This window comes from Cervus elaphus, chromosome 18 (assembly GCF_910594005.1).
Source record: "Cervus elaphus chromosome 18, mCerEla1.1, whole genome shotgun sequence".
Lineage (NCBI taxonomy): Eukaryota > Metazoa > Chordata > Mammalia > Artiodactyla > Cervidae > Cervus > Cervus elaphus.
Genome location: NC_057832.1, coordinates 1,858,876 through 2,003,054, shown reverse-complemented (window position 1 = coordinate 2,003,054; position 144,179 = coordinate 1,858,876).

Below are 144,179 nucleotides of genomic sequence, written 5' to 3'. Positions count from 1 at the left end.
TAAGGCCGGATATCCCTGCAGTGACTTGAATGCAGGCTCGTCTTGCATCTCCCAAGAAGAAAGGATGTCTGAATCCCCTGTGGAGACCACAGAGAAAGACCTAGTTCCCCACATCATCGCGACCGGAGGCCTCACATTCTTTGAAAATTCCAGAGGTATGCGGAGATCAGTGCCTTCAAAGGAGACGATGCCTGACTCCTCGTGAAACTTGATAGGAGTCCCAGGATTCTTGTGGCACGTGGAAAGGGACCCTTGGTCTCCCGCCTCAGCTGGAGAGGTATTCCAATTGCCCTGCCAAGCCTCAAGGGGAATCCCGAGTTGTCCCTCGCAACTAGGCAGGAGTCCTGACGTGGCTGAACAAACACGTGGGTGGAAGGGCCATCCCCGTCGTAACTCGAGAATATACCCCAGGTTCCCGCCGCAACTCGAGAAAAACCATGAGACTTCCCCCTCGATGCGAGATGAGGCCCAATTCCCCTGTACTGCGTGCAGAGCAATTCCGTCTTGCACATCACACATGAAAGGAGCCTTGATTTCCTTGATGGCACTCCAGAGAAACCCCAAGAACACTGTTTCAAGGATAGAGGGATCCTGAGGTCACTGTAGCAACACGAAAGAACTCTGTGGACCAAAAATCAACTCGAAAAGAGAGGTTAGTCCCTGGATTCGTCTCCAGAGGAATACCACCTTACCACAAGCACCTCAAGAGGAGGCTTCTCTCAGCTCTAGGTATGTGAGAGGGACCCTGAGTTTGCGGCCTCAAGTGGAATGGACACCGCGATGCCCTGACGCGAAATAAGGCTGGATATCCCTGCAGTAACTTGAATGCAGGCTCGTCTTGCATCTCCCAAGATGAAAGTATGTCTGAATCCCCTGTGGAGACCACAGAGAAAGACCTAGTTCCCCACCTCATCGCGACCGGAGGCCTCACATCCTTTGAAAACTCCAGAGGTACGCGGAGATCAGTGCCTCCAAAGGAGACGATGCCTGACTCCTCGTGAAACTTGATAGGAGTCCCAGGATTCCTGTGGCACGTGGAAACGGACCCTTGGTCTCCCGCCTCAGCTGGAGAAGCGTCCCAATTGCCTTACCAAGCCTCGAGGAGAATCCCGAGTTGTGTCTCGCAACTAGGCAAGAGTCCTGACGTGGCTGAACAAACACGTGTGTGGAAGGGCCATCCCCGTCGTAACTGGAGAATATACCCCAGGTTCCCGCCGCAACTCGAGAAAAACCATGAGACTTTCCCCTCGCCGCGAGATGAGGCCCGATTCCCCTGCACTGCGTGCAGAGCAATTCTGTGTTGCACATCACACATGAAAGGAGCCTTGATTTCCTTGATGGCACTCCAGAGAAACCCCAAGAACACTGTTTCAAGGCTAGAGGGATCCTGAGGTCACTGTAGCAACACGAAAGAACTCTGTGGACCAAAAATCAACTCGAGATGAGAGGTTAATCCCTGGCTTCGACTCCAGAGGAATACCACCTTACCAGAAGCACCTCAAGAGGAGGCTTCTCTCAGCTCTAGGTATGTGAGAGGGATCCTGAGTTTGCGGCCTCAAGTGGAATTAACACCGCGATGCCCTGACTCGAAATAAGGCCGGATATCCCTGCAGTGACTTGAATGCTGGCTCGTCTTGCATCTCCCAAGACGAAAGGGTGTCTGAATCCCCTGGGGAGACCACAGAGAAAGACCTAGTTCCCCACCTCATCGCGACAGGAGGCCTCAAAATCTTTGAAAACTCCAGAGGTATGCGGAGATCAGTGCCTCCAAAGGAGACGATGCCTGACTCCTCGTGAAACTTGATAGGAGACCCAGGATTCCTGTGGCACGTGGAAAGGGACCCTTGGTCTCCCGTCTCAGCTGGAGAGGCGTCCCAATTGCCCTGCAAAGCCTCGAGGAGAATCCCGAGTTGTCCGTCGCAACTAGGCAGGAGTCCTGACATGGCTGAACACACACGTGTGTGTAAGGGCCATCCCCGTCGTAACTCGAGAATATACCCCAGGTTCCCGCCGCAACTCGAGAAAAACCATGAGACTTCCCCCTCGCCCAGAGATGAGGCCCGATTCCCCTGCACTGCGTGCAGAGCTATTCCGTGTTGCACATCACACATGAAAGGAGCCTTGATTTCCTTGATGGCAGTCCAGAGAAACCCCAAGAACACTGTTTCAAGGCTAGAGGGATCCTGAGGTCACTGTAGCAACACGAAAGAGCTCCGTGGACCAAGAATCAACACGAGATGAGAGGTTAGTCCCTGGCTTCGACTCCTGAGGAATACCACCTTACCACAAGCACCTCAAGAGGAGGCTTCTCTCAGCTCTAGGTATGTGAGAGGGATCCTGAGTTTGCGGCCTCAAGTGGAATGGACACCGCGATGCCCTGACTCGAAATAAGGCCGGATATCCCTGCAGTGACTTGAATGCAGGCTCGTCTTGCATCTCCCAAGAAGAAAGGATGTCTGAATCCCCTGTGGAGACCACAGAGAAAGACCTAGTTCCCCACCTCATCGCGACCGGAGGCCTCACATCCTTTGAAAACTCCAGAGGTACGCGGAGATCAGTGCCTCCAAAGGAGACGATGCCTGACTCCTCGTGAAACTTGATAGGAGTCCCAGGATTCTTGTGGCACGTGGAAAGGGACCCTTGGTCTCCCGCCTCAGCTGGAGAGGCGTTCCAATTGCCCTGCCAAGCCTCGAGGAGAATCCCGAGTTGTCCCTCGCAACTAGGCAGGAGTCCTGACGTGGCTGAACAAACACGTGGGTGGAAGGGCCATCCCCGTCGTAACTCGAGAATATACCCCAGGTTCCCGCCGCAACTCGAGAAAAACCATGAGACTTCCCCCTCGATGCGAGATGAGGCCCGATTCCCCTGTACTGCGTGCAGAGCAATTCCGTCTTGCACATCACACATGAAAGGAGCCTTGATTTCCTTGATGGCACTCCAGAGAAACCCCAAGAACACTGTTTCAAGGATAGAGGGATCCTGAGGTCACTGTAGCAACACGAAAGAACTCTGTGGACCAAAAATCAACTCGAAAAGGGAGGTTAGTCCCTGGATTCGTCTCCAGAGGAATACCACCTTACCACAAGCACCTCAAGAGGAGGCTTCTCTCAGCTCTAGGTATGTGAGAGGGACCCTGAGTTTGCGGCCTCAAGTGGAATGGACACCGCGATGCCCTGACTCGAAATAAGGCCGGATATCCCTGCAGTGACTTCAATGCAGGCTCGTCTTGCATCTCCCAGGACGAAAGGATGTCTGAATCCCCTGTGGAAAGCACAGAGAAAGACTTAGTTCCCCACCTCATCGCGACCGATAGCCTCACATCCTTTGAAAACTCCAGAGGTACGCGGAGATCAGTGCCTCCAAAGGAGACGATGCCTGACTCCTCGTGAAACTTGATAGGAGTCCCAGGATTCCTGTGGCACTTGGAAAGGGACACTTGGTCTCCCACCTCAGCTGGAGAGGCGTCCCAATTGCCCTGCCAAGCCTCGAGGAGAATCCAGAGTTGTCCCTCGCAACTAGGCAGGAGTCCTGACGTCGCTGAAGAAACACGTGGGTGGAAGGGCCATCCCCGTCGTAACTCGAGAATATACCCCAGGTTCCCGCCGCAACTCGAGAAAAACCATGAGACTTCCCCCTCGCCGCGAGATGAGGCCCGATTCCCCTGCACTGCGTGCAGAGCAATTCCGTGTTGCACATCACACATGAAAGGAGCCTTGATTTCCTTGATGGCACTCCAGAGAAACCCCAAGAACACTGTTTCAAGGCTAGAGGGATCCTGAGGTCACTGTAGTAACACGAAAGAGCTCCGTGGACCAAGAATCAACACGAGATGAGAGGTTAGTCCCTGGCTTCGACTCCTGAGGAATACCACCTTACCACAAGCACCTCAAGAGGAGGCTTCTCTCAGCTCTAGGTATGTGAGAGGGACCCTGAGTTTGCGGCCTCAAGTGGAATGGACACCGCGATGCCCTGACTCGAAATAAGGCCGGATATCCCTGCAGTGACTTGAATGCAGGCTCGTCTTGCATCTCCCAAGAAGAAAGGATGTCTGAATCCCCTGTGGAGACCACAGAGAAACACCTAGTTCCCCACCTCATCGCGACCGGAGGCCTCACATCCTTTGAAAACTCCAGAGGTACGCGGAGATCAGTGCCTCCAAAGGAGACGATGCCTGACTCCTCGTGAAACTTGATAGGAGTCCCAGGATTCCTGTGGCACGTGGAAAGGGACACTTGGTCTACCGCCTCAGCTGGAGAGGCGTCCCAATTGCCCTGCCAAGCCTCGAGGAGAATCCAGAGTTGTCCCTCGCAACTAGGCAGGAGTCCTGACGTGGCTGAACAAACACGTGGGTGGAAGGGCCATCCCCGTCGTAACTCGAGAATATACCCCAGGTTCCCGCCGCAACTCGAGAAAAACCATGAGACTTCCCCCTCGATGCGAGATGAGGCCCGATTCCCCTGTACTTCGTGCAGAGCAATTCCGTCTTGCACATCACACATGAAAGGAGCCTTGATTTCCTTCATGGCACTCCAGAGAAACCCCAAGAACACTGTTTCAAGGATAGAGGGATCCTGAGGTCACTGTAGCAACACGAAAGAACACTGTGGACCAAAAATCAACTCGAAAAGAGAGGTTAGTCCCTGGATTCGTCTCCAGAGGAATACCACCTTACCACAAGCACCTCAAGAGGAGGCTTCTCTCAGCTCTAGGTATGTGAGAGGGACCCTGAGTTTGCGGCCTCAAGTGGAATGGACACCGCGATGCCCTGACTCGAAATAAGGCCGGATATCCCTGCAGTGACTTCAATGCAGGCTCGTCTTGCATCTCCCAGGACGAAAGGATGTCTGAATCCCCTGTGGAAAGCACAGAGAAAGACTTAGTTCCCCACCTCATCGCGACCGATAGCCTCACATCCTTTGAAAACTCCAGAGGTACGCGGAGATCAGTGCCTCCAAAGGAGACGATGCCTGACTCCTCGTGAAACTTGATAGGAGTCCCAGGATTCCTGTGGCATGTGGAAAGGGACACTTGGTCTCCCGCCTCAGCTGGAGAGGCGTCCCAATTGCCTTGCCAAGCCTCGAGGAGAATCCCGAGTTGTGTCTCGCAACTAGGCAAGAGTCCTGACGTGGCAGAACAAACACGTGTGTGGAAGGGCCATCCCCGTCGAAACTCGAGAATATACCCCAGGTTCCCGGCGCAACTCGAGAAAAACCATGAGACTTCCCCCTCACCGCGAGATGAGGCCCGATTCCCCTGCACTGTGTGCAGAGCAATTCCGTGTTGCACATCACACATGAAAGGAGCCTTGATTTCCTTCATGGCACTCCAGAGAAACCCCAAGAACACTGTTTCAAGGCTAGAGGGATCCTGAGGTCACTGTAGCAACACGAAAGAGCTCCGTGGACCAAAAATCAACTCGAGATGAGAGGTTAGTCCCTGGCTTCGACTCCAGAGGAATACCACCTTACCAGAAGCACCTCAAGAGGAGGCTTCTCTCAGCTCTAGGTATGTGAGAGGGACCCTGAGTTTGCGGCCTCAAGTGGAATGGACACCGCGATGCCCTGACGCGAAATAAGGCTGGATATCCCTGCAGTAACTTGAATGCAGGCTCGTCTTGCATCTCCCAAGATGAAAGGATGTCTGAATCCCCTGTGGAGACCACAGAGAAAGACCTAGTTCCCCACCTCATCGCGACCGGAGGCCTCACATCCTTTGAAAACTCCAGAGGTACGCGGAGATCAGTGCCTCCAAAGGAGACGATGCCTGACTCCTTGTGAAACTTGATAGGAGTCCCAGGATTCCTGTGGCACGTGGAAACGGACCCTTGGTCTCCCGCCTCAGCTGGAGAAGCGTCCCAATTGCCTTACCAAGCCTCGAGGAGAATCCCGAGTTGTGTCTCGCAACTAGGCAAGAGTCCTGACGTGGCTGAACAAACACGTGTGTGGAAGGGCCATCCCCGTCGTAACTGGAGAATATACCCCAGGTTCCCGCCGCAACTCGAGAAAAACCATGAGACTTTCCCCTCGCCGCGAGATGAGGCCCGATTCCCCTGCACTGCGTGCAGAGCAATTCTGTGTTGCACATCACACATGAAAGGAGCCTTGATTTCCTTGATGGCACTCCAGAGAAACCCCAAGAACACTGTTTCAAGGCTAGAGGGATCCTGAGGTCACTGTAGCAACACGAAAGAACTCTGTGGACCAAAAATCAACTCGAGATGAGAGGTTAATCCCTGGCTTCGACTCCAGAGGAATACCACCTTACCAGAAGCACCTCAAGAGGAGGCTTCTCTCAGCTCTAGGTATGTGAGAGGGATCCTGAGTTTGCGGCCACAAGTGGAATTAACACCGCGATGCCCTGACTCGAAATAAGGCCGGATATCCCTGCAGTGACTGGAATGCTGGCTCGTCTTGCATCTCCCAAGACGAAAGGGTGTCTGAATCCCCTGTGGAGACCACAGAGAAAGACCTAGTTCCCCACCTCATCGCGACAGGAGGCCTCAAAATCTTTGAAAACTCCAGAGGTATGCGGAGATCAGTGCCTCCAAAGGAGACGATGCCTGACTCCTCGTGAAACTTGATAGGAAACCCAGGATTCCTGTGGCACGTGGAAAGGGACCCTTGGTCTCCCGTCTCAGCTGGAGAGGCGTCCCAATTGCCCTGCAAAGCCTCGAGGAGAATCCCGAGTTGTCCGTCGCAACTAGGCAGGAGTCCTGACATGGCTGAACACACACGTGTGTGTAAGGGCCATCCCCGTCGTAACTCGAGAATATACCCCAGGTTCCCGCCGCAACTCGAGAAAAACCATGAGACTTCCCCCTCGCCCAGAGATGAGGCCCGATTCCCCTGCACTGCGTGCAGAGCAATTCCGTGTTGCACATCACACATGAAAGGAGCCTTGATTTCCTTGATGGCAGTCCAGAGAAACCCCAAGAACACTGTTTCAAGGCTAGAGGGATCCTGAGGTCACTGTAGCAACACGAAAGAGCTCCGTGGACCAAGAATCAACACGAGATGAGAGGTTAGTCCCTGGCTTCGACTCCTGAGGAATACCACCTTACCACAAGCACCTCAAGAGGAGGCTTCTCTCAGCTCTAGGTATGTGAGAGGGATCCTGAGTTTGCGGCCTCAAGTGGAATGGACACCGCGATGCCCTGACTCGAAATAAGGCCGGATATCCCTGCAGTGACTTGAATGCAGGCTCGTCTTGCATCTCCCAAGAAGAAAGGATGTCTGAATCCCCTGTGGAGACCACAGAGAAAGACCTAGTTCCCCACCTCATCGCGACCGGAGGCCTCACATCCTTTGAAAACTCCAGAGGTACGCGGAGATCAGTGCCTCCAAAGGAGACGATGCCTGACTCCTCGTGAAACTTGATAGGAGTCCCAGGATTCTTGTGGCACGTGGAAAGGGACCCTTGGTCTCCCGCCTCAGCTGGAGAGGCGTTCCAATTGCCCTGCCAAGCCTCGAGGAGAATCCCGAGTTGTCCCTCGCAACTAGGCAGGAGTCCTGACGTGGCTGAACAAACACGTGGGTGGAAGGGCCATCCCCGTCGTAACTCGAGAATATACCCCAGGTTCCCGCCGCAACTCGAGAAAAACCATGAGACTTCCCCCTCGATGCGAGATGAGGCCCGATTCCCCTGTACTGCGTGCAGAGCAATTCCGTCTTGCACATCACACATGAAAGGAGCCTTGATTTCCTTGATGGCACTCCAGAGAAACCCCAAGAACACTGTTTCAAGGATAGAGGGATCCTGAGGTCACTGTAGCAACACGAAAGAACTCTGTGGACCAAAAATCAACTCGAAAAGGGAGGTTAGTCCCTGGATTCGTCTCCAGAGGAATACCACCTTACCACAAGCACCTCAAGAGGAGGCTTCTCTCAGCTCTAGGTATGTGAGAGGGACCCTGAGTTTGCGGCCTCAAGTGGAATGGACACCGCGATGCCCTGACTCGAAATAAGGCCGGATATCCCTGCAGTGACTTCAATGCAGGCTCGTCTTGCATCTCCCAGGACGAAAGGATGTCTGAATCCCCTGTGGAAAGCACAGAGAAAGACTTAGTTCCCCACCTCATCGCGACCGATAGCCTCACATCCTTTGAAAACTCCAGAGGTACGCGGAGATCAGTGCCTCCAAAGGAGACGATGCCTGACTCCTCGTGAAACTTGATAGGAGTCCCAGGATTCCTGTGGCACTTGGAAAGGGACACTTGGTCTCCCACCTCAGCTGGAGAGGCGTCCCAATTGCCCTGCCAAGCCTCGAGGAGAATCCAGAGTTGTCCCTCGCAACTAGGCAGGAGTCCTGACGTCGCTGAAGAAACACGTGGGTGGAAGGGCCATCCCCGTCGTAACTCGAGAATATACCCCAGGTTCCCGCCGCAACTCGAGAAAAACCATGAGACTTCCCCCTCGCCGCGAGATGAGGCCCGATTCCCCTGCACTGCGTGCAGAGCAATTCCGTGTTGCACATCACACATGAAAGGAGCCTTGATTTCCTTGATGGCAGTCCAGAGAAACCCCAAGAACACTGTTTCAAGGCTAGAGGGATCCTGAGGTCACTGTAGCAACACGAAAGAGCTCCGTGGACCAAGAATCAACACGAGATGAGAGGTTAGTCCCTGGCTTCGACTCCTGAGGAATACCACCTTACCACAAGCACCTCAAGAGGAGGCTTCTCTCAGCTCTAGGTATGTGAGAGGGATCCTGAGTTTGCGGCCTCAAGTGGAATGGACACCGCGATGCCCTGACTCGAAATAAGGCCGGATATCCCTGCAGTGACTTGAATGCAGGCTCGTCTTGCATCTCCCAAGAAGAAAGGATGTCTGAATCCCCTGTGGAGACCACAGAGAAACACCTAGTTCCCCACCTCATCGCGACCGGAGGCCTCACATCCTTTGAAAACTCCAGAGGTACGCGGAGATCAGTGCCTCCAAAGGAGACGATGCCTGACTCCTCGTGAAACTTGATAGGAGTCCCAGGATTCCTGTGGCACGTGGAAAGGGACACTTGGTCTACCGCCTCAGCTGGAGAGGCGTCCCAATTGCCCTGCCAAGCCTCGAGGAGAATCCAGAGTTGTCCCTCGCAACTAGGCAGGAGTCCTGACGTGGCTGAACAAACACGTGGGTGGAAGGGCCATCCCCGTCGTAACTCGAGAATATACCCCAGGTTCCCGCCGCAACTCGAGAAAAACCATGAGACTTCCCCCTCGATGCGAGATGAGGCCCGATTCCCCTGTACTTCGTGCAGAGCAATTCCGTCTTGCACATCACACATGAAAGGAGCCTTGATTTCCTTCATGGCACTCCAGAGAAACCCCAAGAACACTGTTTCAAGGATAGAGGGATCCTGAGGTCACTGTAGCAACACGAAAGAACACTGTGGACCAAAAATCAACTCGAAAAGAGAGGTTAGTCCCTGGATTCGTCTCCAGAGGAATACCACCTTACCACAAGCACCTCAAGAGGAGGCTTCTCTCAGCTCTAGGTATGTGAGAGGGACCCTGAGTTTGCGGCCTCAAGTGGAATGGACACCGCGATGCCCTGACTCGAAATAAGGCCGGATATCCCTGCAGTGACTTCAATGCAGGCTCGTCTTGCATCTCCCAGGACGAAAGGATGTCTGAATCCCCTGTGGAAAGCACAGAGAAAGACTTAGTTCCCCACCTCATCGCGACCGATAGCCTCACATCCTTTGAAAACTCCAGAGGTACGCGGAGATCAGTGCCTCCAAAGGAGACGATGCCTGACTCCTCGTGAAACTTGATAGGAGTCCCAGGATTCCTGTGGCATGTGGAAAGGGACACTTGGTCTCCCGCCTCAGCTGGAGAGGCGTCCCAATTGCCTTGCCAAGCCTCGAGGAGAATCCCGAGTTGTGTCTCGCAACTAGGCAAGAGTCCTGACGTGGCAGAACAAACACGTGTGTGGAAGGGCCATCCCCGTCGAAACTCGAGAATATACCCCAGGTTCCCGGCGCAACTCGAGAAAAACCATGAGACTTCCCCCTCACCGCGAGATGAGGCCCGATTCCCCTGCACTGTGTGCAGAGCAATTCCGTGTTGCACATCACACATGAAAGGAGCCTTGATTTCCTTCATGGCACTCCAGAGAAACCCCAAGAACACTGTTTCAAGGCTAGAGGGATCCTGAGGTCACTGTAGCAACACGAAAGAGCTCCGTGGACCAAAAATCAACTCGAGATGAGAGGTTAGTCCCTGGCTTCGACTCCAGAGGAATACCACCTTACCAGAAGCACCTCAAGAGGAGGCTTCTCTCAGCTCTAGGTATGTGAGAGGGACCCTGAGTTTGCGGCCTCAAGTGGAATGGACACCGCGATGCCCTGACGCGAAATAAGGCTGGATATCCCTGCAGTAACTTGAATGCAGGCTCGTCTTGCATCTCCCAAGATGAAAGGATGTCTGAATCCCCTGTGGAGACCACAGAGAAAGACCTAGTTCCCCACCTCATCGCGACCGGAGGCCTCACATCCTTTGAAAACTCCAGAGGTACGCGGAGATCAGTGCCTCCAAAGGAGACGATGCCTGACTCCTTGTGAAACTTGATAGGAGTCCCAGGATTCCTGTGGCACGTGGAAACGGACCCTTGGTCTCCCGCCTCAGCTGGAGAAGCGTCCCAATTGCCTTACCAAGCCTCGAGGAGAATCCCGAGTTGTGTCTCGCAACTAGGCAAGAGTCCTGACGTGGCTGAACAAACACGTGTGTGGAAGGGCCATCCCCGTCGTAACTGGAGAATATACCCCAGGTTCCCGCCGCAACTCGAGAAAAACCATGAGACTTTCCCCTCGCCGCGAGATGAGGCCCGATTCCCCTGCACTGCGTGCAGAGCAATTCTGTGTTGCACATCACACATGAAAGGAGCCTTGATTTCCTTGATGGCACTCCAGAGAAACCCCAAGAACACTGTTTCAAGGCTAGAGGGATCCTGAGGTCACTGTAGCAACACGAAAGAACTCTGTGGACCAAAAATCAACTCGAGATGAGAGGTTAATCCCTGGCTTCGACTCCAGAGGAATACCACCTTACCAGAAGCACCTCAAGAGGAGGCTTCTCTCAGCTCTAGGTATGTGAGAGGGATCCTGAGTTTGCGGCCACAAGTGGAATTAACACCGCGATGCCCTGACTCGAAATAAGGCCGGATATCCCTGCAGTGACTGGAATGCTGGCTCGTCTTGCATCTCCCAAGACGAAAGGGTGTCTGAATCCCCTGTGGAGACCACAGAGAAAGACCTAGTTCCCCACCTCATCGCGACAGGAGGCCTCAAAATCTTTGAAAACTCCAGAGGTATGCGGAGATCAGTGCCTCCAAAGGAGACGATGCCTGACTCCTCGTGAAACTTGATAGGAAACCCAGGATTCCTGTGGCACGTGGAAAGGGACCCTTGGTCTCCCGTCTCAGCTGGAGAGGCGTCCCAATTGCCCTGCAAAGCCTCGAGGAGAATCCCGAGTTGTCCGTCGCAACTAGGCAGGAGTCCTGACATGGCTGAACACACACGTGTGTGTAAGGGCCATCCCCGTCGTAACTCGAGAATATACCCCAGGTTCCCGCCGCAACTCGAGAAAAACCATGAGACTTCCCCCTCGCTGCGAGATGAGGCCCGATTCCCCTGCACTGCGTGCAGAGCAATTCCGTGTTGCACATCACACATGAAAGGAGCCTTGATTTCCTTGATGGCAGTCCAGAGAAACCCCAAGAACACTGTTTCAAGGCTAGAGGGATCCTGAGGTCACTGTAGCAACACGAAAGAGCTCCGTGGACCAAGAATCAACACGAGATGAGAGGTTAGTCCCTGGCTTCGACTCCTGAGGAATACCACCTTACCACAAGCACCTCAAGAGGAGGCTTCTCTCAGCTCTAGGTATGTGAGAGGGATCCTGAGTTTGCGGCCTCAAGTGGAATGGACACCGCGATGCCCTGACTCGAAATAAGGCCGGATATCCCTGCAGTGACTTGAATGCAGGCTCGTCTTGCATCTCCCAAGAAGAAAGGATGTCTGAATCCCCTGTGGAGACCACAGAGAAAGACCTAGTTCCCCACCTCATCGCGACCGGAGGCCTCACATCCTTTGAAAACTCCAGAGGTACGCGGAGATCAGTGCCTCCAAAGGAGACGATGCCTGACTCCTCGTGAAACTTGATAGGAGTCCCAGGATTCTTGTGGCACGTGGAAAGGGACCCTTGGTCTCCCGCCTCAGCTGGAGAGGCGTTCCAATTGCCCTGCCAAGCCTCGAGGAGAATCCCGAGTTGTCCCTCGCAACTAGGCAGGAGTCCTGACGTGGCTGAACAAACACGTGGGTGGAAGGGCCATCCCCGTCGTAACTCGAGAATATACCCCAGGTTCCCGCCGCAACTCGAGAAAAACCATGAGACTTCCCCCTCGATGCGAGATGAGGCCCGATTCCCCTGTACTGCGTGCAGAGCAATTCCGTCTTGCACATCACACATGAAAGGAGCCTTGATTTCCTTGATGGCACTCCAGAGAAACCCCAAGAACACTGTTTCAAGGATAGAGGGATCCTGAGGTCACTGTAGCAACACGAAAGAACTCTGTGGACCAAAAATCAACTCGAAAAGGGAGGTTAGTCCCTGGATTCGTCTCCAGAGGAATACCACCTTACCACAAGCACCTCAAGAGGAGGCTTCTCTCAGCTCTAGGTATGTGAGAGGGACCCTGAGTTTGCGGCCTCAAGTGGAATGGACACCGCGATGCCCTGACTCGAAATAAGGCCGGATATCCCTGCAGTGACTTGAATGCAGGCTCGTCTTGCATCTCCCAAGATGAAAGGATGTCTGAATCCCCTGTGGAGACCACAGAGAAAGACCTAGTTCCCCACCTCATCGCGACCGGAGGCCTCACATCCTTTGAAAACTCCAGAGGTACGCGGAGATCAGTGCCTCCAAAGGAAACGATGCCTGACTCCTCGTGAAACTTGATAGGAGACCCAGGATTCCTGTGGCACGTGGAAAGGGACCCTTGGTCTCCCGTCTCAGCTGGAGAGGCGTCCCAATTGCCCTGCAAAGCCTCGAGCAGAATCCAGAGTTGTCCCTCGCAACTAGGCAGGAGTCCTGACGTCGCTGAAGAAACACGTGGGTGGAAGGGCCATCCCCGTCGTAACTCGAGAATATACCCCAGGTTCCCGCCGCACCTCGAGAAAAACCATGAGACTTCCCCCTCGCCGCGAGATGAGGCCCGATTCCCCTGCACTGCATGCAGAGCAATTCCGTGTTGCACATCACACATGAAAGGAGCCTTGATTTCCTTGATGGCACTCCAGAGAAACCCCAAGAACACTGTTTCAAGGCTAGAGGGATCCTGAGGTCACTGTAGCAACACGAAAGAGCTCCGTGGACCAAGAATCAACACGAGATGAGAGGTTAGTCCCTGGCTTTGACTCCTGAGGAATACCACCTTACCACAAGCACCTCAAGAGGAGGCTTCTCTCAGCTCTAGGTATGTGAGAGGGATCCTGAGTTTGCGGCCTCAAGTGGAATGGACACCGCGATGCCCTGACTCGAAATAAGGCCGGATATCCCTGCAGTGACTTGAATGCAGGCTCGTCTTGCATCTCCCAAGAAGAAAGGATGTCTGAATCCCCTGTGGAGACCACAGAGAAAGACCTAGTTCCCCACATCATCGCGACCGGAGGCCTCACATTCTTTGAAAATTCCAGAGGTATGCGGAGATCAGTGCCTTCAAAGGAGACGATGCCTGACTCCTCGTGAAACTTGATAGGAGTCCCAGGATTCTTGTGGCACGTGGAAAGGGACCCTTGGTCTCCCGCCTCAGCTGGAGAGGTATTCCAATTGCCCTGCCAAGCCTCAAGGGGAATCCCGAGTTGTCCCTCGCAACTAGGCAGGAGTCCTGACGTGGCTGAACAAACACGTGGGTGGAAGGGCCATCCCCGTCGTAACTCGAGAATATACCCCAGGTTCCCGCCGCAACTCGAGAAAAACCATGAGACTTCCCCCTCGATGCGAGATGAGGCCCAATTCCCCTGTACTGCGTGCAGAGCAATTCCGTCTTGCACATCACACATGAAAGGAGCCTTGATTTCCTTGATGGCACTCCAGAGAAACCCCAAGAACACTGTTTCAAGGATAGAGGGATCCTGAGGTCACTGTAGCAACACGAAAGAACTCTGTGGACCAAAAATCAACTCGAAAAGAGAGGTTAGTCCCTGGATTCGTCTCCAGAGGAATACCACCTTACCACAAGCACCTCAAGAGGAGGCTTCTCTCAGCTCTAGGTATGTGAGAGGGACCCTGAGTTTGCGGCCTCAAGTGGAATGGACACCGCGATGCCCTGACGCGAAATAAGGCTGGATATCCCTGCAGTAACTTGAATGCAGGCTCGTCTTGCATCTCCCAAGATGAAAGTATGTCTGAATCCCCTGTGGAGACCACAGAGAAAGACCTAGTTCCCCACCTCATCGCGACCGGAGGCCTCACATCCTTTGAAAACTCCAGAGGTACGCGGAGATCAGTGCCTCCAAAGGAGACGATGCCTGACTCCTTGTGAAACTTGATAGGAGTCCCAGGATTCCTGTGGCACGTGGAAACGGACCCTTGGTCTCCCGCCTCAGCTGGAGAAGCGTCCCAATTGCCTTACCAAGCCTCGAGGAGAATCCCGAGTTGTGTCTCGCAACTAGGCAAGAGTCCTGACGTGGCTGAACAAACACGTGTGTGGAAGGGCCATCCCCGTCGTAACTGGAGAATATACCCCAGGTTCCCGCCGCAACTCGAGAAAAACCATGAGACTTTCCCCTCGCCGCGAGATGAGGCCCGATTCCCCTGCACTGCGTGCAGAGCAATTCTGTGTTGCACATCACACATGAAAGGAGCCTTGATTTCCTTGATGGCACTCCAGAGAAACCCCAAGAACACTGTTTCAAGGCTAGAGGGATCCTGAGGTCACTGTAGCAACACGAAAGAACTCTGTGGACCAAAAATCAACTCGAGATGAGAGGTTAATCCCTGGCTTCGACTCCAGAGGAATACCACCTTACCAGAAGCACCTCAAGAGGAGGCTTCTCTCAGCTCTAGGTATGTGAGAGGGATCCTGAGTTTGCGGCCTCAAGTGGAATTAACACCGCGATGCCCTGACTCGAAATAAGGCCGGATATCCCTGCAGTGACTTGAATGCTGGCTCGTCTTGCATCTCCCAAGACGAAAGGGTGTCTGAATCCCCTGGGGAGACCACAGAGAAAGACCTAGTTCCCCACCTCATCGCGACAGGAGGCCTCAAAATCTTTGAAAACTCCAGAGGTATGCGGAGATCAGTGCCTCCAAAGGAGACGATGCCTGACTCCTCGTGAAACTTGATAGGAGACCCAGGATTCCTGTGGCACGTGGAAAGGGACCCTTGGTCTCCCGTCTCAGCTGGAGAGGCGTCCCAATTGCCCTGCAAAGCCTCGAGGAGAATCCCGAGTTGTCCGTCGCAACTAGGCAGGAGTCCTGACATGGCTGAACACACACGTGTGTGTAAGGGCCATCCCCGTCGTAACTCGAGAATATACCCCAGGTTCCCGCCGCAACTCGAGAAAAACCATGAGACTTCCCCCTCGCCCAGAGATGAGGCCCGATTCCCCTGCACTGCGTGCAGAGCTATTCCGTGTTGCACATCACACATGAAAGGAGCCTTGATTTCCTTGATGGCAGTCCAGAGAAACCCCAAGAACACTGTTTCAAGGCTAGAGGGATCCTGAGGTCACTGTAGCAACACGAAAGAGCTCCGTGGACCAAGAATCAACACGAGATGAGAGGTTAGTCCCTGGCTTCGACTCCTGAGGAATACCACCTTACCACAAGCACCTCAAGAGGAGGCTTCTCTCAGCTCTAGGTATGTGAGAGGGATCCTGAGTTTGCGGCCTCAAGTGGAATGGACACCGCGATGCCCTGACTCGAAATAAGGCCGGATATCCCTGCAGTGACTTGAATGCAGGCTCGTCTTGCATCTCCCAAGAAGAAAGGATGTCTGAATCCCCTGTGGAGACCACAGAGAAAGACCTAGTTCCCCACCTCATCGCGACCGGAGGCCTCACATCCTTTGAAAACTCCAGAGGTACGCGGAGATCAGTGCCTCCAAAGGAGACGATGCCTGACTCCTCGTGAAACTTGATAGGAGTCCCAGGATTCTTGTGGCACGTGGAAAGGGACCCTTGGTCTCCCGCCTCAGCTGGAGAGGCGTTCCAATTGCCCTGCCAAGCCTCGAGGAGAATCCCGAGTTGTCCCTCGCAACTAGGCAGGAGTCCTGACGTGGCTGAACAAACACGTGGGTGGAAGGGCCATCCCCGTCGTAACTCGAGAATATACCCCAGGTTCCCGCCGCAACTCGAGAAAAACCATGAGACTTCCCCCTCGATGCGAGATGAGGCCCGATTCCCCTGTACTGCGTGCAGAGCAATTCCGTCTTGCACATCACACATGAAAGGAGCCTTGATTTCCTTGATGGCACTCCAGAGAAACCCCAAGAACACTGTTTCAAGGATAGAGGGATCCTGAGGTCACTGTAGCAACACGAAAGAACTCTGTGGACCAAAAATCAACTCGAAAAGGGAGGTTAGTCCCTGGATTCGTCTCCAGAGGAATACCACCTTACCACAAGCACCTCAAGAGGAGGCTTCTCTCAGCTCTAGGTATGTGAGAGGGACCCTGAGTTTGCGGCCTCAAGTGGAATGGACACCGCGATGCCCTGACTCGAAATAAGGCCGGATATCCCTGCAGTGACTTCAATGCAGGCTCGTCTTGCATCTCCCAGGACGAAAGGATGTCTGAATCCCCTGTGGAAAGCACAGAGAAAGACTTAGTTCCCCACCTCATCGCGACCGATAGCCTCACATCCTTTGAAAACTCCAGAGGTACGCGGAGATCAGTGCCTCCAAAGGAGACGATGCCTGACTCCTCGTGAAACTTGATAGGAGTCCCAGGATTCCTGTGGCACTTGGAAAGGGACACTTGGTCTCCCACCTCAGCTGGAGAGGCGTCCCAATTGCCCTGCCAAGCCTCGAGGAGAATCCAGAGTTGTCCCTCGCAACTAGGCAGGAGTCCTGACGTCGCTGAAGAAACACGTGGGTGGAAGGGCCATCCCCGTCGTAACTCGAGAATATACCCCAGGTTCCCGCCGCAACTCGAGAAAAACCATGAGACTTCCCCCTCGCCGCGAGATGAGGCCCGATTCCCCTGCACTGCGTGCAGAGCAATTCCGTGTTGCACATCACACATGAAAGGAGCCTTGATTTCCTTGATGGCACTCCAGAGAAACCCCAAGAACACTGTTTCAAGGCTAGAGGGATCCTGAGGTCACTGTAGTAACACGAAAGAGCTCCGTGGACCAAGAATCAACACGAGATGAGAGGTTAGTCCCTGGCTTCGACTCCTGAGGAATACCACCTTACCACAAGCACCTCAAGAGGAGGCTTCTCTCAGCTCTAGGTATGTGAGAGGGATCCTGAGTTTGCGGCCTCAAGTGGAATGGACACCGCGATGCCCTGACTCGAAATAAGGCCGGATATCCCTGCAGTGACTTGAATGCAGGCTCGTCTTGCATCTCCCAAGAAGAAAGGATGTCTGAATCCCCTGTGGAGACCACAGAGAAACACCTAGTTCCCCACCTCATCGCGACCGGAGGCCTCACATCCTTTGAAAACTCCAGAGGTACGCGGAGATCAGTGCCTCCAAAGGAGACGATGCCTGACTCCTCGTGAAACTTGATAGGAGTCCCAGGATTCCTGTGGCACGTGGAAAGGGACACTTGGTCTACCGCCTCAGCTGGAGAGGCGTCCCAATTGCCCTGCCAAGCCTCGAGGAGAATCCAGAGTTGTCCCTCGCAACTAGGCAGGAGTCCTGACGTGGCTGAACAAACACGTGGGTGGAAGGGCCATCCCCGTCGTAACTCGAGAATATACCCCAGGTTCCCGCCGCAACTCGAGAAAAACCATGAGACTTCCCCCTCGATGCGAGATGAGGCCCGATTCCCCTGTACTTCGTGCAGAGCAATTCCGTCTTGCACATCACACATGAAAGGAGCCTTGATTTCCTTCATGGCACTCCAGAGAAACCCCAAGAACACTGTTTCAAGGATAGAGGGATCCTGAGGTCACTGTAGCAACACGAAAGAACACTGTGGACCAAAAATCAACTCGAAAAGAGAGGTTAGTCCCTGGATTCGTCTGCAGAGGAATACCACCTTACCACAAGCACCTCAAGAGGAGGCTTCTCTCAGCTCTAGGTATGTGAGAGGGACCCTGAGTTTGCGGCCTCAAGTGGAATGGACACCGCGATGCCCTGACTCGAAATAAGGCCGGATATCCCTGCAGTGACTTCAATGCAGGCTCGTCTTGCATCTCCCAGGACGAAAGGATGTCTGAATCCCCTGTGGAAAGCACAGAGAAAGACTTAGTTCCCCACCTCATCGCGACCGATAGCCTCACATCCTTTGAAAACTCCAGAGGTACGCGGAGATCAGTGCCTCCAAAGGAGACGATGCCTGACTCCTCGTGAAACTTGATAGGAGTCCCAGGATTCCTGTGGCATGTGGAAAGGGACACTTGGTCTCCCGCCTCAGCTGGAGAGGCGTCCCAATTGCCTTGCCAAGCCTCGAGGAGAATCCCGAGTTGTGTCTCGCAACTAGGCAAGAGTCCTGACGTGGCAGAACAAACACGTGTGTGGAAGGGCCATCCCCGTCGAAACTCGAGAATATACCCCAGGTTCCCGCCGCAACTCGAGAAAAACCATGAGACTTCCCCCTCACCGCGAGATGAGGCCCGATTCCCCTGCACTGTGTGCAGAGCAATTCCGTGTTGCACATCACACATGAAAGGAGCCTTGATTTCCTTCATGGCACTCCAGAGAAACCCCAAGAACACTGTTTCAAGGCTAGAGGGATCCTGAGGTCACTGTAGCAACACGAAAGAGCTCCGTGGACCAAAAATCAACTCGAGATGAGAGGTTAGTCCCTGGCTTCGACTCCAGAGGAATACCACCTTACCAGAAGCACCTCAAGAGGAGGCTTCTCTCAGCTCTAGGTATGTGAGAGGGACCCTGAGTTTGCGGCCTCAAGTGGAATGGACACCGCGATGCCCTGACGCGAAATAAGGCTGGATATCCCTGCAGTAACTTGAATGCAGGCTCGTCTTGCATCTCCCAAGATGAAAGGATGTCTGAATCCCCTGTGGAGACCACAGAGAAAGACCTAGTTCCCCACCTCATCGCGACCGGAGGCCTCACATCCTTTGAAAACTCCAGAGGTACGCGGAGATCAGTGCCTCCAAAGGAGACGATGCCTGACTCCTTGTGAAACTTGATAGGAGTCCCAGGATTCCTGTGGCACGTGGAAACGGACCCTTGGTCTCCCGCCTCAGCTGGAGAAGCGTCCCAATTGCCTTACCAAGCCTCGAGGAGAATCCCGAGTTGTGTCTCGCAACTAGGCAAGAGTCCTGACGTGGCTGAACAAACACGTGTGTGGAAGGGCCATCCCCGTCGTAACTGGAGAATATACCCCAGGTTCCCGCCGCAACTCGAGAAAAACCATGAGACTTTCCCCTCGCCGCGAGATGAGGCCCGATTCCCCTGCACTGCGTGCAGAGCAATTCTGTGTTGCACATCACACATGAAAGGAGCCTTGATTTCCTTGATGGCACTCCAGAGAAACCCCAAGAACACTGTTTCAAGGCTAGAGGGATCCTGAGGTCACTGTAGCAACACGAAAGAACTCTGTGGACCAAAAATCAACTCGAGATGAGAGGTTAATCCCTGGCTTCGACTCCAGAGGAATACCACCTTACCAGAAGCACCTCAAGAGGAGGCTTCTCTCAGCTCTAGGTATGTGAGAGGGATCCTGAGTTTGCGGCCACAAGTGGAATTAACACCGCGATGCCCTGACTCGAAATAAGGCCGGATATCCCTGCAGTGACTGGAATGCTGGCTCGTCTTGCATCTCCCAAGACGAAAGGGTGTCTGAATCCCCTGTGGAGACCACAGAGAAAGACCTAGTTCCCCACCTCATCGCGACAGGAGGCCTCAAAATCTTTGAAAACTCCAGAGGTATGCGGAGATCAGTGCCTCCAAAGGAGACGATGCCTGACTCCTCGTGAAACTTGATAGGAAACCCAGGATTCCTGTGGCACGTGGAAAGGGACCCTTGGTCTCCCGTCTCAGCTGGAGAGGCGTCCCAATTGCCCTGCAAAGCCTCGAGGAGAATCCCGAGTTGTCCGTCGCAACTAGGCAGGAGTCCTGACATGGCTGAACACACACGTGTGTGTAAGGGCCATCCCCGTCGTAACTCGAGAATATACCCCAGGTTCCCGCCGCAACTCGAGAAAAACCATGAGACTTCCCCCTCGCCCAGAGATGAGGCCCGATTCCCCTGCACTGCGTGCAGAGCAATTCCGTGTTGCACATCACACATGAAAGGAGCCTTGATTTCCTTGATGGCAGTCCAGAGAAACCCCAAGAACACTGTTTCAAGGCTAGAGGGATCCTGAGGTCACTGTAGCAACACGAAAGAGCTCCGTGGACCAAGAATCAACACGAGATGAGAGGTTAGTCCCTGGCTTCGACTCCTGAGGAATACCACCTTACCACAAGCACCTCAAGAGGAGGCTTCTCTCAGCTCTAGGTATGTGAGAGGGATCCTGAGTTTGCGGCCTCAAGTGGAATGGACACCGCGATGCCCTGACTCGAAATAAGGCCGGATATCCCTGCAGTGACTTGAATGCAGGCTCGTCTTGCATCTCCCAAGAAGAAAGGATGTCTGAATCCCCTGTGGAGACCACAGAGAAAGACCTAGTTCCCCACCTCATCGCGACCGGAGGCCTCACATCCTTTGAAAACTCCAGAGGTACGCGGAGATCAGTGCCTCCAAAGGAGACGATGCCTGACTCCTCGTGAAACTTGATAGGAGTCCCAGGATTCTTGTGGCACGTGGAAAGGGACCCTTGGTCTCCCGCCTCAGCTGGAGAGGCGTTCCAATTGCCCTGCCAAGCCTCGAGGAGAATCCCGAGTTGTCCCTCGCAACTAGGCAGGAGTCCTGACGTGGCTGAACAAACACGTGGGTGGAAGGGCCATCCCCGTCGTAACTCGAGAATATACCCCAGGTTCCCGCCGCAACTCGAGAAAAACCATGAGACTTCCCCCTCGATGCGAGATGAGGCCCGATTCCCCTGTACTGCGTGCAGAGCAATTCCGTCTTGCACATCACACATGAAAGGAGCCTTGATTTCCTTGATGGCACTCCAGAGAAACCCCAAGAACACTGTTTCAAGGATAGAGGGATCCTGAGGTCACTGTAGCAACACGAAAGAACTCTGTGGACCAAAAATCAACTCGAAAAGGGAGGTTAGTCCCTGGATTCGTCTCCAGAGGAATACCACCTTACCACAAGCACCTCAAGAGGAGGCTTCTCTCAGCTCTAGGTATGTGAGAGGGACCCTGAGTTTGCGGCCTCAAGTGGAATGGACACCGCGATGCCCTGACTCGAAATAAGGCCGGATATCCCTGCAGTGACTTCAATGCAGGCTCGTCTTGCATCTCCCAGGACGAAAGGATGTCTGAATCCCCTGTGGAAAGCACAGAGAAAGACTTAGTTCCCCACCTCATCGCGACCGATAGCCTCACATCCTTTGAAAACTCCAGAGGTACGCGGAGATCAGTGCCTCCAAAGGAGACGATGCCTGACTCCTCGTGAAACTTGATAGGAGTCCCAGGATTCCTGTGGCACTTGGAAAGGGACACTTGGTCTCCCACCTCAGCTGGAGAGGCGTCCCAATTGCCCTGCCAAGCCTCGAGGAGAATCCAGAGTTGTCCCTCGCAACTAGGCAGGAGTCCTGACGTCGCTGAAGAAACACGTGGGTGGAAGGGCCATCCCCGTCGTAACTCGAGAATATACCCCAGGTTCCCGCCGCAACTCGAGAAAAACCATGAGACTTCCCCCTCGCCGCGAGATGAGGCCCGATTCCCCTGCACTGCGTGCAGAGCAATTCTGTGTTGCACATCACACATGAAAGGAGCCTTGATTTCCTTGATGGCACTCCAGAGAAACCCCAAGAACACTGTTTCAAGGCTAGAGGGATCCTGAGGTCACTGTAGCAACACGAAAGAGCTCCGTGGACCAAAAATCAACTCGAGATGAGAGGTTAGTCCCTGGCTTCGACTCCAGAGGAATACCACCTTACCACAAGCACCTCAAGAGAAGGCTTCTCTCAGCTCTAGGTATGTGAGAGGGACCCTGAGTTTGCGGCCTCAAGTGGAATGGACACCGCGATGCCCTGACTCGAAATAAGGCCGGATATCCCTGCAGTGACTGGAATGCAGGCTCGTCTTGCATCTCCCAAGACGAAAGGGTGTCTGAATCCCCTGTGGAGACCACAGAGAAAGACCTAGTTCCCCACCTCATCGCGACAGGAGGCCTCAAATCCTTTGAAAACTCCAGAGGTATGCGGAGATCAGTGCCTCCAAAGGAAACGATGCCTGACTCCTCGTGAAACTTGATAGGAGACCCAGGATTCCTGTGGCACGTGGAAAGGGACCCTTGGTCTCCCGTCTCAGCTGGAGAGGCGTCCCAATTGCCCTGCAAAGCCTCGAGGAGAATCCAGAGTTGTCCCTCGCAACTAGGCAGGAGTCCTGACGTCGCTGAAGAAACACGTGGGTGGAAGGGCCATCCCCGTCGTAACTCGAGAAAATACCCCAGGTTCCCGCCGCAACTCGAGAAAAACCATGAGACTTCCCCCTCGCCGCGAGATGAGGCCCGATTCCCCTGCACTGCGTGCAGAGCAATTCCGTGTTGCACATCACACATGAAAGGAGCCATGATTTCCTTGATGGCACTCCAGAGAAACCCCAAGAACACTGTTTCAAGGCTAGAGGGATCCTGAGGTCACTGTAGCAACACGAAAGAGCTCCGTGGGCCAAAAATCAACTCGAGATGAGAGGTTAGTCCCTGGCTTCGACTCCAGAGGAATACCACCTTACCACAAGCACCTCAAGAGGAGGCTTCTCTCAGCTCTAGGTATGTGAGAGGGACCCTGAATTTGCAGCCTCAAGTGGAATGGACACCGCGATGCCCTGACGCGAAATAAGGCTGGATATCCCTGCAGTGACTTGAATGCAGGCTCGTCTTGCATCTCCCAAGATGAAAGGATGTCTGAATCCCCTGTGGAGACCACAGAGAAAGACCTAGTTCCCCACCTCATCGCGACCGGAGGCCTCACATCCTTTGAAAACTCCAGAGGTACGCGGAGATCAGTGCCTCCAAAGGAGACGATGCCTGACTCCTCGTGAAACTTGATAGGAGTCCCAGGATTCCTGTGGCACGTGGAAAGGGACCCTTGGTCTCCCGCCTCAGCTGGAGAGGCGTCCCAATTGCCTTGCCAAGCCTCGAGGAGAATCCCGAGTTGTGTCTCGCAACTAGGCAAGAGTCCTGACGTGGCTGAACAAACACGTGTGTGGAAGGGCCATCCCCGTCGTAACTCGAGAATATACCCCAGGTTCCTGCCGCAACTCGAGAAAAACCATGAGACTTCCCCCTTGCCGTGAGATGAGGCCCGATTCCCCTGTACTGCGTGCAGAGCAATTCTGTGTTGCACATCACACATGAAAGGAGCCTTGATTTCCTTCATGGCACTCCAGAGAAACCCCAAGAACACTGTTTCAAGGCTAGAGGGATCCTGAGGTCACTGTAGCAACACGAAAGAGCTCCGTGGACCCAAAATCAACTCGAGATGAGAGGATAGCCCCTGGCTTCGACTCCAGAGGAATACCACCTTACCACAAGCACCTCAAGAGGAGGCTTCTCTCAGCTCTAGGTATGTGAGAGGGACCCTGAGTTTGCGGCCTCAAGTGGAATGGACACCGCGATGCCCTGACTCGAAATAAGGCCGGATATCCCTGCAGTGACTGGAATGCAGGCTCGTCTTGCATCTCCCAAGACGAAAGGGTGTCTGAATCCCCTGTGGAGACCCCAGAGAAAGACGTAATTCCCCACCTCATCGCGACAGGAGGCCTCAAATCCTTTGAAAACTCCAGAGGTATGCGGAGATCAGTGCCTCCAAAGGAGACGATGCCTGACTCCTCGTGAAACTTGATAGGAGACCCAGGATTCCTGTGGCACGTGGAAAGGGACCCTTGGTCTCACGTCTCAGCTGGAGTGGCGTCCCAATTGCCCTGCAAAGCCTCTAGGAGAATCCCGAGTTGTCCCTCGCAACTAGGCAGGAGTCCTGACATGGCTGAACACACACGTGTGTGGAAGGGACATCCCCGTCGTAACTCGAGAATATACCCCAGGTTCCCGCCGCAACTCGAGAAAAACCATGAGACTTCCCCCTCGCTGCGAGATGAGGCCCGATTCCCCTGCACTGCGTGCAGAGCAATTCCGTCTTGCACATCACACATGAAAGGAGCCTTGATTTCCTTGATGGCACTCCAGAGAAACCCCAAGAACACTGTTTCAAGGCTAGAGGGATCCTGAGGTCACTGTAGCAACACGAAAGAGCTCCGTGGACCAAGAATCAACACGAGATGAGAGGTTAGTCCCTGGCTTCGACTCCTGAGGAATACCACCTTACCACAAGCACCTCAAGAGGAGGCTTCTCTCAGCTCTAGGTATGTGAGAGGGATACTGAGTTTGCGGCCTCAAGTGGAATGGACACCGCGATGCCCTGACTCGAAATAAGGCTGGATATCCCTGCAGTGACTGGAATGCAGGCTCGTCTTGCATCTCCCAAGAAGAAAGGATGTCTGAATCCCCTGTGGAGACCACAGAGAAACACCTAGTTCCCCACCTCAACGCGACCGGACGCCTCACATCCTTTGAAAACTCCAGAGGTACGCGGAGATCAGTGCCTCCAAAGGAGACGATGCCTGACTCCTCGTGAAACTTGATAGGAGTCCCAGGATTCTTGTGGCACGTGGAAAGGGACACTTGGTCTCCCGCCTCAGCTGGAGAGGCGTCCCAATTGCCCTGCCAAGCCTCGAGGAGAATCCAGAGTTGTCCCTCGCAAGTAGGCAGGAGTCCTGACGTGGCTGAACAAACACGTGGGTGGAAGGGCCATCCCCGTCGTAACTCGAGAATATACCCCAGGTTCCCGCCGCAACTCGAGAAAAACCATGAGACTTCCCCCTCGATGCGAGATGAGGCCCGATTCCCCTGTACTGCGTGCAGAGCAATTCCGTCTTGCACATCACACATGAAAGGAGCCTTGATTTCCTTGATGGCACTCCAGAGAAACCCCAAGAACACTGTTTCAAGGATAGAGGGATCCTGAGGTCACTGTAGCAACACGAAAGAACTCTGTGGACCAAAAATCAACTCGAAAAGAGAGGTTAGTCCCTGGATTCGTCTCCAGAGGAATACCACCTTACCACAAGCACCTCAAGAGGAGGCTTCTCTCAGCTCTAGGTATGTGAGAGGGACCCTGAGTTTGCGGCCTCAAGTGGAATGGACACCGTGATGCCCTGACTCGAAATAAGGCCGGATATCCCTGCAGTGACTTCAATGCAGGCTCGTCTTGCATCTTCCAGGACGAAAGGATGTCTGAATCCCCTGTGGAAAGCACAGAGAAAGACTTAGTTCCCCACCTCATCGCGACCGATAGCCTCACATCCTTTGAAAACTCCAGAGGTACGCGGAGATCAGTGCCTCCAAAGGAGACGATGCCTGACTCCTCGTGAAACTTGATAGGAGTCCAAGGATTCCTGTGGCACTTGGAAAGGGACACTTGGTCTCCCGCCTCAGCTGGAGAGGCGTCCCAATTGCCCTGCCAAGCCTCGAGGAGAATCCAGAGTTGTACCTCGCAACTAGGCAGGAGTCCTGACGTCGCTGAAGAAACACGTGGGTGGAAGGGCCATCCCCGTCGTAACTCGAGAATATACCCCAGGTTCCCGCCGCAACTCGAGAAAAACCATGAGACTTCCCCCTCGCCGCGAGATGAGGCCCGATTCCCCTGCACTGCGTGCAGAGCAATTCCGTGTTGCACATCACACATGAAAGGAGCCTTGATTTCCTTGATGGCACTCCAGAGAAACCCCAAGAACACTGTTTCAAGGCTAGAGGGATCCTGAGGTCACTGTAGCAACACGAAAGAGCTCCGTGGGCCAAAAATCAACTCGAGATGAGAGGTTAGTCCCTGGCTTCGACTCCAGAGGAATACCACCTTACCACAAGCACCTCAAGAGGAGGCTTCTCTCAGCTCTAGGTATGTGAGAGGGACCCTGAGTTTGCGGCCTCAAGTGGAATGGACACCGCGATGCCCTGAAGCGAAATAAGGCCGGATATCCCTGCAGTGACTTGAATGCAGGCTCGTCTTGCATCTCCCAAGATGAAAGGATGTCTGAATCCCCTGTGGAGACCACAGAGAAAGACCTAGTTCCCCACCTCATCGCGACCGGAGGCCTCATATCCTTTGAAAACTCCAGAGGTACGCGGAGATCAGTGCCTCCAAAGGAGACGATGCCTGACTCCTCGTGAAACTTGATAGGAGTCCCAGGATTCCTGTGGCACTTGGAAAGGGACACTTGGTCTCCCGCCTCAGCTGGAGAGGCGTCCCAATTGCCCTGCCAAGCCTCGAGGAGAATCCAGAGTTGTACCTCGCAACTAGGCAGGAGTCCTGACGTCGCTGAAGAAACACGTGGGTGGAAGGGCCATCCCCGTCGTAACTCGAGAATATACCCCAGGTTCCCGCCGCAACTCGAGAAAAACCATGAGACTTCCCCCTCGCCGCGAGATGAGGCCCGATTCCCCTGCACTGCGTGCAGAGCAATTCCGTGTTGCACATCACACATGAAAGGAGCCTTGATTTCCTTGATGGCACTCCAGAGAAACCCCAAGAACACTGTTTCAAGGCTAGAGGGATCCTGAGGTCACTGTAGCAACACGAAAGAGCTCCGTGGGCCAAAAATCAACTCGAGATGAGAGGTTAGTCCCTGGCTTCGACTCCAGAGGAATACCACCTTACCACAAGCACCTCAAGAGGAGGCTTCTCTCAGCTCTAGGTATGTGAGAGGGACCCTGAGTTTGCGGCCTCAAGTGGAATGGACACCGCGATGCCCTGACGCGAAATAAGGCCGGATATCCCTGCAGTGACTTGAATGCAGGCTCGTCTTGCATCTCCCAAGATGAAAGGATGTCTGAATCCCCTGTGGAGACCACAGAGAAAGACCTAGTTCCCCACCTCATCGCGACCGGAGGCCTCACATCCTTTGAAAACTCCAGAGGTACGCGGAGATCAGTGCCTCCAAAGGAGACGATGCCTGACTCCTCGTGAAACTTGATAGGAGTCCCACGATTCCTGTGGCACGTGGAAAGGGACCCTTGGTCTCCCGCCTCAGCTGGAGAGGCGTCCCAATTGCCTTGCCAAGCCTCGAGGAGAATCCCGAGTTGTGTCTCGCAACTAGGCAAGAGTCCTGACGTGGCTGAACAAACACGTGTGTGGAAGGGCCATCCCCGTCGTAACTCGAGAATATACCCCAGGTTCCCGCCGCAACTCGAGAAAAACCATGAGACTTCCCCCTCGCCGCGAGATGAGGCCCGATTCCCCTGCACTGCGTGCAGAGCAATTCTGTGTTGCACATCACACATGAAAGGAGCCTTCATTTCCTTCATGGCACTCCAGAGAAACGCCAAGAACACTGTTTCAAGGCTAGAGGGATCCTGAGGTCACTGTAGCAACACGAAAGAGCTCCGTGGACCAAAAATCAACTCGAGATGAGAGGTTAGTCCCTGGCTTCGACTCCAGAGGAATACCACCTTACCACAAGCACCTCAAGAGGAGGCTTCTCTCAGCTCTAGGTATGTGAGAGGGACCCTGAGTTTGCGGCCTCAAGTGGAATGGACACCGCGATGCCCTGATTCGAAATAAGGCCGGATATCCCTGCAGTGACTGGAATGCAGGCTCGTCTTGCATCTCTCAAGACGAAAGGGTGTCTGAATCCCCTGTGGAGACCACAGAGAAAGACCTAGTTCCCCACCTCATCGCGACAGGAGGCCTCAAATCCTTTGAAAACTCCAGAGGTATGCGGAGATCAGTGCCTCCAAAGGAGACGATGCCTGACTCCTCGTGAAAGTTGATAGGAGTCCCAGGATTCCTGTGGCACATGGAAAGGGACCCTTGGTCTCCCGCCTCAGCTGGAGAGGTGTCCCAATTGCCCTGCAAAGCCTCTAGGAGAATCCCGAGTTGTCCCTCGCAACTAGGCAGGAGTCCTGACATGACTGAACAGACACGTGTGTGGAAGGGCCATCCCCGTTGTAACTCGAGAATATACCCCAGGTTCCCGCCGCAACTCGAGAAAAACCATGAGACTTCCCCCTCGCCGCGAGATGAGGCCCGATTCCCCTGCACTGCGTGCAGAGCAATTCCGTGTTGCACATCACACATGAAAGGAGCCTTGATTTCCTTGTTGGCACTCCAGAGAAACCCCAAAAACACTGTTTCAAGGCTAGAGGGATCCTGAGGTCACTGTAATAACACGAAAGAGCTCCGTGGACCAAGAATCAACACGAGATGAGAGGTTAGTCCCTGGCTTCGACTCCTGAGGAATACCACCTTACCACAAGCACCTCAAGAGGAGGCTTCTCTCAGCACTAGGTATGTGAGAGGGATCCTGAGTTTGCGGCCTCAAGTGGAATGGACACCGCGATGCCCTGACTCGAAATAAGGCCGGATATCCCTGCAGTGACTTGAATGCAGGCTCATCTTGCATCTCCCAAGATGAAAGGATGTCTGAATCCCCTGTGGAGACCACAGAGAAAGACCTAGTTAACCACCTCATCGCGACCGGAGGCCTCACATCCTTTGAAAACTCCAGAGGTACGCGGAGATCAGTGCCTCCAAAGGAAACGATGCCTGACTCCTCGTGAAACTTGATAGGAGTCCCAGGATTCTTGTGGCACGTGGAAAGGGACCCTTGGTCTCCCGCCTCAGCTGGAGAGGCGTCCCAATTGCCCTGCCAAGCCTCGAGGAGAATCCCAAGTTGTCCCTCCCAACTAGGCACGAGTCCTGACGTGGCTGAACAAACACGTGGGTGGAAGGGCCATCCCCGTCGTAACTCGAGAATATACCCCAGGTTCCCGCCGCAACTCGAGAAAAACCATGAGACTTCCCCCTCGATGCGAGATGAGGCCCGATTCCCCTGTACTGCGTGCAGAGCAATTCCGTGTTGCACATCACACATGAAAGGAGCCTTGATTTCCTTGATGGCACTCCAGAGAAACCCCAAGAACACTGTTTCAAGGCTAGAGGGATCCTGAGGTCACTGTAGCAACAAGAAAGAGCTCCGTGGGCCAAAAATCAACTCGAGATGAGAGGTTAGTCCCTGGCTTCGACTCCAGAGGAATACCACCTTACCACAAGGACCTCAAGAGGAGGCTTCTCTCAGCTCTAGGTATGTGAGAGGGACCCTGATTTTGCGGCCTCAAGTGGAATGGACACCGCGATGCCCTGACGCGAAATAAGGCCGGATATCCCTGCAGTGACTTGAATGCAGGCTCGTCTTGCATCTCCCAAGATGAAAGGATGTCTGAATCCCCTGTGGAGACCACAGAGAAAGACCTAGTTCCCCACCTCATCGCGACCGGAGGCCTCACATCCTTTGAAAACTCCAGAGGTACGCGGAGATCAGTGCCTCCAAAGGAGACGATGCCTGACTCCTCGTGAAACTTGATAGGAGTCCCAGGATTCCTGTGGCACGTGGAAAGGGACCCTTGGTCTCCCGCCTCAGCTGGAGAGGCGTCCCAATTGCCTTGCCAAGCCTCGAGGAGAATCCCGAGTTGTGTCTCGCAACTAGGCAAGAGTCCTGACGTGGCTGAACAAACACGTGTGTGGAAGGGCCATCCCCGTCGTAACTCGAGAATATACCCCAGGTTCCCGCCGCAACTCGAGAAAAACCATGAGACTTCCCCCTCGCCGCGAGATGAGGCCCGATTCCCCTGCACTGCGTGCAGAGCAATTCTGTGTTGCACATCACACATGAAAGGAGCCTTGATTTCCTTCATGGCACTCCACAGAAACCCCAAGAACACTGTTTCAAGGCTAGAGGGATCCTGAGGTCACTGTAGCAACACGAAAGAGCTCCGTGGACCCAAAATCAACTCGAGATGAGAGGTTAGTCCCTGGCTTCGACTCCAGAGGAATACCACCTTACCACAAGCACCTCAAGAGGAGGCTTCTCTCAGCTCTAGGTATGTGAGAGGGATCCTGAGTTTGCGGCCTCAAGTGGAATGGACACCGCGATGCCCTGACTCGAAATAAGGCCGGATATCCCTGCAGTGACTTGAATGCAGGCTCATCTTGCATCTCCCAAGATGAAAGGATGTCTGAATCCCCTGTGGAGACCACAGAGAAAGACCTAGTTCCCCACCTCATCGCGACCGGAGGCCTCACATCCTTTGAAAACTCCAGAGGTACGCGGAGATCAGTGCCTCCAAAGGAGACGATGCCTGACTCCTCGTGAAACTTGATAGGAGTCCCAGGATTCTTGTGGCACGTGGAAAGGGACCCTTGGTCTCCCGCCTCAGCTGGAGAGGCGTTCCAATTGCCCTGCCAAGCCTCGAGGAGAATCCCGAGTTGTCCCTCGCAACTAGGCAGGAGTCCTGACGTGGCTGAACAAACACGTGGGTGGAAGGGCCATCCCCGTCGTAACTCGAGAATATACCCCAGGTTCCCGCCTCAACTCGAGAAAAACCATGAGACTTCCCCCTCGATGCGAGATGAGGCCCGATTCCCCTGTACTGCGTGCAGAGCAATTCCGTCTTGCACATCACACATGAAAGGAGCCTTGATTTCCTTGATGGCACTCCAGAGAAACCCCAAGAACACTCTTTCAAGGATAGAGGGATTCTGAGGTCACTGTAGCAACACGAAAGAACTCTGTGGACCAAAAATCAACTCGAAAAGAGAGGTTAGTCCCTGGATTCGTCTCCAGAGGAATACCACCTTACCACAAGCACCTCAAGAGGAGGCTTCTCTCAGCTCTAGGTATGTGAGAGGGACCCTGAGTTTGCGGCCTCAAGTGGAATGGACACCGCGATGCCCTGACTCGAAATAAGGCCGGATATCCCTGCAGTGACTTCAATGCAGGCTCGTCTTGCATCTCCCAGGACGAAAGGATGTCTGAATCCCCTGTGGAAAGCACAGAGAAAGACTTAGTTCCCCACCTCATCGCGACCGATAGCCTCACATCCTTTGAAAACTCCAGAGGTACGCGGAGATCAGTGCCTCCAAAGGAGACGATGCCTGACTCCTCGTGAAACTTGATAGGAGTCCCAGGATTCCTGTGGCACTTGGAAAGGGACACTTGGTCTCCCGCCTCAGCTGGAGAGGCGTCCCAATTGCCCTGCCAAGCCTCGAGGAGAATCCAGAGTTGTCCCTCGCAACTAGGCAGGAGTCCTGACGTGGCTGAACAAACACGTGGGTGGAAGGGCCATCCCCGTCGTAACTCGAGAATATACCGCAGGTTCCCGCCGCAACTCGAGAAAAACCATGAGACTTCCCCCTCGCCGCGAGATGAGGCCCGATTCCCCTGCACTGCGTGCAGAGCAATTCTGTGTTGCACATCACACATGAAAGGAGCCTTCATTTCCTTCATGGCACTCCAGAGAAACCCCAAGAACACTGTTTCAAGGCTAGAGGGATCCTGAGGTCACTGTAGCAACACGAAAGAGCTCCGTGGACCAAAAATCAACTCGAGATGAGAGGTTAGTCCCTGGCTTCGACTCCAGAGGAATACCACCTTACCACAAGCACCTCAAGAGGAGGCTTCTCTCAGCTCTAGGTATGTGAGAGGGACCCTGAGTTTGCGGCCTCAAGTGGAATGGACACCGCGATGCCCTGATTCGAAATAAGGCCGGATATCCCTGCAGTGACTGGAATGCAGGCTCGTCTTGCATCTCTCAAGACGAAAGGGTGTCTGAATCCCCTGTGGAGACCACAGAGAAAGACCTAGTTCCCCACCTCATCGCGACAGGAGGCCTCAAATCCTTTGAAAACTCCAGAGGTATGCGGAGATCAGTGCCTCCAAAGGAGACGATGCCTGACTCCTCGTGAAACTTGATAGGAGTCCCAGGATTCCTGTGGCACATGGAAAGGGACCCTTGGTCTCCCGCCTCAGCTGGAGAGGCGTCCCAATTGCCCTGCAAAGCCTCTAGGAGAATCCCGAGTTGTCCCTCGCAACTAGGCAGGAGTCCTGACATGACTGAACACACACGTGTGTGGAAGGGCCATCCCCGTCGTAACTCGAGAATATACCCCAGGTTCCCGCCGCAACTCGAGAAAAACCATGAGACTTCCCCCTCGCCCAGAGATGAGGCCCGATTCCCCTGCACTGCGTGCAGAGCAATTCCGTGTTGCACATCACACATGAAAGGAGCCTTGATTTCCTTGATGGCACTCCAGAGAAACCCCAAAAACACTGTTTCAAGGCTAGAGGGATCCTGAGGTCAATGTAATAACACGAAAGAGCTCCGTGGACCAAGAATCAACACGAGATGAGAGGTTAGTCCCTGGCTTCGACTCCTGAGGAATACCACCTTACCACAAGCACCTCAAGAGGAGGCTTCTCTCAGCACTAGGTATGTGAGAGGGATCCTGAGTTTGCGGCCTCAAGTGGAATGGACACCGCGATGCCCTGACTCGAAATAAGGCCGGATATCCCTGCAGTGACTTGAATGCAGGCTCATCTTGCATCTCCCAAGATGAAAGGATGTCTGAATCCCCTGTGGAGACCACAGAGAAAGACCTAGTTAACCACCTCATCGCGACCGGAGGCCTCACATCCTTTGAAAACTCCAGAGGTACGCGGAGATCAGTGCCTCCAAAGGAAACGATGCCTGACTCCTCGTGAAACTTGATAGGAGTCCCAGGATTCTTGTGGCACGTGGAAAGGGACCCTTGGTCTCCCGCCTCAGCTGGAGAGGCGTCCCAATTGCCCTGCCAAGCCTCGAGGAGAATCCCAAGTTGTCCCTCCCAATTAGGCACGAGTCCTGACGTGGCTGAACAAACACGTGGGTGGAAGGGCCATCCCCGTCGTAACTCGAGAATATACCCCAGGTTCCCGCCGCAACTCGAGAAAAACCATGAGACTTCCCCCTCGATGCGAGATGAGGCCCGATTCCCCTGTACTGCGTGCAGAGCAATTCCGTCTTGCATATCACACATGAAAGGAGCCTTGATTTCCTTGATGGCACTCCAGAGAAACCCCAAGAACACTGTTTCAAGGATAGAGGGATCCTGAGGTCACTGTAGCAACACGAAAGAACTCTGTGGACCAAAAATCAACTCGAAAAGAGAGGTTAGTCCCTGGCTTCGACTCCAGAGGAATACCACCTTACCACAAGCACCTCAAGAGGAGGCTTCTCTCAGCTCTAGGTATGTGAGAGGGACCCTGAGTTTGCGGCCTCAAGTGGAATGGACACCGCGATGCCCTGACTCGAAATAAGGCCGGATATTCCTGCAGTGACTTCAATGCAGGCTCGTCTTGCATCTCCCAGGACGAAAGGATGTCTGAATCCCCTGTGGAAAGCACAGAGAAAGACTTAGTTCCCCACCTCATCGCGACCGATAGCCTCACATCCTTTGAAAATTCCAGAGGTACGCGGAGATCAGTGCCTCCAAAGGAGATGATGCCTGACTCCTCGTGAAACTTGATAGGAGTCCCAGGATTCCTGTGGCACTTGGAAAGGGACACTTGGTCTCCCGCCTCAGCTGGAGAGGCGTCCCAATTGCCCTGCCAAGCCTCGAGGAGAATCCAGAGTTGTCCTTCGCAACTAGGCAGGAGTCCTGACTTCGCTGAAGAAACACGTGGGTGGAAGGGCCATCCCCGTCGTAACTCGAGAATATACCCCAGGTTCCCACCGCAACTCGAGAAAAACCATGAGACTTCCCCCTCGCCCAGAGATGAGGCCCGATTCCCCTGCACTGCGTGCAGAGCTATTCCGTGTTGCACATCACACATGAAAGGAGCCTTGATTTCCTTGATGGCACTCCAGAGAAACCCCAAGAACACTGTTTCAAGGCTAGAGGGATCCTGAGGTCACTGTAGCAAAACGAAAGAGCTCCGTGGGCCAAAAATCAACTCGAGATGAGAGGTTAGTCCCTGGCTTCGACTCCAGAGGAATTCCACCTTACCACAAGCACCTCAAGAGGAGGCTTCTCTCAGCTCTAGGTATGTGAGAGGGACCCTGAGTTTGCGGCCTCAAGTGGAATGGACACCGCGATGCCCTGACTCGAAATAAGGCCGGATATCCCTGCAGTGACTTCAATGCAGGCTCGTCTTGCATCTCCCAGGACGAAAGGATGTCTGAATCCCCTGTGGAAAGCACAGAGAAAGACTTAGTTCCCCACCTCATCGCGACCGATAGCCTCACATCCTTTGAAAACTCCAGAGGTACGCGGAGATCAGTGCCTCCAAAGGAGACGATGCCTGACTCCTCGTGAAACTTGATAGGAGTCCCAGGATTCCTGTGGCACTTGGAAAGGGACACTTGGTCTCCCGCCTCAGCTGGAGAGGCGTCCCAATTGCCCTGCCAAGCCTCGAGGAGAATCCAGAGTTGTCCCTCGCAACTAGGCAGGAGTCCTGACGTGGCTGAACACACACGTGGGTGGAAGGGCCATCCCCGTCGTAACTCGAGAATATACCCCAGGTTCCCGCCGCAACTCGAGAAAAACCATGAGACTTCCCCCTCGCCGCGAGATGAGGCCCGATTCCCCTGCACTGCGTGCAGAGCAATTCCGTGTTGCACATCACACATGAAAGGAGCCTTGATTTCCTTCATGGCACTCCAGAGAAACCCCAAGAACACTGTTTCAAGGCTAGAGGGATCCTGAGGTCACTGTAGCAACACGAAAGAGCTCCATGGGCCAAAAATCAACTCGAGATGAGAGGTTAGTCCCTGGCTTCGAATCCAGAGGAATACCACCTTACCACAAGCACCTCAAGAGGAGGCTTCTCTCAGCTCTAGGTATGTGAGAGGGACCCTGAGTTTGCGGCCTCAAGTGGAATGGACACCGCGATGCTCTGACGCGAAATAAGGCTGGATATCCCTGCAGTGACTTGAATGCAGGCTGGTCTTGCATCTCCCAAGAAGAAAGGATGTCTGAATCCCCTGTGGAGACCACAGAGAAAGACCTAGTTCCCCACCTCATCGCGACCGGAGGCCTCACATCCTTTGAAAACTCCAGAGGTACGCGGAGATCAGTGCCTCCAAAGGAGACGATGCCTGACTCCTCGTGAAACTTGATAGGAGTCCCAGGATTCCGGTGGCACGTGGAAAGGGACCCTTGGTCTCCCGCCTCAGCTGGAGAGGCGGCCCAATTGCCTTGCCAAGCCTCGAGGAGAATCCCGAGTTGTCCCTCGGAACTAGGCAAGAGTCCTGACGTGGCTGAACAAACACGTGTGTGGAAGGGCCATCCCCGTCGTAACTCGAGAATATACCCCAGGTTCCCGCCGCAACTCGAGAAAAACCATGAGACTTCCCCCTCGCCGCGAGATGAGGCCCGATTCCCCTGCACTGCGTGCAGAGCAATTCTGTGTTGCACATCACACATGAAAGGAGCCTTGATTTCCTTCATGGCACTCCAGAGAAACCCCAAGAACACTGTTTCAAGGCTAGAGGGATCCTGAGGTCACTGTAGCAACACGAAAGAGCTCCGTGGACCAAGAATCAACTCGAGATGAGAGGTTAGTCCCTGGCTTCGACTCCAGAGGAATACCACCTTACCACAAGCACCTCAAGAGAAGGCTTCTCTCAGCTCTAGGTATGTGAGATTGACCCTGAGTTTGCGGCCTCAAGTGGAATGGACACCGCGATGCCCTGACTCGAAATAAGGCCGGATATCCCTGCAGTGACTGGAATGCAGGCTCGTCTTGCATCTCCCAAGACGAAAGGGTGTCTGAATCCCCTGTGGAGACCACAGAGAAAGACCTAGTTCCCCACCTCATCGCGACAGGAGGCCTCAAATCCTTTGAAAACTCCAGAGGTATGCGGAGATCAGTGCCTCCAAAGGAAACGATGCCTGACTCCTCGTGAAACTTGATAGGAGACCCAGGATTCCTGTGGCACGTGGAAAGGGACCCTTGGTCTCCCGTCTCAGCTGGAGAGGCGTCCCAATTGCCCTGCAAAGCCTCGAGGAGAATCCAGAGTTGTCCCTCGCAACTAGGCAGGAGTCCTGACGTCGCTGAAGAAACACGTGGGTGGAAGGGCCATCCCCGTCGTAACTCGAGAAAATACCCCAGGTTCCCGCCGCAACTCGAGAAAAACCATGAGACTTCCCCCTCGCCGCGAGATGAGGCCCGATTCCCCTGCACTGCGTGCAGAGCAATTCCGTGTTGCACATCACACATGAAAGGAGCCTTGATTTCCTTGATGGCACTCCAGAGAAACCCCAAGAACACTGTTTCAAGGCTAGAGGGATCCTGAGGTCACTGTAGCAACACGAAAGAGCTCCGTGGGCCAAAAATCAACTCGAGATGAGAGGTTAGTCCCTGGCTTCGACTCCAGAGGAATACCACCTTACCACAAGCACCTCAAGAGGAGGCTTCTCTCAGCTTTAGGTATGTGAGAGGGACCCTGAGTTTGCGGCCTCAAGTGGAATGGACACCGTGATGCCCTGACTCGAAATATGGCCGGATATCCCTGCAGTGACTTGAATGCAGGCTCGTCTTGCATCTCCCAAGAAGAAAGGATGTCTGAATCCCCTGTGGAGACCACAGAGAAAGACCTAGTTCCCCACCTCATCGCGACCGGAGGCCTCACATCCTTTGAAAACTCCAGAGGTACGCGGAGATCAGTGCCTTCAAAGGAGACGATGCCTGACTCCTCGTGAAACTTGATAGGAGTCCCAGGATTCTTGTGGCACGTGGAAAGGGACCCTTGGTCTCCCGCCTCAGCTGGAGAGGCGTTCCAATTGCCCTGCCAAGCCTCGAGGAGAATCCCGAGTTGTCCCTCGCAACTAGGCAGGAGTCCTGACGTGGCTGAACAAACACGTGGGTGGAAGGGCCATCCCCGTCGTAACTCGAGAATATACCCCAGGTTCCCGCCGCAACTCGAGAAAAACCATGAGACTTCCCCCTCGATGCGAGATGAGGCCCAATTCCCCTGTACTGCGTGCAGAGCAATTCCGTCTTGCACATCAGACATGAAAGGAGCCTTGATTTCCTTCATGGCACTCCAGAGAAACCCCAAGAACACTGTTTCAAGGATAGAGGGATCCTGAGGTCACTGTAGCAACACGAAAGAACTCTGTGGACCAAAAATCAACTCGAAAAGAGAGGTTAGTCCCTGGATTCGTCTCCAGAGGAATACCACCTTACCACAAGCACCTCAAGAGGAGGATTCTCTCAGCTCTAGGTATGTGAGAGGGACCCTGAGTTTGTGGCCTCAAGTGGAATGGACACGGCGATGCCCTGACTCGAAATAAGGCCGGATATCCCTGCAGTGACTTCAATGCAGGCTCGTCTTGCATCTCCCAGGACGAAAGGATGTCTGAATCCCCTGTGGAAAGCACAGAGAAAGACTTAGTTCCCCACCTCATCGCGTCCGATAGCCTCACATCCTTTGAAAACTCCAGAGGTACCCGGAGATCAGTGCCTCCAAAGGAGACGATGCCTGACTCCTCGTGAAACTTGATAGGAGTCCCAGGATTCCTGTGGCATGTGGAAAGGGACACTTGGTCTCCCGCCTCAGCTGGAGAGGCGTCCCAATTGCCTTGCCAAGCCTCGAGGAGAATCCCGAGTTGTGTCTCGCAACTAGGCAAGAGTCCTGACGTGGCAGAACAAACACGTGTGTGGAAGGGCCATCCCCGTCGAAACTCGAGAATATACCCCAGGTTCCCGCCGCAACTCGAGAAAAACCATGAGACTTCCCCCTCACCGCGAGATGAGGCCCGATTCCCCTGCACTGTGTGCAGAGCAATTCCGTGTTGCACATCACACATGAAAGGAGCCTTGATTTCCTTCATGGCACTCCAGAGAAACCCCAAGAACACTGTTTCAAGGCTAGAGGGATCCTGAGGTCACTGTAGCAACACGAAAGAGCTCCGTGGACCAAAAATCAACTCGAGATGAGAGGTTAGTCCCTGGCTTCGACTCCAGAGGAATACCACCTTACCAGAAGCACCTCAAGAGGAGGCTTCTCTCAGCTCTAGGTATGTGAGAGGGACCCTGAGTTTGCGGCCTCAAGTGGAATGGACACCGCGATGCCCTGCCGCGAAATAAGGCTGGATATCCCTGCAGTAACTTGAATGCAGGCTCGTCTTGCATCTCCCAAGATGAAAGGATGTCTGAATCCCCTGTGGAGACCACAGAGAAAGACCTAGTTCCCCACCTCATCGCGACCGGAGGCCTCACATCCTTTGAAAACTCCAGAGGTACGCGGAGATCAGTGCCTCCAAAGGAGACGATGCCTGACTCCTTGTGAAACTTGATAGGAGTCCCAGGATTCCTGTGGCACGTGGAAACGGACCCTTGGTCTCCCGCCTCAGCTGGAGAAGCGTCCCAATTGCCTTACCAAGCCTCGAGGAGAATCCCGAGTTGTGTCTCGCAACTAGGCAAGAGTCCTGACGTGGCTGAACAAACACGTGTGTGGAAGGGCCATCCCCGTCGTAACTGGAGAATATACCCCAGGTTCCCGCCGCAACTCGAGAAAAACCATGAGACTTTCCCCTCGCCGCGAGATGAGGCCCGATTCCCCTGCACTGCGTGCAGAGCAATTCTGTGTTGCACATCACACATGAAAGGAGCCTTGATTTCCTTGATGGCACTCCAGAGAAACCCCAAGAACACTGTTTCAAGGCTAGAGGGATCCTGAGGTCACTGTAGCAACACGAAAGAACTCTGTGGACCAAAAATCAACTCGAGATGAGAGGTTAATCCCTGGCTTCGACTCCAGAGGAATACCACCTTACCAGAAGCACCTCAAGAGGAGGCTTCTCTCAGCTCTAGGTATGTGAGAGGGATCCTGAGTTTGCGGCCACAAGTGGAATTAACACCGCGATGCCCTGACTCGAAATAAGGCCGGATATCCCTGCAGTGACTGGAATGCTGGCTCGTCTTGCATCTCCCAAGACGAAAGGGTGTCTGAATCCCCTGTGGAGACCACAGAGAAAGACCTAGTTCCCCACCTCATCGCGACAGGAGGCCTCAAAATCTTTGAAAACTCCAGAGGTATGCGGAGATCAGTGCCTCCAAAGGAGACGATGCCTGACTCCTCGTGAAACTTGATAGGAAACCCAGGATTCCTGTGGCACGTGGAAAGGGACCCTTGGTCTCCCGTCTCAGCTGGAGAGGCGTCCCAATTGCCCTGCAAAGCCTCGAGGAGAATCCCGAGTTGTCCGTCGCAACTAGGCAGGAGTCCTGACATGGCTGAACACACACGTGTGTGTAAGGGCCATCCCCGTCGTAACTCGAGAATATACCCCAGGTTCCCGCCGCAACTCGAGAAAAACCATGAGACTTCCCCCTCGCCCAGAGATGAGGCCCGATTCCCCTGCACTGCGTGCAGAGCAATTCCGTGTTGCACATCACACATGAAAGGAGCCTTGATTTCCTTGATGGCAGTCCAGAGAAACCCCAAGAACACTGTTTCAAGGCTAGAGGGATCCTGAGGTCACTGTAGCAACACGAAAGAGCTCCGTGGACCAAGAATCAACACGAGATGAGAGGTTAGTCCCTGGCTTCGACTCCTGAGGAATACCACCTTACCACAAGCACCTCAAGAGGAGGCTTCTCTCAGCTCTAGGTATGTGAGAGGGATCCTGAGTTTGCGGCCTCAAGTGGAATGGACACCGCGATGCCCTGACTCGAAATAAGGCCGGATATCCCTGCAGTGACTTGAATGCAGGCTCGTCTTGCATCTCCCAAGAAGAAAGGATGTCTGAATCCCCTGTGGAGACCACAGAGAAAGACCTAGTTCCCCACCTCATCGCGACCGGAGGCCTCACATCCTTTGAAAACTCCAGAGGTACGCGGAGATCAGTGCCTCCAAAGGAGACGATGCCTGACTCCTCGTGAAACTTGATAGGAGTCCCAGGATTCTTGTGGCACGTGGAAAGGGACCCTTGGTCTCCCGCCTCAGCTGGAGAGGCGTTCCAATTGCCCTGCCAAGCCTCGAGGAGAATCCCGAGTTGTCCCTCGCAACTAGGCAGGAGTCCTGACGTGGCTGAACAAACACGTGGGTGGAAGGGCCATCCCCGTCGTAACTCGAGAATATACCCCAGGTTCCCGCCGCAACTCGAGAAAAACCATGAGACTTCCCCCTCGATGCGAGATGAGGCCCGATTCCCCTGTACTGCGTGCAGAGCAATTCCGTCTTGCACATCACACATGAAAGGAGCCTTGATTTCCTTGATGGCACTCCAGAGAAACCCCAAGAACACTGTTTCAAGGATAGAGGGATCCTGAGGTCACTGTAGCAACACGAAAGAACTCTGTGGACCAAAAATCAACTCGAAAAGGGAGGTTAGTCCCTGGATTCGTCTCCAGAGGAATACCACCTTACCACAAGCACCTCAAGAGGAGGCTTCTCTCAGCTCTAGGTATGTGAGAGGGACCCTGAGTTTGCGGCCTCAAGTGGAATGGACACCGCGATGCCCTGACTCGAAATAAGGCCGGATATCCCTGCAGTGACTTCAATGCAGGCTCGTCTTGCATCTCCCAGGACGAAAGGATGTCTGAATCCCCTGTGGAAAGCACAGAGAAAGACTTAGTTCCCCACCTCATCGCGACCGATAGCCTCACATCCTTTGAAAACTCCAGAGGTACGCGGAGATCAGTGCCTCCAAAGGAGACGATGCCTGACTCCTCGTGAAACTTGATAGGAGTCCCAGGATTCCTGTGGCACTTGGAAAGGGACACTTGGTCTCCCACCTCAGCTGGAGAGGCGTCCCAATTGCCCTGCCAAACCTCGAGGAGAATCCAGAGTTGTCCCTCGCAACTAGGCAGGAGTCCTGACGTCGCTGAAGAAACACGTGGGTGGAAGGGCCATCCCCGTCGTAACTCGAGAATATACCCCAGGTTCCCGCCGCAACTCGAGAAAAACCATGAGACTTCCCCCTCGCCGCGAGATGAGGCCCGATTCCCCTGCACTGCGTGCAGAGCAATTCTGTGTTGCACATCACACATGAAAGGAGCCTTGATTTCCTTGATGGCACTCCAGAGAAACCCCAAGAACACTGTTTCAAGGCTAGAGGGATCCTGAGGTCACTGTAGCAACACGAAAGAGCTCCGTGGACCAAAAATCAACTCGAGATGAGAGGTTAGTCCCTGGCTTCGACTCCAGAGGAATACCACCTTACCACAAGCACCTCAAGAGAAGGCTTCTCTCAGCTCTAGGTATGTGAGAGGGACCCTGAGTTTGCGGCCTCAAGTGGAATGGACACCGTGATGCCCTGACTCGAAATAAGGCCGGATATCCCTGCAGTGACTTCAATGCAGGCTTGTCTTGCATCTTCCAGGACGAAAGGATGTCTGAATCCCCTGTGGAAAGCACAGAGAAAGACTTAGTTCCCCACCTCATCGCGACCGATAGCCTCACATCCTTTGAAAACTCCAGAGGTACGCGGAGATCAGTGCCTCCAAAGGAGACGATGCCTGACTCCTCGTGAAACTTGATAGGAGTCCCAGGATTCCTGTGGCACTTGGAAAGGGACACTTGGTCTCCCGCCTCAGCTGGAGAGGCGTCCCAATTGCCCTGCCAAGCCTCGAGGAGAATCCAGAGTTGTACCTCGCAACTAGGCAGGAGTCCTGACGTCGCTGAAGAAACACGTGGGTGGAAGGGCCATCCCCGTCGTAACTCGAGAATATACCCCAGGTTCCCGCCGCAACTCGAGAAAAACCATGAGACTTCCCCCTCGCCGCGAGATGAGGCCCGATTCCCCTGCACTGCGTGCAGAGCAATTCCGTGTTGCACATCACACATGAAAGGAGCCTTGATTTCCTTGATGGCACTCCAGAGAAACCCCAAGAACACTGTTTCAAGGCTAGAGGGATCCTGAGGTCACTGTAGCAACACGAAAGAGCTCCGTGGGCCAAAAATCAACTCGAGATGAGAGGTTAGTCCCTGGCTTCGACTCCAGAGGAATACCACCTTACCACAAGCACCTCAAGAGGAGGCTTCTCTCAGCTCTAGGTATGTGAGAGGGACCCTGAGTTTGCGGCCTCAAGTGGAATGGACACCGCGATGCCCTGAAGCGAAATAAGGCCGGATATCCCTGCAGTGACTTGAATGCAGGCTCGTCTTGCATCTCCCAAGATGAAAGGATGTCTGAATCCCCTGTGGAGACCACAGAGAAAGACCTAGTTCCCCACCTCATCGCGACCGGAGGCCTCATATCCTTTGAAAACTCCAGAGGTACGCGGAGATCAGTGCCTCCAAAGGAGACGATGCCTGACTCCTCGTGAAACTTGATAGGAGTCCCAGGATTCCTGTGGCACTTGGAAAGGGACACTTGGTCTCCCGCCTCAGCTGGAGAGGCGTCCCAATTGCCCTGCCAAGCCTCGAGGAGAATCCAGAGTTGTACCTCGCAACTAGGCAGGAGTCCTGACGTCGCTGAAGAAACACGTGGGTGGAAGGGCCATCCCCGTCGTAACTCGAGAATATACCCCAGGTTCCCGCCGCAACTCGAGAAAAACCATGAGACTTCCCCCTCGCCGCGAGATGAGGCCCGATTCCCCTGCACTGCGTGCAGAGCAATTCCGTGTTGCACATCACACATGAAAGGAGCCTTGATTTCCTTGATGGCACTCCAGAGAAACCCCAAGAACACTGTTTCAAGGCTAGAGGGATCCTGAGGTCACTGTAGCAACACGAAAGAGCTCCGTGGGCCAAAAATCAACTCGAGATGAGAGGTTAGTCCCTGGCTTCGACTCCAGAGGAATACCACCTTACCACAAGCACCTCAAGAGGAGGCTTCTCTCAGCTCTAGGTATGTGAGAGGGACCCTGAGTTTGCGGCCTCAAGTGGAATGGACACCGCGATGCCCTGACGCGAAATAAGGCCGGATATCCCTGCAGTGACTTGAATGCAGGCTCGTCTTGCATCTCCCAAGATGAAAGGATGTCTGAATCCCCTGTGGAGACCACAGAGAAAGACCTAGTTCCCCACCTCATCGCGACCGGAGGCCTCACATCCTTTGAAAACTCCAGAGGTACGCGGAGATCAGTGCCTCCAAAGGAGACGATGCCTGACTCCTCGTGAAACTTGATAGGAGTCCCACGATTCCTGTGGCACGTGGAAAGGGACCCTTGGTCTCCCGCCTCAGCTGGAGAGGCGTCCCAATTGCCTTGCCAAGCCTCGAGGAGAATCCCGAGTTGTGTCTCGCAACTAGGCAAGAGTCCTGACGTGGCTGAACAAACACGTGTGTGGAAGGGCCATCCCCGTCGTAACTCGAGAATATACCCCAGGTTCCCGCCGCAACTCGAGAAAAACCATGAGACTTCCCCCTCGCCGCGAGATGAGGCCCGATTCCCCTGCACTGCGTGCAGAGCAATTCTGTGTTGCACATCACACATGAAAGGAGCCTTCATTTCCTTCATGGCACTCCAGAGAAACGCCAAGAACACTGTTTCAAGGCTAGAGGGATCCTGAGGTCACTGTAGCAACACGAAAGAGCTCCGTGGACCAAAAATCAACTCGAGATGAGAGGTTAGTCCCTGGCTTCGACTCCAGAGGAATACCACCTTACCACAAGCACCTCAAGAGGAGGCTTCTCTCAGCTCTAGGTATGTGAGAGGGACCCTGAGTTTGCGGCCTCAAGTGGAATGGACACCGCGATGCCCTGATTCGAAATAAGGCCGGATATCCCTGCAGTGACTGGAATGCAGGCTCGTCTTGCATCTCTCAAGACGAAAGGGTGTCTGAATCCCCTGTGGAGACCACAGAGAAAGACCTAGTTCCCCACCTCATCGCGACAGGAGGCCTCAAATCCTTTGAAAACTCCAGAGGTATGCGGAGATCAGTGCCTCCAAAGGAGACGATGCCTGACTCCTCGTGAAAGTTGATAGGAGTCCCAGGATTCCTGTGGCACATGGAAAGGGACCCTTGGTCTCCCGCCTCAGCTGGAGAGGTGTCCCAATTGCCCTGCAAAGCCTCTAGGAGAATCCCGAGTTGTCCCTCGCAACTAGGCAGGAGTCCTGACATGACTGAACAGACACGTGTGTGGAAGGGCCATCCCCGTTGTAACTCGAGAATATACCCCAGGTTCCCGCCGCAACTCGAGAAAAACCATGAGACTTCCCCCTCGCCGCGAGATGAGGCCCGATTCCCCTGCACTGCGTGCAGAGCAATTCCGTGTTGCACATCACACATGAAAGGAGCCTTGATTTCCTTGTTGGCACTCCAGAGAAACCCCAAAAACACTGTTTCAAGGCTAGAGGGATCCTGAGGTCACTGTAATAACACGAAAGAGCTCCGTGGACCAAGAATCAACACGAGATGAGAGGTTAGTCCCTGGCTTCGACTCCTGAGGAATACCACCTTACCACAAGCACCTCAAGAGGAGGCTTCTCTCAGCACTAGGTATGTGAGAGGGATCCTGAGTTTGCGGCCTCAAGTGGAATGGACACCGCGATGCCCTGACTCGAAATAAGGCCGGATATCCCTGCAGTGACTTGAATGCAGGCTCATCTTGCATCTCCCAAGATGAAAGGATGTCTGAATCCCCTGTGGAGACCACAGAGAAAGACCTAGTTAACCACCTCATCGCGACCGGAGGCCTCACATCCTTTGAAAACTCCAGAGGTACGCGGAGATCAGTGCCTCCAAAGGAAACGATGCCTGACTCCTCGTGAAACTTGATAGGAGTCCCAGGATTCTTGTGGCACGTGGAAAGGGACCCTTGGTCTCCCGCCTCAGCTGGAGAGGCGTCCCAATTGCCCTGCCAAGCCTCGAGGAGAATCCCAAGTTGTCCCTCCCAACTAGGCACGAGTCCTGACGTGGCTGAACAAACACGTGGGTGGAAGGGCCATCCCCGTCGTAACTCGAGAATATACCCCAGGTTCCCGCCGCAACTCGAGAAAAACCATGAGACTTCCCCCTCGATGCGAGATGAGGCCCGATTCCCCTGTACTGCGTGCAGAGCAATTCCGTGTTGCACATCACACATGAAAGGAGCCTTGATTTCCTTGATGGCACTCCAGAGAAACCCCAAGAACACTGTTTCAAGGCTAGAGGGATCCTGAGGTCACTGTAGCAACAAGAAAGAGCTCCGTGGGCCAAAAATCAACTCGAGATGAGAGGTTAGTCCCTGGCTTCGACTCCAGAGGAATACCACCTTACCACAAGGACCTCAAGAGGAGGCTTCTCTCAGCTCTAGGTATGTGAGAGGGACCCTGATTTTGCGGCCTCAAGTGGAATGGACACCGCGATGCCCTGACGCGAAATAAGGCCGGATATCCCTGCAGTGACTTGAATGCAGGCTCGTCTTGCATCTCCCAAGATGAAAGGATGTCTGAATCCCCTGTGGAGACCACAGAGAAAGACCTAGTTCCCCACCTCATCGCGACCGGAGGCCTCACATCCTTTGAAAACTCCAGAGGTACGCGGAGATCAGTGCCTCCAAAGGAGACGATGCCTGACTCCTCGTGAAACTTGATAGGAGTCCCAGGATTCCTGTGGCACGTGGAAAGGGACCCTTGGTCTCCCGCCTCAGCTGGAGAGGCGTCCCAATTGCCTTGCCAAGCCTCGAGGAGAATCCCGAGTTGTGTCTCGCAACTAGGCAAGAGTCCTGACGTGGCTGAACAAACACGTGTGTGGAAGGGCCATCCCCGTCGTAACTCGAGAATATACCCCAGGTTCCCGCCGCAACTCGAGAAAAACCATGAGACTTCCCCCTCGCCGCGAGATGAGGCCCGATTCCCCTGCACTGCGTGCAGAGCAATTCTGTGTTGCACATCACACATGAAAGGAGCCTTGATTTCCTTCATGGCACTCCACAGAAACCCCAAGAACACTGTTTCAAGGCTAGAGGGATCCTGAGGTCACTGTAGCAACACGAAAGAGCTCCGTGGACCCAAAATCAACTCGAGATGAGAGGTTAGTCCCTGGCTTCGACTCCAGAGGAATACCACCTTACCACAAGCACCTCAAGAGGAGGCTTCTCTCAGCTCTAGGTATGTGAGAGGGATCCTGAGTTTGCGGCCTCAAGTGGAATGGACACCGCGATGCCCTGACTCGAAATAAGGCCGGATATCCCTGCAGTGACTTGAATGCAGGCTCATCTTGCATCTCCCAAGATGAAAGGATGTCTGAATCCCCTGTGGAGACCACAGAGAAAGACCTAGTTCCCCACCTCATCGCGACCGGAGGCCTCACATCCTTTGAAAACTCCAGAGGTACGCGGAGATCAGTGCCTCCAAAGGAAACGATGCCTGACTCCTCGTGAAACTTGATAGGAGTCCCAGGATTCTTGTGGCACGTGGAAAGGGACCCTTGGTCTCCCGCCTCAGCTGGAGAGGCGTTCCAATTGCCCTGCCAAGCCTCGAGGAGAATCCCGAGTTGTCCCTCGCAACTAGGCAGGAGTCCTGACGTGGCTGAACAAACACGTGGGTGGAAGGGCCATCCCCGTCGTAACTCGAGAATATACCCCAGGTTCCCGCCTCAACTCGAGAAAAACCATGAGACTTCCCCCTCGATGCGAGATGAGGCCCGATTCCCCTGTACTGCGTGCAGAGCAATTCCGTCTTGCACATCACACATGAAAGGAGCCTTGATTTCCTTGATGGCACTCCAGAGAAACCCCAAGAACACTCTTTCAAGGATAGAGGGATTCTGAGGTCACTGTAGCAACACGAAAGAACTCTGTGGACCAAAAATCAACTCGAAAAGAGAGGTTAGTCCCTGGATTCGTCTCCAGAGGAATACCACCTTACCACAAGCACCTCAAGAGGAGGCTTCTCTCAGCTCTAGGTATGTGAGAGGGACCCTGAGTTTGCGGCCTCAAGTGGAATGGACACCGCGATGCCCTGACTCGAAATAAGGCCGGATATCCCTGCAGTGACTTCAATGCAGGCTCGTCTTGCATCTCCCAGGACGAAAGGATGTCTGAATCCCCTGTGGAAAGCACAGAGAAAGACTTAGTTCCCCACCTCATCGCGACCGATAGCCTCACATCCTTTGAAAACTCCAGAGGTACGCGGAGATCAGTGCCTCCAAAGGAGACGATGCCTGACTCCTCGTGAAACTTGATAGGAGTCCCAGGATTCCTGTGGCACTTGGAAAGGGACACTTGGTCTCCCGCCTCAGCTGGAGAGGCGTCCCAATTGCCCTGCCAAGCCTCGAGGAGAATCCAGAGTTGTCCCTCGCAACTAGGCAGGAGTCCTGACGTGGCTGAACAAACACGTGGGTGGAAGGGCCATCCCCGTCGTAACTCGAGAATATACCGCAGGTTCCCGCCGCAACTCGAGAAAAACCATGAGACTTCCCCCTCGCCGCGAGATGAGGCCCGATTCCCCTGCACTGCGTGCAGAGCAATTCTGTGTTGCACATCACACATGAAAGGAGCCTTCATTTCCTTCATGGCACTCCAGAGAAACCCCAAGAACACTGTTTCAAGGCTAGAGGGATCCTGAGGTCACTGTAGCAACACGAAAGAGCTCCGTGGACCAAAAATCAACTCGAGATGAGAGGTTAGTCCCTGGCTTCGACTCCAGAGGAATACCACCTTACCACAAGCACCTCAAGAGGAGGCTTCTCTCAGCTCTAGGTATGTGAGAGGGACCCTGAGTTTGCGGCCTCAAGTGGAATGGACACCGCGATGCCCTGATTCGAAATAAGGCCGGATATCCCTGCAGTGACTGGAATGCAGGCTCGTCTTGCATCTCTCAAGACGAAAGGGTGTCTGAATCCCCTGTGGAGACCACAGAGAAAGACCTAGTTCCCCACCTCATCGCGACAGGAGGCCTCAAATCCTTTGAAAACTCCAGAGGTATGCGGAGATCAGTGCCTCCAAAGGAGACGATGCCTGACTCCTCGTGAAACTTGATAGGAGTCCCAGGATTCCTGTGGCACATGGAAAGGGACCCTTGGTCTCCCGCCTCAGCTGGAGAGGCGTCCCAATTGCCCTGCAAAGCCTCTAGGAGAATCCCGAGTTGTCCCTCGCAACTAGGCAGGAGTCCTGACATGACTGAACACACACGTGTGTGGAAGGGCCATCCCCGTCGTAACTCGAGAATATACCCCAGGTTCCCGCCGCAACTCGAGAAAAACCATGAGACTTCCCCCTCGCCCAGAGATGAGGCCCGATTCCCCTGCACTGCGTGCAGAGCAATTCCGTGTTGCACATCACACATGAAAGGAGCCTTGATTTCCTTGATGGCACTCCAGAGAAACCCCAAAAACACTGTTTCAAGGCTAGAGGGATCCTGAGGTCAATGTAATAACACGAAAGAGCTCCGTGGACCAAGAATCAACACGAGATGAGAGGTTAGTCCCTGGCTTCGACTCCTGAGGAATACCACCTTACCACAAGCACCTCAAGAGGAGGCTTCTCTCAGCACTAGGTATGTGAGAGGGATCCTGAGTTTGCGGCCTCAAGTGGAATGGACACCGCGATGCCCTGACTCGAAATAAGGCCGGATATCCCTGCAGTGACTTGAATGCAGGCTCATCTTGCATCTCCCAAGATGAAAGGATGTCTGAATCCCCTGTGGAGACCACAGAGAAAGACCTAGTTAACCACCTCATCGCGACCGGAGGCCTCACATCCTTTGAAAACTCCAGAGGTACGCGGAGATCAGTGCCTCCAAAGGAAACGATGCCTGACTCCTCGTGAAACTTGATAGGAGTCCCAGGATTCTTGTGGCACGTGGAAAGGGACCCTTGGTCTCCCGCCTCAGCTGGAGAGGCGTCCCAATTGCCCTGCCAAGCCTCGAGGAGAATCCCAAGTTGTCCCTCCCAATTAGGCACGAGTCCTGACGTGGCTGAACAAACACGTGGGTGGAAGGGCCATCCCCGTCGTAACTCGAGAATATACCCCAGGTTCCCGCCGCAACTCGAGAAAAACCATGAGACTTCCCCCTCGATGCGAGATGAGGCCCGATTCCCCTGTACTGCGTGCAGAGCAATTCCGTCTTGCATATCACACATGAAAGGAGCCTTGATTTCCTTGATGGCACTCCAGAGAAACCCCAAGAACACTGTTTCAAGGATAGAGGGATCCTGAGGTCACTGTAGCAACACGAAAGAACTCTGTGGACCAAAAATCAACTCGAAAAGAGAGGTTAGTCCCTGGCTTCGACTCCAGAGGAATACCACCTTACCACAAGCACCTCAAGAGGAGGCTTCTCTCAGCTCTAGGTATGTGAGAGGGACCCTGAGTTTGCGGCCTCAAGTGGAATGGACACCGCGATGCCCTGACTCGAAATAAGGCCGGATATTCCTGCAGTGACTTCAATGCAGGCTCGTCTTGCATCTCCCAGGACGAAAGGATGTCTGAATCCCCTGTGGAAAGCACAGAGAAAGACTTAGTTCCCCACCTCATCGCGACCGATAGCCTCACATCCTTTGAAAATTCCAGAGGTACGCGGAGATCAGTGCCTCCAAAGGAGATGATGCCTGACTCCTCGTGAAACTTGATAGGAGTCCCAGGATTCCTGTGGCACTTGGAAAGGGACACTTGGTCTCCCGCCTCAGCTGGAGAGGCGTCCCAATTGCCCTGCCAAGCCTCGAGGAGAATCCAGAGTTGTCCTTCGCAACTAGGCAGGAGTCCTGACTTCGCTGAAGAAACACGTGGGTGGAAGGGCCATCCCCGTCGTAACTCGAGAATATACCCCAGGTTCCCACCGCAACTCGAGAAAAACCATGAGACTTCCCCCTCGCCCAGAGATGAGGCCCGATTCCCCTGCACTGCGTGCAGAGCTATTCCGTGTTGCACATCACACATGAAAGGAGCCTTGATTTCCTTGATGGCACTCCAGAGAAACCCCAAGAACACTGTTTCAAGGCTAGAGGGATCCTGAGGTCACTGTAGCAAAACGAAAGAGCTCCGTGGGCCAAAAATCAACTCGAGATGAGAGGTTAGTCCCTGGCTTCGACTCCAGAGGAATTCCACCTTACCACAAGCACCTCAAGAGGAGGCTTCTCTCAGCTCTAGGTATGTGAGAGGGACCCTGAGTTTGCGGCCTCAAGTGGAATGGACACCGCGATGCCCTGACTCGAAATAAGGCCGGATATCCCTGCAGTGACTTCAATGCAGGCTCGTCTTGCATCTCCCAGGACGAAAGGATGTCTGAATCCCCTGTGGAAAGCACAGAGAAAGACTTAGTTCCCCACCTCATCGCGACCGATAGCCTCACATCCTTTGAAAACTCCAGAGGTACGCGGAGATCAGTGCCTCCAAAGGAGACGATGCCTGACTCCTCGTGAAACTTGATAGGAGTCCCAGGATTCCTGTGGCACTTGGAAAGGGACACTTGGTCTCCCGCCTCAGCTGGAGAGGCGTCCCAATTGCCCTGCCAAGCCTCGAGGAGAATCCAGAGTTGTCCCTCGCAACTAGGCAGGAGTCCTGACGTGGCTGAACACACACGTGGGTGGAAGGGCCATCCCCGTCGTAACTCGAGAATATACCCCAGGTTCCCGCCGCAACTCGAGAAAAACCATGAGACTTCCCCCTCGCCGCGAGATGAGGCCCGATTCCCCTGCACTGCGTGCAGAGCAATTCCGTGTTGCACATCACACATGAAAGGAGCCTTGATTTCCTTCATGGCACTCCAGAGAAACCCCAAGAACACTGTTTCAAGGCTAGAGGGATCCTGAGGTCACTGTAGCAACACGAAAGAGCTCCATGGGCCAAAAATCAACTCGAGATGAGAGGTTAGTCCCTGGCTTCGAATCCAGAGGAATACCACCTTACCACAAGCACCTCAAGAGGAGGCTTCTCTCAGCTCTAGGTATGTGAGAGGGACCCTGAGTTTGCGGCCTCAAGTGGAATGGACACCGCGATGCTCTGACGCGAAATAAGGCTGGATATCCCTGCAGTGACTTGAATGCAGGCTGGTCTTGCATCTCCCAAGAAGAAAGGATGTCTGAATCCCCTGTGGAGACCACAGAGAAAGACCTAGTTCCCCACCTCATCGCGACCGGAGGCCTCACATCCTTTGAAAACTCCAGAGGTACGCGGAGATCAGTGCCTCCAAAGGAGACGATGCCTGACTCCTCGTGAAACTTGATAGGAGTCCCAGGATTCCGGTGGCACGTGGAAAGGGACCCTTGGTCTCCCGCCTCAGCTGGAGAGGCGGCCCAATTGCCTTGCCAAGCCTCGAGGAGAATCCCGAGTTGTCCCTCGGAACTAGGCAAGAGTCCTGACGTGGCTGAACAAACACGTGTGTGGAAGGGCCATCCCCGTCGTAACTCGAGAATATACCCCAGGTTCCCGCCGCAACTCGAGAAAAACCATGAGACTTCCCCCTCGCCGCGAGATGAGGCCCGATTCCCCTGCACTGCGTGCAGAGCAATTCTGTGTTGCACATCACACATGAAAGGAGCCTTGATTTCCTTCATGGCACTCCAGAGAAACCCCAAGAACACTGTTTCAAGGCTAGAGGGATCCTGAGGTCACTGTAGCAACACGAAAGAGCTCCGTGGACCAAGAATCAACTCGAGATGAGAGGTTAGTCCCTGGCTTCGACTCCAGAGGAATACCACCTTACCACAAGCACCTCAAGAGAAGGCTTCTCTCAGCTCTAGGTATGTGAGATTGACCCTGAGTTTGCGGCCTCAAGTGGAATGGACACCGCGATGCCCTGACTCGAAATAAGGCCGGATATCCCTGCAGTGACTGGAATGCAGGCTCGTCTTGCATCTCCCAAGACGAAAGGGTGTCTGAATCCCCTGTGGAGACCACAGAGAAAGACCTAGTTCCCCACCTCATCGCGACAGGAGGCCTCAAATCCTTTGAAAACTCCAGAGGTATGCGGAGATCAGTGCCTCCAAAGGAAACGATGCCTGACTCCTCGTGAAACTTGATAGGAGACCCAGGATTCCTGTGGCACGTGGAAAGGGACCCTTGGTCTCCCGTCTCAGCTGGAGAGGCGTCCCAATTGCCCTGCAAAGCCTCGAGGAGAATCCAGAGTTGTCCCTCGCAACTAGGCAGGAGTCCTGACGTCGCTGAAGAAACACGTGGGTGGAAGGGCCATCCCCGTCGTAACTCGAGAAAATACCCCAGGTTCCCGCCGCAACTCGAGAAAAACCATGAGACTTCCCCCTCGCCGCGAGATGAGGCCCGATTCCCCTGCACTGCGTGCAGAGCAATTCCGTGTTGCACATCACACATGAAAGGAGCCTTGATTTCCTTGATGGCACTCCAGAGAAACCCCAAGAACACTGTTTCAAGGCTAGAGGGATCCTGAGGTCACTGTAGCAACACGAAAGAGCTCCGTGGGCCAAAAATCAACTCGAGATGAGAGGTTAGTCCCTGGCTTCGACTCCAGAGGAATACCACCTTACCACAAGCACCTCAAGAGGAGGCTTCTCTCAGCTTTAGGTATGTGAGGGGGACCCTGAGTTTGCGGCCTCAAGTGGAATGGACACCGTGATGCCCTGACTCGAAATATGGCCGGATATCCCTGCAGTGACTTGAATGCAGGCTCGTCTTGCATCTCCCAAGAAGAAAGGATGTCTGAATCCCCTGTGGAGACCACAGAGAAAGACCTAGTTCCCCACCTCATCGCGACCGGAGGCCTCACATCCTTTGAAAACTCCAGAGGTACGCGGAGATCAGTGCCTTCAAAGGAGACGATGCCTGACTCCTCGTGAAACTTGATAGGAGTCCCAGGATTCTTGTGGCACGTGGAAAGGGACCCTTGGTCTCCCGCCTCAGCTGGAGAGGCGTTCCAATTGCCCTGCCAAGCCTCGAGGAGAATCCCGAGTTGTCCCTCGCAACTAGGCAGGAGTCCTGACGTGGCTGAACAAACACGTGGGTGGAAGGGCCATCCCCGTCGTAACTCGAGAATATACCCCAGGTTCCCGCCGCAACTCGAGAAAAACCATGAGACTTCCCCCTCGATGCGAGATGAGGCCCAATTCCCCTGTACTGCGTGCAGAGCAATTCCGTCTTGCACATCAGACATGAAAGGAGCCTTGATTTCCTTCATGGCACTCCAGAGAAACCCCAAGAACACTGTTTCAAGGATAGAGGGATCCTGAGGTCACTGTAGCAACACGAAAGAACTCTGTGGACCAAAAATCAACTCGAAAAGAGAGGTTAGTCCCTGGATTCGTCTCCAGAGGAATACCACCTTACCACAAGCACCTCAAGAGGAGGATTCTCTCAGCTCTAGGTATGTGAGAGGGACCCTGAGTTTGTGGCCTCAAGTGGAATGGACACGGCGATGCCCTGACTCGAAATAAGGCCGGATATCCCTGCAGTGACTTCAATGCAGGCTCGTCTTGCATCTCCCAGGACGAAAGGATGTCTGAATCCCCTGTGGAAAGCACAGAGAAAGACTTAGTTCCCCACCTCATCGCGTCCGATAGCCTCACATCCTTTGAAAACTCCAGAGGTACCCGGAGATCAGTGCCTCCAAAGGAGACGATTCCTGACTCCTCGTGAAACTTGATAGGAGTCCCAGGATTCCTGTGGCACTTGGAAAGGGACACTTGGTCTCCCGCCTCAGCTGGAGAGGCGTCCCAATTGCCCTGCAAAGCCTCGAGGAGAATCCCGAGTTGTCCCTCGCAACTAGGCAGGAGTCCTGACGTGGCTGAACAAACACGTGGGTGGAAGGGCCATCCCCGTCGTAACTCGAGAATATACCCCAGGTTCCCGCCGCAACTCGAGAAAAACCATGAGACTTCCCCCTCGCCGCGAGATGAGGCCCGATTCCCCTGCACTGCGTGCAGAGCAATTCCGTGTTGCACATCACACATGAAAGGAGCCTTCATTTCCTTGATGGCACTCCAGAGAAACCCCAAGAACACTGTTTCAAGGCTAGAGGGATCCTGAGGTCACTGTAGCAACACGAAAGAGCTCCGTGGGCCAAAAATCAACTCGAGATGAGAGGTTAGTCCCTGTCTTCGACTCCAGAGGAATACCACCTTACCACAAGCACCTCAAGAGGAGGCTTCTCTCAGCTCTAGGTATATGAGAGGGACCCTGAGTTTGCGGCCTCAAGTGGAATGGACACCGCGATGCCCTGACTCGAAATAAGGCCGGATATCCCTGCAGTGACTGGAATGCAGGCTCGTCTTGCATCTCCCAAGACGAAAGGGTGTCTGAATCCCCTGTGGAGACCACAGAGAAAGACGTAGTTCCCCACCTCATCGCGACAGGAGGCCTCAAATCCTTTGAAAACTCCAGAGGTATGCGGAGATCAGTGCCTCCAAAGGAGACGATGCCTGACTCCTCGTGAAACTTGATAGGAGACCCAGGATTCCTGTGGCACGTGGAAAGGGACCCTTGGTCTCGCGTCTCAGCTGGAGAGGCGTCCCAATTGCCCTGCACAGCCTCTAGGAGAATCCCGAGTTGTCCCTCGCAACTAGGCAGGAGTCCTGACATGGCTGAACACACACGTGTGTGGAAGGGACATCCCCGTCGTAACTCGAGAATATACCCCAGGTTCCCGCCGCAACTCGAGAAAAACCATGAGACTTCCCCCTCGCTGCGAGATGAGGCCCGATTCCCCTGCACTGCGTGCAGAGCAATTCTGTGTTGCACATCACACATGAAAGGAGCCTTGATTTCCTTGATGGCACTCCAGAGAAACCCCAAGAACACTGTTTCAAGGCTAGAGGGATCCTGAGGTCACTGTAGCAACACGAAAGAGCTCCGTGGACCAAGAATCAACACGAGATGAGAGGTTAGTCCCTGGCTTCGACTCCTGAGGAATACCACCTTACCACAAGCACCTCAAGAGGAGGCTTCTCTCAGCTCTAGGTATGTGAGAGGGATCCTGAGTTTGCGGCCTCAAGTGGAATGGACACCGCGATGCCCTGACTCGAAATAAGGCTGGATATCCCTGCAGTGACTGGAATGCAGGCTCGTCTTGCATCTTCCAGGACGAAAGGATGTCTGAATCCCCTGTGGAAAGCACAGAGAAAGACTTAGTTCCCCACCTCATCGCGACCGATAGCCTCACATCCTTTGAAAACTCCAGAGGTACGCGGAGATCAGTGCCTCCAAAGGAGACGATGCCTGACTCCTCGTGAAACTTGATAGGAGTCCCAGGATTCCTGTGGCACTTGGAAAGGGACACTTGGTCTCCCGCCTCAGCTGGAGAGGCGTCCCAATTGCCCTGCCAAGCCTCGAGGAGAATCCAGAGTTGTACCTCGCAACTAGGCAGGAGTCCTGACGTCGCTGAAGAAACACGTGGGTGGAAGGGCCATCCCCGTCGTAACTCGAGAATATACCCCAGGTTCCCGCCGCAACTCGAGAAAAACCATGAGACTTCCCCCTCGCCGCGAGATGAGGCCCGATTCCCCTGCACTGCGTGCAGAGCAATTCCGTGTTGCACATCACACATGAAAGGAGCCTTGATTTCCTTGATGGCACTCCAGAGAAACCCCAAGAACACTGTTTCAAGGCTAGAGGGATCCTGAGGTCACTGTAGCAACACGAAAGAGCTCCGTGGGCCAAAAATCAACTCGAGATGAGAGGTTAGTCCCTGGCTTCGACTCCAGAGGAATACCACCTTACCACAAGCACCTCAAGAGGAGGCTTCTCTCAGCTCTAGGTATGTGAGAGGGACCCTGAGTTTGCGGCCTCAAGTGGAATGGACACCGCGATGCCCTGACGCGAAATAAGGCCGGATATCCCTGCAGTGACTTGAATGCAGGCTCGTCTTGCATCTCCCAAGATGAAAGGATGTCTGAATCCCCTGTGGAGACCACAGAGAAAGACCTAGTTCCCCACCTCATCGCGATCGGAGGCCTCACATCCTTTGAAAACTCCAGAGGTACGCGGAGATCAGTACCTCCAAAGGAAACGATGCCTGACTCCTCGTGAAACTTGATAGGAGTCCCAGGATTCTTGTGGCACGTGGAAAGGGACCCTTGGTCTCCCGCCTCAGCTGGAGAGGCGTTCCAATTGCCCTGCCAAGCCTCGAGGAGAATCCTGAGTTGTCCCTCGCAACTAGGCAGGAGTCCTGACGTGGCTGAACAAACACGTGGGTGGAAGGGCCATCCCCGTCGTAACTCGAGAATATACCCCAGGTTCCCGCCGCAACTCGAGAAAAACCATGAGACTTCCCCCTCGATGCGAGATGAGGCCCGATTCCCCTGTACTGCGTGCAGAGCAATTCCGTCTTGCACATCACACATGAAAGGAGCCTTGATTTCCTTGATGGCACTCCAGAGAAACCCCAAGAACACTCTTTCAAGGATAGAGGGATTCTGAGGTCACTGTAGCAACACGAAAGAACTCTGTGGACCAAAAATCAACTCGAAAAGAGAGGTTAGTCCCTGGATTCGTCTCCAGAGGAATACCACCTTACCACAAGCACCTCAAGAGGAGGCTTCTCTCAGCTCTAGGTATGTGAGAGGGACCCTGAGTTTGCGGCCTCAAGTGGAATGGACACCGCGATGCCCTGACTCGAAATAAGGCCGGATATCCCTGCAGTGACTTCAATGCAGGCTCGTCTTGCATCTCCCAGGACGAAAGGATGTCTGAATCCCCTGTGGAAAGCACAGAGAAAGACTTAGTTCCCCACCTCATCGCGACCGATAGCCTCACATCCTTTGAAAACTCCAGAGGTACGCGGAGATCAGTGCCTCCAAAGGAGACGATGCCTGACTCCTCGTGAAACTTGATAGGAGTCCCAGGATTCCTGTGGCACTTGGAAAGGGACACTTGGTCTCCCGCCTCAGCTGGAGAGGCGTCCCAATTGCCCTGCAAAGCCTCGAGGAGAATCCCGAGTTGTCCCTCGCAACTAGGCAGGAGTCCTGACGTGGCTGAACAAACACGTGGGTGGAAGGGCCATCCCCGTCGTAACTCGAGAATATACCCCAGGTTCCCGCCGCAACTCGAGAAAAACCATGAGACTTCCCCCTCGCCGCGAGATGAGGCCCGATTCCCCTGCACTGCGTGCAGGGCAATTCCGTGTTGCACATCACACATGAAAGGAGCCTTGATTTCCTTGATGGCACTCCAGAGAAACCCCAAGAACACTGTTTCAAGGCTAGAGGGATCCTGAGGTCACTGTAGCAACACGAAAGAGCTCCGTGGGCCAAAAATCAACTCGAGATGAGAGGTTAGTCCCTGGCTTCGATTCCAGAGGAATACCACCTTACCACAAGCACCTCAAGAGGAGGCTTCTCTCAGCTCTAGGTATGTGAGAGGGACCCTGAGTTTGCGGCCTGAAGTGGAATGGACACCGCGATGCTCTGACACGAAATAAGGCTGGATATCCCTGCAGTGACTTGAATGCAGGCTGGTCTTGACTCTCCCAAGATGAAAGGATGTCTGAATCCCCTGTGGAGACCACAGAGAAAGACCTAGTTCCCCACCTCATCGCGACCGGAGGCCTCACATCCTTTGAAAACTCCAGAGGTACGCGGAGATCAGTGCCTCCAAAGGAGACGATGCCTGACTCCTCGTGAAACTTGATAGGAGTCCCAGGATTCCTGTGGCACGTGGAAAGGGACCCTTGGTCTCCCGCCTCAGCTGGAGAGGCGTCCCAATTGCCTTGCCAAGCCTCGAGGAGAATCCCGAGTTGTGTCTCGCAACTAGGCAAGAGTCCTGACGTGGCTGAACAAACACGTGTGTGGAAGGGCCATCCCCGTCGTAACTCGAGAATATACCCCAGGTTCCCGCCGCAACTCGAGAAAAACCATGAGACTTCCCCCTCCCCGCGAGATGAGGCCCGATTCCCCTGCACTGCGTGCAGAGCAATTCTGTGTTGCACATCACACATGAAAGGAGCCTTCATTTCCTTCATGGCACTCCAGAGAAACCCCAAGAACACTGTTTCAAGGCTAGAGGGATCCTGAGGTCACTGTAGCAACACGAAAGAGCTCCGTGGGCCAAAAATCAACTCGAGATGAGAGGTTATTCCCTGGCTTCGACTCCAGAGGAATACCACCTTACCACAAGCACCTCAAGAGGAGGCTTCTCTCAGCTCTAGGTATGTGAGAGGGACCCTGAGTTTGCGGCCTCAAGTGGAATGGACACCGCGATGCCCTGACTCGAAATAAGGCCATATATCCCTGCAGTGACTGGAATGCAGGCTCGTCTTGCATCTCCCAAGACGAAAGGGTGTCTGAATCCCCTGTGGAGACCACAGAGAAAGACCTAGTTCCCCACCTTATCGCGACAGGAGGCCTCAAATCCTTTGAAAACTCCAGAGGTTTGCGGAGATCAGTGCCTCCAAAGGAAACGATGCCTGACTCCTCGTGAAACTTGATAGGAGACCCAGGATTCCTGTGGCACGTGGAAAGGGACCCTTGGTCTCCCGCCTCAGCTGGAGAGGCGTCCCAATTGCCCTGCAAAGCCTCGAGGAGAATCCCGAGTTGTCCCTCGCAACTAGGCAGGAGTCCTGACGTCGCTGAAGAAACACGTGTGTGGAAGGGCCATCCCCGTCGTAACTGGAGAATATACCCCAGGTTCCCGCCGCAACTCGAAAAAAACCATGAGACTTCCCCCTCGCCGCGAGATGAGGCCCAATTCCCCTGCACTGCGTGCAGAGCAATTCCGTCTTGCACATCACACATGAAAGGAGCCTTAATTTCCTTGATGGCACTCCAGAGAAACCCCAAGAACACTCTTTCAAGGATAGAGGGATTCTGAGGTCACTGTAGCAACACGAAAGAACTCTGTGGACCAAAAATCAACTCGAAAAGAGAGGTTAGTCCCTGGATTCGTCTCCAGAGGAATACCACCTTACCACAAGCACCTCAAGAGGAGGCTTCTCTCAGCTCTAGGTATGTGAGAGGGACCCTGAGTTTGCGGCCTCAAGTGGAATGGACACCGCGATGCCCTGACTCGAAATAAGGCCGGATATCCCTGCAGTGACTTCAATGCAGGCTCGTCTTGCATCTCCCAGGACAAAAGGATGTCTGAATCCCCTGTGGAAAGCACAGAGAAAGACTTAGTTCCCCACCTCATCGCGACCGATAGCCTCACATCCTTTGAAAACTCCAGAGGTACGCGGAGATCAGTGCCTCCAAAGGAGACGATGCCTGACTCCTCGTGAAACTTGATAGGAGTCCCAGGATTCCTGTGGCACTTGGAAAGGGACACTTGGTCTCCCGCCTCAGCTGGAGAGGCGTCCCAATTGCCCTGCCAAGCCTCGAGGAGAATCCAGAGTTGTCCCTCGCAACTAGGCAGGAGTCCTGACGTGGCTGAACAAACACGTGGGTGGAAGGGCCATCCCCGTCGTAACTCGAGAATATACCCCAGGTTCCCGCCGCAACTCGAGAAAAACCATGAGACTTCCCCCTCGCCGCGAGATGAGGCCCGATTCCCCTGCACTGCGTGCAGAGCAATTCCGTGTTGCACATCACACATGAAAGGAGCCTTGATTTCCTTGATGGCACTCCAGAGAAACCCCAAGAACACTGTTTCAAGGCTAGAGGGATCCTGAGGTCACTGTAGCAAGACGAAAGAGCTCCGTGGGCCAAAAATCAACTCGAGATGAGAGGTTAGTCCCTGGCTTCGAATCCAGAGGAATACCACCTTACCACAAGCACCTCAAGAGGAGGCTTCTCTCAGCTCTAGGTATGTGAGAGGGACCCTGAGTTTGCGGCCTCAAGTGGAATGGACACCGCGATGCTCTGACGCGAAATAAGGCTGGATATCCCTGCAGTGACTTGAATGCAGGCTGGTCTTGCATCTCCCAAGATGGAAGGATGTCTGAATCCCCTGTGGAGACCACAGAGAAAGACCTAGTTCCCCACCTCATCGCGACCGGAGGCCTCACATCCTTTGAAAACTTCAGAGGTACGCGGAGATCAGTGCCTCCAAAGGAGACGATGCCTGACTCCTCGTGAAACTTGATAGGAGTCCCAGGATTCCGGTGGCACGTGGAAAGGGACCCTTGGTCTCCCGCCTCAGCTGGAGAGGCGGCCCAATTGCCTTGCCAAGCCTCGAGGAGAATCCCTAGTTGTCCCTCGGAACTAGGCAAGAGTCCTGACGTGGCTGAACAAACACGTGTGTGGAAGGGCCATCCCCGTCGTAACTCGAGAATATACCCCAGGTTCCCGCCGCAACTCGAGAAAAACCATGAGACTTCCCCCTCGCCGCGAGATGAAGCCCGATTCCCCTGCACTGCGTGCAGAGCAATTCTGTGTTGCACATCACACATGAAAGTAGCCTTGATTTCCTTCATGGCACTCCAGAGAAACCCCAAGAACACTGTTTCAAGGCTAGAGGGATCCTGAGGTCACAGTAGCAACACGAAAGAGCTCCGTGGACCAAAAATCAACTCGAGATGAGAGGTTAGTCCCTGGCTTCGACTCCAGAGGAATACCACCTTACCACAAGCACCTCAAGAGGAGGCTTCTCTCAGCTCTACGTATGTGAGAGGGACCCTGAGTTTGCGGCCTCAAGTGGAATGGACACCGCGATGCCCTGACTCGAAATAAGGCCGGATATCCCTGCAGTGACTGGAATGCAGGCTCGTCTTGCATCTCCCAAGACGAAAGGGTGTCTGAATCCCCTGTGGAGACCACAGAGAAAGACCTAGTTCCCCACCTCATCGCGACAGGAGGCCTCAAATCCTTTGAAAACTCCAGAGGTATGCGGAGATCAGTGCCTCCAAAGGAAATGATGCCTGACTCCTCGTGAAACTTGATAGGAGACCCAGGATTCCTGTGGCACGTGGAAAGGGACCCTTGGTCTCCCGTCTCAGCTGGAGAGGCGTCCCAATTGCCCTGCAAAGCCTCGAGGAGAATCCAGAGTTGTCCCTCGCAACTAGGCAGGAGTCCTGACGTCGCTGAAGAAACACGTGGGTGGAAGGGCCATCCCCGTCGTAACTCGAGAAAATACCCCAGGTTCCCGCCGCAACTCGAGAAAAACCATGAGACTTCCCCCTCGATGCGAGATGAGGCCCGATTCCCCTGCACTGCGTGCAGAGCAATTCCGTGTTGCACATCACACATGAAAGGAGCCTTGATTTCCTTGATGGCACTCCAGAGAAACCCCAAGAACACTGTTTCAAGGCTAGAGGGATCATGAGGTCACTGTAGCAACACGAAAGAGCGCCGTGGGCCAAAAATCAACTCGAGATGAGAGGTTAGTCCCTGGCTTCGACTCCAGAGGAATACCACCTTACCACAAGCACCTCAAGAGGAGGCTTCTCTCAGCTTTAGGTATGTGAGAGGGACCCTGAGTTTGCGGCCTCAAGTGGAATGGACACCGTGATGCCCTGACTCGAAATATGGCCGGATATCCCTGCAGTGACTTGAATGCAGGCTCGTCTTGCATCTCCCAAGAAGAAAGGATGTCTGAATCCCCTGTGGAGACCACAGAGAAAGACCTAGTTCCCCACCTCATCGCGACCGGAGGCATCACATCCTTTGAAAACTCCAGAGGTACGCGGAGATCAGTGCCTTCAAAGGAGACGATGCCTGACTCCTCGTGAAACTTGATAGGAGTCCCAGGATTCTTGTGGCAAGTGGAAAGGGACCCTTGGTCTCCCGCCTCAGCTGGAGAGGCGTTCCAATTGCCCTGCCAAGCCTCGAGGAGAATCCCGAGTTGTCCCTCGCAACTAGGCAGGAGTCCTGACGTGGCTGAACAAACACGTGGGTGGAAGGGCCATCCCCGTCGTAACTCGAGAATATACCCCAGGTTCCCGCCGCAACTCGAGAAAAACCATGAGACTTCCCCCTCGATGCGAGATGAGGCCCAATTCCCCTGTACTGCGTGCAGAGCAATTCCGTCTTGCACATCACACATGAAAGGAGCCTTGATTTCCTTGATGGCACTCCAGAGAAACCCCAAGAACACTGTTTCAAGGATAGAGGGATCCTGAGGTCACTGTAGCAACACGAAAGAGGTCCGTGGACCAAAAATCAACTCGAAAAGAGAGGTTAGTCCCTGGATTCGTCTCCAGAGGAATACCACCTTACCACAAGCACCTCAAGAGGAGGATTCTCTCAGCTCTAGGTATGTGAGAGGGACCCTGAGTTTGTGGCCTCAAGTGGAATGGACACCGCGATGCCCTGACTCGAAATAAGGCCGGATATCCCTGCAGTGACTTCAATGCAGGCTCGTCTTGCATCTCCCAGGATGAAAGGATGTCTGAATCCCCTGTGGAAAGCACAGAGAAAGACTTAGTTCCCCACCTCATCGCGTCCGATAGCCTCACATCCTTTGAAAACTCCAGAGGTACGCGGAGATCAGTGCCTCCAAAGGAGACGATGCCTGACTCCTCGTGAAACTTGATAGGAGTCCCAGGATTCCTGTGGCACTTGGAAAGGGACACTTGGTCTCCCGCCTCAGCTGGAGAGGCGTCCCAATTGCCCTGCCAAGCCTCGAGGAGAATCCCGAGTTGTCCCTCGCAACTAGGCAGGAGTCCTGACGTGGCTGAACAAACACGTGGGTGGAAGGGCCATCCCCGTCGTAACTCGAGAATATACCCCAGGTTCCCGCCGCAACTCGAGAAAAACCATGAGACTTCCCCCTCGCCGCGAGATGAGGCCCGATTCCCCTGCACTGCGTGCAGAGCAATTCCGTGTTGCACATCACACATGAAAGGAGCCTTGATTTCCTTGATGGCACTCCAGAGAAACCCCAAGAACACTGTTTCAAGGCTAGAGGGATCCTGAGGTCACTGTAGCAACACGAAAGAGCTCCGTGGGCCAAAAATCAACTCGAGATGAGAGGTTAGTCCCTGTCTTCGACTCCAGAGGAATACCACCTTACCACAAGCACCTCAAGAGGAGGCTTCTCTCAGCTCTAGGTATGTGAGAGGGACCCTGAATTTGCGGCCTCAAGTGGAATGGACACCGCGATGCCCTGACGCGAAATAAGGCTGGATATCCCTGCAGTGACTTGAATGCAGGCTCGTCTTGCATCTCCCAAGATGAAAGGATGTCTGAATCCCCTGTGGAGACCACAGAGAAAGACCTAGTTCCCCACCTCATGGCGACCGGAGGCCTCACATCCTTTGAAAACTCCAGAGGTACGCGGAGATCAGTGCCTCCAAAGGAGACGATGCCTGACTCCTCGTGAAACTTGATAGGAGTCCCAGGATTCCTGTGGCACGTGGAAAGGGACCCTTGGTCTCCCGCCTCAGCTGGAGAGGCGTCCCAATTGCCTTGCCAAGCCTCGAGGAGAATCCCGAGTTGTGTCTCGCAACTAGGCAAGAGTCCTGACGTGGCTGAACAAACACGTGTGTGGAAGGGCCATCCCCGTCGTAACTCGAGAATATACCCCAGGTTCCCGCCGCAACTCGAGAAAAACCATGAGAATTCCCCCTCGCCGCGAGATGAGGCCCGATTCCCCTGTACGGCGTGCAGAGCAATTCTGTGTTGCACATCACACATGAAAGGAGCCTTGATTTCCTTCATGGCACTCCAGAGAAACCCCAAGAACACAGTTTCAAGGCTAGAGGGATCCTGAGGTCACTGTAGCAACACGAAAGAGCTCCGTGGACCAAAAATCAACTCGAGATGAGAGGATAGCCCCTGGCTTCGTCTCCAGAGGAATACCACCTTACCACAAGCACCTCAAGAGGAGGATTCTCTCAGCTCTAGGTATGTGAGAGGGACCCTGAGTTTGTGGCCTCAAGTGGAATGGACACCGCGATGCCCTGACTCGAAATAAGGCCGGATATCCCTGCAGTGACTTCAATGCAGGCTCGTCTTGCATCTCCCAGGATGAAAGGATGTCTGAATCCCCTGTGGAAAGCACAGAGAAAGACTTAGTTCCCCACCTCATCGCGTCCGAGAGCCTCACATCCTTTGAAAACTCCAGAGGTACGCGGAGATCAGTGCCTCCAAAGGAGACGATGCCTGACTCCTCGTGAAAGTTGAAAGGAGTCCCAGGATTCCTGTGGCACTTGGAAAGGGACACTTGGTCTCCCGCCTCAGCTGGAGAGGCGTCCCAATTGCCCTGCAAAGCCTCGAGGAGAATCCCGAGTTGTCCCTCGCAACTAGGCAGGAGTCCTGACGTAGCTGAACAAACACGTGGGTGGAAGGGCCATCCCCGTCGTAACTCGAGAATATACCCCAGGTTCCCGCCGCAACTCGAGAAAAACCATGAGACTTCCCCCTCGCCGCGAGATGAGGCCCGATTCCCCTGCACTGCGTGCAGGGCAATTCCGTGTTGCACATCACACATGAAAGGAGCCTTGATTTCCTTGATGGCACTCCAGAGAAACCCCAAGAACACTGTTTCAAGGCTAGAGGGATCCTGAGGTCACTGTAGCAACACGAAAGAGCTCCGTGGGCCAAAAATCAACTCGAGATGAGAGGTTAGTCCCTGTCTTCGACTCCAGAGGAATACCACCTTACCACAAGCACCTCAAGAGGAGGCTTCTCTCAGCTCTAGGTATGTGAGAGGGATCCTGAGTTTGCGGCCTCAAGTGGAATGGACACCGCGATGCCCTGACGCGAAATAAGGCTGGATATCCCTGCAGTGACTTGAATGCAGGCTCGTCTTGCATCTCCCAAGATGAAAGGATGTCTGAATCCCCTGTGGAGACCACAGAGAAACACCTAGTTCCCCACCTCATGGCGACCGGAGGCCTCACATCCTTTGAAAACTCCAGAGGTACGCGGAGATCAGTGCCTCCAAAGGAGACGATGCCTGACTCCTCGTGAAACTTGATAGGAGTCCCAGGATTCCTGTGGCACGTGGAAAGGGACCCTTGGTCTCCCGCCTCAGCTGGAGAGGCGTCCCAATTGCCTTGCCAAGCCTCGAGGAGAATCCCGAGTTGTGTCTCGCAACTAGGCAAGAGTCCTGACGTGGCTGAACAAACACGTGTGTGGAAGGGCCATCTCCGTCGTAACTCGAGAATATACCCCAGGTTCCCGCCGCAACTCGAGAAAAACCATGAGAATTCCCCCTCGCCGCGAGATGAGGCCCGATTCCCCTGTACGGCGTGTAGAGCAATTCTGTGTTGCACATCACACATGAAAGGAGCCTTGATTTCCTTCATGGCACTCCAGAGAAACCCCAAGAACACAGTTTCAAGGCTAGAGGGATCCTGAGGTCACTGTAGCAACACGAAAGAGCTCCGTGGACGCAAAATCAACTCGAGATGAGAGGATAGCCCCTGGCTTCGACTCCAGAGGAATACCACCTTACCACAAGCACCTCAAGAGGAGGCTTCTCTCAGCTCTAGGTATATGAGAGGGACCCTGAGTTTGTGGCCTCAAGTGGAATGGACACCGCGATGCCCTGACTCGATATAAGGCCGGATATCCCTGCAGTGACTGGAATGCAGGCTCGTCTTGCATCTCCCAAGACGAAAGGGTGTCTGAATCCCCTGTGGAGACCACAGAGAAAGACGTAGTTCCCCACCTCATCGCGACAGGAGGACTCAAATCCTTTGAAAACTCCAGAGGTATGCGGAGATCAGTGCCTCCAAAGGAGACGATGCCTGACTCCTCGTGAAACTTGATAGGAGACCCAGGATTCCTGTGGCACGTGGAAAGGGACCCTTGGTCTCCCGTCTCAGCTGGAGAGGCGTCCCAATTGCCCTGCACAGCCTCTAGGAGAATCCCGAGTTGTCCCTCGCAACTAGGCAGGAGTCCTGACATGGCTGAACACACACGTGTGTGGAAGGGACATCCCCGTCGTAACTCGAGAATATACCCCAGGTTCCCGCCGCAACTCGAGAAAAACCATGAGACTTCCCCCTCGCTGCGAGATGAGGCCCGATTCCCCTGCACTGCGTGCAGAGCAATTCCGTGTTGCACATCACACATGAAAGGAGCCTTGATTTCCTTGATGGCACTCCAGAGAAACCCCAAGAACACTGTTTCAAGGCTAGAGGGATCCTGAGGTCACTGTAGCAACACGAAAGAGCTCCGTGGACCAAGAATCAACACGAGATGAGAGGTTAGTCCCTGGCTTCGACTCCTGAGGAATACCACCTTACCACAAGCACCTCAAGAGGAGGCTTCTCTCAGCTCTAGGTATGTGAGAGGGATCCTGAGTTTGCGGCCTCAAGTGGAATGGACACCGCGATGCCCTGACTCGAAATAAGGCTGGATATCCCTGCAGTGACTGGAATGCAGGCTCGTCTTGCATCTCCCAAGAAGAAAGGATGTCTGAATCCCCTGTGGAGACCACAGCGAAACACCTAGTTCCCCACCTCATCGCGACCGGAGGCCTCACATCCTTTGAAAACTCCAGAGGTACGCGGAGATCAGTGCCTCCAAAGGAGACGATGCCTGACTCCTCGTGAAACTTGATAGGAGTCCCAGGATTCTTGTGGCACGTGGAAAGGGAACCTTGGTCTCCCGCCTCAGCTGGAGAGGCGTCCCAATTGCCCTGCCAAGCCTCGAGGAGAATCCCGAGTTGTGTCTCGCAACTAGGCAGGAGTCCTGACGTGGCTGAACAAACACGTGGGTGGAAGGGCCATCCCCGTCGTAACTCGAGAATATACCCCAGGTTCCCGCCGCAACTCGAGAAAAACCATGAGACTTCCCCCTCGATGCGAGATGAGGCCCGATTCCCCTGTACTGCGTGCAGAGCAATTCCGTCTTGCACATCACACATGAAAGGAGCCTTGATTTCCTTGATGGCACTCCAGAGAAACCCCAAGAACACTGTTTCAAGGATAGAGGGATCCTGAGGTCACTGTAGCAACACGAAAGAACTCTGTGGACCAAAAATCAACTCGAAAAGAGAGGTTAGTCCCTGGATTCGTCTCCAGAGGAATACCACCTTACCACAAGCACCTCAAGAGGAGGCTTCTCTCAGCTCTAGGTATGTGAGAGGGACCCTGAGTTTGCGGCCTCAAATGGAATGGACACCGCGATGCCCTGACTCGAAATAAGGCCGGATATCCCTGCAGTGACTTCAATGCAGGCTCGTCTTGCATCTTCCAGGACGAAAGGATGTCTGAATCCCCTGTGGAAAGCACAGAGAAAGACTTAGTTCCCCACCTCATCGCGACCGATAGCCTCACATCCTTTGAAAATTCCAGAGGTACGCGGAGATCAGTGCCTCCAAAGGAGACGATGCCTGACTCCTCGTGAAACTTGATAGGAGTCCCAGGATTCCTGTGGCACTTGGAAAGGGACACTTGGTCTCCTGCCTCAGCTGGAGAGGCGTCCCAATTGCCCTGCCAAGCCTCGAGGAGAATCCAGAGTTGTACCTCGCAACTAGGCAGGAGTCCTGACGTCGCTGAAGAAACACGTGGGTGGAAGGGCCATCCCCGTCGTAACTCGAGAATATACCCCAGGTTCCCGCCGCAACTCGAGAAAAACCATGAGACTTCCCCCTCGCCGCGAGATGAGGCCCGATTCCCCTGCACTGCGTGCAGAGCAATTCCGTCTTGCACATCACACATGAAAGGAGCCTTGATTTCCTTGATGGCACTCCAGAGAAACCCCAAGAACACTGTTTCAAGGCTAGAGGGATCCTGAGGTCACTGTAGCAAAACGAAAGAGCTCAGTGGGCCAAAAATCAACTCGAGATGAGAGGTTAGTCCCTGGCTTCGACTCCAGAGAAATACCACCTTACCACAAGCACCTCAAGAGGAGGCTTCTCTCAGCTCTAGGTATGTGAGAGGGACCCTGAGTTTGCGGCCTCAAGTGGAATGGACACCGCGATGCCCTGACGCGAAATAAGGCCGGATATCCCTGCAGTGACTTGAATGCAGGCTCGTCTTGCATCTCCCAAGAAGAAAGGATGTCTGAATCCCCTGTGGAGACCACAGAGAAAGACCTAGTTCCCCACCTCATGGCGACCGGAGGCCTCACATCCTTTGAAAACTCCAGAGGTACGCGGAGATCAGTGCCTCCAAAGGAGACGATGCCTGACTCCTCGTGAAACTTGATAGGAGTCCCAGGATTCCTGTGGCACGTGGAAAGGGACCCTTGGTCTCCCGCCTCAGCTGGAGAGGCGTCCCAATTGCCTTGCCAAGCCTCGAGGAGAATCCCGAGTTGTGTCTCGCAACTAGGCAAGAGTCCTGACGTGGCTGAACAAACACGTGTGTGGAAGGGCCATCCCCGTCGTAACTCGAGAATATACCCCAGGTTCCCGCCGCAACTCGAGAAAAACCATGAGAATTCCCCCTCGCCGCGAGATGAGGCCCGATTCCCCTGTACGGCGTGCAGAGCAATTCTGTGTTGCACATCACACATGAAAGGAGCCTTGATTTCCTTCATGGCACTCCAGAGAAACCCCAAGAACACTGTTTCAAGGATAGAGGGATCCTGAGGTCACTGTAGCAACACGAAAGAGCTCCGTGGACCAAAAATCAACTCGAGATGAGAGGATAGCCCCTGGCTTCGTCTCCAGAGGAATACCACCTTACCACAAGCACCTCAAGAGGAGGATTCTCTCAGCTCTAGGTATGTGAGAGGGACCCTGAGTTTGTGGCCTCAAGTGGAATGGACACCGCGATGCCCTGACTCGAAATAAGGCCGGATATCCCTGCAGTGACTTCAATGCAGGCTCGTCTTGCATCTCCCAGGATGAAAGGATGTCTGAATCCCCTGTGGAAAGCACAGAGAAAGACTTAGTTCCCCACCTCATCGCGTCCGAGAGCCTCACATCCTTTGAAAACTCCAGAGGTACGCGGAGATCAGTGCCTCCAAAGGAGACGATGCCTGACTCCTCGTGAAACTTGATAGGAGTCCCAGGATTCCTGTGGCACTTGGAAAGGGACACTTGGTCTCCCGCCTCAGCTGGAGAGGCGTCCCAATTGCCCTGCAAAGCCTCGAGGAGAATCCCGAGTTGTCCCTCGCAACTAGGCAGGAGTCCTGACGTGGCTGAACAAACACGTGGGTGGAAGGGCCATCCCCGTCGTAACTCGAGAATATACCCCAGGTTCCCGCCGCAACTCGAGAAAAACCATGAGACTTCCCCCTCGCCGCGAGATGAGGCCCGATTCCCCTGCACTGCGTGCAGGGCAATTCCGTGTTGCACATCACACATGAAAGGAGCCTTGATTTCCTTGATGGCACTCCAGAGAAACCCCAAGAACACTGTTTCAAGGCTAGAGGGATCCTGAGGTCACTGTAGCAACACGAAAGAGCTCCGTGGGCCAAAAATCAACTCGAGATGAGAGGTTAGTCCCTGTCTTCGACTCCAGAGGAATACCACCTTACCACAAGCACCTCAAGAGGAGGCTTCTCTCAGCTCTAGGTATGTGAGAGGGATCCTGAGTTTGCGGCCTCAAGTGGAATGGACACCGCGATGCCCTGACGCGAAATAAGGCTGGATATCCCTGCAGTGACTTGAATGCAGGCTCGTCTTGCATCTCCCAAGATGAAAGGATGTCTGAATCCCCTGTGGAGACCACAGAGAAACACCTAGTTCCCCACCTCATGGCGACCGGAGGCCTCACATCCTTTGAAAACTCCAGAGGTACGCGGAGATCAGTGCCTCCAAAGGAGACGATGCCTGACTCCTCGTGAAACTTGATAGGAGTCCCAGGATTCTTGTGGCACGTGGAAAGGGACCCTTGGTCTCGCGTCTCAGCTGGAGAGGCGTCCCAATTGCCCTGCCAAGCCTCGAGGAGAATCCCGAGTTGTGTCTCGCAACTAGGCAGGAGTCCTGACGTGGCTGAACAAACACGTGGGTGGAAGGGCCATCCCCGTCGTAACTCGAGAATATACCCCAGGTTCCCGCCGCAACTCGAGAAAAACCATGAGACTTCCCCCTCGCTGCGAGATGAGGCCCGATTCCCCTGCACTGCGTGCAGAGCAATTCCGTGTTGCACATCACACATGAAAGGAGCCTTGATTTCCTTGATGGCACTCCAGAGAAACCCCAAGAACACTGTTTCAAGGCTAGAGGGATCCTGAGGTCACTGTAGCAACACGAAAGAGCTCCGTGGACCAAGAATCAACACGAGATGAGAGGTTAGTCCCTGGCTTCGACTCCTGAGGAATACCACCTTACCACAAGCACCTCAAGAGGAGGCTTCTCTCAGCTCTAGGTATGTGAGAGGGATCCTGAGTTTGCGGCCTCAAGTGGAATGGACACCGCGATGCCCTGACTCGAAATAAGGCTGGATATCCCTGCAGTGACTGGAATGCAGGCTCGTCTTGCATCTCCCAAGAAGAAAGGATGTCTGAATCCCCTGTGGAGACCACAGCGAAACACCTAGTTCCCCACCTCATCGCGACCGGAGGCCTCACATCCTTTGAAAACTCCAGAGGTACGCGGAGATCAGTGCCTCCAAAGGAGACGATGCCTGACTCCTCGTGAAACTTGATAGGAGTCCCAGGATTCTTGTGGCACGTGGAAAGGGACCCTTGGTCTCCCGCCTCAGCTGGAGAGGCGTCCCAATTGCCCTGCCAAGCCTCGAGGAGAATCCCGAGTTGTGTCTCGCAACTAGGCAGGAGTCCTGACGTGGCTGAACAAACACGTGGGTGGAAGGGCCATCCCCGTCGTAACTCGAGAATATACCCCAGGTTCCCGCCGCAACTCGAGAAAAACCATGAGACTTCCCCCTCGATGCGAGATGAGGCCCGATTCCCCTGTACTGCGTGCAGAGCAATTCCGTCTTGCACATCACACATGAAAGGAGCCTTGATTTCCTTGATGGCACTCCAGAGAAACCCCAAGAACACTGTTTCAAGGATAGAGGGATCCTGAGGTCACTGTAGCAACACGAAAGAACTCTGTGGACCAAAAATCAACTCGAAAAGAGAGGTTAGTCCCTGGATTCGTCTCCAGAGGAATACCACCTTACCACAAGCACCTCAAGAGGAGGCTTCTCTCAGCTCTAGGTATGTGAGAGGGACCCTGAGTTTGCGGCCTCAAATGGAATGGACACCGCGATGCCCTGACTCGAAATAAGGCCGGATATCCCTGCAGTGACTTCAATGCAGGCTCGTCTTGCATCTCCCAGGACGAAAGGATGTCTGAATCCCCTGTGGAAAGCACAGAGAAAGACTTAGTTCCCCACCTCATCGCGACCGATAGCCTCACATCCTTTGAAAATTCCAGAGGTACGCGGAGATCAGTGCCTCCAAAGGAGACGATGCCTGAATCCTCGTGAAACTTGATAGGAGTCCCAGGATTCCTGTGGCACTTGGAAAGGGACACTTGGTCTCCTGCCTCAGCTGGAGAGGCGTCCCAATTGCCCTGCCAAGCCTCGAGGAGAATCCAGAGTTGTACCTCGCAACTAGGCAGGAGTCCTGACGTCGCTGAAGAAACACGTGGGTGGAAGGGCCATCCCCGTCGTAACTCGAGAATATACCCCAGGTTCCCGCCGCAACTCGAGAAAAACCATGAGACTTCCCCCTCGCCGCGAGATGAGGCCCGATTCCCCTGCACTGCGTGCAGAGCAATTCCGTCTTGCACATCACACATGAAAGGAGCCTTGATTTCCTTGATGGCACTCCAGAGAAACCCCAAGAACACTGTTTCAAGGCTAGAGGGATCCTGAGGTCACTGTAGCAAAACGAAAGAGCTCAGTGGGCCAAAAATCAACTCGAGATGAGAGGTTAGTCCCTGGCTTCGACTCCAGAGAAATACCACCTTACCACAAGCACCTCAAGAGGAGGCTTCTCTCAGCTCTAGGTATGTGAGAGGGACCCTGAGTTTGCGGCCTCAAGTGGAATGGACACCGCGATGCCCTGACGCGAAATAAGGCCGGATATCCCTGCAGTGACTTGAATGCAGGCTCGTCTTGCATCTCCCAAGAAGAAAGGATGTCTGAATCCCCTGTGGAGACCACAGAGAAAGACCTAGTTCCCCACCTCATCGCGATCGGAGGCCTCACATCCTTTGAAAACTCCAGAGGTACGCGGAGATCAGTGCCTCCAAAGGAGACGATGCCTGACTCCTCGTGAAACTTGATAGGAGTCCCAGGATTCCTGTGGCACGTGGAAAGGGACCCTTGGTCTCCCGCCTCAGCTGGAGAGGCGTCCCAATTGCCTTGCCAAGCCTCGAGGAGAATCCCGAGTTGTGTCTCGCAACTAGGCAGGAGTCCTGACGTCGCTGAACAAACACGTGTGTGGAAGGGCCATCCCCGTCGTAACTCGAGAATATACCCCAGGTTCCCGCCGCAACTCGAGAAAAACCATGAGACTTCCCCCTCGCCGCGAGATGAGGCCCGATTCCCCTGCACTGCGTGCAGAGCAATTCTGTGTTGCACATCACACATGAAAGGAGCCTTGATTTCCTTCATGGCACTCCACAGAAACCCCAAGAACACTGTTTCAAGGCTAGAGGGATCCTGAGGTCACTGTAGCAACACGAAAGAGCTCCGTGGACCCAAAATCAACTCGAGATGAGAGGTTAGTCCCTGGCTTCGACTCCAGAGGAATACCACCTTACCACAAGCACCTCAAGAGGAGGCTTCTCTCAGCTCTAGGTATGTGAGAGGGATCCTGAGTTTGCGGCCTCAAGTGGAATGGACACCGCGATGCCCTGACTCGAAATAAGGCCGGATATCCCTGCAGTGACTTGAATGCAGGCTCATCTTGCATCTCCCAAGAAGAAAGGATGTCTGAATCCCCTGTGGAGACCACAGAGAAACACCTAGTTCCCCACCTCATCGCGACCGGAGGCCTCACATCCTTTGAAAACTCCAGAGGTACGCGGAGATCAGTGCCTCCAACGGAAACGATGCCTGACTCCTCGTGAAACTTGATAGGAGTCCCAGGATTCTTGTGGCACGTGGAAAGGGACACTTGGTCTCCCGCCTCAGCTGGAGAGGCGTTCCAATTGCCCTGCCAAGCCTCGAGGAGAATCCCGAGTTGTCCCTCGCAACTAGGCAGGAGTCCTGACGTGGCTGAACAAACACGTGGGTGGAAGGGCCATCCCCGTCGTAACTCGAGAATATACCCCAGGTTCCCGCCGCAACTCGAGAAAAACCATGAGACTTCCCCCTCGATGCGAGATGAGGCCCGATTCCCCTGTACTGCGTGCAGAGCAATTCCGTCTTGCACATCACACATGAAAGGAGCCTTGATTTCCTTGATGGCACTCCAGAGAAACCCCAAGAACACTCTTTCAAGGATAGAGGGATTCTGAGGTCACTGTAGCAACACGAAAGAACTCTGTGGACCAAAAATCAACTCGAAAAGAGAGGTTAGTCCCTGGATTCGTCTCCAGAGGAATACCACCTTACCACAAGCACCTCAAGAGGAGGCTTCTCTCAGCTCTATGTATGTGAGAGGGACCCTGAGTTTGCGGCCTCAAGTGGAATGGACACCGCGATGCCCTGACTCGAAATAAGGCCGGATATCCCTGCAGTGACTTCAATGCAGGCTCGTCTTGCATCTCCCAGGACGAAAGGATGTCTGAATCCCCTGTGGAAAGCACAGAGAAAGACTTAGTTCCCCACCTCATCGCGACCGATAGCCTCACATCCTTTGAAAACTCCAGAGGTACGCGGAGATCAGTGCCTCCAAAGGAGACGATGCCTGACTCCTCGTGAAACTTGATAGGAGTCCCAGGATTCCTGTGGCACTTGGAAAGGGACCCTTGGTCTCCCGCCTCAGCTGGAGAGGCGTCCCAATTGCCCTGCCAAGCCTCGAGGAGAATCCAGAGTTGTCCCTCGCAACTAGGCAGGAGTCCTGACGTGGCTGAACAAACACGTGGGTGGAAGGGCCATCCCCGTCGTAACTCGAGAATATACCCCAGGTTCCCGCCGCAACTCGAGAAAAACCATGAGACTTCCCCCTCGCCGCGAGATGAGGCCCGATTCCCCTGCACTGCGTGCAGAGCAATTCCGTGTTGCACATCACACATGAAAGGAGCCTTGATTTCCTTGATGGCACTCCAGAGAAACCCCAAGAACACTGTTTCAAGGCTAGAGGGATCCTGAGGTCACTGTAGCAACACGAAAGAGCTCCGTGGGCCAAAAATCAACTCGAGATGAGAGGTTAGTCCCTGGCTTCGATTCCAGAGGAATACCACCTTACCACAAGCACCTCAAGAGGAGGCTTCTCTCAGCTCTAGGTATGTGAGAGGGACCCTGAGTTTGCGGCCTCAAGTGGAATGGACACCGCGATGCTCTGACGCGAAATAAGGCTGGATATCCCTGCAGTGACTTGAATGCAGGCTCGTCTTGCATCTCCCAAGATGAAAGGATGTCTGAATCCCCTGTGGAGACCACAGAGAAAGACCTAGTTCCCCACCTCATCGCGACCGGAGGCCTCACATCCTTTGAAAACTCCAGAAGTACGCGGAGATCAGTGCCTCCAAAGGAGACGATGCCTGACTCCTCGTGAAACTTGATAGGAGTCCCAGGATTCCTGTGGCACGTGGAAAGGGACCCATGGTCTCCCGCCTCAGCTGGAGAGGCGTCCCAATTGCCTTGCCAAGCCTCGAGGAGAATCCAGAGTTGTGTCTCGCAACTAGGCAAGAGTCCTGACGTGGCTGAACAAACACGTGTGTGGAAGGGCCATCCCCGTCGTAACTCGAGAATATACCCCAGGTTCCCGCTGCAACTCGAGAAAAATCATGAGACTTCCCCCTCGCCGCGAGATGAGGCCCGATTCCCCTGCACTGCGTGCAGAGCAATTCTGTGTTGCACATCAAACATGAAAGGAGCCTTCATTTCCTTCATGGCACTCCAGAGAAACCCCAAGAACACTGTTTCAAGGCTAGAGGGATCCTGAGGTCACTGTAGCACACGAAAGAGCTCCGTGGGCCAAAAATCAACTCGAGATGAGAGGTTAGTCCCTGGCTTCGACTCCAGAGGAATACCACCTTACCACAAGCACCTCAAGAGGAGGCTTCTCTCAGCTCTAGGTATGTGAGAGGGACCCTGAGTTTGTGGCCTCAAGTGGAATGGACACCGCGATGCCCTGACTCGAAATAAGGCCATATATCCCTGCAGTGACTGGAATGCAGGCTCGTCTTGCATCTCCCAAGACGAAAGGGTGTCTGAATCCCCTGTGGAGACCACAGAGAAAGACCTAGTTCCCCACCTTATCGCGACAGGAGGCCTCAAATCCTTTGAAAACTCCAGAGGTTTGCGGAGATCAGTGCCTCCAAAGGAAACGATGCCTGACTCCTCGTGAAACTTGATAGGAGACCCAGGATTCCTGTGGCACGTGGAAAGGGACCCTTGGTCTCCCGCCTCAGCTGGAGAGGCGTCCCAATTGCCCTGCAAAGCCTCGAGGAGAATCCAGAGTTGTCCCTCGCAACGAGGCAGGAGTCCTGACATCGCTGAAGAAACACGTGTGTGGAAGGGCCATCCCCGTCGTAACTGGAGAATATAACCCAGGTTCCCGCCGCAACTCGAAAAAAACCATGAGACTTCCCCCTCGCCGCGAGATGAGGCCCAATTCCCCTGCACTGCGTGCAGAGCAATTCCGTGTTGCACATCACACATGAAAGGAGCCTTGATTTCCTTGATGGCACTCCAGAGAAACCTCAAGAACACTGTTTCAAGGCTAGAGGGATCCTGAGGTCACTGTAGCAACACGAAAGAGCTCCGTGGACCAAGAATCAACACGAGATGAGAGGTTAGTCCCTGGCTTCGACTCCTGAGGAATACCACCTTACCACAAGCACCTCAAGAGGAGGCTTCTCTCAGCTCTAGGCATGTGAGAGGGATCCTGAGTTTGCGGCCTCAAGTGGAATGGACACCGCGATGCCCTGACTCGAAATAAGGCCGGATATCCCTGCAGTGACTTGAATGCAGGCTCGTCTTGCATCTCCCAAGAAGAATGGATGTCTGAATCCCCTCTGGAGACCACAGAGAAAGACCTAATTCCCCACCTCATCGCGACCTGAGGCCTCACATCCTTTGAAAACTCCAGAGGTACGCGGAGATCAGTGCCTTCAAAGGAGACGATGCCTGACTCCTCGTGAAACTTGATAGGAGTCCCAGGATTCTTCTGGCTCGTGGAAAGGGACCCTTGGTCTCCTGCCTCAGCTGGAGAGGCGTTCCAATTGCCCTGCCAAGCCTCGAGGAGAATCCCGAGTTGTCCCTCGCAACTAGGCAGGAGTCCTGACGTGGCTGAACAAACACGTGGGTGGAAGGGCCATCCCCGTCGTAACTCGAGAATATACCCCAGGTTCCTGCCGCAACTCGAGAAAAACCATGAGACTTCCCCCTCGATGCGAGATGAGGCCCAATACCCCTGTACTCCGTGCAGAGCAATTCCGTCTTGCACATCACACATGAAAGGAGCTTTGATTTCCTTGATGGCACTCCAGAGAAACCCCAAGAACACTGTTTCAAGGCTAGAGGGATCCTGAGGTCACTGTAGCAACACGAAAGAGCTCCGTGGGCCAAAAATCAACTCGAGATGAGAGGTTAGTCCCTGGCTTCGACTCCAGAGGAATACCACCTTACCACAAGCACCTCAAGAGGAGGCTTCTCTCAGCTCTAGGTATGTGAGAGGGACCCTGAGTTTGCGGCCTCAAGTGGAATGGACACCGCGATGCCCTGACGTGAAATAAGGCCGGATATCCCTGCAGTGACTTGAATACAGGCTCGTCTTGCATCTCCCAAGATGAAAGGATGTCTGAATCCCCTGTGGAGACCACAGAGAAAGACCTAGTTCCCCACCTCATCGCGACCGGAGGCCTCACATCCTTTGAAAACTCCAGAGGTACGCGGAGATCAGTGCCTCCAAAGGAGACGATGCCTGACTCCTCGTGAAACTTGATAGGAGTCCCAGGATTCCTGTCGCACGTGGAAAGGGACCCTTGGTCTCCCGCCTCAGCTGGAGAGGCGTCCCAATTGCCTTGCCAAGCCTCGAGGAGAATCCCGAGTTGTGTCTCGCAACTAGGCAAGAGTCCTGACGTGGCTGAACAAACACGTTTGTGGAAGGGCCATCCCCGTCGTAACTCGAGAATATACCCCAGGTTCCCGCCGCAACTCGAGAAAAACCATGAGACTTCCCCCTCGCCGTGAGATGAGGCCCGATTCCCCTGCACTTCGTGCAGAGCAATTCTGTGTTGCACATCACACATGAAAGGAAACTTGATTTCCTTCATGGCACTCCAGAGAAACCCCAAGAACACTGTTTCAAGGCTAGAGGGATCCTGAGGTCACTGTAGCAACACGAAAGAGCTCCGTGGACCAAAAATCAACTCGAGATGAGAGGTTAGTCCCTGGCTTCGACTCCAGAGGAATACCACCTTACCACAAGCACCTCAAGAGGAGGCTTCTCTCAGCTCTAGGTATGTGAGAGGGACCCTGAGTTTGCGGCCTCAAGTGGAATGGACACCGCGATGCTCTGACTCGAAATAAGGCCGGATATCCCTGCAGTGACTTGAATGCAGGCTCGTCTTGCATCTCCCAAGAAGAAAGGATGTCTGAATCCCCTGTGGAGACCACAGAGAAAGACCTAGTTCCCCACCTCATCGCGACCGGAGGCCTCACATCCTTTGAAAATTCCAGAGGTACGCGGAGATCAGTGCCTCCAAAGGAGACGATGCCTGACTCCTCGTGAAACTTGATAGGAGTCCCAGGATTCTTGTGGCACGTGGAAAGGGACCCTTGGTCTCCCGCCTCAGCTGGAGAGGCGTTCCAATTGCCCTGCCAAGCCTCGAGGAGAATCCCGAGTTGTCCCTCGCAACTAGGCAGGAGTCCTGACGTGGCTGAACAAACACGTGGGTGGAAGGGCCATCCCCGTCGTAACTCGAGAATATACCCCAGGTTCCCGCCGAACTCGAGAAAAACCATGAGACTTCCCCCTCGATGCGAGATGAGGCCCGATTCCCCTGTACTGCGTGCAGAGCAATTCCGTCTTGCACATCACACATGAAAGGAGCCTTGATTTCCTTCATGGCACTCCAGAGAAATCCCAAGAACACTGTTTCAAGGATAGAGGGATCCTGAGGTCACTGTAGCAACACGAAAGAACTCTGTGGACCAAAAATCAACTCGAAAAGAGAGGTTAGTCCCTGGATTCGTCTCCAGAGGAATACCACCTTACCACAAGCACCTCAAGAGGAGGCTTCTCTCAGCTCTAGGTATGTGAGAGGGACCCTGAGTTTGCGGCCTCAAGTGGAATGGACACCGCGATGCCCTGACTCGAAATAAGGCCGGATATCCCTGCAGTGACTTCAATGCAGGCTCGTCTTGCATCTCCCAGGACGAAAGGATGTCTGAATCCCCTGTGGAAAGCACAGAGAAAGACTTAGTTCCCCACCTCATCGCGACCGATAGCCTCACATCCTTTGAAAACTCCAGAGGTACGCGGAGATCAGTGCCTCCAAAGGAGACGATGCCTGACTCCTCGTGAAACTTGATAGGAGTCCCAGGATTCCTGTGGCACTTGGAAAGGGACCCTTGGTCTCCCGCCTCAGCTGGAGAGGCGTCCCAATTGCCTTGCCAAGCCTCGAGGAGAATCCCGAGTTGTGTCTCGCAACTAGGCAAGAGTCCTGACGTGGTTGAACAAACACGTGGGTGGAAGGGCCATCCCCGTCGTAACTCGAGAATATACCCCAGGTTCCCGCCGCAACTCGAGAAAAACCATGAGACTTCACCCTCGCCGCGAGATGAGGCCCGATTCCCCTGCACTGCGTGCAGAGCAATTCTGTGTTGCACATCACACATGAAAGGAGCCTTGATTTCCTTCATGGCACTCCAGAGAAACCCCAAGAACACTGTTTCAAGGCTAGAGGGATCCTGAGGTCACTGTAGCAACAAGGAAGAGCTCCGTGGACCAAAAATCAACTCGAGATGAGAGGTTAGTCCCTGGCTTCGACTCCAGAGGAATACCACCTTACCACAAGCACCTCAAGAGGAGGCTTCTCTCAGCTCTAGGTATGTGAGAGGGACCCTGAGTTTGCGGCCTCAAGTGGAATGGACACCGCGATGCCCTGACTCGAAATAAGGCCGGATATCCCTGCAGTGACTGGAATGCAGGCTCGTCTTGCATCTCCCAAGACGAAAGGGTGTCTGAATCCCCTGTGGAGACCACAGAGAAAGACCTAGTTCCCCACCTCATCGCGACAGGCGGCCTCAAATCCTTTGAAAACTCCAGAGGTATGCGGAGATCAGTGCCTCCAAAGGAGACGATGCCTGTCTCCTCGTGAAACTTCATAGGAGACCCAGGATTCCTGTGGCACTTGGAAAGGGACCCTTGGTCTCCCGTCTCAGCTGGAGAGGCGTCCCAATTTCCCTGCAAAGCCTCGAGGAGAATCCCGAGTTGTCCCTCGCAACTAGGCAGGAGTCCTGACGTCGCTGAAGAAACACGTGGGTGGAAGGGCCATCCCCGTCGTAACTCGAGAATATACCCCAGGTTCCCGCCGCAACTCGAGAAAAACCATGAGACTTCCCCCTCGCCGCGAGATGAGGCCCGATTCCCCTGCACTGCGTGCAGAGCAATTCCGTGTTGCACATCACACATGAAAGGAGCCTTGATTTCCTTGATGGCACTCCAGAGAAACCCCAAGAACACTGTTTCAAGGCTAGAGGGATCCTGAGGTCACTGTAGCAACACGAAAGAGCTCCGTGGACCAAGAATCAACACGAGATGAGAGGTTAGTCCCTGGCTTCGACTCCTGAGGAATACCACCTTACCACAAGCACCTCAAGAGGAGGCTTCTCTCAGCTCTAGGTATGTGAGAGGGACCCTGAGTTTGCGGCCTCAAGTGGAATGGACACCGCGATGCCCTGACTCGAAATAAGGCTGGATATCCCTGCAGTGACTTGAATGCAGGCTCGTCTTGCATCTCCCAAGATGAAAGGGTGTCTGAATCCCCTGTGGAGACCACAGAGAAAGACCTAGTTCCCCACCTCATCGCGACCGGAGGCCTCACATCCTTTGAAAACTCCAGAGGTACGCGGAGATCAGTGCCTCCAAAGGAGATGATGCCTGACTGCTCGTGAAACTTGATAGGAGTCCCAGGATTCTTGTGGCACGTGGAAAGGGACCCTTGGTCTCTTGCCTCAGCTGGAGAGGCGTTCCAATTGCCATGCCAAGCCTCGAGTAGAATCCCGAGTTGTCCCTCGCAACTAGGCAGGAGTCCTGACGTCGCTGAAGAAACACGTGAGTGGAAGGGCCATCCCCGTCGTAACTCGAGAATATACCCCAGGTTCCCGCCGCAATTCGAGAAAAACCATGAGACTTCCCCTTCGATGCGAGATGAGGCCCGATTCCCCTGTACTGCGTGCACAGCAATTCCGTCTTGCACATCACACATGAAAGGAGCCTTGATTTCCTTGATGGCACTCCAGAGAAACCCCAAGAACACTGTTTCAAGGATAGAGGGATCCTGAGGTCACTGTAGCAACACGAAAGAACTCTGTGGACCAAAAATCAACTCGAAAAGAGAGGTTAGTCCCTGGATTCGTCTCCAGAGGAATACCACCTTACCACAAGCACCTCAAGAGGAGGCTTCTCTCAGCTCTAGGTATGTGAGAGGGACCCTGAGTTTGCGGCCTCAAGTGGAATGGACACCGCGATGCCCTGACTCGAAATAAGGCTGGATATCCCTGCAGTGACTTGAATGCAGGCTCGTCTTGCATCTCCCAGGACGAAAGGATGACTCAATCCCCTGTGGAAAGCACAGAGAAAGACTTAGTTTCCCACCTCATCGCGACCGATAGCCTCACATCCTTTGAAAACTCCAGAGGTACCTGGAGATCAGTGCCTCCAAAGGAGATGATGCCTGACTCCTCGTGAAACTTGATAGGAGTCCCAGGATTCCTGTGGCACTTGGAAAGGGACACTTGGTCTCCCGCCTCAGCTGGAGAGGCGTCCCAATTGCCTTGCCAAGCCTCGAGGAGAATCCAGAGTTATCCCTCGCAACTAGGCAGGAGTCCTGACGTCGCTGAAGAAACACGTGGGTGGAAGGGCCATCCCCGTCGTAACTCGAGAATATACCCCAGGTTTCCGCCGCAACTCGAGAAAAACCATGAGACTTCCCCCTCGCCGCGAGATGAGGCCCGATTCCCCTGCACTGCGTGCAGAGCAATTCTGTGTTGCACATCACACATGAAAGGAGCCTTGATTTCCTTCATGGCACTCCAGAGAAACCCCAAGAACACTGTTTCAAGGCTAGAGGGATCCTGAGGTCACTGTAGCAACACGAAAGAGCTCCGTGGGCCAAAAATCAACTCGAGATGAGAGGTTAGTCCCTGGCTTCGACACCAGAGGAATACCACCTTACCACAAGCACCTCAAGAGGAGGCTTCTCTCAGCTCTAGGTATGTGAGAGGTACCCTGAGTTTGCGGCCTCAAGTGGAATGGACACCGCGATGCCCTGACGCGGAATAAGGCTGGATATCCCTGCAGTGACTTGAATGCAGGCTCGTCTTGCATCTCCCAAGAAGAAAGGATGTCTGAATCCCCTGTGGAGACCACAGAGAAAGACCTAGTTCCCCACCTCATCGCGACCGGAGGCCTCACATCCTTTGAAAACTCCAGAGGTACGCGGAGATCAGTGCCTCCAAAGGAGACGATGCCTGACTCCTCGTGAAACTTGATAGGAGTCCCAGGATTCCTGGGGCACGTGGAAAGGGACACTTGGTCTCCCGCCTCAGCTGGAGAGGCGTCCGAATTGCCTTGCCAAGCCTCGAGGAAAATCCCGAGTTGTGTCTCGCAACTAGGCAAGAGTCCTGACGTGGCTGAACAAACACGTGTGTGGAAGGGCCATCCCCGTCGTAACTCGAGAATATACCCCAGGTTCCCGCCGCAACTCGAGAAAAACCATGAGACTTCCCCCTCGCCGCGAGATGAGGCCCGATTTCCCTGCACTGCGTGCAGAGCAATTCTGTGTTGCACATCACACATGAAAGGAGCCTTGATTTCCTTCATGGCACTCCAGAGAAACCCCAAGAACACTGTTTCAAGGCTAGAGGGATCCTGAGGTCACTGTAGCAACACGAAAGAGCTCCGTGGACCAAAAATCAACTCGAGATGAGAGGTTAGTCCCTGGCTTCGACTCCAGAGGAATACCACCTTACCACAAGCACCTCAAGAGGAGGCTTCTCTCAGCTCTAGGTATGTGAGAGGGACCCTGAGTTTGCGGCCTCAAGTGGAATGGACACCGCGATGCCCTGACTCGAAATAAGGCGGGATATCCCTGCAGTGACTGGAATGCAGGCTCGTCTTGCATCTCCCAAGACGAAAGGGTGTCTGAATCCCCTGTGGAGACCACAGAGAAAGACCTAGTTCCCCACCTCATCGCGACAGGCGGCCTCAAATCCTTTGAAAACTCCAGAGGTATGCGGAGATCAGTGCCTCCAAAGGAGACGATGCCTGACTCCTCGTGAAACTTCATAAGAGACCCAGAATTCCTGTGGCACGTGGAAAGGGACCCTTGGTCTCCCGTCTCAGCTGGACAGGCGTCCCAATTGCCCTGCAAAGCCTCGAGGAGAATCCAGAGTTGTCCCTCGCAACTAGGCAGGAGTCCTGACGTCGCTGAAGAAACACGTGGGTGGAAGGGCCATCCCCGTCGTAACTCGAGAATATACCCCAGGTTCCCGCCGCAACTCGAGAAAAACCATGAGACTTCCCCCTCGCCGCGAGATGAGGCCCGATTCCCCTGCACTGCGTGCAGAGCAATTCCGTGTTGCACATCACACATGAAAGGAGCCTTGATTTCCTTGATGGCACTCCAGAGAAACCCCAAGAACACTGTTTCAAGGCTAGAGGGATCCTGAGGTCACTGTAGCAACACGAAAGAGCTCCGTGGACCAAGAATCAACACGAGATGAGAGGTTAGTCCCTGGCTTCGACTTCTGAGGAATACCACCTTACCACAAGCACCTCAAGAGGAGGCTTCTCTCAGCTCTAGGTATGTGAGAGGGATCCTGAGTTTGCGGCCTCAAGTGGAATGGACACCGCGATGCCCTGACTCGAAATAAGGCTGGATATCCCTGCAGTGACTTGAATGCAGGCTCGTCTTGAATCTCCCAAGAAGAAAGAATGTCTGAATCCCCTGTGGAGACCACAGAGAAAGACCTAGTTCCCCACCTCATCGCGAGCGGAGGCCTCACATCCTTTGAAAACTCCAGAGGTACGCGGAGATCAGTGCCTCCAAAGGAGACGATGCCTGACTCCTCGTGAAACTTGATAGGAGTCCCAGGATTCTTGTGGCACGTGGAAAGGGATCCTTGGTCTCCCGCCTCAGCTGGAGAGGCGTTCCAATTGCCATGCCAAGCCTCGAGGAGAATCCCGAGTTGTCCCTCGCAACTAGGCAGGAGTCCTGATGTGGCTGAACAAACACGTGGGTGGAAGGGCCATCCCCGTCGTAACTCGAGAATATACCCCAGGTTCCCGCCGCAACTCGAGAAAAACCATGAGACTTCCCCCTCGATGCGAGATGAGGCCCGATTCCCCTGTACTGCGTGCAGAGCAATTCCGACTTGCACATCACACATGAAAGGAGCCTTGATTTCCTTGATGGCACTCCAGAGAAACCCCAAGAACACTGTTTCAAGGCTAGAGGGATCCTGAGGTCACTGTAGGAACACGAAAGAACTCTGTGGACCAAAAATCAACTCGAAAAGAGAGGTTAGTCCCTGGATTCGTCTCCAGAGGAATACCACCTTACCACAAGCTCCTCTAGAGGAGGCTTCTCTCAGCTCTACGTATGTGAGAGGGACCCTGAGTTTGCGGCCTCAAGTGGAATGGACACCGCGATGCCCTGACTCGAAATAAGGCCGGATATCCCTGCAGTGACTTCAATGCAGGCTCGTCTTGCATCTCCCAGGACGAAAGGATGTCTGAATCCCCTGTGGAAAGCACAGAGAAAGACTTAGTTCCCCACCTCATCGCGACCGATAGCCTCACATCCTTTGAAAACTCCAGAGGTACGCGGAGATCAGTGCCTCCAAAGGAGACGATGCCTGACTCCTCGTGAAACTTGATAGGAGTCCCAGGATTCCTGTGGCACTTGGAAAGGGACACTTGGTCTCCCGCCTCAGCTGGAGAGGCGTCCCAATTGCCCTGCCAAGCCTCGAGGAGAATCCAGAGTTGTCCCTCGCAACTAGGCAGGAGTCCTGACGTCGCTGAAGAAACACGTGGGTGGAAGGGCCATCCCCGTCGTAACTCGAGAATATACCCCAGGTTCCCGCCGCAACTCGAGAAAAACCATGAGACTTCCCCCTCGCCGCGAGATGAGGCCCGATTCCCCTGCACTGCGTGCAGAGCAATTCCGTGTTGCACATCACCCATGAAAGGAGCCTTGATTTCCTTGATGGCACTCCAGAGAAACCCCAAGAACACTGTTTCAAGGCTAGAGGGATCCTGAGGTCACTGTAGCAACACGAAAGAGCTCCGTGGACCAAAAATCAACACGAGATGAGAGGTTTGTCCCTGGCTTCGACTCCTGAGGAATAGCACCTTACCACAAGCACCTCAAGAGGAGGCTTCTCTCAGCTCTAGGTATGTGAGAGGGATCCTGAGTTTGCGGCCTCAAGTGGAATGGACACCGCGATGCCCTGACTCGAAATAAGGCCGGATATCCCTGCAGTGACTGGAATGCAGGCTCGTCTTGCATCTCCCAAGAAGAAAGGATGTCTGAATCCCCTGTGGAGACCACAGAGAAACACCTAGTTCCCCACCTCATCGCGACCGGAAGCCTCACATCCTTTGAAAACTCCAGAGGTACGCGGAGATCAGTGCCTCCAAAGGAGACGATGCCTGACTCCTCGTGAAACTTGATAGGAGTCCCAGGATTCCTGTGGCACGTGGAAAGGGACCCTTGGTCACCCGCCTCACTTGGAGAGGCGTCCCAATTGCCCTGCCAAGCCTCGAGGAGAATCCCGAGTTGTCCCTCACAACTAGGCAGGAATCCTGACGTGGCTGAACAAACACGTGGGTGGAAGGGCCATCCCCGTCGTAACTCGAGAATATACCCCAGGTTCCCACCGCAACTCGAGAAAAACCATGAGACTTCCCCCTCGATGCGAGATGAGGCCCGATTCCCCTGTACTGCGTGCAGAGCAATTCCGTCTTGCACATCACACATGAAAGGAGCCTTGATTTCCTTCATGGCACTCCAGAGAAACCCCAAGAACACTGTTTCAAGGCTAGAGGGATCCTGAGGTCACTGTAGCAACACGAAAGAACACTGTGGACCAAAAATCAACTCGAAAAGAGAGGTTAGTCCCTGGATTCGTCTCCAGAGGAATACCACCTTACCACAAGCACCTCAAGAGGAGGCTTCTCTCAGCTCTAGGTATGTGAGAGGGACCCTGAGTTTGCGGCCTCAAGTGGAATGGACACCGCGATGCCCTGACTCGAAATAAGGCCGGATATCCCTGCAGTGACTTCAATGCAGGCTCGTCTTGCATCTCCCAGGACGAAAGGATGTCTGAATCCCCTGTGGAAAGCACAGAGAAAGACTTAGTTCCCCACCTCATCGCGACCGATAGCCTCACATCCTTTGAAAACTCAAGAGGTACGCGGAGATCAGTGCCTCCAAAGGAGACGATGCCTGACTCCTCGTGAAACTTGATAGGAGTCCCAGGATTCCTGTGGCACTTGGAAAGGGACACTTGGTCTCCCGCCTCAGCTGGAGAGGCGTCCCAATTGCCCTGCCAAGCCTCGAGGAGAATCCAGAGTTGTCCCTCGCAACTAGGCAGGAGTCCTGACGTCGCTGAAGAAACACGTGGGTAAAAGGGCCATCCCCGTCGTAACTCGAGAATATACCCCAGGTTCCCGCCGCAACTCGAGAAAAACCATGAGACTTCCCCCTCACCGCGAGATGAGGCCCGATTCCCCTGCACTGCGTGCAGAGCAATTCCGTGTTGCACATCACACATGAAAGGAGCCTTGATTTCCTTGATGGCACTCCAGAGAAACCCCAAGAACACTGTTTCAAGGCTAGAGGGATCCTGAGGTCACTGTAGCAAAACGAAAGAGCTCCGTGGGCCAAAAATCAACTCGAGACGAGAGGTTAGTCCCTGGATTCGACTCCAGAGGAATACCACCTTACCACAAGCACCTCAAGAGGAGGCTTCTCTCAGCTCTAGGTATGTGAGAGGGACCCTGAGTTTGCGGCCTCAAGTGGAATGGACACCGCGATGCCCTGACGTGAAATAAGGCTGGATATCCCTGCAGTAACTTGAATGCAGGCTCGTCTTGCATCTCCCAAGATGAAAGGATGTCTGAATCCCCTGTGGAGACCACAGAGAAAGACCTAGTTCCCCACCTCATCGCGACCGGAGGCCTCATATCCTTTGAAAACTCCAGAGGTACGCGGAGATCAGTGCCTCCAAAGGAGACGATGCCTGACTCCTCGTGAAACTTGATGGGAGTCCCAGGATTCTTGTGGCACGTTGGAAGGGACCCTTGGTCACCCGCCTCAGCTGGAGAGGCATCCCAATTGCCCTGCCAAGCCTCGAGGAGAATCCCGAGTTGTCCCTCACAACTAGGCAGGAGTCCTGACCTGGCTGAACAAACACGTGGGTGGAAGGGCCATCCCCGTCGTAACTCGAGAATATACCCCAGGTTCCCGCCGCAACTCGAGAAAAACCATGAGACTTCCCCCTCGATGCGAGATGAGGCCCGATTCCCCTGTACTGCGTGCAGAGCAATTCCGTCTTGCACATCACACATGAAAGGAGCCTTGATTTCCTTGATGGCACTCCAGAGAAACCCCAAGAACACTGTTTCAAGGATAGAGGGATCCTGAGGTCACTGTAGCAACACGAAAGAACTCTGTGGACCAAAAATCAACTCGAGAAGAGAGGTTAGTCCCTGGATTCGTCTCCAGAGGATTACCACCTTAACACAAGCACCTCAAGAGGAGGCTTCTCTCAGCTCTAGGTATGTGAGAGGGACCCTGAGTTTGCGGCCTCAAGTGGAATGGACACCGCGATGCCGTGACTCGAAATAAGGCCGGATATCCCTGCAGTGACTTCAATGCAGGCTCGTCTTGCATCTCCCAGGACGAAAGGGTGTCTGAATCCCCTGTGGAAAGCACAGAGAAAGACTTAGTTCCCCACCTCATCGCGACCGATAGCCTCACATCCTTTGAAAACTCCAGAGGTACGCGGAGATCAGTGCCTCCAAAGGAGACGATGCCTGACTCCTCGTGAAACTTGATAGGAGTCCCAGGATTCCTGTGGCACTTGGAAAGGGACACTTGGTCTCCCGCCTCAGCTGGAGAGGCGTCCCAATTGCCCTGCCAAGCCTCGAGGAGAATCCAGAGTTGTCCCTCGCAACTAGGCAGGAGTCCTGACGTCGCTGAAGAAACACGTGGGTTGAAGGGCCATCCCCGTCGTAACTCGAGAATATACCCCAGGTTCCCGCCGCAACTCGAGAAAAACCATGAGACTTCCCCCTCGCCGCGAGATGAGGCCCGATTCCCCTGCACTGCGTGCAGAGCAATTCCGTGTTGCACATCACACATGAAAGGAGCCTTGATTTCCTTGATGGCACTCCAGAGAAACCCCAAGAACACTGTTTCAAGGCTAGAGGGATCCTGAGGTCACTGTAGCAACACGAAAGAGCTCCCTGGGCCAAAAATCAACTCGAGATGAGAGGTTAGTCCCTGGCTTCGACTCCAGAGGAATACCACCTTACCACAAGCACCTCAAGAGGAGGCTTCTCTCAGCTCTACGTATGTGAGAGGGACCCTGATTTTGCGGCCTCAAGTGGAATGGACACCGCGATGCCCTGACGCGAAATAAGGCTGGATATCCCTGCAGTGACTTGAATGCAGGCTCGTCTTGCATCTCCCAAGATGAAAGGATGTCTGAATCCCCTGTGGAGACCACAGAGAAAGACCTAGTTCCCCACCTCATCGCGACCGGAGGCCTCACATCCTTTGAAAACTCCAGAGGTACGCGGAGATCAGTGCCTCCAAAGGAGACGATGCCTGACTCCTCGTGAAACTTGATAGGAGTCCCAGGATTCCTGTGGCACGTGGAAAGGGACCCTTGGTCTCCCGTCTCAGCTGGAGAGGCGTCCCAATTGCCCTGTCAAGCCTCGAGGAGAATCCCGAGTTGTGTCTCGCAACTAGGCAGGAGTCCTGACGTGGCTGAACAAACACGTGGGTGGAAGGGCCATCCCCGTCGTAACTCGAGAATATACCCCAGGTTCCCGCCGCAACTCGAGAAAAACCATGAGACTTCCCCCTCGATGCGAGATGAGGCCCGATTCCCCTGTACTGCGTGCAGAGCAATTCCGTCTTGCACATCACACATGAAAGGAGCCTTGATTTCCTTGATGGCACTCCAGAGAAACCCCAAGAACACTGTTTCAAGGATAGAGGGATCCTGAGGTCACTGTAGCAACACGAAAGAACTCTGTGGACCAAAAATCAACTCGAAAAGAGAGGTTAGTCCCTGGATTCGTCTCCAGAGGAATACCACCTTACCACAAGCACCTCAAGAGGAGGCTTCTCTCAGCTCTAGGTATGTGAGAGGGACCCTGAGTTTGCGGCCTCAAGTGGAATGGACACCGCGATGCCCTGACTCGAAATAAGGCCGGATATCCCTGCAGTGACTTCAATGCAGGCTCGTCTTGCATCTCCCAGGACGAAAGGATGTCTGAATCCTCTGTGGAAAGCATAGAGAAAGACTTAGTTCCCCACCTCATCGCGACCCATAGCCTCACATCCTTTGAAAACTCCAGAGGTACGCGGAGATCAGTGCCTCCAAAGGAGACGATGCCTGACTCCTCGTGAAACTTGATAGGAGTCCCAGGATTCCTGTGGCACTTGGAAAGGGACACTTGGTCTCCCGCCTCAGCTGGAGAGGCGTCCCAATTGCCCTGCCAAGCCTCGAGGAGAATCCAGAGTTGTCCCTCGCAACTAGGCAGGAGTCCTGACGTCGCTGAAGAAACACGTGGGTGGAAGGGCCATCCCCGTCGTAACTCGAGAATATACCCCAGGTTCCCGCCGCAACTCGAGAAAAACCATGAGACTTCCCCCTCGCCACGAGATGAGGCCCGATTCCCCTGCACTGCGTGCAGAGCAATTCCGTGTTGCACATCACACATGAAAGGAGCCTTGATTTCCTTGATGGCACTCCAGAGAAACCCCAAGAACACTGTTTCAAGGCTAGAGGGATCCTGAGGTCACTGTAGCAACACGAAAGAGCTCCGTGGGCCAAAAATCAACTCGAGATGAGAGGTTAGTCCCTGGCTTCGACTCCAGAGGAATACCACCTTACCACAAGCACCTCAAGAGGAGGCTTCTCTCAGCTCTAGGTATGTGAGAGGGACCCTGAGTTTGCGGCCTCAAGTGGAATGGACACCGCGATGCCCGGACGCGAAATAAGGCTGGATATCCCTGCAGTGACTTGAATGCAGGCTCGTCTTGCATCTCCCAAGATGAAAGGATGTCTGAATCCCCTGTGGAGACCACAGAGAAAGACCAAGTTCCCCACCTCATCGCGACCGGAGGCCTCACATCCTTTGAAAACTCCAGAGGTACGCGGAGATCAGTGCCTCCAAAGGAGACGATGCCTGACTCCTCGTGAAACTTGATAGGAGTCCCAGGATTCTTGTGGCACGTGCAAAGGGACCCTTGGTCTCCCGCCTCAGCTGGAGAGGCGTTCCAATTGCCCTGCCAAGCCTCGAGGAGAATCCAGAGTTGTCCCTCGCAACTAGGCAGGAGTCCTGACGTGGCTGAACAAACACGTGTGTGGAAGGGCCATCCCCGTCGTAACTCGAGAATATACCCCAGGTTCCCGCCGCAACTCGAGAAAAACCATGAGACTTCCCCCTCGATGCGAGATGAGGCCCGATTCCCCTGTACTGCGTGCAGAGCAATTCCATCTTGCACATCACACATTAAAGGAGCCTTGATTTCCTTCATGGCACTCCAGAGAAACCTCAAGAACACTGTTTCAAGGCTAGAGGGATCCTGAGGTCACTGTAGCAACACGAAAGAACTCTGTGGACCACAAATCAACTCGAAAAGAGAGGTTAGTCCCTGGATTCGTCTCCAGAGGAATACCACCTTACCACAAGCACCTCAAGAGGAGGCTTCTCTCAGCTCTAAGTATGTGAGAGGGACCCTGAGTTTGCGGCCTCAAGTGGAATGGACACCGCGATGCCCTGACTCGAAATAAGGCCGGATATCCCTGCAGTGACTTCAATGCAGGCTCGTCATGCATCTCCCAGGACGAAAGGATGTCTGAATCCCCTGTGGAAAGCACAGAGAAAGACTTAGTTCCCCACCTCATCGCGACCGATAGCCTCACATCCTTTGAAAACTCCAGAGGTACGCGGAGATCAGTGCCTCCAAAGGAGACGATGCCTGACTCCTCGTGAAACTTGATAGGAGTCCCAGGATTCCTGTGGCACTTGGAAAGGGACACTTGGTCTCACGCCTCAGCTGGAGAGGCGTCCCAATTGCCTTGCCAAGCCTCGAGGAGTATCCCGAGTTGTGTCTCGCAACTAGGCAAGAGTCCTGACGTGGCTGAACAAACACGTGTGTGGAAGGGCCATCCCCGTCGTAACTCGAGAATATACCCCAGGTTCCCGCCGCAACTCGAGAAAAACCATGAGACTTCCCCATCGCCGCGAGATGAGGCCCGATTCCCCTGCACTGCGTGCAGAGCTATTCTGTGTTGCACATCACACATGAAAGGAGCCTTGATTTCCTTCATGGCACTCCAGAGAAACCCCAAGAACACTGTTTCAAGGATAGAGGGATCCTGAGGTCACTGTATCAACACGAAAGAACTCTGTGGACCAAAAATCAACTCGAGATGAGAGGTTAGTCCCTGGCTTCGACTCCAGAGGAATACCACCTTACCACAAGCACCTCAAGAGGAGGCTTCTCTCAGCTCTAGGTATGTGAGAGGGACCCTGAGTTTGCGGCCTCAAGTGGAATGGACACCGCGATGCCCTGACTCGAAATAAGGCCGGATATCCCTGCAGTGACTGGAATGCAGGCTCGTCTTGCATCTCCCAAGACGAAACGGTGTCTGAATCCCCTGTGGAGACCACAGAGAAAGACCTAGTTCCCCACCTCATCGCGACAGGAGGCCTCAAATCCTTTGAAAACTCCAGAGGTATGCGGAGATCAGTGCCTCCAAAGGAGACGATGCCTGACTCCTCGTGAAACTTCATAGGAGACCCAGGATTCCTGTGGCACGTGGAAAGGGACCCTTGATCTCCCGCCTCAGCTGGAGAGGCGTTCCAATTGCCCTGCCAAGCCTCGAGGAGAATCCCGAGTTGTCCCTCGCAACTAGGCAGGAGTCCTGACGTGGCTGAACAAACACGTGGGTGGAAGGGCCATCCCCGTCGTAACTCGAGAATATACCCCAGGTTCCCGCCGCAACTCGAGAAAAACCATGAGACTTCCCCCTCGCCGCGAGATGAGGCCCGATTCCCCTGCACTGCGTGCACAGCAATTCCGTGTTGCACATCACACATGAAAGGAGCCTTGATTTCCTTGATGGCACTCCAGAGAAACCCCAAGAACACTGTTTCAAGGCTAGAGGGATCCTGAGGTCACTGTAGCAACACGAAAGAGCTCCGTGGACCAAGAATCAACTCGAGATCAGAGGTTAGTCCCTGGCTTCGACTCCTGAGGAATACCACCTTACCACAAGCAACTCAAGAGGAGGCTTCTCTCAGCTCTAGGTATGTGAGAGGGATCCTGAGTTTGCGGCCTCAAGGGGAAAGGACACCGCGATGCCCTGACTCGAAATAAGGCCGGATATCCCTGCAGTGACTTGAATGCAGGCTCGTCTTGCATCTCCCAAGAAGAAAGGATGTCTGAATCCCCTGTGGCGACCACAGAGAAACACCTAATTCCCCACCTCATCGCGACCGGAGGCCTCACATCCTTTGAAAACTCCAGAGGTACGCGGAGATCAGTGCCTCCAAAGGAGACGATGCCTGACTCCTCGTGAAACTTGATAGGAGTCCCAGGATTCCTGTGGCACGTGGAAAGGGACACTTGGTCTCCCGCCTCAGCTGGAGAGGCGTCCCAATTGCCTTGCCAAGCCTCGAGGAGAATCCCGAGTTGTCCCTCGCAACTAGGCAAGAGTCCTGACGTGGCTGAACAAACACGTGGGTGGAAGGGCCATCCCCGTCGTAACTCGAGAATATACCCCAGGTTCCCGCTGCAACTCGAGAAAAACCATGAGACTTCCCCCTCGCCGCGAGATGAGGCCCGATTCCCCTGCACTGCGTGCAGAGCAATTCTGTGTTGCACATCACACATGAAAGGAGCCTTGATTTCCTTGATGGCACTCCAGAGAAACCCCAAGAACACTGTTTCAAGGCTAGAGGGATCCTGAGGTCACTGTAGCAACACGAAAGAGCTCCGTGGACCAAAAATCAACTCGAGATGAGAGGTTTGTCCCTGGCTTCGACTCCAGAGGAATACCACCTTACCACAAGCACCTCAAGAGGAGGCTTCTCTCAGCTCTAGGTATGTGAGAGGGACCCTGAGTTTGCGGCCTCAAGTGGAATGGACACCGCGATGCCCTGACTCGAAATAAGGCCGCATATCCCTGCAGTGACTGGAATGCAGGCTCGTCTTGCATCTCCCAAGACGAAAGGGTGTCTGAATCCCCTGTGGAGACCACAGAGAAAGACCTAGTTCCCCACCTCATCGCGACAGGAGGCCTCAAATCCTTTGAAAACTCCAGAGGTATGCGGAGATCAGTGCCTCCAAAGGAGACAATGCCTGACTCCTCGTGAACCTTGATACGATTCCCGGATTCCTGTGGCACGTGGAAAGGGACCCTTGGTCTCCCGTCTCAGCTGGAGAGGCGTCCCAATTGCCCTGCAAAGCCTCGAGGAGAATCCCGAGTTGTCCCTCGCAACTAGGCAGGAGTCCTGACGTCGCTGAAGAAACACGTGGGTGGAAGGGCCATCCCCGTCGTAACTCGAGAATATACCCCAGGTTCCCGCCGCAACTCGAGAAAAACCATGAGACTTCCCCCTCGCCGCGAGATGAGGCCCGATACCCCTGCACTGCGTGCAGAGCAATTACGTGTTGCACACCACACATGAAAGGAGCCTTGATTTCCTTGATGGCACTCCAGAGAAACCCTAAGAACACTGTTTCAAGGGTAGAGGGATCCTGAGGTCACTGTAGCAACACGAAAGAGCTCCGTGGACCAAGAATCAACACGAGATGAGAGGTTAGTCCCTGGCTTCGACTCCTGAGGAATACCACCTTACCACAAGCACCTCAAGAGGAGGCTTCTCTCAGCTCTAGGTATGTGAGAGGGATCCTGAGTTTGCGGCCTCAAGTGGAATGGACACCGCGATGCCCTGACTCGAAATAAGGCCGGATATCCCTGCAGTGACTTGAATGCAGGCTCGTCTTGCATCTCCCAAGAAGAAAGGATGTCTGAATCCCCTGTGGAGACCACAGAGAAAGACCTAGTTCCCCACCTCATCGCGACCGGAGGCCTCACATTCTTTGAAAACTCCAGAGGTTCGCGGAGATCAGTGCCTCCAAAGGAGACGATGCCTGACTCCTCGTGAAACTTGATAGGAGTCCCAGGATTCTTGTGGCACGTGGAAAGGGACCCTTGTTCTCCCGCCTCAGCTGGAGAGGCGTTCCAATTGCCGTGCCAAGCCTCGAGGAGAATCCCGAGTTGTCCCTCGCAACTAGGCAGGAGTCCTGACGTGGCTGAACAAACACGTGGGTGGAAGGGCCATCCCCGTCGTAACTCGAGAATATACCCCAGGTTCCCGCCGCAACTCGAGAAAAACCATGAGACTTCCCCCTCGATGCGAGATGAGGCCCGATTCCCCTGTACTGCGTGCAGAGCAATTCCGTCTTGCACATCACACATGAAAGGAGCCTTGATTTCCTTGATGGCACTCCAGAGAAACCCCAAGAACACTGTTTCAAGGCTAGAGGGATCCTGAGGTCACTGTAGCAACAAGAAAGAACTCTGTGGACCAAAAATCAACTCGAAAAGAGAGGTTAGTCCCTGGATTCGTCTCCAGAGGAATACCACCTTACCACAAGCACCTCAAGAGGAGGCTTCTCTCAGCTCTAGGTATGTGAGAGGGACCCTGAGTTTGCGGCCTCAAGTGGAATGGACACCGCGATGCCGTGACTCGAAATAAGGCCGGATATCCCTGCAGTGCCTGGAATGCAGGCTCGTCTTGCATCTCCCAAGACGAAAGGATGTCTGAATCCCCTGTGGAGACCACAGAGAAAGACCTAGTTCCCCACCTCATCGCGACCGGATGCCTCACATCCTTTGAAAACTCCAGAGGTACGCGGAGATCAGTGCCTCCAAAGGAGACGATGCCTGACTTCTCGTGAAACTTGATAGGAGTCCCAGGATTCCTGTGGCACGTGGAAAGGGACACTTGGTCTCCCGCCTCAGCTGGAGAGGCGTCCCAATTGCCTTGCCAAGCCTCGAGGAGTATCCCGAGTAGTGTCTCGCAACTAGGCAAGAGTCCTGACGTGGCTGAACAAACACGTGTGTGGAAGGGCCATCCCCGTCGTAACTCGAGAATATACCCCAGGTTCCCGCCGCAACTCGAGAAAAACCATGAGACTTCCCCCTCGATGCGAGATGAGGCCCGATTCCCCTGTACTGCGTTCAGAGCAATTCCATCTTGCACATCACACATGAAAGGAGCCTTGATTTCCTTCATGGCACTCCAGAGAAACCTCAAGAACACTGTTTCAAGGCTAGAGGGATCCTGAGGTCACTGTAGCAACACGAAAGAACTCTGTGGACCACAAATCAACTCGAAAAGAGAGGTTAGTCCCTGGATTCGTCTCCAGAGGAATACCACCTTACCACAAGCACCTCAAGAGGAGGCTTCTCTCAGCTCTAGGTATGTGAGAGGGACCCTGAGTTTGCGGCCTCAAGTGGAATGGACACCGCGATGCCCGGACGCGAAATAAGGCTGGATATCCCTGCAGTGACTTGAATGCAGGCTCGTCTTGCATCTCCCAAGATGAAAGGATGTCTGAATCCCCTGTGGAGACCACAGAGAAAGACCAAGTTCCCCACCTCATCGCGACCGGAGGCCTCACATCCTTTGAAAACTCCAGAGGTACGCGGAGATCAGTGCCTCCAAAGGAGACGATGCCTGACTCCTCGTGAAACTTGATAGGAGTCCCAGGATTCTTGTGGCACGTGCAAAGGGACCCTTGGTCTCCCGCCTCAGCTGGAGAGGCGTTCCAATTGCCCTGCCAAGCCTCGAGGAGAATCCAGAGTTGTCCCTCGCAACTAGGCAGGAGTCCTGACGTGGCTGAACAAACACGTGTGTGGAAGGGCCATCCCCGTCGTAACTCGAGAATATACCCCAGGTTCCCGCCGCAACTCGAGAAAAACCATGAGACTTCCCCCTCGATGCGAGATGAGGCCCGATTCCCCTGTACTGCGTGCAGAGCAATTCCATCTTGCACATCACACATTAAAGGAGCCTTGATTTCCTTCATGGCACTCCAGAGAAACCTCAAGAACACTGTTTCAAGGCTAGAGGGATCCTGAGGTCACTGTAGCAACACGAAAGAACTCTGTGGACCACAAATCAACTCGAAAAGAGAGGTTAGTCCCTGGATTCGTCTCCAGAGGAATACCACCTTACCACAAGCACCTCAAGAGGAGGCTTCTCTCAGCTCTAAGTATGTGAGAGGGACCCTGAGTTTGCGGCCTCAAGTGGAATGGACACCGCGATGCCCTGACTCGAAATAAGGCCGGATATCCCTGCAGTGACTTCAATGCAGGCTCGTCATGCATCTCCCAGGACGAAAGGATGTCTGAATCCCCTGTGGAAAGCACAGAGAAAGACTTAGTTCCCCACCTCATCGCGACCGATAGCCTCACATCCTTTGAAAACTCCAGAGGTACGCGGAGATCAGTGCCTCCAAAGGAGACGATGCCTGACTCCTCGTGAAACTTGATAGGAGTCCCAGGATTCCTGTGGCACTTGGAAAGGGACACTTGGTCTCACGCCTCAGCTGGAGAGGCGTCCCAATTGCCTTGCCAAGCCTCGAGGAGTATCCCGAGTTGTGTCTCGCAACTAGGCAAGAGTCCTGACGTGGCTGAACAAACACGTGTGTGGAAGGGCCATCCCCGTCGTAACTCGAGAATATACCCCAGGTTCCCGCCGCAACTCGAGAAAAACCATGAGACTTCCCCATCGCCGCGAGATGAGGCCCGATTCCCCTGCACTGCGTGCAGAGCTATTCTGTGTTGCACATCACACATGAAAGGAGCCTTGATTTCCTTCATGGCACTCCAGAGAAACCCCAAGAACACTGTTTCAAGGATAGAGGGATCCTGAGGTCACTGTATCAACACGAAAGAACTCTGTGGACCAAAAATCAACTCGAGATGAGAGGTTAGTCCCTGGCTTCGACTCCAGAGGAATACCACCTTACCACAAGCACCTCAAGAGGAGGCTTCTCTCAGCTCTAGGTATGTGAGAGGGACCCTGAGTTTGCGGCCTCAAGTGGAATGGACACCGCGATGCCCTGACTCGAAATAAGGCCGGATATCCCTGCAGTGACTGGAATGCAGGCTCGTCTTGCATCTCCCAAGACGAAACGGTGTCTGAATCCCCTGTGGAGACCACAGAGAAAGACCTAGTTCCCCACCTCATCGCGACAGGAGGCCTCAAATCCTTTGAAAACTCCAGAGGTATGCGGAGATCAGTGCCTCCAAAGGAGACGATGCCTGACTCCTCGTGAAACTTCATAGGAGACCCAGGATTCCTGTGGCACGTGGAAAGGGACCCTTGATCTCCCGCCTCAGCTGGAGAGGCGTTCCAATTGCCCTGCCAAGCCTCGAGGAGAATCCCGAGTTGTCCCTCGCAACTAGGCAGGAGTCCTGACGTGGCTGAACAAACACGTGGGTGGAAGGGCCATCCCCGTCGTAACTCGAGAATATACCCCAGGTTCCCGCCGCAACTCGAGAAAAACCATGAGACTTCCCCCTCGCCGCGAGATGAGGCCCGATTCCCCTGCACTGCGTGCACAGCAATTCCGTGTTGCACATCACACATGAAAGGAGCCTTGATTTCCTTGATGGCACTCCAGAGAAACCCCAAGAACACTGTTTCAAGGCTAGAGGGATCCTGAGGTCACTGTAGCAACACGAAAGAGCTCCGTGGACCAAGAATCAACTCGAGATCAGAGGTTAGTCCCTGGCTTCGACTCCTGAGGAATACCACCTTACCACAAGCAACTCAAGAGGAGGCTTCTCTCAGCTCTAGGTATGTGAGAGGGATCCTGAGTTTGCGGCCTCAAGGGGAAAGGACACCGCGATGCCCTGACTCGAAATAAGGCCGGATATCCCTGCAGTGACTTGAATGCAGGCTCGTCTTGCATCTCCCAAGAAGAAAGGATGTCTGAATCCCCTGTGGCGACCACAGAGAAACACCTAATTCCCCACCTCATCGCGACCGGAGGCCTCACATCCTTTGAAAACTCCAGAGGTACGCGGAGATCAGTGCCTCCAAAGGAGACGATGCCTGACTCCTCGTGAAACTTGATAGGAGTCCCAGGATTCCTGTGGCACGTGGAAAGGGACACTTGGTCTCCCGCCTCAGCTGGAGAGGCGTCCCAATTGCCTTGCCAAGCCTCGAGGAGAATCCCGAGTTGTCCCTCGCAACTAGGCAAGAGTCCTGACGTGGCTGAACAAACACGTGGGTGGAAGGGCCATCCCCGTCGTAACTCGAGAATATACCCCAGGTTCCCGCTGCAACTCGAGAAAAACCATGAGACTTCCCCCTCGCCGCGAGATGAGGCCCGATTCCCCTGCACTGCGTGCAGAGCAATTCTGTGTTGCACATCACACATGAAAGGAGCCTTGATTTCCTTGATGGCACTCCAGAGAATCCCCAAGAACACTGTTTCAAGGCTAGAGGGATCCTGAGGTCACTGTAGCAACACGAAAGAGCTCCGTGGACCAAAAATCAACTCGAGATGAGAGGTTTGTCCCTGGCTTCGACTCCAGAGGAATACCACCTTACCACAAGCACCTCAAGAGGAGGCTTCTCTCAGCTCTAGGTATGTGAGAGGGACCCTGAGTTTGCGGCCTCAAGTGGAATGGACACCGCGATGCCCTGACTCGAAATAAGGCCGCATATCCCTGCAGTGACTGGAATGCAGGCTCGTCTTGCATCTCCCAAGACGAAAGGGTGTCTGAATCCCCTGTGGAGACCACAGAGAAAGACCTAGTTCCCCACCTCATCGCGACAGGAGGCCTCAAATCCTTTGAAAACTCCAGAGGTATGCGGAGATCAGTGCCTCCAAAGGAGACAATGCCTGACTCCTCGTGAACCTTGATACGATTCCCGGATTCCTGTGGCACGTGGAAAGGGACCCTTGGTCTCCCGTCTCAGCTGGAGAGGCGTCCCAATTGCCCTGCAAAGCCTCGAGGAGAATCCCGAGTTGTCCCTCGCAACTAGGCAGGAGTCCTGACGTCGCTGAAGAAACACGTGGGTGGAAGGGCCATCCCCGTCGTAACTCGAGAATATACCCCAGGTTCCCGCCGCAACTCGAGAAAAACCATGAGACTTCCCCCTCGCCGCGAGATGAGGCCCGATACCCCTGCACTGCGTGCAGAGCAATTACGTGTTGCACACCACACATGAAAGGAGCCTTGATTTCCTTGATGGCACTCCAGAGAAACCCTAAGAACACTGTTTCAAGGGTAGAGGGATCCTGAGGTCACTGTAGCAACACGAAAGAGCTCCGTGGACCAAGAATCAACACGAGATGAGAGGTTAGTCCCTGGCTTCGACTCCTGAGGAATACCACCTTACCACAAGCACCTCAAGAGGAGGCTTCTCTCAGCTCTAGGTATGTGAGAGGGATCCTGAGTTTGCGGCCTCAAGTGGAATGGACACCGCGATGCCCTGACTCGAAATAAGGCCGGATATCCCTGCAGTGACTTGAATGCAGGCTCGTCTTGCATCTCCCAAGAAGAAAGGATGTCTGAATCCCCTGTGGAGACCACAGAGAAAGACCTAGTTCCCCACCTCATCGCGACCGGAGGCCTCACATTCTTTGAAAACTCCAGAGGTTCGCGGAGATCAGTGCCTCCAAAGGAGACGATGCCTGACTCCTCGTGAAACTTGATAGGAGTCCCAGGATTCTTGTGGCACGTGGAAAGGGACCCTTGTTCTCCCGCCTCAGCTGGAGAGGCGTTCCAATTGCCGTGCCAAGCCTCGAGGAGAATCCCGAGTTGTCCCTCGCAACTAGGCAGGAGTCCTGACGTGGCTGAACAAACACGTGGGTGGAAGGGCCATCCCCGTCGTAACTCGAGAATATACCCCAGGTTCCCGCCGCAACTCGAGAAAAACCATGAGACTTCCCCCTCGATGCGAGATGAGGCCCGATTCCCCTGTACTGCGTGCAGAGCAATTCCGTCTTGCACATCACACATGAAAGGAGCCTTGATTTCCTTGATGGCACTCCAGAGAAACCCCAAGAACACTGTTTCAAGGCTAGAGGGATCCTGAGGTCACTGTAGCAACAAGAAAGAACTCTGTGGACCAAAAATCAACTCGAAAAGAGAGGTTAGTCCCTGGATTCGTCTCCAGAGGAATACCACCTTACCACAAGCACCTCAAGAGGAGGCTTCTCTCAGCTCTAGGTATGTGAGAGGGACCCTGAGTTTGCGGCCTCAAGTGGAATGGACACCGCGATGCCGTGACTCGAAATAAGGCCGGATATCCCTGCAGTGCCTGGAATGCAGGCTCGTCTTGCATCTCCCAAGACGAAAGGATGTCTGAATCCCCTGTGGAGACCACAGAGAAAGACCTAGTTCCCCACCTCATCGCGACCGGATGCCTCACATCCTTTGAAAACTCCAGAGGTACGCGGAGATCAGTGCCTCCAAAGGAGACGATGCCTGACTTCTCGTGAAACTTGATAGGAGTCCCAGGATTCCTGTGGCACGTGGAAAGGGACACTTGGTCTCCCGCCTCAGCTGGAGAGGCGTCCCAATTGCCTTGCCAAGCCTCGAGGAGTATCCCGAGTAGTGTCTCGCAACTAGGCAAGAGTCCTGACGTGGCTGAACAAACACGTGTGTGGAAGGGCCATCCCCGTCGTAACTCGAGAATATACCCCAGGTTCCCGCCGCAACTCGAGAAAAACCATGAGACTTCCCCCTCGATGCGAGATGAGGCCCGATTCCCCTGTACTGCGTTCAGAGCAATTCCATCTTGCACATCACACATGAAAGGAGCCTTGATTTCCTTCATGGCACTCCAGAGAAACCTCAAGAACACTGTTTCAAGGCTAGAGGGATCCTGAGGTCACTGTAGCAACACGAAAGAACTCTGTGGACCACAAATCAACTCGAAAAGAGAGGTTAGTCCCTGGATTCGTCTCCAGAGGAATACCACCTTACCACAAGCACCTCAAGAGGAGGCTTCTCTCAGCTCTAGGTATGTGAGAGGGACCCTGAGTTTGCGGCCTCAAGTGGAATGGACACCGCGATGCCCTGACTCGAAATAAGGCCGGATATCCCTGCAGTGACTTCAATGCAGGCTCGTCATGCATCTCCCAGGACGAAAGGATGTCTGAATCCCCTGTGGAAAGCACAGAGAAAGACTTAGTTCCCCACCTCATCGCGACCGATAGCCTCACATCCTTTGAAAACTCCAGAGGTACGCGGAGATCAGTGCCTCCAAAGGAGACGATGCCTGACTTCTCGTGAAACTTGATAGGAGTCCCAGGATTCCTGTGGCACTTGGAAAGGGACACTTGGTCTCCCGCCTCAGCTGGAGAGGCGTCCCAATTGCCTTGCCAAGCCTCGAGGAGAATCCCGAGTTGTGTCTCGCAACTAGGAAAGAGTCCTGACGTGGCTGAACAAACACGTGTGTGGAAGGGCCATCCCCGTCGTAACTCGAGAATATACCGCAGGTTCCCGCCGCAACTCGAGAAAAACCATGAGACTTCCCCCTCGCCGCGAGATGAGGCCCGATTCCCCTGCACTGCGTGCAGAGCAATTCTGTGTTGCACATCACACATGAAAGGAGCCTTGATTTCCTTCATGGCACTCCAGAGAAACCCCAAGAACACTGTTTCAAGGCTAGAGGGATCCTGAGGTCACTGTAGCAACACGAAAGAGCTCCGTGGACCAAAAATCAACTCGAGATGAGAGGTTAGTCCCTGGCTTCGACTCCAGAGGAATACCACCTTACCACAAGCACGTCAAGAGGAGGCTTCTCTCAGCTCTAGGTATGTGAGAGGGACCCTGAGTTTGCGGCCTCAAGTGGAATGGACACCGCGATGCCCTGATTCGAAATAAGGCCGGATATCCCTGCAGTGACTGGAATGCAGGCTCGTCTTGCATCTCTCAAGACGAAAGGGTGTCTGAATCCCCTGTGGAGACCACAGAGAAAGACCTAGTTCCCCACCTCATCGCGACAGGAGTCCTCAAATCCTTTGAAAACTCCAGAGGTATGCGGAGATCAGTGCCTCCAAAGGAGACGATTCCTGACTCCTCGTGACACTTGATAGGAGACCCAGGATTCCTGTGGCACATGGAAAGGGACCCTTGGTCTCCCTCCTCAGCTGGAGAGGCGTCCCAATTGCCCTGCAAAGCCTCTAGGAGAATCCCGAGTTGTCCCTCGCAACTAGGCAGGAGTCCTGACATGACTGAACACACACGTGTGTGGAAGGGCCATCCCCGTCGTAACTCGAGAATATACCCCAGGTTCCCGCCACAACTCGAGAAAAACCATGAGACTTCCCCCTCGCCGCGAGATGAGGCCCGATTCCCCTGCACTGCGTGCAGAGCAATTCCGTGTTGCACATCACACATGAAAGGAGCCTTGATTTCCTTGATGGCACTCCAGAGAAACCCCAAAAACACTGTTTCAAGGCTAGAGGGATCCTGAGGTCACTGTAGCAACACGAAAGAGCTCCGTGGACCAAGAATCAACACGAGATGAGAGGTTAGTCCCTGGCTTCGACTCCTGAGGAATACCACCTTACCACAAGCACCTCAAGAGGAGGCTTCTCTCAGCTCTAGGTATGTGAGAGGGACCCTGAGTTTGCGGCCTCAAGTGGAATGGACACCGCGATGCCCTGACTCGAAATAAGGCCGGATATTCCTGCAGTGACTTCAATGCAGGCTCGTCTTGCATCTCCCAGGACGAAAGGATGTCTGAATCCCCTGTGGAAAGCACAGAGAAAGACTTAGTTCCCCACCTCATCGCGACCGATAGCCTCACATCCTTTGAAAACTCCAGAGGTACGCGGAGATCAGTGCCTCCAAAGGAGATGATGCCTGACTCCTCGTGAAACTTGATAGGAGTCCCAGGATTCCTGTGGCACTTGGAAAGGGACACTTGGTCTCCCGCCTCAGCTGGAGAGGCGTCCCAATTGCCCTGCCAAGCCTCGAGGAGCATCCAGAGTTGTCCCTCGCAACTAGGCAGGAGTCCTGACTTCGCTGAAGAAACACGTGGGTGGAAGGGCCATCCCCGTCGTAACTCGAGAATATACCCCAGGTTCCCGCCGCAACTCGAGAAAAACCATGAGACTTCCCCCTCGATGCGAGATGAGGCCCGATTCCCCTGTACTGCGTGCAGAGCAATTCCGTCTTGCACATCACACATGAAAGGAGCCTTGATTTCCTTGATGGCACTCCAGAGAAACCCCAAGAACACTGTTTCAAGGCTAGAGGGATCCTGAGGTCACTGTAGCAACACGAAAGAACTCTGTAGACCAAAAATCAACTCGAAAAGAGAGGTTAGTCCCTGGATTCGTCTCCAGAGGAATACCACCTTACCACAAGCACCTCAAGAGGAGGCTTCTCTCAGCTCTAGGTATGTGAGAGGGACCCTGAGTTTGCGGCCTCAAGTGGAATGGACACCGCGATGCCCTGACGCGAAATAAGGCTGGATATCCCTGCAGTGACTTGAATGCAGGCTCGTCTTGCATCTCCCAAGATGAAAGGATGTCTGAATCCCCTGTGGAGACCACAGAGAAAGACCTAGTTCCCCACCTCATTGCGACCGGAGGCCTCACATCCTTTGAAAACTCCAGAGGTACGCGGAGATCAGTGCCTCCAAAGGAGACGATGCCTGACTCCTCGTGAAACTTGATAGGAGTCCCAGGATTCCTGTGGCACGTGGAAAGGGACCCTTGGTCTCCCGCCTCAGCTGGAGAAGCGTCCCAATTGCCTTGCCAAGCCTCGAGGAGAATCCCGAGTTGTGTCTCGCAACTAGGCAAGAGTCCTGACGTGGCTGAACAAACACGTGTGTGGAAGGGCCATCCCCGTCGTAACTGGAGAATATACCCCAGGTTCCCGCCGCAACTCGAGAAAAACCATGAGACTTCCCCCTCGCCGCGAGATGAGGCCCGATTCCCCTGCACTGCGTGCAGAGCAATTCTGTGTTGCACATCACACATGAAAGGAGCCTTGATTTCCTTCATGGCACTCCAGAGAAACCCCAAGAACTCTGTTTCAAGGCTAGAGGGATCCTGAGGTCACTGTAGCAACACGAAAGAGCTCCGTGGACCAAGAATCAACACGAGATGAGAGGTTAGTCCCTGGCTTCGACTCCTGAGGAATACCACCTTACCACAAGCACCTCAAGAGGAGGCTTCTCTCAGCTCTAGGTATGTGAGAGGGATCCTGAGTTTGCGGCCTCAAGTGGAATGGACACCGCGATTCCCTGACTCGAAATAAGGCCGGATATCCCTGCAGTGACTTGAATGCAGGCTCGTCTTGCATCTCCCAAGAAGAAAGGATGTCTGAATCCCCTGTGGAGACCACAGAGAAAGACCTAGTTCCCCACCTCATCGCGACCGGAGGCCTCACATCCTTTGAAAACTCCAGAGGTACGCGGAGATCAGTGCCTCCAAAGGAGACGATGCCTGACTCCTCGTGAAACTTGATAGGAGTCCCAGGATTCTTGTGGCACGTGGAAAGGGACCCTTGGTCTCCCGCCTCAGCTGGAGAGGCGTTCCAATTGCCCTGCCAAGCCTCGAGGAGAATCCAGAGTTGTCCCTCGCAACTAGGCAGGAGTCCTGACGTGGCTGAACAAACACGTGGGTGGAAAGGCCATCCCCGTCGTAACTCGAGAATATACCCCAGGTTCCCGCCGCAACTCGAGAAAAACCATGAGACTTCCCCCTCGATGCGAGATGAGGCCCGATTCCCCTGTACTGCGTGCAGAGCAATTCCGTCTTGCACATCACACATGAAAGGAGCCTTGATTTCCTTCATGGCACTCCAGAGAAACCCCAAGAACACTGTTTCAAGGCTAGAGGGATCCTGAGGTCACTGTAGCAACACGAAAGAGCTCCGTGGACCAAAAATCAACTCGAGATGAGAGGTTAGTCCCTGGCTTCGACTCCAGAGGAATACCACCTTACCACAAGCACCTCAAGAGGAGGCTTCTCTCAGCTCTAGGTATGTGAGAGGGACCCTGAGTTTGTGGCCTCAAGTGGAATGGACACCGCGATGCCCTGACTCGAAATAAGGCCGGGTATCCCTGCAGTGACTGGAATGCAGGCTCGTCTTGCATCTCCCAAGACGAAAGGGTGTCTGAATCCCCTGTGGAGACCACAGAGAAAGACCTAGTTCCCCACCTCATCGCGACAGGAGGCCTCAAATCCTTTGAAAACTCCAGAGGAATGCAGAGATCAGTGCCTCCAAAGGAGACGATGCCTGACTCCTCGTGAAACTTGATAGGAGACCCAGGATTCCTGTGGCACATGGAAAGGGACCCTTGGTCTCCCGCCTCAGCTGGAGAGGCGTCCCAATTGCCCTGCAAAGCCTCGAGGAGAATCCCTAGTTGTCCCTCGCAACTAGGCAGGAGTCCTGACATGGCTGAACACACACGTGTGTGGAATGGCCATCCACGTCGTAACTCGAGAATATACCCCAGGTTCCCGCCACAACTCGAGAAAAACCATGAGACTTCCCCCTCGCCGCGAAATGAGGCCCGATTCCCCTGAACTGCGTGCAGAGCAATTCCGTGTTGCACATCACACATGAAAGGACCCTTGATTTCCTTGATGGCACTCCAGAGAAACCCCAAAAACACTGTTTCAAGGCTAGAGGGATCCTGAGGTCACTGTAGCAACAAGAAAGAACTCTGTGGACCAAAAATCAACTCGAAAAGAGAGGTTAGTCCCTGGATTCGTCTCCAGAGGAATACCACCTTACCACAAGCACCTCAAGAGGAGGCTTCTCTCAGCTCTAGGTATGTGAGAGGGACCCTGAGTTTGCGGCCTCAAGTGGAATGGACACCGCGATGCCGTGACTCGAAATAAGGCCGGATATCCCTGCAGTGCCTGGAATGCAGGCTCGTCTTGCATCTCCCAAGTCGAAAGGATGTCTGAATCCCCTGTGGAGACCACAGAGAAAGACCTAGTTCCCCACCTCATCGCGACCGGATGCCTCACATCCTTTGAAAACTCCAGAGGTACGCGGAGATCAGTGCCTCCAAAGGAGACGATGCCTGACTTCTCGTGAAACTTGATAGGAGTCCCAGGATTCCTGTGGCACTTGGAAAGGGACACTTGGTCTCCCGCCTCAGCTGGAGAGGCGTCCCAATTGCCTTGCCAAGCCTCGAGGAGTATCCCGAGTTGTGTCTCGCAACTAGGCAAGAGTCCTGACGTGGCTGAACAAACACGTGTGTGGAAGGGCCATCCCCGTCGTAACTCGAGAATATACCCCAGGTTCCCGCCGCAACTCGAGAAAAACCATGAGACTTCCCCCTCGATGCGAGATGAGGCCCGATTCCCCTGTACTGCGTTCAGAGCAATTCCATCTTGCACATCACACATGAAAGGAGCCTTGATTTCCTTCATGGCACTCCAGAGAAACCTCAAGAACACTGTTTCAAGGCTAGAGGGATCCTGAGGTCACTGTAGCAACACGAAAGAACTCTGTGGACCACAAATCAACTCGAAAAGAGAGGTTAGTCCCTGGATTCGTCTCCAGAGGAATACCACCTTACCACAAGCACCTCAAGAGGAGGCTTCTCTCAGCTCTAGGTATGTGAGAGGGACCCTGAGTTTGCGGCCTCAAGTGGAATGGACACCGCGATGCCCTGACTCGAAATAAGGCCGGATATCCCTGCAGTGACTTCAATGCAGGCTCGTCATGCATCTCCCAGGACGAAAGGATGTCTGAATCCCCTGTGGAAAGCACAGAGAAAGACTTAGTTCCCCACCTCATCGCGACCGATAGCCTCACATCCTTTGAAAACTCCAGAGGTACGCGGAGATCAGTGCCTCCAAAGGAGACGATGCCTGACTTCTCGTGAAACTTGATAGGAGTCCCAGGATTCCTGTGGCACTTGGAAAGGGACACTTGGTCTCCCGCCTCAGCTGGAGAGGCGTCCCAATTGCCTTGCCAAGCCTCGAGGAGAATCCCGAGTTGTGTCTCGCAACTAGGAAAGAGTCCTGACGTGGCTGAACAAACACGTGTGTGGAAGGGCCATCCCCGTCGTAACTCGAGAATATACCGCAGGTTCCCGCCGTAACTCGAGAAAAACCATGAGACTTCCCCCTCGCCGCGAGATGAGGCCCGATTCCCCTGCACTGCGTGCAGAGCAATTCTGTGTTGCACATCACACATGAAAGGAGCCTTGATTTCCTTCATGGCACTCCAGAGAAACCCCAAGAACACTGTTTCAAGGCTAGAGGGATCCTGAGGTCACTGTAGCAACACGAAAGAGCTCCGTGGACCAAAAATCAACTCGAGATGAGAGGTTAGTCCCTGGCTTCGACTCCAGAGGAATACCACCTTACCACAAGCACGTCAAGAGGAGGCTTCTCTCAGCTCTAGGTATGTGAGAGGGACCCTGAGTTTGCGGCCTCAAGTGGAATGGACACCGCGATGCCCTGATTCGAAATAAGGCCGGATATCCCTGCAGTGACTGGAATGCAGGCTCGTCTTGCATCTCTCAAGACGAAAGGGTGTCTGAATCCCCTGTGGAGACCACAGAGAAAGACCTAGTTCCCCACCTCATCGCGACAGGAGTCCTCAAATCCTTTGAAAACTCCAGAGGTATGCGGAGATCAGTGCCTCCAAAGGAGACGATTCCTGACTCCTCGTGACACTTGATAGGAGACCCAGGATTCCTGTGGCACATGGAAAGGGACCCTTGGTCTCCCTCCTCAGCTGGAGAGGCGTCCCAATTGCCCTGCAAAGCCTCTAGGAGAATCCCGAGTTGTCCCTCGCAACTAGGCAGGAGTCCTGACATGACTGAACACACACGTGTGTGGAAGGGCCATCCCCGTCGTAACTCGAGAATATACCCCAGGTTCCCGCCGCAACTCGAGAAAAACCATGAGACTTCCCCCTCGCCGCGAGATGAGGCCCGATTCCCCTGCACTGCGTGCAGAGCAATTCCGTGTTGCACATCACACATGAAAGGAGCCTTGATTTCCTTGATGGCACTCCAGAGAAACCCCCAAAACACTGTTTCAAGGCTAGAGGGATCCTGAGGTCACTGTAGCAACACGAAAGAGCTCCGTGGACCAAGAATCAACACGAGATGAGAGGTTAGTCCCTGGCTTCGACTCCTGAGGAATACCACCTTACCACAAGCACCTCAAGAGGAGGCTTCTCTCAGCTCTAGGTATGTGAGAGGGACCCTGAGTTTGCGGCCTCAAGTGGAATGGACACCGCGATGCCCTGACTCGAAATAAGGCCGGATATTCCTGCAGTGACTTCAATGCAGGCTCGTCTTGCATCTCCCAGGACGAAAGGATGTCTGAATCCCCTGTGGAAAGCACAGAGAAAGACTTAGTTCCCCACCTCATCGCGACCGATAGCCTCACATCCTTTGAAAACTCCAGAGGTACGCGGAGATCAGTGCCTCCAAAGGAGATGATGCCTGACTCCTCGTGAAACTTGATAGGAGTCCCAGGATTCCTGTGGCACTTGGAAAGGGACACTTGGTCTCCCGCCTCAGCTGGAGAGGCGTCCCAATTGCCCTGCCAAGCCTCGAGGAGCATCCAGAGTTGTCCCTCGCAACTAGGCAGGAGTCCTGACTTCGCTGAAGAAACACGTGGGTGGAAGGGCCATCCCCGTCGTAACTCGAGAATATACCCCAGGTCGCCGCCGCAACTCGAGAAAAACCATGAGACTTCCCCCTCGATGCGAGATGAGGCCCGATTCCCCTGTACTGCGTGCAGAGCAATTCCGTCTTGCACATCACACATGAAAGGAGCCTTGATTTCCTTGATGGCACTCCAGAGAAACCCCAAGAACACTGTTTCAAGGCTAGAGGGATCCTGAGGTCACTGTAGCAACACGAAAGAACTCTGTAGACCAAAAATCAACTCGAAAAGAGAGGTTAGTCCCTGGATTCGTCTCCAGAGGAATACCACCTTACCACAAGCACCTCAAGAGGAGGCTTCTCTCAGCTCTAGGTATGTGAGAGGGACCCTGAGTTTGCGGCCTCAAGTGGAATGGACACCGCGATGCCCTGACGCGAAATAAGGCTGGATATCCCTGCAGTGACTTGAATGCAGGCTCGTCTTGCATCTCCCAAGATGAAAGGATGTCTGAATCCCCTGTGGAGACCACAGAGAAAGACCTAGTTCCCCACCTCATTGCGACCGGAGGCCTCACATCCTTTGAAAACTCCAGAGGTACGCGGAGATCAGTGCCTCCAAAGGAGACGATGCCTGACTCCTCGTGAAACTTGATAGGAGTCCCAGGATTCCTGTGGCACGTGGAAAGGGACCCTTGGTCTCCCGCCTCAGCTGGAGAAGCGTCCCAATTGCCTTGCCAAGCCTCGAGGAGAATCCCGAGTTGTGTCTCGCAACTAGGCAAGAGTCCTGACGTGGCTGAACAAACACGTGTGTGGAAGGGCCATCCCCGTCGTAACTGGAGAATATACCCCAGGTTCCCGCCGCAACTCGAGAAAAACCATGAGACTTCCCCCTCGCCGCGAGATGAGGCCCGATTCCCCTGCACTGCGTGCAGAGCAATTCTGTGTTGCACATCACACATGAAAGGAGCCTTGATTTCCTTCATGGCACTCCAGAGAAACCCCAAGAACTCTGTTTCAAGGCTAGAGGGATCCTGAGGTCACTGTAGCAACACGAAAGAGCTCCGTGGACCAAGAATCAACACGAGATGAGAGGTTAGTCCCTGGCTTCGACTCCTGAGGAATACCACCTTACCACAAGCACCTCAAGAGGAGGCTTCTCTCAGCTCTAGGTATGTGAGAGGGATCCTGAGTTTGCGGCCTCAAGTGGAATGGACACCGCGATGCCCTGACTCGAAATAAGGCCGGATATCCCTGCAGTGACTTGAATGCAGGCTCGTCTTGCATCTCCCAAGAAGAAAGGATGTCTGAATCCCCTGTGGAGACCACAGAGAAAGACCTAGTTCCCCACCTCATCGCGACCGGAGGCCTCACATCCTTTGAAAACTCCAGAGGTACGCGGAGATCAGTGCCTCCAAAGGAGACGATGCCTGACTCCTCGTGAAACTTGATAGGAGTCCCAGGATTCTTGTGGCACGTGGAAAGGGACCCTTGGTCTCCCGCCTCAGCTGGAGAGGCGTTCCAATTGCCCTGCCAAGCCTCGAGGAGAATCCAGAGTTGTCCCTCGCAACTAGGCAGGAGTCCTGACGTGGCTGAACAAACACGTGGGTGGAAAGGCCATCCCCGTCGTAACTCGAGAATATACCCCAGGTTCCCGCCGCAACTCGAGAAAAACCATGAGACTTCCCCCTCGATGCGAGATGAGGCCCGATTCCCCTGTACTGCGTGCAGAGCAATTCCGTCTTGCACATCACACATGAAAGGAGCCTTGATTTCCTTCATGGCACTCCAGAGAAACCCCAAGAACACTGTTTCAAGGCTAGAGGGATCCTGAGGTCACTGTAGCAACACGAAAGAGCTCCGTGGACCAAAAATCAACTCGAGATGAGAGGTTAGTCCCTGGCTTCGACTCCAGAGGAATACCACCTTACCACAAGCACCTCAAGAGGAGGCTTCTCTCAGCTCTAGGTATGTGAGAGGGACCCTGAGTTTGTGGCCTCAAGTGGAATGGACACCGCGATGCCCTGACTCGAAATAAGGCCGGATATCCCTGCAGTGACTGGAATGCAGGCTCGTCTTGCATCTCCCAAGACGAAAGGGTGTCTGAATCCCCTGTGGAGACCACAGAGAAAGACCTAGTTCCCCACCTCATCGCGACAGGAGGCCTCAAATCCTTTGAAAACTCCAGAGGAATGCAGAGATCAGTGCCTCCAAAGGAGACGATGCCTGACTCCTCGTGAAACTTGATAGGAGACCCAGGATTCCTGTGGCACATGGAAAGGGACCCTTGGTCTCCCGCCTCAGCTGGAGAGGCGTCCCAATTGCCCTGCAAAGCCTCGAGGAGAATCCCTAGTTGTCCCTCGCAACTAGGCAGGAGTCCTGACATGGCTGAACACACACGTGTGTGGAAGGGCCATCCACGTCGTAACTCGAGAATATACCCCAGGTTCCCGCCACAACTCGAGAAAAACCATGAGACTTCCCCCTCGCCGCGAAATGAGGCCCGATTCCCCTGAACTGCGTGCAGAGCAATTCCGTGTTGCACATCACACATGAAAGGAGCCTTGATTTCCTTGATGGCACTCCAGAGAAACCCCAAGAACACTGTTACAAGGCTAGAGGGATCCTGAGGTCACTGTAGCAACACGAAAGAGCTCCGTGGACCAAGAATCAACACGAGATGAGAGGTTAGTCCTTGGCTTCCACTCCTGAGGAATACCACCTTACCACAAGCACCTCAAGAGGAGGCTTCTCTCAGCTCTAGGTATGTGAGAGGGTCCTGAGTTTGCGGCCTCAAGTGGAATGGACACCGCGATGCCCTGACTCGAAATAAGGCCGGATATCCCTGCAGTGACTTGAATGCACGCTCGTCTTGCATCTCCCAAGAAGAAAGGATGTCTGAATTCCCTGTGGAGACCGCAGAGAAACACCTAGTTCCCCACCTCATCGCGACCGCAGGCCTCATATCCTTTGAAAACTCCAGAGGTACGCGGAGATCAGTGCCTCCAAAGGAGACGGTGCCTGACTCCTCGTGAAACTTGATAGGAGTCCCAGGATTCTTGTGGCACGTGGAAAGGGACCCTTGGTCTCCCGCCTAAGCTGGAGACGCGTTCCAATTGCCCTGCCAAGCCTCGAGGAGAATCCCGAGTTGTCCCTCGCAACTAGGCAGGAGTCCTGACATGGCTGAACAAACACGTGGCTGGAAGGGCCATCACCGTCGTAACTCGAGAATATACCCCAGGTTCCCGCCGCAACTCGAGAAAAACCATGAGACTTCCCCCTCGATGCGAGATGAGGCCCGATTCCCCTGTACTGCGTGCAGAGCAATTCCGTCTTGCACATCACACATGAAAGGAGCCTTGATTTCCTTGATGGCACTCCAGAGAAACCCCAAGAACACTGTTTCAAGGATAGAGGGATCCTGAGGTCACTGTAGCAACACGAAAGAACTCTGTGGACCAAAAATCAACTCGAAAAGAGAGGTTAGTCCCTGGATTCGTCTCCAGAGGAATACCACCTTACCACAAGCACCTCAAGAGGAGGCTTCTCTCAGCTCTAGGTATGTGAGAGGGACCCTGAGTTTGCGGCCTCAAGTGGAATGGACACCGCGATGCCCTGACTCGAAATAAGGCCGGATATCCCTGCAGTGACTTCAATGCAGGTTCGTCTTGGATCTCCCAGGACGAAAGGATGTCTGAATCCCCTGTGGAAAGCACAGAGAAAGACTTAGTTCCCCACCTCATCGCGAACGATAGCCTCACATCCTTTGAAAACTCCAGAGGTACGCGGAGATCAGTGCCTCCAAAGGAGACGATGCCTGACTCCTCGTGAAACTTGATAGGAGACCGAGGATTCCTGTGGCACGTGGAAAGGGACCCTTGGTCTCCCGTCTCAGCTGGAGAGGCGTCCCAATTGCCCTGCAAAGCCTCGAGGAGAATCCCGAGTTGTCCCTCGCAACTAGGCAGAAGTCCTGACGTCGCTGAAGAAACACGTGTGTGGAAGGGCCATCCCTGTCGTAACTCGAGAATATACCCCAGGTTCCCGCCGCAACTCGAGAAAAACCATGAGACTTCCCCCTCGCCGCGAGATGAGGCCCGATTCCCCTGCACTGCGTGCAGAGCAATTCCGTGTTGCACATCACACATGAAAGGAGCCTTGATTTCCTTGATGGCACTCCAGAGAAGCCCGAAGAACACTGTTTCAAGGCTAGAGGCATCCTGAGGTCACTGTAGCAACACGAAAGAGCTCCGTGGGCCAAAAATCAACTCGAGATGAGAGGTTAGTCCCTGACTTCGACTCCAGAGGAATACCACCTTACCACAAGCAACTCAAGAGGAGGCTTCTCTCAGCTCTAGGTATGTGGGAGGGACCCTGAGTTTGCGGCCTCAAGTGGAATGGACACTGTGATGCCCTGACGCGAAATAAGGCTGGATATCCCTGCAGTGACTTGAATGCAGGCTCGTCTTGCATCTCCCAAGAAGAAAGGATGTCTGAATCCCCTGTGGAGACCACAGAGAAAGACCTAGTTCCCCACCTCATCGCGACCGGAGGCCTCACATCCTTTGAAAACTCCAGAGGTACGCGGAGATCAGTGCCTCCAAAGGAGACGATGCCTGACTCCTCGTGAAACTTGATAGGAGTCCCAGGATTCCTGTGGCACGTGGAAAGGGACCCTTGGTCTCCCGCCTCAGCTGGAGAGGCGTCCCAATTGCCTTGCCAAGCCTCGAGGAGAATCCCGAGTTGTGTCTCGCAACTAGGCAAGAGTCCTGACGTGGCTGAACAAACACGTGTGTGGAAGGGCCATCCCCGTCGTAACTCGAGAATATACCTCAGGTTCCCGCCGCAACTCGAGAAAAACCATGAGACTTCCCCCTCACCGCGAGATGAGGCCCGATTCCCCTGCACTGCGTGCAGAGCAATTCCGTGTTGCACATCACACATGAAAGGAGCCTTGATTTCCTTCATGGCACTCCAGAGAAACCCCAAGAACACTGTTTCAAGGCTAGAGGGATCCTGAGGTCACTGTAGCAACACGAAAGAGCTCCGTGGACCAAAAATCAACTCGAGATGAGAGGTTAGTCCCTGGCTTCGACTCCAGAGGAATACCACCTTACCACAAGCACCTCAAGAGGAGGCTTCTCTCAGCTCTAGGTATGTGAGAGGGACCCTGAGTTTGCGGCCTCAAGTGGAATGGAAACCGCGATGCCCTGATTCGAAATAAGGCCGGATATCCCTGCAGTGACTGGAATGCAGGCTCGTCTTGCATCTCCCAAGACGAAAGGGTGTCTGAATCCCCTGTGGAGACCACAGAGAAAGACCTAGTTCCCCACCTCATCGCGACAGGAGGCCTCAAATCCTTTGAAAACTCCAGAGGTATGCGGAGATCAGTGCCTCCAAAGGAAACGATGCCTGACTCCTCGTGAAACTTGATAGGAGACCCAGGATTCCTGTGGCACGTGGAAAGGGACCTTTGGTCTCCCGTCTCAGCTGGAGAGGCGTCCCAATTGCCCTGCAAAGCCTCGAGGAGAATCCAGAGTTGTCCATCGCAACTAGGCAGGAGTCCTGACGTCGCTGAAGAAACACGTGGGTGGAAGGGCCATCCCCGTCTTAACTCGAAAAATACCCCAGGTTCCCGCCGCAACTCGAGAAAAACCATGAGACTTCCCCCTCGCCGCGAGATGAGGCCCGATTCCCCTGCACTGCGTGCAGAGCAATTCCGTGTTGCACATCACACATGAAAGGAGCCTTGATTTCCTTGATGGCACTCCAGAGAAACCCCAAGAACACTGTTTCAAGGCTAGAGGGATCCTGAGGTCACTGTAGCAACACGAAAGAGCTCCGTGGGCCAAAAATCAACTCGAGATGAGAGGTTAGTCCCTGGCTTCGACTCCAGAGGAATACCACCTTACCACAAGCACCTCAAGAGGAGGCTTCTCTCAGCTTTAGGTATGTGAGAGGGACCCTGAGTTTGCGGCCTCAAGTGGAATGGACACCGCGATGCCCAGACTCGAAATAAGGCCGGATATCCCTGCAGTGACTTGAATGCAGGCTCGTCTTGCATCTCCCAGGACGAAAGGATGTCTGAATCCCCTGTGGAAAGCACAGAGAAAGACTTAGTTCCCCACCTCATCGCGACCGATAGCCTCACATCCTTTGAAAACTCCAGAGGTACGCGGAGATCAGTGCCTCCAAAGGAGACGATGCCTGACTCCTCGTGAAACTTGATAGGAGTCCCAGGATTCCTGTGGCACGTGGAAAGGGACCCTTGGTCTCCCGCCTCAGCTGGAGAGGCGTCCCAATTGCCCTGCAAAGCCTCGAGGAGAATCCCGAGTTATGTCTCGCAACTAGGCAGGAGTCCTGACGTGGCTGAACAAACACGTGGGTGGAAGGGCCATCCCCGTCGTAACTCGAGAATATACCCCAGGTTCCCGCCGCAACTCGAGAAAAACCATGAGACTTCCCCCTCGCCGCGAGATGAGGCCCGATTCCCCTGCACTGCGTGCAGAGCAATTCCGTGTTGCACATCACACATGAAAGGAGCCTTGATTTCCTTGATGGCACTCCAGAGAAACCCCAAGAACACTGTTTCAAGGATAGAGGGATCCTGAGGTCACTGTAGTAACACGAAAGAGCTCCGTGAACCAAGAATCAACACGAGATGAGAGGTTAGTCCCTGGCTTCGACTCCTGAGGAATACCACCTTTCCACAAGCACCTCAAAAGGAGGCTTCTCTCAGCTCTAGGTATGTGAGAGGGATCCTGAGTTTGCGGCCTCAAGTGGAATGGACACCGCAATGCCCTGACTCGAAATAAGGCCGGATATCCCTGCAGTGACTTGAATGCAGGCTCGTCTTGCATCTCCCAAGAAGAAAGGATGTCTGAATCCCCTGTGGAGACCACAGCGAAACACCTAGTTCCCCACCTCATCGCGACCGGAGGCCTCACATCCTTTGAAAACTCCAGAGGTACGCGGAGATCAGTGCCTCCAAAGGAGACGATGCCTGACTCCTCGTGAAACTTGATAGGAGTCCCAGGATTCCTGTGGCACGTGGAAAGGGACCCTTGGTCTCCCGCCTCAGCTGGAGAGGCGTCCCAATTGCCCTGCCAAGCCTCGAGGAGAATCCAGAGTTGTCCCTCGCAACTAGGCAGGAGTCCTGACGTGGCTGAAGAAACACGTGTGTGGAAGGGCCATCCCCGTCGTAACTCGAGAATATACCCCAGGTTCCCGCCGCAACTCGAGAAAAACCATGAGACTTGCCCCTCGATGCGAGATGAGGCCCGATTCCCCTGTACTGCGTGCAGAGCAATTCCGTCTTGCACATCACACATGAAAGGAGCCTTGATTTCCTTGATGGCACTCCAGAGAAACCCCAAGAACACTGTTTCAAGGATAGAGGGATCCTGAGGTCACTGTAGCAACACGAAAGAACACTGTGGACCAAAAATCAACTCGAAAAGAGAGGTTAGTCCCTGGATTCGTCTCCAGAGGAATACCACCTTACCACAAGCACCTCAAGAGGAGGCTTCTCTCAGCTCTAGGTATGTGAGAGGGACCCTGAGTTTGCGGCCTCAAGTGGAATGGACAACGCGATGCCCTGACTCGAAATAAGGCCGGATATCCCTGCAGTGACTTCAATGCAGGCTCGTCTTGCATCTCCCAGGACGAAAGGATGTCTGAATCCCCTGTGGAAAGCACAGAGAAAGACTTAGTTCCCCACCTCATCGCGACCGATAGCCTCACATCCTTTGAAAACTCCAGAGGTATGCGGAGATCAGTGCCTCCAAAGGAGACGATGCCTGACTCCTCGTGAAACTTGATAGGAGTCCCAGGATTCCTGTGGCACGTGGAAAGGGACCCTTGGTCTCCCGCCTCAGCTGGAGAGGCGTCCCAATTACCTTGCCAAGCCTCGAGGAGAATCCCGAGTTGTGTCTCGCAACTAGGCAAGAGTCCTGACGTGGCTGAACAAACACGTGTGTGGAAGGGCCATCCCCGTCGTAACTCGAGAATATACCCCAGGTTCCCGCCGCAACTCGAGAAAAACCATGAGACTTCCCCCTCACCGCGAGATGAGGCCCGATTCCCCTGCACTGTGTGCAGAGCAATTCCGTGTTGCACATCACACATGAAAGGAGCCTTGATTTCCTTCATGGCACTCCAGAGAAACCCCAAGAACACTGTTTCAAGGCTAGAGGGATCCTGAGGTCACTGTAGCAACACGAAAGAGCTCCGTGGACCAAAAATCAACTCGAGATGAGAGGTTAGTCCCTGGCTTCGACTCCAGAGGAATACCACCTTACCACAAGCACCTCAAGAGAAGGCTTCTCTCAACTCTAGGTATGTGAGAGGGACCCTGAGTTTGCGGCCTCAAGTGGAATGGACACCGCGATGCCCTGACTCGAAATAAGGCCGGATATCCCTGCAGTGACTGGAATGCAGGCTCGTCTTGCATCTCCCAAGACGAAAGGGTGTCTGAATCCCCTGTGGAGACCACAGAGAAAGACCTAGTTCCCCACCTCATCGCGACAGGAGGCCTCAAATCCTTTGAAAACTCCAGAGGTATGCGGAGATCAGTGCCTCCAAAGGAAACGATGCCTGACTCCTCGTGAAACTTGATAGGAGACCCAGGATTCCTGTGGCACGTGGAAAGGGACCCTTGGTCTCCCGTCTCAGCTGGAGAGGCGTCCCAATTGCCCTGCAAAGCCTCGAGGAGAATCCAGAGTTGTCCCTCGCAACTAGGCAGGAGTCCTGACGTCGCTGAAGAAACACGTGGGTGGAAGGGCCATCCCCGTCGTAACTCGAGAAAATACCCCAGGTTTCCGCCGCAACTCGAGAAAAACCATGAGACTTCCCCCTCGCCGCGAGATGAGGCCCGATTCCCCTGCACTGCGTGCAGAGCAATTCCGTGTTGCACATCACACATGAAAGGAGCCTTGATTTCCTTGATGGCACTCCAGAGAAACCCCAAGAACACTGTTTCAAGGCTAGAGGGATCCTGAGGTCACTGTAGCAACACGAAAGAGCTCCGTGGGCCAAAAATCAACTCGAGATGAGAGGTTAGTCCCTGGCTTCGACTCCAGAGGAATACCACCTTACCACAAGCACCTCAAGAGGAGGCTTCTCTCAGCTCTAGGTATGTGAGAGGGACCCTGAGTTTGCGGCCTCAAGTGGAATGGACACCGTGATGCCCTGACTCGAAATAAGGCCGGATATCCCTGCAGTGACTTGAATGCAGGCTCGTCTTGCATCTCCCAAGAAGAAAGGATGTCTGAATCCCCTGTGGAGACCACAGAGAAAGACCTAGTTCCCCACCTCATCGCGACCGGAGGCCTCACATCCTTTGAAAACTCCAGAGGTACGCGGAGATCAGTGCCTCCAAAGGAGACGATGCCTGACTCCTCGTGAAACTTGATAGGAGTCCCACGATTCTTGTGGCACGTGGAAAGGGACCCTTGGTCTCCCGCCTCAGCTGGAGAGGCGTTCCAATTGCCCTGCCAAGCCTCGAGGAGAATCCCGAGTTGTCCCTCGCAACTAGGCAGGAGTCCTGACGTGGCTGAACAAACACGTGGGTGGAAGGGCCATCCCCGTCGTAACTCGAGAATATACCCCAGGTTCCCGCCGCAACTCGAGAAAAACCATGAGACTTCCCCCTCGATGCGAGATGAGGCCCGATTCCCCTGTACTGCGTGCAGAGCAATTCCGTCTTGCACATCACACATGAAAGGAGCCTTGATTTCCTTGATGGCACTCCAGAGAAACCCCAAGAACACTGTTTCAAGGATAGAGGGATCCTGAGGTCACTGTAGCAACACGAAAGAACTCTGTGGACCAAAAATCAACTCGAAAAGAGAGGTTAGTCCCTGGATTCGTCTCCAGAGGAATACCACCTTACCACAAGCACCTCAAGAGGAGGCTTCTCTCAGCTCTAGGTATGTGAGAGGGACCCTGAGTTTGCGGCCTCAAGTGGAATGGACACCGCGATGCCCTGACTCGAAATAAGGCCGGATATCCCTGCAGTGACTTCAATGCAGGCTCGTCTTGCATCTCCCAGGACGAAAGGATGTCTGAATCCCCTGTGGAAAGCACAGAGAAAGACTTAGTTCCCCACCTCATCGCGACCGATAGCCTCACATCCTTTGAAAACTCCAGAGGTACGCGGAGATCAGTGCCTCCAAAGGAGACAATGCCTGACTCCTCGTGAAACTTGATAGGAGTCCCAGGATTCCTGTGGCACTTGGAAAGGGACACTTGGTCTCCCGCCTCAGCTGGAGAGGCGTCCCAATTGCCCTGCCAAGCCTCGAGGAGAATCCCGAGTTGTCCCTCGCAACTAGGCAGGAGTCCTGACGTGGCTGAACAAACACGTGGGTGGAAGGGCCATCCCCGTCGTAACTCGTGAATATACCCCAGGTTCCCGCCGCAACTCGAGAAAAACCATGAGACTTCCCCCTCGCCGCGAGATGAGGCCCGATTCCCCTGCACTGCGTGCAGAGCAATTCCGTGTTGCACATCACACATGAAAGGAGCCTTGATTTCCTTGATGGCACTCCAGAGAAACCCCAAGAACACTGTTTCAAGGCTAGAGGGATCCTGAGGTCACTGTAGTAACACGAAAGAGCTCCGTGGACCAAGAATCAACACGAGATGAGAGGTTAGTCCCTGGCTTCGACTCCAGAGGAATACCACCTTACCACAAGCACCTCAAGAGGAGGCTTCTCTCAGCTCTAGGTATGTGAGAGGGATCCTGAGTTTGCGGCCTCAAGTGGAATGGACACCGCGATGCCCTGACTCGAAATAAGGCCGGATATCCCTGCAGTGACTTGAATGCAGGCTCGTCTTGCATCTCCCAAGAAGAAAGGATGTCTGAATCCCCTGTGGAGACCACAGAGAAAGACCTAGTTCCCCACCTCATCGCGACCGGAGGCCTCACATCCTTTGAAAACTCCAGAGGTACGCGGAGATCAGTGCCTCCAAAGGAGACGATGCCTGACCCCTCGTGAAACTTGATAGGAGTCCCAGGATTCCTGTGGCACGTGGAAAGGGACACTTGGTCTCCCGCCTCAGCTGGAGAGGCGTCCCAATTGCCCTGCCAAGCCTCGAGGAGCATCCAGAGTTGTCCCTCGCAACTAGGCAGGAGTCCTGACGTGGCTGAACAAACACGTGGGTGGAAGGGCCATCCCCTTCGTAACTCGAGAATATACCCCAGGTTCCCGCCGCAACTCGAGAAAAACCATGAGACTTCCCCCTCGCCGCGAGATGAGGCCCGATTCCCCTGCACTGCGTGCAGAGCAATTCCGTGTTGCACATCACACATGAAAGGAGCCTTGATTTCCTTGATGGCACTCCAGAGAAACCCGAAGAACACTGTTTCAAGGCTAGAGGCATCCTGAGGTCACTGTAGCAACACGAAAGAGCTCCGTGGGCCAAAAATCAACTCGAGATGAGAGGTTAGTCCCTGACTTCGACTCCAGAGGAATACCACCTTACCACAAGCACCTCAAGAGGAGGCTTCTCTCAGCTCTAGGTATGTGGGAGGGACCCTGAGTTTGCGGCCTCAAGTGGAATGGACACCGTGATGCCCTGACGCGAAATAAGGCTGGATATCCCTGCAGTGACTTGAATGCAGGCTCGTCTTGCATCTCCCAAGAAGAAAGGATGTCTGAATCCCCTGTGGAGACCACAGAGAAAGACCTAGTTCCCCACCTCATCGCGACCGGAGGCCTCACATCCTTTGAAAACTCCAGAGGTACGCGGAGATCAGTGACTCCAAAGGAGACGATGCCTGACTCCTCGTGAAACTTGATAGGAGTCCCAGGATTCCTGTGGCACGTGGAAAGGGACCCTTGGTCTCCCGCCTCAGCTGGAGAGGCGTCCCAATTGCCTTGCCAAGCCTCGAGGAGAATCCCGAGTTGTGTCTCGCAACTAGGCAAGAGTCCTGACGTGGCTGAACAAACACGTGTGTGGAAGGGCCATCCCCGTCGTAACTCGAGAATATACCCCAGGTTCCGGCCGCAACTCGAGAAAAACCATGAGACTTCCCCCTCACCGCGAGATGAGGCCCGATTCCCCTGCACTGCGTGCAGAGCAATTCCGTGTTGCACATCACACATGAAAGGAGCCTTGATTTCCTTCATGGCACTCCAGAGAAACCCCAAGAACACTGTTTCAAGGCTAGAGGGATCCTGAGGTCACTGTAGCAACACGAAAGAGCTCCGTGGACCAAAAATCAACTCGAGATGAGAGGTTAGTCCCTGGCTTCGACTCCAGAGGAATACCACCTTACCACAAGCACCTCAAGAGGAGGCTTCTCTCAGCTCTAGGTATGTGAGAGGGACCCTGAGTTTGCGGCCTCAAGTGGAATGGACACCGCGATGCCCTGACTCGAAATAAGGCCGGATATCCCTGCAGTGACTTGAATGCACGCTCGTCTTGCATCTCCCAAGAAGAAAGGATGTCTGAATTCCCTGTGGAGACCGCAGAGAAACACCTAGTTCCCCACCTCATCGCGACCGCAGGCCTCATATCCTTTGAAAACTCCAGAGGTACGCGGAGATCAGTGCCTCCAAAGGAGACGATGCCTGACTCCTCGTGAAACTTGATAGGAGTCCCAGGATTCTTGTGGCACGTGGAAAGGGACCCTTGGTCTCCCGCCTAAGCTGGAGACGCGTTCGAATTGCCCTGCCAAGCCTCGAGGAGAATCCCGAGTTGTCCCTCGCAACTAGGCAGGAGTCCTGACGTGGCTGAACAAACACGTGGCTGGAATGGCCATCACCGTCGTAACTCGAGAATATACCCCAGGTTCCCGCCGCAACTCGAGAAAAACCATGAGACTTCCCCCTCGATGCGAGATGAGGCCCGATTCCCCTGTACTGCGTGCAGAGCAATTCCGTCTTGCACATCACACATGAAAGGAGCCTTGATTTCCTTGATGGCACTCCAGAGAAACCCCAAGAACACTGTTTCAAGGATAGAGGGATCCTGAGGTCACTGTAGCAACACGAAAGAACTCTGTGGACCAAAAATCAACTCGAAAAGAGAGGTTAGTCCCTGGATTCGTCTCCAGAGGAATACCACCTTACCACAAGCACCTCAAGAGGAGGCTTCTCTCAGCTCTAGGTATGTGAGAGGGACCCTGAGTTTGCGGCCTCAAGTGGAATGGACACCGCGATGCCCTGACTCGAAATAAGGCCGGATATCCCTGCAGTGACTTCAATGCAGGTTCGTCTTGGATCTCCCAGGACGAAAGGATGTCTGAATCCCCTGTGGAAAGCACAGAGAAAGAATTAGTTCCCCACCTCATCGCGAACGATAGCCTCACATCCTTTGAAAACTCCAGAGGTACGCGGAGATCAGTGCCTCCAAAGGAGACGATGCCTGACTCCTCGTGAAACTTGATAGGAGACCCAGGATTCCTGTGGCACGTGGAAATGGACCCTTGGTCTCCCGTCTCAGCTGGAGAGGCGTCCCAATTGCCCTGCAAAGCCTCGAGGAGAATCCCGAGTTGTCCCTCGCAACTAGGCAGAAGTCCTGACGTCGCTGAAGAAACACGTGTGTGGAAGGGCCATCCCTGTCGTAACTCGAGAATATACCCCAGGTTCCCGCCGCAACTCGAGAAAAACCATGAGACTTCCCCCTCGCCGCGAGATGAGGCCCGATTCCCCTGCACTGCGTGCAGAGCAATTCCGTGTTGCACATCACACATGAAAGGAGCCTTGATTTCCTTGATGGCACTCCAGAGAAACCCCAAGAACACTGTTTCAAGGCTAGAGGCATCCTGAGGTCACTGTAGCAACACGAAAGAGCTCCGTGGGCCAAAAATCAACTCGAGATGAGAGGTTAGTCCCTGACTTCGACTCCAGAGGAATACCACCTTACCACAAGCACCTCAAGAGGAGGCTTCTCTCAGCTCTAGGTATGTGGGAGGGACCCTGAGTTTGCAGCCTCAAGTGGAATGGACACTGTGATGCCCTGACGCGAAATAAGGCTGGATATCCCTGCAGTGACTTGAATGCAGGCTCGTCTTGCATCTCCCAAGAAGAAAGGATGTCTGAATCCCCTGTGGAGACCACAGAGAAAGACCTAGTTCCCCACCTCATCGCGACCGGAGGCCTCACATCCTTTGAAAACTCCAGAGGTACGCGGAGATCAGTGCCTCCAAAGGAGACGATGCCTGACTCCTCGTGAAACTTGATAGGAGTCCCAGGATTCCTGTGGCACGTGGAAAGGGACCCTTGGTCTCCCGCCTCAGCTGGAGAGGCGTCCCAATTGCCTTGCCAAGCCTCGAGGAGAATCCCGAGTTGTGTCTCGCAACTAGGCAAGAGTCCTGACGTGGCTGAACAAACACGTGTGTGGAAGGGCCATCCCCGTCGTAACTCGAGAATATACCCCAGGTTCCCGCCGCAACTCGAGAAAAACCATGAGACTTCCCCCTCACCGCGAGATGAGGCCCGATTCCCCTGCACTGCGTGCAGAGCAATTCCGTGTTGCACATCACACATGAAAGGAGCCTTGATTTCCTTCATGGCACTCCAGAGAAACCCCAAGAACACTGTTTCAAGGCTAGAGGGATCCTGAGGTCACTGTAGCAACACGAAAGAGCTCCGTGGACCAAAAATAAACTCGAGATGAGAGGTTAGTCCCTGGCTTCGACTCCAGAGGAATACCACCTTACCACAAGCACCTCAAGAGGAGGCTTCTCTCAGCTCTAGGTATGTGAGAGGGACCCTGAGTTTGCGGCCTCAAGTGGAATGGACACCGCGATGCCCTGATTCGAAATAAGGCCGGATATCCCTGCAGTGACTGGAATGCAGGCTCGTCTTGCATCTCCCAAGACGAAAGGGTGTCTGAATCCCCTGTGGAGACCACAGAGAAAGACCTAGTTCCCCACCTCATCGCGACAGGAGGCCTCAAATCCTTTGAAAACTCCAGAGGTATGCGGAGATCAGTGCCTCCAAAGGAAACGATGCCTGACTCCTCGTGAAACTTGATAGGAGACCCAGGATTCCTGTGGCACGTGGAAAGGGACTTTTGGTCTCCCGTCTCAGCTGGAGAGGCGTCCCAATTGCCCTGCAAAGCCTCGAGGAGAATCCAGAGTTGTCCATCGCAACTAGGCAGGAGTCCTGACGTCGCTGAAGAAACACGTGGGTGGAAGGGCCATCCCCGTCGTAACTCGAAAAATACCCCAGGTTCCCGCCGCAACTCGAGAAAAACCATGAGACTTCCCCCTCGCCGCGAGATGAGGCCCGATTCCCCTGCACTGCGTGCAGAGCAATTCCGTGTTGCACATCACACATGAAAGGAGCCTTGATTTCCTTGATGGCACTCCAGAGAAACCCCAAGAACACTGTTTCAAGGCTAGAGGGATCCTGAGGTCACTGTAGCAACACGAAAGAGCTCCGTGGGCCAAAAATCAACTCGAGATGAGAGGTTAGTCCCTGTCTTCGACTCCAGAGGAATACCACCTTACCACAAGCACCTCAAGAGGAGGCTTCTCTCAGCTTTAGGTATGTGAGAGGGACCCTGAGTTTGCGGCCTCAAGTGGAATGGACACCGCGATGCCCTGACTCGAAATAAGGCCGGATATCCCTGCAGTGACTTGAATGCAGGCTCGTCTTGCATCTCCCAGGACGAAAGGATGTCTGAATCCCCTGTGGAAAGCACAGAGAAAGACTTAGTTCCCCACCTCATCGCGACCGATAGCCTCACATCCTTTGAAAACTCCAGAGGTACGCGGAGATCAGTGCCTCCAAAGGAGACGATGCCTGACTCCTCGTGAAACTTGATAGGAGTCCCAGGATTCCTGTGGCACGTGGAGAGGGACCCTTGGTCTCCCGCCTCAGCTGGAGAGGCGTCCCAATTGCCCTGCAAAGCCTCGAGGAGAATCCCGAGTTATGTCTCGCAACTAGGCAGGAGTCCTGACGTGGCTGAACAAACACGTGGGTGGAAGGGCCATCCCCGTCGTAACTCGAGAATATACCCCAGGTTCCCGCCGCAACTCGAGAAAAACCATGAGACTTCCCCCTCGCCGCGAGATGAGGCCCGATTCCCCTGCACTGCGTGCAGAGCAATTCCGTGTTGCACATCACACATGAAAGGAGCCTTGATTTCCTTGATGGCACTCCAGAGAAACCCCAAGAACACTGTTTCAAGGCTAGAGGGATCCTGAGGTCACTGTAGTAACACGAAAGAGCTCCGTGAACCAAGAATCAACACGAGATGAGAGGTTAGTCCCTGGCTTCGACTCCTGAGGAATACCACCTTTCCACAAGCACCTCAAAAGGAGGCTTCTCTCAGCTCTAGGTATGTGAGAGGGATCCTGAGTTTGCGGCCTCAAGTGGAATGGACACCGCAATGCCCTGACTCGAAATAAGGCCGGATATCCCTGCAGTGACTTGAATGCAGGCTCGTCTTGCATCTCCCAAGAAGAAAGGATGTCTGAATCCCCTGTGGAGACCACAGCGAAACACCTAGTTCCCCACCTCATCGCGACCGGAGGCCTCACATCCTTTGAAAATTCCAGAGGTACGCGGAGATCAGTGCCTCCAAAGGAGACGATGCCTGACTCCTCGTGAAACTTGATAGGAGTCCCAGGATTCCTGTGGCACGTGGAAAGGGACCCTTGGTCTCCCGCCTCAGCTGGAGAGGCGTCCCAATTGCCCTGCCAAGCCTCGAGGAGAATCCAGAGTTGTCCCTCGCAACTAGGCAGGAGTCCTGACGTGGCTGAAGAAACACGTGTGTGGAAGGGCCATCCCCGTCGTAACTCGAGAATATACCCCAGGTTCCCGCCGCAACTCGAGAAAAACCATGAGACTTGCCCCTCGATGCGAGATGAGGCCCGATTCCCCTGTACTGCGTGCAGAGCAATTCCGTCTTGCACATCACACATGAAAGGAGCCTTGATTTCCTTGATGGCACTCCAGAGAAACCCCAAGAACACTGTTTCAAGGATAGAGGGATCCTGAGGTCACTGTAGCAACACGAAAGAACACTGTGGACCAAAAATCAACTCGAAAAGAGAGGTTAGTCCCTGGATTCGTCTCCAGAGGAATACCACCTTACCACAAGCACCTCAAGAGGAGGCTTCTCTCAGCTCTAGGTATGTGAGAGGGACCCTGAGTTTGCGGTCTCAAGTGGAATGGACACCGCGATGCCCTGACTCGAAATAAGGCCGGATATCCCTGCAGTGACTTCAATGCAGGCTCGTCTTGCATCTCCCAGGACGAAAGGATGTCTGAATCCCCTGTGGAAAGCACAGAGAAAGACTTAGTTCCCCACCTCATCGCGACCGATAGCCTCACATCCTTTGAAAACTCCAGAGGTATGCGGAGATCAGTGCCTCCAAAGGAGACGATGCCTGACTCCTCGTGAAACTTGATAGGAGTCCCAGGATTCCTGTGGCACGTGGAAAGGGACCCTTGGTCTCCCGCCTCAGCTGGAGAGGCGTCCCAATTACCTTGCCAAGCCTCGAGGAGAATCCCGAGTTGTGTCTCGCAACTAGGCAAGAGTCCTGACGTGGCTGAACAAACACGTGTGTGGAAGGGCCATCCCCGTCGTAACTGGAGAATATACCCCAGGTTCCCGCCGCAACTCGAGAAAAACCATGAGACTTCCCCCTCACCGCGAGATGAGGCCCGATTCCCCTGCACTGTGTGCAGAGCAATTCCGTGTTGCACATCACACATGAAAGGAGCCTTGATTTCCTTCATGGCACTCCAGAGAAACCCCAAGAACACTGTTTCAAGGCTAGAGGGATCCTGAGGTCACTGTAGCAACACGAAAGAGCTCCGTGGACCAAAAATCAACTCGAGATGAGAGGTTAGTCCCTGGCTTCGACTCCAGAGGAATACCACCTTACCACAAGCACCTCAAGAGAAGGCTTCTCTCAGCTCTAGGTATGTGAGAGGGACCCTGAGTTTGCGGCCTCAAGTGGAATGGACACCGCGATGCCCTGACTCGAAATAAGGCCGGATATCCCTGCAGTGACTGGAATGCAGGCTCGTCTTGCATCTCCCAAGACGAAAGGGTGTCTGAATCCCCTGTGGAGACCACAGAGAAAGACCTAGTTCCCCACCTCATCGCGACAGGAGGCCTCAAATCCTTTGAAAACTCCAGAGGTATGCGGAGATCAGTGCCTCCAAAGGAAACGATGCCTGACTCCTCGTGAAACTTGATAGGAGACCCAGGATTCCTGTGGCACGTGGAAAGGGACCCTTGGTCTCCCGTCTCAGCTGGAGAGGCGTCCCAATTGCCCTGCAAAGCCTCGAGGAGAATCCAGAGTTGTCCCTCGCAACTAGGCAGGAGTCCTGACGTCGCTGAAGAAACACGTGGGTGGAAGGGCCATCCCCGTCGTAACTCGAGAAAATACCCCAGGTTCCCGCCGCAACTCGAGAAAAACCATGAGACTTCCCCCTCGCCGCGAGATGAGGCCCGATTCCCCTGCACTGCGTGCAGAGCAATTCTGTGTTGCACATCACACATGAAAGGAGCCTTGATTTCCTTGATGGCACTCCAGAGAAACCCCAAGAACACTGTTTCAAGGCTAGAGGGATCCTGAGGTCACTGTAGCAACACGAAAGAGCTCCGTGGGCCAAAAATCAACTCGAGATGAGAGGTTAGTCCCTGGCTTCGACTCCAGAGGAATACCACCTTACCACAAGCACCTCAAGAGGAGGCTTCTCTCAGCTTTAGGTATGTGAGAGGGACCCTGAGTTTGCGGCCTCAAGTGGAATGGACACCGTGATGCCCTGACTCGAAATAAGGCCGGATATCCCTGCAGTGACTTGAATGCAGGCTCGTCTTGCATCTCCCAAGAAGAAAGGATGTCTGAATCCCCTGTGGAGACCACAGAGAAAGACCTAGTTCCCCACCTCATCGCGACCGGAGGCCTCACATCCTTTGAAAACTCCAGAGGTACGCGGAGATCAGTGCCTCCAAAGGAGACGATGCCTGACTCCTCGTGAAACTTGATAGGAGTCCCACGATTCTTGTGGCACGTGGAAAGGGACACTTGGTCTCCCGCCTCAGCTGGAGAGGCGTTCCAATTGCCCTGCCAAGCCTCGAGCAGAATCCCGAGTTGTCCCTCGCAACTAGGCAGGAGTCCTGACGTGGCAGAACAAACACGTGGGTGGAAGGGCCATCCCCGTCGTAACTCGAGAATATACCCCAGGTTCCCGCCGCAACTCGAGAAAAACCATGAGACTTCCCCCTCGATGCGAGATGAGGCCCGATTCCCCTGTACTGCGTGCAGAGCAATTCCGTCTTGCACATCACACATGAAAGGAGCCTTGATTTCCTTGATGGCACTCCAGAGAAACCCCAAGAACACTGTTTCAAGGATAGAGGGATCCTGAGGTCACTGTAGCAACACGAAAGAACTCTGTGGACCAAAAATCAACTCGAAAAGAGAGGTTAGTCCCTGGATTCGTCTCCAGAGGAATACCACCTTACCACAAGCACCTCAAGAGGAGGCTTCTCTCAGCTCTAGGTATGTGAGAGGGACCCTGAGTTTGCGGCCTCAAGTGGAATGGACACCGCGATGCCCTGACTCGAAATAAGGCCGGATATCCCTGCAGTGACTTCAATGCAGGCTCGTCTTGCATCTCCCAGGACGAAAGGATGTCTGAATCCCCTGTGGAAAGCACAGAGAAAGACTTAGTTCCCCACCTCATCGCGACCGATAGCCTCACATCCTTTGAAAACTCCAGAGGTACGCGGAGATCAGTGCCTCCAAAGGAGACAATGCCTGACTCCTCGTGAAACTTGATAGGAGTCCCAGGATTCCTGTGGCACTTGGAAAGGGACACTTGGTCTCCCGCCTCAGCTGGAGAGGCGTCCCAATTGCCCTGCCAAGCCTCGAGGAGAATCCCGAGTTGTCCCTCGCAACTAGGCAGGAGTCCTGACGTGGCTGAACAAACACGTGGGTGGAAGGGCCATCCCCGTCGTAACTCGAGAATATACCCCAGGTTCCCGCCGCAACTCGAGAAAAACCATGAGACTTCCCCCTCGCCGCGAGATGAGGCCCGATTCCCCTGCACTGCGTGCAGAGCAATTCCGTGTTGCACATCACACATGAAAGGAGCCTTGATTTCCTTGATGGCACTCCAGAGAAACCCCAAGAACACTGTTTCAAGGCTAGAGGGATCCTGAGGTCACTGTAGTAACACGAAAGAGCTCCGTGGACCAAGAATCAACACGAGATGAGAGGTTAGTCCCTGGCTTCGACTCCTGAGGAATACCACCTTACCACAAGCACCTCAAGAGGAGGCTTCTCTCAGCTCTAGGTATGTGAGAGGGATCCTGAGTTTGCGGCCTCAAGTGGAATGGACACCGCGATGCCCTGACTCGAAATAAGGCCGGATATCCCTGCAGTGACTTGAATGCAGGCTCGTCTTGCATCTCCCAAGAAGAAAGGATGTCTGAATCCCCTGTGGAGACCACAGAGAAACACCTAGTTCCCCACCTCATCGCGACCGGAGGCCTCACATCCTTTGAAAACTCCAGAGGTACGCGGAGATCAGTGCCTCCAAAGGAGACGATGCCTGACTCCTCGTGAAACTTGATAGGAGTCCCAGGATTCCTGTGGCACGTGGAAAGGGACACTTGGTCTCCCGCCTCAGCTGGAGAGGCGTCCCAATTGCCCTGCCAAGCCTCGAGGAGCATCCAGAGTTGTCCCTCGCAACTAGGCAGGAGTCCTGACGTGGCTGAACAAACACGTGGGTGGAAGGGCCATCCCCGTCGTAACTCGAGAATATACCCCAGGTTCCCGCCGCAACTCGAGAAAAACCATGAGACTTCCCCCTCGCCGCGAGATGAGGCCCGATTCCCCTGCACTGCGTGCAGAGCAATTCCGTGTTGCACATCACACATGAAAGGAGCCTTGATTTCCTTGATGACACTCCAGAGAAACCCGAAGAACACTGTTTCAAGGCTAGAGGCATCCTGAGGTCACTGTAGCAACACGAAAGAGCTCCGTGGGCCAAAAATCAACTCGAGATGAGAGGTTAGTCCCTGACTTCGACTCCAGAGGAATACCACCTTACCACAAGCACCTCAAGAGGAGGCTTCTCTCAGCTCTAGGTATGTGGGAGGGACCCTGAGTTTGCGGCCTCAAGTGGAATGGACACCGTGATGCCCTGACGCGAAATAAGGCTGGATATCCCTGCAGTGACTTGAATGCAGGCTCGTCTTGCATCTCCCAAGAAGAAAGGATGTCTGAATCCCCTGTGGAGACCACAGAGAAAGACCTAGTTCCCCACCTCATCGCGACCGGAGGCCTGACATCCTTTGAAAACTCCAGAGGTACGCGGAGATCAGTGCCTCCAAAGGAGACGATGCCTGACTCCTCGTGAAACTTGATAGGAGTCCCAGGATTCCTGTGGCACGTGGAAAGGGACCCTTGGTCTCCCGCCTCAGCTGGAGAGGCGTCCCAATTGCCTTGCCAAGCCTCGAGGAGAATCCCGAGTTGTGTCTCGCAACTAGGCAAGAGTCCTGACGTGGCTGAACAAACACGTGTGTGGAAGGGCCATCCCCGTCGTAACTCGAGAATATACCCCAGGTTCCGGCCGCAACTCGAGAAAAACCATGAGACTTCCCCCTCACCGCGAGATGAGGCCCGATTCCCCTGCACTGCGTGCAGAGCAATTCCGTGTTGCACATCACACATGAAAGGAGCCTTGATTTCCTTCATGGCACTCCAGAGAAACCCCAAGAACACTGTTTCAAGGCTAGAGGGATCCTGAGGTCACTGTAGCAACACGAAAGAGCTCCGTGGACCAAAAATCAACTCGAGATGAGAGGTTAGTCCCTGGCTTCGACTCCAGAGGAATACCACCTTACCACAAGCACCTCAAGAGGAGGCTTCTCTCAGCTCTAGGTATGTGAGAGGGACCCTGAGTTTGCGGCCTCAAGTGGAATGGACACCGCGATGCCCTGATTCGAAATAAGGCCGGATATCCCTGCAGTGACTGGAATGCAGGCTCGTCTTGCATCTCCCAAGACGAAAGGGTGTCTGAATCCCCTGTGGAGACCACAGAGAAAGACCTAGTTCCCCACCTCATCGCGACAGGAGGCCTCAAATCCTTTGAAAACTCCAGAGGTATGCGGAGATCAGTGCCTCCAAAGGAAACGATGCCTGACTCCTCGTGAAACTTGATAGGAGACCCAGGATTCCTGTGGCACGTGGAAAGGGACCCTTGGTCTCCCGTCTCAGCTGGAGAGGCGTCCCAATTGCCCTGCAAAGCCTCGAGGAGAATCCAGAGTTGTCCCTCGCAACTAGGCAGGAGTCCTGACGTCGCTGAAGAAACACGTGGGTGGAAGGGCCATCGCCGTCGTAACTCGAGAAAATACCCCAGGTTCCCGCCGCAACTCGAGAAAAACCATGAGACTTCCCCCTCGCCGCGAGATGAGGCCCGATTCCCCTGCACTGCGTGCAGAGCAATTCCGTGTTGCACATCACACATGAAAGGAGCCTTGATTTCCTTGATGGCACTCCAGAGAAACCCCAAGAACACTGTTTCAAGGCTAGAGGGATCCTGAGGTCACTGTAGCAACACGAAAGAGCTCCGTGGGCCAAAAATCAACTCGAGATGAGAGGTTAGTCCCTGGCTTCGACTCCAGAGGAATACCACCTTACCACAAGCACCTCAAGAGGAGGCTTCTCTCAGCTTTAGGTATGTGAGAGGGACCCTGAGTTTGCGGCCTCAAGTGGAATGGACACCGCGATGCCCTGACTCGAAATAAGGCCGGATATCCCTGCAGTGACTTGAATGCAGGCTCGTCTTGCATCTCCCAGGACGAAAGGATGTCTGAATCCCCTGTGGAAAGCACAGAGAAAGACTCAGTTCCCCACCTCATCGCGACCGATAGCCTCACATCCTTTGAAAACTCCAGAGGTACGCGGAGATCAGTGCCTCCAAAGGAGACGATGCCTGAGTCCTCGTGAAACTTGATAGGAGTCCCAGGATTCCTGTGGCACGTGGAAAGGGACCCTTGGTCTCCCGCCTCAGCTGGAGAGGCGTCCCAATTGCCCTGCCAAGCCTCGAGGAGAATCCCGAGTTATGTCTCGCAACTAGGCAGGAGTCCTGACGTGGCTGAACAAACACGTGGGTGGAAGGGCCATCCCCGTCGTAACTCGAGAATATACCCCAGGTTCCCGCCGCAACTCGAGAAAAACCATGAGACTTCCCCCTCGCCGCGAGATGAGGCCCGATTCCCCTGCACTGCGTGCAGAGCAATTCCGTGTTGCACATCACACATGAAAGGAGCCTTGATTTCCTTGATGGCACTCCAGAGAAACCCCAAGAACACTGTTTCAAGGCTAGAGGGATCCTGAGGTCACTGTAGTAACACGAAAAAGCTCCGTGGACCAAGAATCAACACGAGATGAGAGGTTAGTCCCTGGCTTCGACTCCTGAGGAATACCACCTTACCACAAGCACCTCAAAAGGAGGCTTCTCTCAGCTCTAGGTATGTGAGAGGGATCCTGAGTTTGCGGCCTCAAGTGGAATGGACACCGCGATGCCCTGACTCGAAATAAGGCCGGATATCCCTGCAGTGACTTGAATGCAGGCTCGTCTTGCATCTCCCAAGAAGAAAGGATGTCTGAATCCCCTGTGGAGACCACAGAGAAACACCTAGTTCCCCACCTCATCGCGACCGGAGGCCTCACATCCTTTGAAAACTCCAGAGGTACGCGGAGATCAGTGCCTCCAAAGGAGACGATGCCTGACTCCTCGTGAAACTTGATAGGAGTCCCAGGATTCCTGTGGAACGTGGAAAGGGACACTTGGTCTCCCGCCTCAGCTGGAGAGGCGTCCCAATTGCCCTGCCAAGCCTCGAGGAGAATCCAGAGTTGTCCCTCGCAACTAGGTAGGAGTCCTGACGTGGCTGAAGAAACACGTGGGTGGAAGGGCCGTCCCCGTCGTAACTCGAGAATATACCCCAGGTTCCCGCCGCAACTCGAGAAAAACCATGAGACTTGCCCCTCGATGCGAGATGAGGCCCGATTCCCCTGTACTGCGTGCAGAGCAATTCCGTCTTGCACATCACACATGAAAGGAGCCTTGATTTCCTTGATGGCACTCCAGAGAAACCCCAAGAACACTGTTTCAAGGATAGAGGGATCCTGAGGTCACTGTAGCAACACGAAAGAACACTGTGGACCAAAAATCAACTCGAAAAGAGAGGTTAGTCTCTGGATTCGTCTCCAGAGGAATACCACCTTACCACAAGCACCTCAAGAGGAGGCTTCTCTCAGCTCTAAGTATGTGAGAGGGACCCTGAGTTTGCGGTCTCAAGTGGAATGGACACCGCGATGCCCTTACTCGAAATAAGGCCGGATATCCCTGCAGTGACTTCAATGCAGGCTCGTCTTGCATCTCCCAGGACGAAAGGATGTCTGAATCCCCTGTGGAAAGCACAGAGAAAGACTTAGTTCCCCACCTCATCGCGACCGATAGCCTCACATCCTTTGAAAACTCCAGAGGTATGCGGAGATCAGTGCCTCCAAAGGAGACGATGCCTGACTCCTCGTGAAACTTGATAGGAGTCCCAGGATTCCTGTGGCACGTGGAAAGGGACCCTTGGTCTCCCGCCTCAGCTGGAGAGGCGTCCCAATTACCTTGCCAAGCCTCGAGGAGAATCCCGAGTTGTGTCTCGCAACTAGGCAAGAGTCCTGACGTGGCTGAACAAACACGTGTGTGGAAGGGCCATCCCCGTCGTAACTGGAGAATATACCCCAGGTTCCCGCCGCAACTCGAGAAAAACCATGAGACTTCCCCCTCACCGCGAGATGAGGCCCGATTCCCCTGCACTGTGTGCAGAGCAATTCCGTGTTGCACATCACACATGAAAGGAGCCTTGATTTCCTTGATGGCACTCCAGAGAAACCCCAAGAACACTGTTTCAAGGCTAGAGGGATCCTGAGGTCACTGTAGCAACACGAAAGAGCTCCGTGGACCAAAAATCAACTCGAGATGAGAGGTTAGTCCCTGGCTTCGACTCCAGAGGAATACCACCTTACCACAAGCACCTCAAGAGAAGGCTTCTCTCAGCTCTAGGTATGTGAGATTGACCCTGAGTTTGCGGCCTCAAGTGGAATGGACACCGCGATGCCCTGACTCGAAATAAGGCCGGATATCCCTGCAGTGACTGGAATGCAGGCTCGTCTTGCATCTCCCAAGACGAAAGGGTGTCTGAATCCCCTGTGGAGACCACAGAGAAAGACCTAGTTCCCCACCTCATCGCGACAGGAGGCCTCAAATCCTTTGAAAACTCCAGAGGTATGCGGAGATCAGTGCCTCCAAAGGAAACGATGCCTGACTCCTCGTGAAACTTGATAGGAGACCCAGGATTCCTGTGGCACGTGTAAAGGGACCCTTGGTCTCCCGTCTCAGCTGGAGAGGCGTCCCAATTGCCCTGCAAAGCCTCGAGGAGAATCCAGAGTTGTCCCTCGCAACTAGGCAGGAGTCCTGACGTCGCTGAAGAAACACGTGGGTGGAAGGGCCATCCCCGTCGTAACTCGAGAAAATACTCCAGGTTCCAGCCGCAACTCGAGAAAAACCATGAGACTTCCCCCTCGCCGCGAGATGAGGCCCGATTCCCCTGCACTGCGTGCAGAGCAATTCCGTGTTGCACATCACACATGAAAGGAGCCTTGATTTCCTTGATGGCACTCCAGAGAAACCCCAAGAACACTGTTTCAAGGCTAGAGGGATCCTGAGGTCACTGTAGCAACACGAAAGAGCTCCGTGGGCCAAAAATCAACTCGAGATGAGAGGTTAGTCCCTGGCTTCGACTCCAGAGGAATACCACCTTACCACAAGCACCTCAAGAGGAGGCTTCTCTCAGTTTTAGGTATGTGAGAGGGACCCTGAGTTTGCGGCCTCAAGTGGAATGGACACCGTGATGCCCTGACTCGAAATAAGGCCGGATATCCCTGCAGTGACTTGAATGCAGGCTCGTCTTGCATCTCCCAAGAAGAAAGGATGTCTGAATCCCCTGTGGAGACCACAGAGAAAGACCTAGTTCCCCACCTCATCGCGACCGGAGGCCTCACATCCTTTGAAAACTCCAGAGGTACGCGGAGATCAGTGCCTCCAAAGGAGACGATGCCTGACTCCTCGTGAAACTTGATAGGAGTCCCACGATTCTTGTGGCACGTGGAAAGGGACCCTTGGTCTCCCGCCTCAGCTGGAGAGGCGTTCCAATTGCCCTGCCAAGCCTCGAGGAGAATCCCGAGTTGTCCCTCGCAACTAGGCAGGAGTCCTGACGTGGCTGAACAAACACGTGGGTGGAAGGGCCATCCCCGTCGTAACTCGAGAATATACCCCAGGTTCCCGCCGCAACTCGAGAAAAACCATGAGACTTCCCCCTCGATGCGAGATGAGGCCCGATTCCCCTGTACTGCGTGCAGAGCAATTCCGTGTTGCACATCACACATGAAAGGAGCCTTGATTTCCTTGATGGCACTCCAGAGAAACCCCAAGAACACTGTTTCAAGGATAGAGGGATCCTGAGGTCACTGTAGCAACACGAAAGAACTCTTTGGACCAAAAATCAACTCGAAAAGAGAGGTTAGTCCCTGGATTCGTCTCCAGAGGAATACCACCTTACCACAAGCACCTCAAGAGGAGGCTTCTCTCAGCTCTAGGTATGTGAGAGGGACCCTGAGTTTGCGGCCTCAAGTGGAATGGACACCGCGATGCCCTGACTCGAAATAAGGACGGATATCCCTGCAGTGACTTCAATGCAGGCTCGTCTTGCATCTCCCAGGACGAAAGGATGTCTGAATCCCCTGTGGAAAGCACAGAGAAAGACTTAGTTCCCCACCTCATCGCGACCGATAGCCTCACATCCTTTGAAAACTCCAGAGGTACGCGGAGATCAGTGCCTCCAAAGGAGACAATGCCTGACTCCTCGTGAAACTTGATAGGAGTCTCAGGATTCCTGTGGCACTTGGAAAGGGACACTTGGTCTCCCGCCTCAGCTGGAGAGGCGTCCCAATTGCCCTGCCAAGCCTCGAGGAGAATCCTGAGTTGTCCCTCGCAACTAGGCAGGAGTCCTGACGTGGCTGAACAAACACGTGGGTGGAAGGGCCATCCCCGTCGTAACTCGAGAATATACCCCAGGTTCCCGCCGCAACTCGAGAAAAACCATGAGACTTCCCCCTCGCCGCGAGATGAGGCCCGATTCCCCTGCACTGCGTGCAGAGCAATTCCGTGTTGCACATCACACATGAAAGGAGCCTTGATTTCCTTGATGGCACTCCAGAGAAACCCCAAGAACACTGTTTCAAGGCTAGAGGGATCCTGAGGTCACTGTAGTAACACGAAAGAGCTCCGTGGACCAAGAATCAACACGAGATGAGAGGTTAGTCCCTGGCTTCGACTCCTGAGGAATACCACCTTACCACAAGCACCTCAAGAGGAGGCTTCTCTCAGCTCGAGGTATGTGAGAGGGATCCTGAGTTTGCGGCCTCAAGTGGAATGGACACCGCGATGCCCTGACTCGAAATAAGGCCGGATATCCCTGCAGTGACTTGAATGCAGGCTCGTCTTGCATCTCCCAAGAAGAAAGGATGTCTGAATCCCCTGTGGAGACCACAGAGAAACACCTAGTTCCCCACCTCATCGCGACCGGAGGCCTCACATCCTTTGAAAACTCCAGAGGTATGCGGAGATCAGTGCCTCCAAAGGAGACGATGCCTGACTCCTCGTGAAACTTGATAGGAGTCCCAGGATTCCTGTGGCACGTGGAAAGGGACACTTGGTCTCCCGCCTCAGCTGGAGAGGCGTCCCAATTGCCCTGCCAAGCCTCGAGGAGCATCCAGAGTTGTCCCTCGCAACTAGGCTGGAGTCCTGACGTGGCTGAACAAACACGTGGGTGGAAGGGCCATCCCCGTCGTAACTCGAGAATATACCCCAGGTTCCCGCCGCAACTCGAGAAAAACCATGAGACTTCCCCCTCGATGTGAGATGAGGCCCAATTCCCCTGTACTGCGTGCAGAGCAATTCCGTCTTGCACATCACACATGAAAGGAGCCTTGATTTCCTTGATGGCACTCCAGAGAAACCCCAAGAACACTGTTTCAAGGATAGAGGGATCCTGAGGTCACTGTAGCAACACGAAAGAAATCTGTGGACCAAAAATCAACTCGAAAAGAGAGGTTAGTCCCTGGATTCGTCTCCAGAGGAATACCACCTTACCACAAGCACCTCAAGAGGAGGATTCTCTCAGCTCTAGGTATGTGAGAGGGACCCTGAGTTTGTGGCCTCAAGTGGAATGGACACCGCGATGCCCTGACTCGAAATAAAGCCGGATATCCCTGCAGTGACTTCAATGCAGGCTCGTCTTGCATCTCCCAGGACGAAAGGATGTCTGAATCCCCTGTGGAAAGCACAGAGAAAGACTTAGTTCCCCACCTCATCGCGACCGGAGGTCTCACATCCTTTGAAAACTCCAGAGGTACGCGAGATCAGTGCCTCCAAAGGAGACGATGACTGACTCCTCGTGAAACTTGATAGGAGTCCCAGGATTCCTGTGGCACTTGGAAAGGGACACTTGGTCTCCCGCCTCAGCTGGAGAGGCGTACCAATTTCCCTGCCAAGCCTCGAGGAGAATCCCGAGTTGTCCCTCGCAACTAGGCAGGAGTCCTGACGTGGCTGAACAAACACGTGGGTGGAAGGGCCATCCCCGTCGTAACTCGAGAATATACCCCAGGTTCCCGCCGCAACTCGAGAAAAACCATGAGACTTCCCCCTCGCTGCGAGATGAGGCCCGATTCCCCTGCACTGCGTGCAGAGCAATTCCGTGTTGCACATCACACATGAAAGGAGCCTTGATTTCCTTGATGGCACTCCAGAGAAACCCCAAGAACACTGTTTCAAGGCTAGAGGGATCCTGAGGTCACTGTAGCAACACGAAAGAGCTCCGTGGGCCAAAAATCAACTCGAGATGAGAGGTTAGTCCCTGGCTTCGACTCCAGAGGAATACCACCTTACCACAAGCACCTCAAGAGGAGGCTTCTCTCAGCTCTAGGTATGTGAGAGGGATCCTGAGTTTGGGGCCTCAAGTGGAATTGACACCGCGATGCCCTGACTCGAAATAAGGCCGGATATCCCTGCAGTGACTGGAATGCAGGCTCGTCTTGCATCTCCCAAGACGAAAGGGTGTCTGAATCCCCTGTGGAGACCACAGAGAAAGACCTATTTCCCCAACTCATCGCGACAGGAGGCCTCAAAATCTTTGAAAACTCCAGAGGTATGTGGAGATCAGTGCCTCCAAAGGAGACGATGCCTGACTCCTCGTGAAACTTTATAGGAGACCCAGGATTCCTGTGGCACGTGGAAAGGGACACTTGGTCTCCCGCCTCAGCTGGAGAGGCGTCCCAATTGCCCTGCCAAGCCTCGAGGAGAATCCAGAGTTGTCCCTCGCACCTAGGCAGGAGTCCTGACGTCGCTGAAGAAACACGTGGGTGGAACGGCCATCCCCGTCGTAACTCGAGAATTTACCCCAGGTTCCCGCCGCAACTCGAGAAAAACCATGAGACTTCCCCCTCGCCGCGAGATGAGGCCCGATTCCCCTGCACTGCGTGCAGAGCAATTCCGTGTTGCACATCACACATGAAAGGAGCCATGATTTCCTTCATGGCACTCCAGAGAAACCCCAAGAACACTGTTTCAAGGCTAGAGGGATCCTGAGGTCACTGTAGCAACACGAAAGAGCTCCGTGGGCCAAAAATCAACTCGAGATGAGAGGTTAGTCCCTGGCTTCGACTCCAGAGGAATACCACCTTACCACAAGCACCTCAAGAGGAGGCTTCTCTCAGCTCTAGGTATGTGAGAGGGACCCTGAATTTGCAGCCTCAAGTGGAATGGACACCGCGATGCCCTGACGCGAAATAAGGCTGGATATCCCTGCAGTGACTTGAATGCAGGCTCGTCTTGCATCTCCCAAGATGAAAGGATGTCTGAATCCCCTGTGGAGACCACAGAGAAAGACCTAGTTCCCCACCTCATCGCGACCGGAGGCCTCACATCCTTTGAAAACTCCAGAGGTACGCGGAGATCAGTGCCTCCAAAGGAGACGATGCCTGACTCCTCGTGAAACTTGATAGGAGTCCCAGGATTCCTGTGGCACGTGGAAAGGGACCCTTGGTCTCCCGCCTCAGCTGGAGAGGTGTCCCAATTGCCCTGCCAAGCCTCGAGGAGAATCCAGAGTTGTGTCTCGCAACTAGGCAAGAGTCCTGACGTGGCTGAACAAACACGTGTGTGGAAGGGCCATCCCCGTCGTAACTCGAGAATATACCCCAGGTTCCTGCCGCAACTCGAGAAAAACCATGAGACTTCCCGCTCGCCGCGAGATGAGGCCCGATTCCCCTGTACTGCGTGCAGAGCAATTCTGTGTTGCACATCACACATGAAAGGAGCCTTGATTTCCTTGATGGCACTCCAGAGAAACCCCAAGAACACTGTTTCAATGCTAGAGGGATCCTGAGGTCACTGTAGCAACACAAAAGAGCTCCGTGGACCCAAAATCAACTCGAGATGAGAGGATAGCCCCTGGCTTCGACTCCAGAGGAATACCACCTTACCACAAGCACCTCAAGAGGAGGCTTCTCTCAGCTCTAGGTATGTGAGAGGGACCCTGATTTTGCGGCCTCAAGTGGAATGGACACCGCGATGCCCTGACTCGAAATAAGGCCGGATATCCCTGCAGTGACTGGAATGCAGGCTCGTCTTGCATCTCCCAAGACGAAAGGGTGTCTGAATCCCCTGTGGAGACCACAGAGAAAAACGTAGTTCCCCACCTCATCGCGACAGGAGGCCTCAAATCCTTTGAAAACTCCAGAGGTATGCGGAGATCAGTGCCTCCAAAGGAGACGATGCCTGACTCCTCGTGAAACTTGATAGGAGACCCAGGATTCCTGTGGCACGTGGAAAGGGACCCTTGGTCTCCTGTCTCAGCTGGAGAGGCGTCCCAATTGCCCTGCAAAGCCTCTAGGAGAATCCCGAGTTGTCCCTCGCAACTAGGCAGGAGTCCTGACGTGGCTGAACACACACGTGTGTGGAAGGGACATCCCCGTCGTAACTCGAGAATATACCCCAGGTTCCCGCCGCAACTCGAGAAAAACCATGAGACTTCCCCCTCGCTGCGAGATGAGGCCCGATTCCCCTGCACTGCGTGCAGAGCAATTCCGTGTTGCACATCACACATGAAAGGAGCCTTGATTTCCTTGATGGCACTCCAGAGAAACCCCAAGAACACTGTTTCAAGGCTAGAGGGATCCTGAGGTCACTGTAGCAACACGAAACAGCTCCGTGGACCAAGAATCAACACGAGATGAGAGGTAGGTCCCTGGCTTCGACTCCTGTGGAATACCACCTTACCACAAGCACCTCAAGAGGAGGCTTCTCTCAGCTCTAGGTATGTGAGAGGGATCCTGAGTTTGGGGCCTCAAGTGGAATTGACACCGCGATGCCCTGACTCGAAATAAGGCCGGATATCCCTGCAGTGACTTGAATGCAGGCTCGTCTTGCATCTCCCAAGATGAAAGGATGTCTGAATCCCCTGTGGAGACCACAGAGAAAGACCTAGTTCCCCACCTCATCGCGATCGGAGGCCTCACATCCTTTGAAAACTCCAGAGGTACGCGGAGATCAGTGCCTCCAAAGGAGACGATGCCTGACTCCTCGTGAAACTTGATAGGAGTCCCAGGATTCCTGTGGCACGTGGAAAGGGACCCTTGGTCTCCCGCCTCAGCTGGAGAGGCGTCCCAATTGCCTTGCCAAGCCTCGAGGAGAATCCCGAGTTGTGTCTCGCAACTAGGCAAGAGTCCTGACGTGGCTGAACAAACACGTGTGTGGAAGGGCCATCCCCGTCGTAACTCGAGAATATACCCCAGGTTCCCGCCGCAACTCGAGAAAAACCATGAGCCTTCCCCCTCGATGTGAGATGATGCCCGATTCCCCTGTACTGCGTGCAGAGCAATTCCGTCTTGCACATCACACATGAAAGGAGCCTTGATTTCCTTGATGGCACTCCAGAGAAACCCCAAGAACACTGTTTCAAGGATAGAGGGATCCTGAGGTCACTGTAGCAACACCAAAGAACTCTGTGGACCAAAAATCAACTCGAAAAGAGAGGTTAGTCCCTGGATTCGTCTCCAGAGGAATACCACCTTACCACAAGCACCTCAAGAGGAGGATTCTCTCAGCTCTAGGTATGTGAGAGGGACCCTGAGTTTGTGGCCTCAAGTGGAATGGACACCGCGATGCCCTGACTCGAAATAAGGCCGGATATCCCTGCAGTGACTTCAATGCAGGCTCGTCTTGCATCTCCCAGGACGAAAGGATGTCTGAATCCCCTGTGGAAAGCACAGAGAAAGACTTAGTTCCCCACCTCATCGCGACCGGAGGCCTCACATCCTTTGAAAACTCCAGAGGTACGCGGAGATCAGTGCCTCCAAAGGAGACGATGCCTGACTCCTCGTGAAACTTGATAGGAGTCCCAGGATTCCTGTGGCACTTGGAAAGGGACACTTGGTCTCCCGCCTCAGCTGGAGAGGCGTCCCAATTGCCCTGCCAAGCCTCGAGGAGAATCCAGAGTTGTCCCTCGCAACTAGGCAGGAGTCCTGACGTCGCTGAAGAAACACGTGGGTGGAAGGGCCATCCCCGTCGTAACTCGAGAATATACCCCAGGTTCCCGCCGCAACTCGAGAAAAACCATGAGACTTCCCCCTCGCCGCGAGATGAGGCCCGATTCCCCTGCACTGCGTGCAGAGCAATTCCGTGTTGCACATCACACATGAAAGGAGCCTTGATTTCCTTGATGGCACTCCAGAGAAACCCCAAGAACACTGTTTCAAGGCTAGAGGGATCCTGAGGTCACTGTAGCAACACGAAAGAGCTCCGTGGGCCAAAAATCAACTCGAGATGAGAGGTTAGTCCCTGGCTTCGACTCCAGAGGAATACCACCTTACCACAAGCACCTCAAGAGGAGGCTTCTCTCAGCTCTAGGTATGTGAGAGGGATCCTGAGTTTGGGGCCTCAAGTGGAATTGACACCGCGATGCCCTGACTCGAAATAAGGCCGGATATCCCTGCAGTGACTGGAATGCAGGCTCGTCTTGCATCTCCCAAGATGAAAGGGTGTCTGAATCCCCTGTGGAGACCACAGAGAAAGACCTATTTCCCCAACTCATCGCGACAGGAGGCCTCAAAATCTTTGAAAACTCCAGAGGTATGTGGAGATCAGTGCCTCCAAAGGAGACGATGCCTGACTCCTCGTGAAACTTTATAGGAGACCCAGGATTCCTGTGGCACGTGGAAAGGGACACTTGGTCTCCCGCCTCAGCTGGAGAGGCGTCCCAATTGCCCTGCCAAGCCTCGAGGAGTATCCAGAGTTGTCCCTCGCACCTAGGCAGGAGTCCTGACGTCGCTGAAGAAACACGTGGGTGGAAGGGCCATCCCCGTCGTAACTCGAGAATATACCCCAGGTTCCCGCCGCAACTCGAGAAAAACCATGAGACTTCCCCCTCGCCGCGAGATGAGGCCCGATTCCCCTGCACTGCGTGCAGAGCAATTCCGTGTTGCACATCACACATGAAAGGAGCCATGATTTCCTTCATGGCACTCCAGAGAAACCCCAAGAACACTGTTTCAAGGCTAGAGGGATCCTGAGGTCACTGTAGCAACACGAAAGAGCTCCGTGGACCAAGAATCAACACGAGATGAGAGGTTAGTCCCTGGCTTCGACTCCTGAGGAATACCACCTTACCACAAGCACCTCAAGAGGAGGCTTCTCTCAGCTCTAGGTATGTGAGAGGGATCCTGAGTTTGCGGCCTCAAGTGGAATGGACACCGCGATGCCCTGACTCGAAATAAGGCTGGATATCCCTGCAGTGACTGGAATGCAGGCTCGTCTTGCATCTCCCAAGAAGAAAGGATGTCTGAATCCCCTGTGGAGACCACAGAGAAAGACCTAGTTCCCCACCTCATCGCGACCGGAGGCCTCACATCCTTTGAAAACTCCAGAGGTACGCGGAGATCAGTGCCTCCAAAGGAGACGATGCCTGACTCCTCGTGAAACTTGATAGGAGTCCCAGGATTCTTGTGGCACGTGGAAAGGGACCCTTGGTCTCCCGCCTCAGCTGGAGAGGCGTCCCAATTGCCCTGCCAAGCCTCGAGGAGAATCCAGAGTTGTCCCTCGCAACTAGGCAGGAGTCCTGACGTGGCTGAACAAACACGTGGGTGGAAGGGCCATCCCCGTCGTAACTCGAGAATATACCCCAGGTTCCCGCCGCAACTCGAGAAAAACCATGAGACTTCCCCCTCGATGCGAGATGAGGCCCGATTCCCCTGTACTGCGTGCAGAGCAATTCCGTCTTGCACATCACACATGAAAGGAGCCTTGATTTCCTTGATGGCACTCCAGAGAAACCCCAAGAACACTGTTTCAAGGATAGAGGGATCCTGAGGTCACTGTAGCAACACGAAAGAACTCTGTGGACCAAAAATCAACTCGAAAAGAGAGGTTAGTCCCTGGATTCGTCTCCAGAGGAATACCACCTTACCACAAGCACCTCAAGAGGAGGCTTCTCTCAGCTCTAGGTATGTGAGAGGGACCCTGAGTTTGCGGCCTCAAGTGGAATGGACACCGCGATGCCCTGACTCGAAATAAGGCCGGATATCCCTGAGGTGACTTCAATGCAGGCTCGTCTTGCATCTTCCAGGACGAAAGGATGTCTGAATCCCCTGTGGAAAGCACAGAGAAAGACTTAGTTCCCCACCTCATCGCGACCGATAGCCTCACATCCTTTGAAAACTCCAAAGGTACGCGGAGATCAGTGCCTCCAAAGGAGACGATGCCTGACTCCTCGTGAAACTTGATAGGAGTCCCAGGATTCCTGTGGCACTTGGAAAGGGACACTTGGTCTCCCGCCTCAGCTGGAGAGGCGTCCCAATTGCCCTGCCAAGCCTCGAGGAGAATCCAGAGTTGTACCTCGCAACTAGGCAGGAGTCCTGACGTCGCTGAAGAAACACGTGGGTGGAAGGGCCATACCCGTCGTAACTCGAGAATATACCCCAGGTTCCCGCCGCAACTCGAGAAAAACCATGAGACTTCCCCCTCGCCGCGAGATGAGGCCCGATTCCCCTGCACTGCGTGCAGAGCAATTCCGTGTTGCACATCACACATGAAAGGAGCCTTGATTTCCTTCATGGCACTCCAGAGAAACCCCAAGAACACTGTTTCAAGGCTAGAGGGATCCTGAGGTCACTGTAGCAACACGAAAGAGCTCCGTGGGCCAAAAATCAACTCGAGATGAGAGGTTAGTCCCTGGCTTCGACTCCAGAGGAATACCACTTTACCACAAGCACCTCAAGAGGAGGCTTCTCTCAGCTCTAGGTATGTGAGAGGGACCCTGAGTTTGCGGCCTCAAGTGGAATGGACACCGCGATGCCCTGACGCGAAATAAGGCCGGATATCCCTGCAGTGACTGGAATGCAGGCTCGTCTTGCATCTCCCAAGACGAAAGGGTGTCTGAATCCCCTGTGGAGACCACAGAGAAAGACGTAGTTCCCCACCTCATCGCGACAGGAGGCCTCAAATCCTTTGAAAACTCCAGAGGTATGCGGAAATCAGTGCCTCCAAAGGAGACGATGCCTGACTCCTCGTGAAACTTGATAGGAGACCCAGGATTCCTGTGGCACGTGGAAAGGGACCCTTGGTCTCCCGTCTCAGCTGGAGAGGCGTCCCAATTGCCCTGCAAAGCCTCTAGGAGAATCCCGAGTTGTCCCTCGCAACTAGGCAGGAGTCCTGACATGGCTGAACACACACGTGTGTGGAAGGGACATCCCCGTCGTAACTCGAGAATATACCCCAGGTTCCCGCCGCAACTCGAGAAAAACCATGAGACTTCCCCCTCGCTGCGAGATGAGGCCCGATTCCCCTGCACTGAGTGCAGAGCAATTCCGTGTTGCACATCACACATGAAAGGAGCCTTGATTTCCTTCATGGCACTCCAGAGAAACCCCAAGAACACTGTTTCAAGGCTAGAGGGATCCTGAGGTCACTGTAGCAACACGAAAGAGCTCCGTGGACCAAGAATCAACACGAGATGAGAGGTTAGTCCCTGGCTTCGACTCCTGAGGAATACCACCTTACCACAAGCACCTCAAGAGGAGGCTTCTCTCAGCTCTAGGTATGTGAGAGGGACCCTGAGTTTGCGGCCTCAAGTGGAATGGACACCGCGATGCCCTGACGCGAAATAAGGCCGGATATCCCTGCAGTGACTGGAATGCAGGCTCGTCTTGCATCTCCCAAGACGAAAGGGTGTCTGAATCCCCTGTGGAGACCACAGAGAAAGACGTAGTTCCCCA